Here is a 144,179-nt window from a genome sequence, read left to right on the forward strand (position 1 = left end):
GCGCACCCAGGCCGCACCGTTTGCCCCCCACAGACCCGCTCGGGATGAAAATAAACACAACATTTATTTTAATAGAGAACTCCCAGATTCAGAGACAGGAAAGCAACCACATACAGGTGACATAGAACATAAACTGAAAGCCGCAGCCTTAGACGTGACACGTTTCTATTAGATGAAATCCCGTTTCTCGTGATAGATACCTGTTGCCTGAAATGCATTTCCCAGCTTACCCTGAAAAGATCCAGCATTCACGGGTGCCCTCCCATCTTGAGACTGTCCCCCAAGTTCTGGATCCAAACCCTCCATCCCAAGGCTGTTTTTAAAAGGCTTAGGGGCTTGTTTTTTTTTTTATTATCTCAGCCCACGGTGATACTGGCTAATCAAAACGGCTCTCCTGACTGAAAGAGTCCAGCAAAGGGCAACGAAAATGATTAGGGGGCTGTAGCACATGAGTTATGAGGAGAGGCTGAGGGGACTGGGATTATTATCTTCTGTCTGCAGAAGAGAAGAATGAGGGGGGATTTGATAGCTGCTTTCAACTACCTGAAGGGGGGTTCCAAAGAGGATAGATCTAGACTGTTCTCAGTGGTAGCAGATGACAGAACAAGGAGCAATGGTCTCAAGTTGAAGTGGGGGAGGTTTAGGTTGGATATTAGGAAAAACTTTTTCACTAGGAGGGTGGTGAAGCACTGGACTGGGTTACCTAGGGAGGTGCTGGAATCTCCTTCCTTAGAGGTTTTTAAGGTCAGGCTTGAGAAAGCCTTGGCTGGGATGATTTAGTTGGGGATTGGTCCTTTAAGCAGGGGGTTGGACTAGATGTCCTTCTGAGGTCCCTTCCAACCCTGATATTTTATGATTCTATGACTCGGTGCACATTGCAATTTCAGGTTGTCTTCCATAGTTTTCCATTTGGTCTAATGGCCCACCGTTGTCTTACCCTGGGGCTGGGTGACGGAGAGAAACTCGAAACCGTTTTTGTGTAAATGACAGGTTTGGGAAGTACTTGAGCTTGCCCCAGTGAGCAGTAAAGCTCACAGATTCTGAGCTCAGTTTTCTATACACACGAAGACATACATTCATAACCCCAGCATAGCTTATACAGACCATCAAATACCGAACATGACAAGCTTTCACCTCACCCCATATAGTTTTATAGTACAACACAGTAGGCAACCAGTTAAACTGCTCTTTGGTGGGGCTAAACCTGCTGTCCTCCCTTTGGCAGGTCTACGCCCTGATTGTCACTTTCACATTGTCAATTTCTCCTCCGAATGGCAAGACCCTGGCAAGGCCCAAATATTGGCTGTCTGCTCAGGCCTACGGGGTGGCTATATAATAACAGAGCTTGGCTGTGTTATTACTCCCTGTGATCAAAAAGAGCGGCTGAGCTCGAAAGTGATCCTTAATCTAATTATTATAATTACTACCAAATACATGGTAGCACCCAGGGGAGATGTTGTACAAGCATCTAGCAACCAGCTTGGTCATGTGCCAAATAGCTCAGCATAAAATCTGAGCTAGGATCTGGCTGGCTATGAGTGATAGACTGAGGGGAGTCTAGTGGCTGGAGAACTGCGCCAGAAGATCCAGTTTCTATTCCCACTCCCCCGTCTCCCCTGTGCTGCAGCTTTCCTATCTGTAAAATGTCAATAATGATACTGACCTCTGGTGTGAAGCACTTTGAGATCTACGGGTGAAAATCTCCAGATAAGAGCTTGGCATTCCCGTTGCCTCGGCATGACCTCAATGCCCCTATGCAAAGTAAAAAAACAACGAGGAGTCCAGTGGTACCTTAAAGACTAACAGATTTATTTGGGCATAAGCTTTCATGAAGCAAGATGTTAACATGACCCTGAGAACCCCTCAAAGCCGACTGGGGTCCCGGTTGTAGATCAGCAGCTCCTCACAGGCCTGACAAACTCACTGCACCTAACACTCCACTTTCACGGTCTTTATCCGTGAATGGTGTCGTGTGAGGTATCAGATGAAAGCCGGCGACACCCGGGTTGTTCACGTCCTTGTGCAAGGCGTGCACTGACCCTCTACAAGGAGTTATGTGCATTCACTGAAAAATATGTTGTAACAACACAGAGGTGACAAGCTGGTTTTCCACCAGACAAAATAATAATAAATGGAGATATACCTACCTCATAGAACTGGAAGGGACCCTGAAAGGTCATCAAGTCCAGCCCCCTGCCTTCACTAGCAGGACCAAGTACTGATTTTACCCCAGATCCCTAAGTGGCCCCCTCAAGGATCAAACTCACAACCCTGGGTTTAGGAAGCTAATGTTCAAACCACTGAGCTATCCCTCCCACAAAGCTTTTCTATTCATTTAGCCCTCTGCCCAGTGTAAATTAAGCACTGTGGGTCAATACAATAGAAGCCCCATCTGCATATGGAACCAACAGGAGGACATGAAATCAACAGAGAAGAGCCCCCCGCATCTGTGCCAGCCTTGATGGCATGAAGACATGAATATTCAGCTGTGGGAGAGCACAACTGGCTCTGTGCAGAGACACACCATGGGTGGCTGTGACAATGCCCACACCTCAGTGAATTCATCAGGCCCCAAGGTCTATTTCACCCACCCTCCGCCCCCCAATCTTGCCCCCTAGCCCGTATTCCAACCTTCCAAATGGTGGAGCGGCCACAAACTGCCCCCCCTTATTAAAACGACAATAACCTGCTTCTTCCCTCACCCCCACAACAACACACACACCTTCAAAATTACCCCAGGGCCAGGGACGGGCAAGTCGGGTTCACTGAGAACAATAAATTCCAGTGGCCCCGTGGGGAGGAACTTAGGAAGCCCAGCTCTGGGGTGCTAGTTGTGAGGTGTACATCAACGACACCCCCAGCTTAACAACCGTGCCAGGATGCAGCTGCTGGATGCTCTCCAAATGACCTTCCTAGACCAAGGAAGTGATCTACAGTAGACACCTTCCCAGGCTGACCTAACCTACTGGGATGTACAGAGATACTACAGTGATGGGCAGTATAGAAATCCTAGCTAGCTAGATGGATGGGTGGCTGGAGATAGATAGATAGATAGATAGGGTGGCTGGGGATAGATAGATAGATAGATAGATAGATAGATAGATAGATAGATAGATAGATAGATAGATAGATAGATAGATAGGTGTACGGGGACAGATGGATGCATAAAGGGGTGTGTATGGAAATAGACAGATAAATATATAGGTGTTTTGGGGGATGGATGGATGGATGGATGGATGGATAGAGAGGGGTGTGTATTTAGATGGATGGATAGAGGGGATGGGTGGAGGGATGGATGGATGGAAGGGATGCATGGATGGATGGAAGGATGGACAGAGGGGTGCATATTTGGATGGATGGATGGATGGATAAAAGGATGGATGGCTAGAGGGGTTGGGTGGAGGGATGGATGGAGGGGTTGGATGGATGGATGGATGGATGGAAGGATGGATAGGGGTTGGGTGGAGGGATGGATGGATGGATAATGGCTTGTGTATTTGGATGGATGGATGGATGGATCGATAGAGGAGCTGGGTAGAGGGATGGAGAGCGGCCTTGAGTGGAGGGATGGATAGAGGGGTGCATATTTGGATGGATGGATGGATAAAGGGATGGATGGATAGAGGGGTTAGGTGGAGGGATGGATGGATGGAGGGGTTGGATGGATGGATGGAAGGATGGACAGAGGGGTTGGGTGGAGGGATGGATGGACAGAAAGAAGGTTGTGTATTCATTGTATCTACTAACAATGTGACTGCCCTAGCTAGCTACACACACGCTGCCCCTCTGCCTGGTTTCCGGCAGCATCTTCAGCACAGAACACCATGAGCACCAGAGGGCTCACAGACTATCTAAACAGTGGTTCTCAACCAGAGGTACACATACCTCCGGGGCTATGCAGAGATCTTCCAGGGGGTACATCAACTCATCTAGATATTTGCCTAGTTTTACAACAGGCTACGTAAAAAGCACCAGCAAAGTCAGTACAAGCTAGAATTTCATACAGACAATGACTTGTTTATACTGCTCCATATACTATCCACTGAAATGTAAGTACAATATTTATATTCCAATTGATTTATTTGCTAATGATATGGTAAAAATGAGCAAGTCAGCCATTTGCCAGTACTAGTGTGGCTGTGACACTTTGGTATTTTTATGTCTGATTTTGGAAGCAAGTCGTTTTTAAGGGAGGTGAAACTTGGGGATATGCAAGACATAGCAGCCTCCTGAAAGGGGTCCAGTAGTGGGGAAAGGTTGAGAGCCACTGACTACCCCTTAGACGCAGGAGAGCCAGCTGGACACTAGGAGGAGCACGTTAGCCTTGCTCTGGGGGGGTTCAGGAAGATTCAGCCAGAATTCCCTCCCATGGAGTCCATGTCACCCCCAACCTCCCTTTTTGGTGGTGCAGGAGCTGGCTCACTGCTCCATGCCCAGCCGGTGCAGAAAGGGCAAAAGTCTGCCCGAGAATGTGTGTGTCAAAGCAGAGGGAGTGTGTTGCATGTGAGAGAGAGAATCTGCAGGAAACTGTGTGTGAGACAGAGAGGGGCAGAGAGAGAAAAGTAGCAAGATAATGTGGTGGAGTCCAAGAGAAAGAGAGAGTTTGCAAGATCGTGTGTGAGCGTCTGTGCAAAAGAGAACTTGCAGGAGATTGTGTGTGTGTGTGAGAGAGAGAATGTGCAGGACATTTTGTGTGTGTGTGAGTCACTGCAAGAGAGAGAATGTACAGGATGTGTGTATGTGTCTGTGCAAAGGAGAATTTGCGGGAGGTTGTGTGTGTGTTTGTGCAAAGGAGAATTTGCGGGAGGTTGTGTGTGTGTGTGTGTCTGTGCAAAGGAGAATTTGCGGGAGGTTGTGTGTGTGTGTTTGTGCAAAGGAGAATGTGCAGGGGGTTGGGTAGGTGTGTGTATCTGTGCAAAGGAAAATTTGCGGGAGGTTGTGTGTGTGTTTGTGCAAAGGAGAATTTGCGGGAGGTTGTGTGTGTGTGTTTGTGCAAAGGAGAATTTGCGGGAGTTGTGTGTGTGTGTCTGTGCAAAGGAGAATGTGTAGGGGGTTGGGTAGGTGTGTGTATCTGTGCAAAGGAGAATTTGCGGGAGGTTGTGTGTGTGTGTCTGTGCAAAGGAGAATTTGTGGGAGGTTGTGTGTGTGTGTCTGTGCAAAGGAGAATTTGCAGGAGGTTGTGTGTGTGTGTGTCTGTGCAAAGGAGAATTTGCAGGAGGTTGTGTGTGTGTGTGTCTGTGCAAAGGAGAATTTGCGGGAGGTTGTGTGTGTGTGTCTGTGCAAAGGAGAATTTGCAGGAGGTTGTGTGTTTGTGTCTGTGCAAAGGAGAATTTGCAGGGGGTTGGGTAGGTGTGTGTGTCTGTGCAAAGGAGAATTTGCGGGAGGTTGTGTGTGTGTGTCTGTGCAAAGGAGAATTTGCAGGAGGTTGTGTGTGTGTGTGTGAAAAGGAGAATTTGCAGGAGGTTGTGTGTGTGTGTCTCTGCAAAGGAGACACACACATTTGCAGGAGGTTGTATATTTGGGGGAGGGGGGAGAGAAGGGGGTGAAATTAAGCTTGAGACTTTCCAAACTACCAATTCCTATTTGAATTTGTGAGGACCGTGCATCCTCATTCACTAGACGGGCCGGAAAAAACTCTCCCCTTTCTGCCTGGGCCAGAGTCACTTCTGCCTGCTTGCGGCAGCCCACCGAGAGAGCCAGATATCCCTTGCTGGCCGGAGAGCGACCCGCACGCTGGCCCTTGGCCTGACGCCAGCTCTGGAACGCCCCACCCCGCTCACGGCCTGACCTGGGTGCAAGGATCAGTCAGCTGGAGGGACTTTGGCAGCTCTCCCACCCCGTCCGATGTGAATAACCCAAGGTCTTGACTCCCAGCCAGGCCATCCTCGAATCAGCCTCATGGGAAGGCGGGGAGGGGAAAGCTGGTAACTCCCAGCACCTCGCCAGTTTTATGCACACGCACAGCAGAGCTGCTGGGAGGTTGCGGTGGAGCCCCAGGTCACAGAGGCCAGCAGAGTCATGCTTGCTCTGTGCACAGCCCTAGCCGGGCTGCTGCTCCTGCTGCCCCTGCTGGGGAACCTGCTTTTCCCCTACTGGTGGCAGGACCTGGTCGTATCACTGTCCATCATCCACAAGGGATACAGATGTCTGCGTCGGCTCCAGCGCCGCCCTCCCCTCACCCTGCTCGATACCTTCTTGGAGAAGGTGCGGAGCCACCCGGAGAAAGCCCTGCTGCTTTTCGGGGAGGAGGTCTACACCTACCGGGACATAGACCGGCGCAGCAGCCAGGCGGCTCGGGTCCTGCGGGACGGCGTGGGGCTGCGGGAAGGGGACGCGGTGGCCGTCTTCCTGCTGAACGTCCCCGCCTACCTCTGGGTTTGGATGGGGCTGGCGAAGATCGGCTGCGCCATGGCGTGCCTGAACAGCAACATACGCGCCAAGTCCCTGCTGCATTCGCTCGGTGCCTGCGGGGCCACGGTGCTGCTGACCACCCCAGGTGAGCGGGGAGGCTGCTGCCACCTAGCGTCACGTCTCCTGGTGAGCAGGGATCAGCTGCATCCCGGGGCTCTGCCCCACAGCGAGGGGGGGCCCTGGTCCATCCCAGTGCAAGGTGTTCCTGCAGCAAGGGGGCAGGGGACCGCCCATGCTGGTTGGGTCTCTGATCCACCCCAGGGCCAGAGGCATGGGACTGCCACCGGCTGAGGGGCAATTCACAACTTCACTGCCTTGGGGGGTGGGTCTGGCCTCTCATCTCAGTTTGGTGTTGTAGTGGTTAGAACCGGGGGGCTGGGAACCACGACATCTGGGTTCTATCCTGGCTCTGGGTGAGGAGTGGGGGCTAGTGATTAGAGCAGGGGGGGCTGGGAGCCAGGACTCCTGGGTTCTCTCCCTGGCTTTGGGGGGGCAGCGCTGAAAGTAACTTACCGGTACACAGGGCAACTGGGGGCCTGAATGGGGGGGTGCTCAACTGGGCGGGGCCTCGGGCAGATGGGGTGGGGATGGGGGCAGACTCCCCCAGCCAGCCTGCCCTTCAGCATGGCCTGGCAGTGATTTAAAGGGTCTGGGGCTCTGGCCGCTGCCAGGAGCCCTGGGGAAGCTGCCCCTTTTGGCACCCCCGCATCAGCAGCCCTGCCAGTACGGTCAGCTGTGTACCAGCTCTTACCGGTACGCCATACCATACCGGCTTACTTTCACCTCTGGGGTGGGGTGTAGTGATTACAGCAGGGGGGCTGAGAGCCAGGACTCCTGGGTTCTGTCCCCAGCTCTGGGAGGGGAGTGGGGTCTAGTGGTTAGAGGGGGGGGGGGCTGGGAGCCAGGACTCCTGGGTTCTGTCCCCGGCTCTGTGGTTGTTTATGTGCGTGTGTGCTGGTCTAGGTGTGCGTGTTCAGTGTGTGTTTGTATACGTGCGTATTTGTGTGTGTGTTCTTTTTTAGTGCCTGCTGGGTGATATTTGGCCAGTCCCGTCCCGTCTCTGTGTCTACAGATGAAAAGGGATTCACCAGGGATTCCTATTATTATTCTGTGCGTGTGTGTATATGGATGCATCTATTTGTTTTGTGTATGTGTGAGAAAGTAAGTGTGCGCCGTTGGGTGCATGTGTGTGCTTGAATGTGTGTGTTCTTCAGTGTGTGTGTAGGCATTGGTGTGTGTGCATTTGTTCAGGGGTGTGTGCACCTGAATGTTTTTGTGGGTCTCTCTGCAAGTGCACCAGCATGGGTATGTATTTGTGTGTATGCCTGTGTGTGTCTGGTTGTGTCTACGTGTGTGTTTTGTGCGTATATGTGTATACATTAGTTTGTGTGTCTGTATTTGTGTGTGTCTCTCTGTGTGCGTGGGTTGGCGGGGACTAACTAGCTCAGGCTAAAGTCCCCTAGGGCTGTAATGCCTCTCTCAGAGTTCGAGGACGGAGGCTATGATGACAGCCACGCCCCAGCGTACACATACATGCCCAGCTTTGGCACCTAATAGCGGCAATAAAACTCCACAGCTGTTAAAACTAATCCCAGGCTACTGGGAGGGCATTGACAGGGGGAAACTGAGGCACAAAGTGGGTCAGTGACCTGCCCAAGGCTGCACAGCCATTAAACCCTGCCTCTCCTGGCTCCGGTTGCTTATCCTAATTGGGTCCTGTAGCCTTGAACGCTTTTAATCATACTCTACGGCAACGTGGGGCCCTCACGTGCGATGGATGTTTTATAAATTCACAGGTTCCAGCCAGAAGGGACTATTGTAATTATCTGGTCTTAGCTCTGTATAACACAGGTCCAAGGACACAGGTCCAAGTATTCCCCTGATCTAATCCCTGCGTTAACTAGAGCATATCTTTAAAAAACGCATCCAATCCTGATTTAAAAACTGCCAGTGACAAAGCATTTCCCACCCCCCCTCGGTAAGTTGCTCCAGTGCTTAATCACCCTCACTGGTAAAGATGCAGAAGCCTTCTTTCCAGACTGATTCTGTCTAGTTTCAATTTTGCCCAAACATTTCTGCTGTACTCCGTGCTGATTAGGCCTCAACTGGAGTATTGTGTCCTGTTCTGGGCACCATTTCAGGAAAGATGTGGACACATAGGAGAAAGTCCAGAGAAGAGCAACAAAAACAATGATTAAAGTTCTAGAAAACATGACCTATTAGGGAAGATTGAAAAAAATTGGGTTTGTTTAATCTGGAGAAGAGAAGACTGAGAGGGGACATGATAACAGTTTTCAATTACATAAAGACAGTTAAAAGGAAGAGGGTGAAAAATGGTTCTCGTTAACCTCTGAGGACAGGACAGGAAGCAATGGGCTTAAGGGATGTTTAGGCTGGACATTAGGAAAAACTTCCCAAATGTCAGAGTGGTTAAGCACTGGGATAAATTGCCTAGGGAGGTTGTGGAATCTCCATCATTGGGGATTTTTAAGAGCAGGTTAGACAAACACCTGTCAGGGATGGTCTAGTTATTACTTACTCCTGCCTTGAGTGCAGGGGACTGGACTAGATGACCCATTGAGGTCCCTTCCAGTCCTACATTTCTATGACTCTGTGACTACGGGAATCTGTTTTGGTTTCGTCTTTATATATTGAGACTTTATAAAATTAAAAGGAAAGGAAGTTTTGAGATGAAAAAGCCATTTCCAACCCAACAAACTGCAATGTTTTGTTTGGAAAAGGTTCAAACGAAATGTTTTGAGCGTTTGGTTGCTTCCAAATTGTCTTTCGTTTTCATTTTGTTTTTTGAAAGCCTAAAAACGCTTCAGATTGAGACTAAACCTTTCATCCCACATGAAACAATGTTTGCCTCTGCTTTTGTGTCATCTAAAACTTTGAAAACTTTTGCCTTTGGTCTGATCCCAAATGATTTTCTTTCTCCCTTCGACTTTCCAAAATTGCCAATGAACCGAAAAATCGGTTATTCGCCCAGCTCTAGTTAAGGTTTTGGGCTGGGACCTGGAAAACTCCTGATGGTTTCTAGCTCTTGCTCAGATACTGGAGAGGGGCGAAATTTCACAAAGGACCCAGAGCCTCAAAGGCTGAAACCAACAGGAGTTAGGTGTCTGAAATACCTTTGGGGATCTGAGCTTTGGCATCTCAGCAAGGGTGTTTTTTCTCATATGCATCCAGCAGCGCTCCCAGTTGTGAGACTCATGATCAGATTTTCACACTAGTCCCACAGTTGAAAATCTGGCCTCTTATTTTTGAGGCCTAAATTACAATTGTTATGGTAGCAGGTCCTGTCAAGATCAGGATACTGTTGGGTTATGTGGCCTAGTGGACTGAACTCTGATCTGGGGTCTGGGGTCTACACTGGCTTGCTGGTTGAGCCTGGGCTTCCACACCCTGTGCCTCAGTTTCCCCACGTGTGGAATGGGGATAAAGATATCTTTGTGAAATGCTTTGAGGCTTCTTGATGAACAGACCTAGATAGTATATTTTATTATGCTGGGCACTGCACGGGTACATAATTAGAGGCAGCGCCTGTCTCAAAAAGCTCCCAGTCTAGAGAGACAGAGGGCAGAAGGGGAAACAGCTCATCCACATTTGTCCAGCTTCATGCAGCAGGTCCAGGGCAAAGTTGGGGGATAGAACCCAGGTGTCCTGACCCCTCCTCCCCCCTGCCCGGTGCAGTGCGCTGTTCATAGATGGGAGCGGAGCTGTTTTGGAAATCCTGGTCTTGATCTCGCAGCGTGCCTCAGTTTCCCTGCTGCAAAACAGCAATGAAAAGCCATTTCCCTGCCTTACGGGTGGGCTCCAAGTACCAAGCTAAACAGATGCGCTCTCCACTCGGCTTGCTGGGATCCTGCTCGCAGAGCTAGGGAGGTGGCCACTGGGTGCCTGAAGTTCGCCAGAATTCCAGCCCGTGGCCAACGCAGCATGAAACGGGATTTGCTGTCAAGCTACTGGACTGATAGCTTTAAATCCCTATTGAATTCGGTGAAAGCCTCACTGCAGTGAAACTGCGGCTGAACCTCCAGCCTGGTTTACAATCCCCTTGCCCAGAAGGAGCCATTCGATCGACCCTGACCTCTTACACAACACGGGGCCAGAGAACAATCCAAGTTTACCTCTGGCCAGCCCTTGCCAAGCAACCCCAGGCTTTCCTAACCTGGGTGGAATACAATTAATCATATACCCAGGCAGGCTGGAAGTTTGGTCCCGTGCTTTTTTTAATCCTTGGATCTCTGGCACCAGCAATGAGAGTTCAAATCTCATCATGATCTGTAGGTCACTGACAGCTATCTCTGCCCGATCTGAAGTCAGTGGGAGGCCTATAATAGACCCCCTAGTGAATTAGCGCCATATAAATGCCTAAGGACAAGCTCTGTGAAAGGTTTCTCTGTGTGTTTGCAAGATCAGCAGGGAGAATCCACCTGGAGTTAATCATCCTCAGGCTCAGATGAGAGGTGGCGCTGATAAGGATCAGGATAATGAGGCAACTATAAAAGAAGGATCATAAAGCGATAAGCGGACGCCCCCTTCCCTAGCTAACAGGGGCTTAGGACACTCCCCTGCCAGAATCTTCCTGGTGTAGTTAGAATTGACAGTAAAAGGCAGAGGGCAAATCTAATGCTGGCTTTGATCTGGGAATTAGCCACCTGCAATAGGGAAAAAGCTTCTTGGTTGTTATCTCAGGAGCCCCTAGAGAGACTCCAGATGAGATCAAGCCACATGGATTGCAAGGCCAGATGGGACCATTGTGAGCTCTAGTCCGGCCTCCTGTCTAGCACGGGCCAGAGAACGGCCCCACAGTAACCCCTAGAGCAGATCTTTCAGAAAAACATCCCATCTCGATTTAAAAATTATCAGTGATGGAGAATCCACAGGGACAGTCCCTGCCCCAAACTAGCTGACCCTCTACATAGACAAGAGGTGAGAGGGGAAGATGAGGCACAGAGAAGGAACATCGTTATGTTCACAGCACAGATGCTGAGAAGTTAGATAAAAGTATAACATTCTTTTGCTGGAAGGTTGCAATGTACCACAACTTTTATTACTTAGAAACCAGAATGATAACTCACAAGAACCAAAAAACAGGTGCACCCCAGGATGGATGCAAATGGAGCCCTTCTTCCCCTGATCACGAACTGATCCTGGATGCAGTGCCTGCAACCATTGGCTCAATAATTTAGAGCCATAATTTTCAACCCCGAAGGTCTCAATTTAGGCCTTTACGTCTATCTATAGATGCCTACACCGGGCCAGGGCCTAGGAGCCCTGGATTCTATCACAGTTCTAGCCCTGACTTGCTGTGTGGTTTGGGATAATTCATGTCCCTGCTCCGTGCCTCAGTTTCCCCATCAATAAAATGAGCCAGATCCCTGGCTGGTGTAAATCAGTGTCACTCCATTGGCGTGAATCGGCCCTGCTCCCTTGGAGTCAACACGCTTGACTTGCTGTATTTTTCTGGTACCCTTGTGTATGTGTCTGTGCCTGTATTAGGTATAGATGTGTGTTGAACTTTGTATCTGCGTGTGTGTGACATGCCCCTGGACCGTGGAGCCCCTGCACCCACTTTAACTTTCCTGACCAGGGTGTCTCCTACCCTGCTATGCTAGTGAACAGCAAACCCCACCAGGCTCTGTTCACTCAGAGATCAGCATGCAGACACACACCCAGCAAAGTGACATGAAGGCGCTTCCAGCCACTCATCAACTGCACTACAGGGAGCAAATTCCCCCAGCCTTGCCCCCCAGAAATGTGTGACTTACACTGCTCAAGACCTCTCTGATCAATGCAAGCTCATTAATTAGTTCGCCACTCCTTCAAAGGGTAGTGGACATGCCCCAGTCTCTAATCTGAGCAAATCCCCCCCTAGAAAAACTCACTGGTTTAGACCCGACATCAAAAGAAGTGTATTAACTAGAGAAAGAGGGATTTTAAGTGTTTAAGGGGCAGTGGCATAGAAGGTTAGAACTGGTTACAAAAAGAAATAAAATAGCAAAACCGCAGTCTAAAGCCTAAACTTTACCAGGCTTATCATTCTAAAAGCAAGAGGACTTTTCTCCCCCAAAACTTCACAGCCGTCCATGCTAAGTGGAACGCCTTCCAGGTAGCCCCAGCCCCTACCAAAGTCTCAATGTGGAGCTCTTTGTTTTTCAGGCGATCTTGCTTCCCTGTGGAGAGATGGGGGGAAAAGAGGCAGGCCACGGTGATGTCGCTGTCCGTCATTTATACTTTTCTTCAGGTGCTGGAAAAATCCATGCGGTGTCATGGGGTTGGGCAACCCTCGTGGTGGACATGAGCTGCTGACAATTTTCTTCATTATGAATTGCAATTTTTTTATTGCACCTTTTGTCTACGTCGGGGCGCCAGAATGGGGGGGTGGGAGGGGCCCCAACACATTTTACCGGCCGTAAGGGTGAATGACGGGGTGGGGAGGGTTGGAGAGGAGCGAACAGGGGCAGAGTCTTGGGGGGAAGAGGTGGCATGGGGGCGGGCCTCAAGGGAAGGGATGGTGCAAAGGCAGGGGCTCGGGGAGAAAGGGTGCCATGAGGCAGGGCCTCGGGGGGAGGGGTGGTGCGGGAGTGGGGAATGGGCAGTCAGAGGGTGGGGGCTCAGGGAGAAGGGGTGCCGTGGGGCAGGGCTTTGGGGGGAGGGGTGGCATGAGGGTGGGGGTTCGGGGGGGTAATGGGCAGTGCGAGGTTGGGGCCTCAGGGAGAAGGGGTGCTGTGGGGCGGGGCCTTGGGGGAGGGGTGGTGTGGGGGTGGGAGTTTGGGGAGAAGGGGTGCCATGGAGTGGGGCCTTCAGGGAGAGGAGTGGTGCGGGGGGCAGGGCTCAGGGAGAAGGGGCAGTGCAGGAGCAGGCTTTGGCGGAGGAGGGGTGGTGTGGGGCGGGGCCTTGGGGGGAGGAGTGGCATGGGGGGGCAGGGCTCAGGGAGAAGGGGAGGCATGAGGGCGGAGCCAGTGTTCGGGCGCCGGTGGCCCCCCACTTTTAGGGAGCTTCCTCCACTCCTGATCGACATGAGCTTTGGCACGTACGGCCTCTGTGTTTGCCGTTTCTCTGTCCTCTCCAAGGGGCTGGTCGGTGGGCGTTCCTCAGACTCACAACATGTTTCAGTCTATAGCGAAATCTCACAGCTTCATGTACAAGGATGACACACACGCATTTCAACAGGATAATGAGGTTCATCCAATTCAGGCTTTGCCCATGATACCTCACAAGGCATGCTCTGTACAAATCATCCCCTAGCCATCTTGTGGTGGTGAACATGTGGGTACAGGGGGGAACATGGGGTACAGTGTGTCACAGTGCGCCTCTGCGTGCATCTGCTCTGTCTGTCTGTTTGTCTGTGTATCTGTGTGCACCTGCGACAGCGGGCACATCTGTGTCTGTGTCTCCATACTCCTCTGTGTGCGTGTGATGCAGCGACCCGCGTTCCTCAATGGGGAAAAATGCCTTTCTCACCCTCTCTTCAGACCTCAAAGCCGCTATTGAGGACGTTCTGCCCAGCCTGCAACAGAAAGGGATCCGGGTTTTCTACCTGAGCGCCGAGTCCCCCACCAGTGGCGTGGAGCCTCTCCAGGGCCAGATAGACGCCGCCTCCGAGGAGCCGATCCCCATCGCTTTCCGAGCCAACGTCACCAGCAAATCCACTGCGCTCTACATTTACACCTCGGGCACCACAGGTGAGGAGGAGACGTGTGATGGGAGTGCTGAACAGCTGTACCTGGCTGTTAAGTAGCCTTGGAAAGATGATTGGAGTGTGAAACATTTGTTCCCTTTATCCTCTGAGGACAGGACCAGAAGTATGGGAGCAAGGGAGGTTTAGGTTGGACGTTAGGAAAATCTTCCAAACTGTCAAGGTAGTTACACACTGGAATAAATTACCTAGGGAGGTTGTGGAATCGGAATAGCCATCGTTGGAGGTTTTTAAGAACAGGTTGGACAAACACCTCTCAGGGATAGTCTAGATAATACTTAGTCCTGCCTCAGTGCAGGGGACTGGACTATCGAGGTCCCTTCTACTCACACATTTGTACGATTAGATGTTTATTGGTAAATGTCAACAAACGTTGTTTCATCACACAGGCCCAAACCGACAAAGCAATATTTCCATTGATAATCGTCAGATTGGCAAAGTATGAAAAAGGCTGCTTGAAAACGCAGTTGAGTTTGATTTCAGGATATTTCCTTTGTGCATGTTGACATGCGATGCTGACAGTTTGTCTTTTAATGGTTATAAAGCTTTAAAGTTTTTGAAGCTTAGCATCGGTTGCCAATAAATAATTGTGGTCTGACCCGCCTTTTGCCCATAGGTGCTGACTCTGTGGGTGCTCCTGGGCTCAATCACCCATCTCAAAAAATAGTCCCCCCAGGGCGGGACTGATCTTTTGTGGGCCCCGGCACCCGGAGTGTGGCCACGTCCCCCGCTCCTCCTGTGCTCAGCCCCGGGGCCCTAGCCCTGCTCGGCCTCCTCCCCCTGAGGCCCTGCAATTTCCTACAACTGTGAAAATTTAAATCGATAACAATCAAATTAAGATGCTTAAAACCCACAATTTTTGCGCAATTGAAAATTTAAATCAATTAATTTTAAAAAAATGCTTAAAAATAAACATCTGTCAACATTATTAAACAAACCAAACTTTGCCATCTTGGAAGAGGGCGGCCGTCTCTGGATGTAAAATATTGAACGGCACTAGAGATGGTTGGGAAATGTGCAGCATCACACAACGTTATTTCTTAGAATGCAGACTCATAACACGCAAGAACCAAAAGCAGAGAGCAGGGCCGGCTCTGGCTTTTTTGCCGCCCCAGGCAAAAAAGCCTCCCGCCACCCTCCCCCCCCCAGGGAATGTGGCAGGGGAGGGCGCAGAGCCCAGCCGCGGGCCCGCTCTCCCCGACCAGCCGGAGCGCCGGGGGGAGGGCGGCGAGCCCGGCCGGGGCTCCGCTCTCCCCAGCGGCCAGAGGCTGCGCTGGGGGGAGGGCGGCGAGCCCGGTCAGGGCTCCGCTCTCCCCGGCGGCCAGAGGCTGTGCTGGGGGGAGGGCGGCGAGCCCGGCCAGGGCTCCGCTCTCCCCGGTGGCCGGAGCGCTGGGAGGAGGGCGGCGAGCCCAGTCGCGGCCCCGCTCTCGGGCCGAAGCGCCGCGCCGCCCCCCTCCAGGTGCCGCCTCAAGCACATGCTTGGTGGGCTGGTGCCTGGAGCCGGCCCTGGCAGAGAGAGACAGAGGAAGAGAGGCCCAGCTCACCTCACCTGGCTCTAGGCTGGCTTTTTGCAGGCTGATTGCTCAAGATCCAAATTGCATGCTTCCCTACAGAGCCCCCCTCAACTGCAAGCAGGAAACCCCGTAACACTTAAAGAGATAGTTTGCAATTTTAACACAATTTTCAATACGCCACAGGGACGGCTTTTTGTTTTGGTACATTCCTTACTTTGCAGACACAAAAAAGGTTAAAAAACGGTCAACATCAGAATGAAACATTTTGAAATGATCAAGATGGAATTTTGATTTGATTTGAGCCCATTTTTTTAAATTTTTGGTTCCTAATTTTTTTTTTGATATTTTGAAAGTTTGGGACAGGAATACTTTTCAAATTGCTGACAGTTTTCATGGGAAGAAAAAACGTGTTTCCCCTCAGCCCTAAACAGGAGTCTTCTGCATCTGTAAACTTTGCATCCAACTTAAGGGACCAGGAGATGGGACTCCCAAAACTTTACTAGGAATAAGCGCTGTCATCTTGGAAAATGGCAGCCATTTCCAGTTTCAAAATATTGATCAGCACTAGTGAGGGTTGGAGAATGGAATTTTTTTTGGATGAAAACAAAAATAAATTTTGTTTTCGTCTAAATTGTTCTTGATTTTTGGCAAAAAAAAAAAAGTTACATTTTGATTTTGACCAATGAAAATTCAAATACCGAAATATTTTGACCAAAGCCCCAAATATTTTTATTCTGAAATACCAGCATGGTGCCTCATGGGAGTTGTAGTTCAGGTCCCCACTTGCATAGGCGCTGACTCCATGGGTTCTCCGGGGTTAAGCACCCACAGAAAAAAATAATAGGTGCTCAGCATCCACCAGCCACAGTTGTCCAGTGGTGCCACTGATCAGCTGTTTGGTGGCTAGCAGGAGGCACTTGGGGAAGGGTGGAGAGCAGCGAGTGGGTGGGGGGCCTTAGAGGAGGGGGTGGAGCAGGGGAAGGAAGAAGTGGAGCGAGGGTAGTGCCTCAGGGGAAGGGGTGGAGTGGGGGTGGAGCTCCCACAGGGAAAAATAAAAGTCAGCACCTATGCCCTCTTGGACAGGGGAAGTAGTGCACCATGGGAGTGCCTGGCTGTGGTGCATCATGGGAGATGTAGTTCAATCCAGGAGCCCGGGTCATAAAGGAGAAGGGGGTCATGCAGTAACTGCACTACAAAACCCATGAGGCATCACTAAACACAATTCCTTTGGCCTACAAGGACTCCCGAAAGCTGCCATCCTCACCCACTTGAGGGTGTGCAACATGGTGACCATGTTATACATAAGTGGCGTGAAAGCCGAGGACGTGATCTACACCCCTCTGCCGCTGTACCATTCGGCTGCACTGCTCATTGGACTTGGAGGATGCTTGGAGGTTGGTATGTACAGAGTGTCGGCACGGGTCTAAAAACACAGAGGGTGCAGGGGTGCGTCACTGGGAGAGGTGGATGGATAGAGAAGTGGTCGGGTATGGAGATAGATAGATAGATAGATAGATAGATAGATAGATAGATAGATAGATAGAAATGCAAATAAGTGCATTTTTCCCATGCCAGGTCATCTTTAAGCAAACATCATTCTTAATTCTTATTATTATTATCTAGATATGGATTATAAACTGGCCTTGAACAAATTTGGGCTGGAAATTAGAAGATGGTTTCTAACCATCAGAGGGTGGGCTGTAATATACTGGTCCCATTTCAGTTGCTGGGTTTAGCGGGCAGGTGCTTGGTGGAGTGGGTGGCCCGGTGACATACAGGAGCTCGGAGAGGTGATCAGATGGTCCTTTCTAGCCTGAAACTCTATGACCCTGAGCCCCAGCCATGGCCCAGAACCCCACTGGGCTAGGCGCTGTACAGGCACAGAACAAAGAGACGGGCCCTTCCCTTCCCTCCTAAGTTATTGCTAATTCTGCCGAGCTGGGCTCTAAAACTCTTCTCTGAGCGTGAAGTTTATACCAGGTGGAATTTAGCTCCTGTGAAAACCGTTTGTTCAGGTTATTGTCACCCCTTTGCCAAGTACTCCTTCACACAACGCAACTGTCAACCTGTGGAACTCACTGCCGAGGGATGGCCAAAGGTATAAATGGATTAAAAAAATAATTAGATAAGTTCACGGAGGAGAGGTCCATCAATGGCTATTAGCCAGGATGGTTAAGACTGTCACGGCCAGATGCTGGGACTGGACAACAAGGGATGGATCAGTCAAGAGTTGCCCTGTTCTGTGGCCCTGAAGCATCTGGCACTGGCCACTGTTGGAAGACAGGATACTGGGCTTGACGGACCAATAGTTTGACCCAAGATGGCCATACTTATGTTCCTTAAGTTTCTTAAGCTGTAGTGGATACCCAGAGCCTCACAGCTTGACTTTCCACTGGAGGAGATACATTCTTAAAGGCATGTTGTTTATTTTTATATTATATGTGCCAGGCCTTGCACAGAGATGGTGTTGTATTAATTTAGATGGAATATGTGGGCCAAAGGTGTTAACACAACCCAGTCGCTGTCCAACATTAAACAGTGCTAAACAAGATTCAGGGTTTGGCCTCCAGAGAGCTTAGCCTGCTTAGGGCCGCGGCAAATGCACCATCATTTTTTTTTAACCTTCTATTAAAGATACAGAAAGGAAGGAAAACCAGCGAATGCCTTTGAAATGTGAAGTATTGAGTAGGGCTTTCACGTGAACAAGTCCTGTCCCCTTTCCCTTTATCTGGAGAGTTTTAAAGGAAAACACTCCTTGTCTCTCCTACGGTACCCAAGATGGTAACGATCCTTCTGGCGAAAAGAGATGACGTTAGCTGAGGCGGGCTGGAGCTGTGGTTGTTGCCGCTGATGTTTGAATCTGATCCCGTTTCATCTCAGGTGGTGTTTGGGGTTCATCAGGAGCCAGTACGGGTTGTGATATCGTCTGGGTTCCTCTCTCTGGCCCAGACATCTTTGAGGATTAGGGCAGAGGCCAGATGTCCCAGGAGACGGTGGGGGTGGCTGTATTGATGGTGAAGCTTTCTACATAGCCTCCATCTGTTCTTTTTCTATTCCCTCCCCCCCCAAAAAATTTCTTTCTTTAAGGACCCACAAAAGGAGTCATGAGTGGAACTGCCTGTCCCCTCATTATTTTGTCCACCAATTAGGCCTAGTTTCTGACACACAATTTTGGTTCATTAATTGCCAGTTCCACGTCTTCTGGTTTTACCAAGCATGACTTTAAGACAGTCCTTGAGTTATCTCCATGGGCCTCTTTGTTTAGACTACCTCAGTTTTCCTTTTCCCACTGACATTTGTTATTGTAGGTTATTGTGACATTTTATAAACTTCTACAGACTTTTTACAGTTGGGCTTACAAATAGGGCAAATGTATAGTCCCAATTATTACAACAGTGGTCAGTATGCAGGGGAAATCCTTTCTTTCAGAAATCTCAGCATGCCACCAATGATCGGTGCACTGGGAGCAACTAACTGTGTCTCAGAAATCAGCTCTAGTCAGAAAGAAACTCACGGCTCCTCCTAAAAAGACACTGCTTCACAAAACTAACCATAATTCAAACATGTCTCCAAAGACTGACCATTTGCTCGCACGCCAAGAAAAAAGCCTATACGCAGCAGTGCCACCTGGTGACTCCTGCCATATTATTATTATTGTTTGTTTTATGATGTCAACTAGGTGTTGTAGCTCTGTTGTGCTAGGCGCTGTACAAACACAGAACAAAAAGATGGTTCCGGCCCTGAGGAGTATAAGACGAGATACAACAAGTGGATTTAACAAATAGCAGAACATAAGGCAAATGGTGGATGAATCAAATCAGTGGGATAAGCAATGTACCAGTTACCTCTTCAGTGCCATGATTGGGTTAGGGTAGACTGGAAAGGCTGTATTTGATGGGGTTCACATGCCCCCCATCACCTCTCCTTCCCTCTCCCCTAGGAGCCACCTGCGTCTTGCGTCCCAAGTTCTCCGTCTCCCAGTTCTGGGATGACTGCCGGCGATACCACGTCTCTGTGATCCAGTACGTAGGGGAGGTGATGCGCTATCTGTGCAACGCGCCCAAGGTAACCCAACGCCTTTCCCGGGGGTCGGGGGGATGCCAGATGGTCTTTGGTTGCTAATCCCAATGTGGGAGGTGGGGCAAAGCAGTATGGAGTCTGCTATGTCATGTTGTTATTATTATTATTAATACAGGGTACCAGCACAGCACCAATTTAACCACAGAGTCCTTTATTAAATCCAGATGGCCAAGTGGTATTTACACAACTGCTCCAACCTAGCCTTAAATGCCTAGGCAGTCATCACCTCCATACAATAATGTGCAGTGATAAGTTTTGATCGGCAACTTATAACAGAATTAGCTTAAACCCACGTTGGCTAGCGCCAACTGGTCAGATAGATACCAGCAACAAATATTTTAAGAGTTCACCCTTTTATGCCTTATCTACTGGAACCCCGAGTGCCGGAACAGGAGGGGCCGGGAGCCATGGCCCCATCCCTCCCACTGGCCACAAGGGCAAGCGATGGGTGGGAGGGGGCGGAGAGGAGTGAGCAGGGGGCGGGGCCTCAGGGGGAAGAGGTGTTGTGGAGGCGGGGCCATGGTTCGGGCGCCAGTGGGTCCCCCGCTTTTAGGGAGCTTCCACCGCTCCTGACTGGAACCTACATGACTATTGTCACTGCTCCTTGAATTCTGTTCTTTGCTAAAACAGGTTAGAACCATCCCTGGTAATTGGGGCTTTTTAAGCTCAGTATTTCCAACACGATCTCTCCAGACCTTCCCAGAACTTCTCAACACAAATTGGCAAGCATGATATAGTCGTTAGCCAAGTTAATTTAACCCTTTATATACCTATCCAATCCTTCCCCTGAGGGTGAAATTCAGAGATGAGTTCAAGGGCCATCTTGACCAACTACAGAGAATGAACCATCGTTTGGCCTGGTCCAAAATGTTCTCTCTAAATTCTTTTTTGATGGAAAAAATTAGTTTGTTGACTAAGCAAATTTTTTTCACAGAAAGTTTCTACTCTCTGTGGAAAATTGGGGTTTTTCGTCCAAAAACTAAATGCCCAAAAATTGAAAAATTTCAGCTGAAAACTGAAATATTTTGATTCTGAAATGCTGCCATGGTGCCACATGGGAGTTATAGTTTAGTTGCTTCTTGTTCCAATTTTCCTCTACAGGTCAGGCTCCCCAGTAGACTACATCTCCCAGGATGTACTACAACCAGGAACTCCCATGATTCACCTACTGCCTCCCCTCTCCAAGAGAGGTATCATGGTGCATCATCGGAGATGTAGTCTAACCAAGGAGCCCAGCCTGTAGAGGAGAATGGGAGTATCAGGCACCTGGACTATGTTTCTCACGATACACCACAACCAGGGACTCCCATGATGCACCTACTGTCTCTTCTTTCCAAGCGGGGGGTCATCATGGTGCATTATGGGAGATGTAGTCCAACTAGAGGCACCTGGACGACCAGTCCTATGAACACCCTGTGATGGGTTGGATCACAGAAACCCCCTTGGAAGCTGCCACCTGATATGCCAAGACTACTTCTACCCCTGCTTTCCCTGCCAGCTCAGGACTCCAGCACCCTGTCTTGCTGAGCCAGACACACCCGTCTGCTCCAACAAAGACCCAGGGTCTGAATTATTTGCCCCAAAGCTGGAGGTTTACCTGAAAGCAGCTAGCAGAAGTGTTCCTGTCTTTAACACTCAGATGCCCAACTCCCAATGGGGTCTAAACCCAAATAAATCCGTTTTACCCTGTATAAAGCATATGCTGGGTAAACTCATAAATTGTTCGCCCTCTATAACACTGATAGAGAGATATGCACAGCTGTTTGCTCCCCCAGGTATTAATACATACTCTGGGTCAATTAATAAGTAAAAAGTGATTTTATTAAATATGGAAAGTAGGATTTAAGTGGTTCCAAGTAGTAACAGACAGAACAAAGTAAGTCACCAAGCAAAATAAAATAAAATGCGCAAATCTATGTCTAATCAAACTGAATACAGATAAAATCCTCACCAGTTCCAGAATGCTCCCTTTTACAGACTAATCTCCTTTTAGCCTGAGTCCAGCAATCACTCACACCCCTTGCAGTCACTGCCCTTTTTCCAGTTTCTTCCAAGTATCCTGGGGGATGGAGAGGCTCTCTCTTTAGCCAGCTGAATACCACATGGAGGGGTCTCCCAGGGGTTTAAATAGACTTTCTCTTGTGGGTGGAGACCCCCCTCCTCACTCCTATGCAAAGTCCATCTCCAAGATGGAGTTTAGGAGTCACCTGGGCAAGTCACATGTCCATGCATGACTCACAGTTTTTACAGGTAGCATCCATTGTTTACATGCTACTTTGAATATCCTCAAGTAGACTTCTTATGTGGATTGGAGCATTCCAGGGTCCATTTTCCTTTAAGTGTTTCTTGATTAGGTACTTAATTTCAACATTCCTTTCTCTAGGAACTGACCAAATGCTCTACTAAGGTTATTTAGAAATCAAGCCAGTACGCAGCCAACATTACTTTGAATACAAAAATGATACATGCACACAAATAAGATTAATACATTCAGTAGATCATAACTTTTGAGATATGTTACATGGCATATGTAGCATAAAACACAGTCTAAGCATATTTCCATAAAGCCTTATGGGATGGCATCACACACCCTAGCAGAATTTCAGAACTGAAGTATTTGGGCTTGCGCTGAAATTTTTCAGTAGTCACATTTTTTTTTGCCATTTTTCCAACAGGAAACAAAGGAACAAACATTTTTCAACCAACTCCACTGGGAATTTGCAGAGCTAAAAATCAGGGTCCCCCAGAGCTTGAGCGAAAGGGGCCAGACTCTGGAAGCTGTAATAGGCCCGCTGTAGATCAGGCATAGATGGACACGCCCCACATATTTCCCACCTGAATGGTCAAAATAGTGGTTTAAGAGGTATCGATGCCTTATGGTGGCAGTTCTCTGTATCACCCACTGGTGAGTCTATGTTACAAATCCCGCCCCCCATGCCAACCTACAATGGCTATGAGTCTGTTACAATCTTAAGCTGTAGCAGCTCCTCGTTTTAGTGCTGAGGTCGCTGGTTCAGTCTCTGGTGTGTCAGTCAAGAGGGTAAATGTCACATGTGCACGGGGAGATTTCACCCTCTATGTTCCTAGCCAAGGTCCCTTGTCCTACGCAGCATCCTGGAGCTCTGGCTTGTGTAGGCCTCAAAATAGGGTTTCTGTGGCACTGTTGCTTCTTTAGCCACAGTCCAGGGTCTTACCGGGGTGTTTCCACGAGGATGATAAATCAATGAGGTGAGTCAGGGATATTCTCAGTGTGATCTTCTTTATTCACCAACCCAGCCCCTACCCACAAACAAAGGCCTTGGCTACACTTGAGAATTCACAGCGCTGCCGCGGCAGCGCTGTGAAGCGCGAGTGTAGTCGCGCCGCCAGCGCTGTGAAAGCTCTCTCGCAGCGCTGCAAGTACTCCACCTCTCCGAGGGGAATAGCTTGCAGCGCTGCGAGGGAGCGTTCAGCGCTGCAGGCGCTGATTACACTGGCGCTTTATAGCGCTGCACTCGCTGCGCTCGGGGGGGGGCATTTTCACACCCCTGAGCGCAGCAAGTTGCAGCGCTGTACAGCGCCAGTGTAGCCAAGGCCAAACTTACCAAGTCCTGTTTCCCTGAGTGCTGTGGGAACATACAGCAGCAGGCAGCTTCCTGGCTGCAAGATCCCCATGTCTGCCCCTCCAGCAGGCTCTGTGCCCAAGAAGCTCCGTCCCTGCTTCATCCCAGAGTCACACTCGCTCTCTTCCTCCTGGCTTTTTGCTCCCACAGCCCAGCCCCCACGTTTGCAATCAGGGAACCTCCCCCTCATGACCCCACGTCCTAGCTCTGCCCCGCCACGTGGCCTGCTGCCTTGGGTGGTTGCCCGACAGCTGTTATTACCACATAAAAGGGCTGGGTTGCTCCTTCTTTTGATCTTGAAAGTGGATGCTCAGCGCCCACTCCCTGGATGGCTGCCACTGACTCCTTACAGCACAACATGGGGGCATATAGGGTGCATGGGCACCTTGGTAGATCCCTGAACTAGTGTGAGACCCAGGGTGAGACCTGTCCTCCTCTCTGTGCCGCTCCTGGACCCCTGCCCTGTTTGCCTTGCAGAGGGAGAACGAACAAGAGCACAAAGTGCGGCTGGCTGTGGGTAACGGCCTGAGGGTGGAGGTCTGGAAGGAATTCCTCCAGCGCTTTGGGCCCATCTGCATCTGCGAGTTCTACGGGGCCACAGAGGGGAACACTGGGTTCGTTAACTACACGGGGAAGATCGGAGCGGTGGGAAGGGCCAACTTCATCCATAAGGTGAGGAATGCTACTCTGCCTCTCCCCTACCATGGTGGTCATTTCCCTAGTGCCCATTACCGGTTTCTTCCCCAGCTGGGACAGGTGTGGAGGCTGAGCACAGATGATGAGGGTCTCTCTAGCCATTTGGCCTCTCTTACTGTGGTTCATCAACAACACTGAGATGAAACAGATTCCTGCATCCATTTCCCCCAGGATGTGAGGTTATGTTGATATTTCGCCCCCACAGGCTGTGAAAAGTGTTGGTGCGTCAGAAAGAGTCCGGTTAGGTTAGGCCCTGGGAGGGTTGGGGATTGAAAGTGAAAGGCCTTAAGGACCCCAATCTATTTAGCTTATCAGAAAGTAGACTGAGTGGTGAAGAAGTATCTTCATGGATAGGAGACACCAGACTCTTTAACCTAGTGGGAAAAGGCAAGACTGGCTGCCTTCTGGAAGAGCTGTTAGCCAAACACGAGTTGTATTGTTCAGGACAGGGACAATCAGGAGAAATTCTCTGGCCTTTGTTATACAGCAGGTCAGATTACAGGCTTGGCTACATTTGAAACACTGCCGCTGTAACGCTTCAGAGTGGACACTCCCTGCACCAGCGGAGGGGTTCTCCTGCAGGCCAGACAGAGAGAACTTCGGTTTTACCCCACTGGCTATCCAGAAGTCACACAAGCAATTCCCTTAGACACTCCAGTTTCCCAGTAGCACCACCAGTGCCACTCATTATGGTGACGAATGGTTATGAAAACCAATACCCCAGTAAAAGAAAAAGGTTCTCCTGATCCCAAAGGACCAAGCCCCAGACCCAGGTCAATATACAAATCAGATCTTACCCACAAATCACGCTGTTGCCAATCCCTTAGAATCTAAAATCTAAAGGTTTATTCATAAAAGGAAAAAGATAAAGATGAGACTAGAATTGGTTAAATGGAATCAATGACATACAGTAATGGCAAAGTTCTTGGTTCAGGCTTGTAGCAGTGATGGAATAAACTGCAGATTCAAATCAAGTCTCTGGAACATCCCCAGCTGGGATGGGTCCTTCAGTCCTTTGTTCAGAGCTTCAGTTTGTAGCAAAGTCCCTCCAGAGGCAAGAAACAGGATTGAAGACAAGATGGAGGAGATGCAGCTGCCTTTTATATTCTTTCTCTTGTGGGTGGAAACCCTTGGTTCTCCTGTGCAAGATAACAGCAAGATGGAGTTTGGAGTCACATGGGCAAGTCACATGTCCATGCATGACTCAGTTCTTTACAGGTTGATGCCATTGTCTACACGTTAGTTTGAACGTTCCCAGGAAAGCTCAGATGTGGATTGACGTCTCCCAAAGTCTATTGTCAGCTAAGTGTTTATTGACTGGGCACTTACCGAGAATAGTCCTTTCTCAAGAAGCTGACCAAATGCTTCACTGAGGCTACTTAGACTCAAAACACATTGATATACAAGTACATAGCCAATATTCATAACTTCAACTACAAAAATGACACACCCATACAGATAGCATAATTATAATAAGCAAATCATAACCTTTCCATAGACACCTCACACGACAACCTTTGTACAATATTTGCTGAAAATATATAACAGTGGTTGCAACAATGATCTATACGGTCACAGGTTATGTCGGTAACGTCACACCCCCAACGCTGTAAATTATTTATTAGATATATTATGGTAGCACTAGGACCCCCAGTTATGGACCAGGGCCTCCTTGTGCTAGGCACTGTACTTTATCTATTAGGTGTATTATGGTAGAGCCTAAGAGCCCCAGCCATGGATCCTGGCCCTATTGTGCAAGGCACTGTACAAACCTAGAACAAAAAGATGCCAAATTATCCTTATTTTCACCTCATCATTTGTCTGATTGGACGGTGAGCTCTTTGGGGCAGAGATTGTCTCTCACTAAATGTCCAGCACAGTCTTGGTTGGTTCCTCTAACAACACTGTGCAGCGCAGGCTGCATCTACAGCCCTGCCTGATGGTGATTCAGCCTTGGAGCTTTGCAATCCGGCCCTAAAGAAGGAAGGGACCATGTTCTAGCTCAGCACTGGGGCATGAAAACGTCATTGCCGGGGCAACTAGCATCCAATAAGATCTCCTTGCGGCAGAAGAATTGAGAAGGGTCATCTGCTTGGAGAGGGCTTCGAGCACCTCTTTATGCCGGTGATTTCTGCCCCTTTGCTTCTCCCCAAGTGCCAAGGAGTTCAAGGATCTCGGCACAGCTCCATGCTGCGGCACGAGGCGCTGCATGATAGTGAACAACGCTGCTCAATGCTGAGGTGCACAACTCCAGGAGTATCCTGGCTTCACACCAGCATTGGAACAGGCAGGTGACATCCAGGCGATGAGACGCCAGGGCAGGGGAAGGCAGATGGATAAGCAGAGAGGCCGATCCTGGCGAAATGCACAGCAATGTGGGATAGCGGTGGGCGGACCCTCAAGCTCCTGCCAACGAGCCAGTGCCTTTGTCCATCCTAAATACGCAATGATTTCAATCCACTTACCAAGCGGATTGTATTTTTCCAGCATGGTCCAACCGTTTTTCAACGCTGCGGGCCAGAGGTTAATTTTGGGGCTACCTCCGTGGCCCTCGTGCAGAAATATAATTCCAGATTCTAGTATCAGGTCAGTTTTGAAGGATTTAGCCACTAATAGGGTTCAGAAGTAATAAAATGAAATTAAATAAAAGACTAGCTCACCTCCTCGTGAAAACCCCGGGGAAAAGGTTTTTCTCACACTCGAATCCCAAGGTCGACAACAATAGTTGTATCGGTAAGTCGGCGACAGCAAGGCATTGTGATTGTCCGTTACTTTCCACCACTCAAGCAGTCTTCCACGCTGTATTCCCCACCTCAACTTTCTTGAATTGCAGCCATTGTGGTTACTTGTCCCCTTGCGCTCAGATGACGGTTGCACCACATTTTAACGGGCCATGCTCCAAATCCCCGGCGCGCACCCCACCGAAAACCACAACACGCCGATACGCTCGCAGCAGAAGCTCAAAAGCAGCAACCCTCCTGCCTCACGGAGGAGTTCATAGCTGCAGCCTCACAGCCGCGGGGCTGCATGTAGGTGAAAATCACTTGAGGACTAGATGGAATTGCTGGCCGGGGGGAGGGAAGGTGGCAGATCCTGATAATGGGCACACGAGGGACGCTGACGTTATTTTTCCAGCTGATTTCCGTCTTTGTCACCCCGTTGCTTTCCAGATGCTCGCGCCCTTCGAGTTGATCCGGTACAACGTGGAGCAGGATGAACCCGTGCGAGATGAGAGAGGGTGCTGCATCCGAGTCCCCCCCGGTAAGAATAACAGGCTGGCCATCGGGAGGCGCTGATGCGGGGAGTGGGCCCCTTGGGGAGGACGCATGGTGCAGCGGTTACAGTCTTAGCCTAGGCTCAGATCCACTGAGCATAAGGGAAACTCGGTGCCTAAATACCATTGAAGATCTGTGCCTCGGTTGCTGTTTTGTGAAATGAAGCTAATAGCCCAGCCCTACCTTACAGGGGGAATTGTCAGAATCAGAGCATTAGAAGACTGTGAGACACTCCCGTACTCACAGCAGCCACATAAGTCCCCTAACTAGAGACTGAAATAGTTGATAGCAGTGACGAATGAAAGCCACGGAGCTGGAGAATCTGCAATACTCATGCCCCGTTGTTTTCAGAGAGGGGATGGCAAAATCAGTTCAACGTCACCAGCCCTGTCCTCGGTTGTTTTAACCCATTTCATGCACACATCGAATAGACAAGGTTTTCACAGATTTCCTGGCGCGTTTGGATTTAAATAGCTAATTCGGTTGAAGTGTCATTTAAGAGAGTCAGTCAAATACTTCATACAGCACTATACAGAATACAGAAAGGAAATGTACACACCAGTCTGAGACTGGAGAAATTAGGCATCACGTTTCACTTCACTTTGCTTCTAACTCCCCCAAGTCATGCCTTATATACTGGTTTTGGAGAAAGAAAATCCTTGAAAATCTTTCTTTCTCATGCTCTGATCTGATTTTGAAAATTATCAATTTACCGAATCAATAAGCCAATGACAGGTGTAACTATTGTATCTGTACTGAGACCATCTGTAGCCATAATTAGCTCTTAATGACTCAGACATCAGTCAATACATTACTCAATGCTGTGACATTGATTATAGCACACGTCCGCTGTACCAAATGTGCCCTGTGCGTTTTATCAATTACATGTTGTCATTTATAACCATCTGTCAAGGTTGCTTCCCCACTCTGAACTTTAGGGTACAAATGTGGGGGCCTGCATGAAAACTTCTAAGCTTAACTACCAGCTTAGATCTGGTCCGCTGCCACCACTCTCGATGCTAATTCCCTTCCCTGGGTAGCCTTGAGAGACTCTTCACCAATTCCCTGGTGAATACAGATCCAAACCCCTTGGATCTTAAAACAAGGAGAAATTAACCATCCCCCCTCCTCCCTTCCACCAACTCCTGGTGGATCAAGATCCAACCCCCTTGGATCTAAAAACAAGGAAAATCAATCAGGTTCTTAAAAAGAAGGCTTTTAATTAAAGAAAAAGGTAAAAATCATCTCTGTAAAATCAGGATGGAAAATAACTTTACAGGGTAATCAAACTTAAAGAGCCCAGAGGACCCCCCTCTAGCCTTAGGTTCAAAGTTACAGCAAACAGAGGTAAACACCCTAGTAAAAGGTACATTTACAAGTTGAGAAAACAAAGGTAAACTAACACGCCTTGCCTGGCTGTTTACTTACAAGTTTGAAATATGAGAGACTTGTTCAGAAAGATGTGGAGAGCCTGGATTGATGTCTGGTCTCTCTTAGTCCCAAGAGCGAACAACCCCCAAAACAAAGAGCACAAACAAAAGCCTCCCCCCCCCCAAGATTTGAAAGTATCTTGTCCCCTTATTGGTCCTTTGGGTCAGGTGTCAGCCACATTACCTGAGCTTCTTAACCCTTTACAGGTAAAAGGATTTTGGAGTCTCTGGCCAGGAGGGGTTTTATAGTATTGTACACAGGAGGGCTGTTACCCTTCCCTTTATAGTTATGACACCATCCTTCACCAATTACACCATCTCGTCCACTGCAACACACATCGAAAGTAACAGGCATGTGGACTAGGTCAGCAAGGTCAGGGGAAAAGCAGATGAGATGGTTAAATACAGTCCTACTTTAAATTACAGACATCCATTAGTCTAAAACAAAACAGTCTTTGGCATTAGAGTTGGTAATATTTAAAAACCGGACACTCCAGCAGGAGTCCTGGAACCTCCCCTGCCCCGCCTCTTCCCCCTCACGGCCCCACCCCATCCCACCTATTCCCCCCAAAGCCCCGCCCCTGCCCCTGAGGCCCCGCCCCCATCCACTCTTCTTCCTCCCTCTCCCCTATCGCTCACTGCTTTTCCCCTCCCACTCCCTACCCCCGCCTGGATCAGGAGGGATTTGCCTGTGGAGCCGAGGCTGGGAGCTGCAGCATTCTGATGAAGGTCAGAGTTGAGGGGAGGGATAGCTCAGTGGTTTGAGCATTAGCTTGCCAAACCCAGAGTTATGAGTTCAATCCTTGAGGGGGCCATAATGGGATCTGGGGTAAAAAACGGTTTGGGGATTGGTCCTGCTGTGAGCAGCAAGTTGGACTTGATGATCTCCTAAGGTCCCTTCCAACCCATATATTCTATGAAGGTAGGAGGCAGCCCTAGCTGAGTAGGGGTTGGCACAGATGATGACCCAGTGACTGGACTTTGGGTGTCCAGTCAGTAGATCTGACCAGACACTGTTGGGTCCCCTTTTTGACCAGACTTTCCCGACTAAAACTGGGTACCTGGCCACCCTACAGTTTAGACAATATTTTGGTTTAACACAGAAAAGATTCTATAATTTTTTGGTCAAAGAATCACAATAGTTAAATAGAGAAGAAGCATACAGTACTAACATAGTCTAGTCTGACCTCATGCATATCACAGGCCAGAGATCATCACCAAGTAATTCCTTCATCAAGCCCAGAACTTCTGATTGAGTTACAGGGCGACATTATCAACAATCATCCAGGGTATGTCTGCACAGCAACTAGACACCCGCTGCTGCTGGCCCGTGGCAGCTGACTCTGGCTTGTGGGGCTCGGGCTGCGGGGAGGTTTCATTGCTGTGAGGAGGGAGGGTCCCAGAGCCCAGGCTCCAAGCCGAGTCCGGAAGTCTACAAAACAATGAAACAGCCTGCAGCCCGAGTCAGCTGTAACGGGCCAGCCGTGGGTGTCTAGTTGCCAATGTAGACATACCCACAATCTTGATTAAGAGACTCCAAAGGTAGAACTAGGCTGCAGGGGTATTCGCAGTACGTGTAGACACACCCTGGCTAGCTTTGATCCAGTGATGCAGAATCCACTTTACATCCCATGGCAAGTTGCTCCTCTTGTGTCCGTTGCTCTTTACACAACAGCACAATAGGAAGACAGGAACTTGGCACAGTTGAGTTCCCACACTATGTTGTTGTCAAGCTGTACACAATCATGCTAGGCCTAGCTACTCCCACACTGCCACAGAACACAGCGAGTGCTGTCCTGGAGCCACAGGACCAAGGCTACGTCCCAGCTTTTAAACAGTCCCTTGACGGAACCCCTCAGTGCTCCAGGGTAGCTCCTTCCGTCAGGAGCGGGGAAGAGGGGAAAAGTCTCTCAGCTGGAGTCTACGCACCTCAGCAAGTATTTGCAGTGACACCAGGCGGCGTTTCCAAAACAGTTGGGTTTGTTGGCGAACAGGAACTCAGCCTCGGGAAGTCCTTGGGTCAGCACAGGGAGAGAACGGTTAAGACACTGTCCCTCTGGCCAAGCCAATGCAAATCACCGGCCAAGCTTCTATGGGCTCCATTCCAGGCTCTGCGCTCACCGCTCAAACTCTCCCAAAAGCCGACTCCTTCTCCCCGGCCTGCCACTGGTCCTTTGTTCTCGAGCTGGGGCTTCTGCTCAGCTTCCCTGCTGAGGTGTGGGGGGGTGGGAACCCACCTCCCTCTGGGCAATTGGTTTCCTTAAGGGTCCCGTTCATTGCATCCTGGGCAGTGAGGGGGTCACACACACCTTACATCTCCTGCGTCGCCCCAATAGCACCCTTTTGCCCTTCCAGAGAGCAGTGCAAAACAGAGGGGAAACTGAGGCATACATGAGCATCACAAAAACATGACTGAAAATTGCCACTTTATCATGAGTGTCCCTAGTGGGCTCAGCCCTATATTCGCTACGCTGCCAGTGGCTAATTACCCTTGCTTCAGACTTTATGCCTGGTTCTAGGCTGAATTTGTCTGGGTTCAGTTTCCAGACATTGGATTTCATTCTGCCTGTGTCCACTCAGTCAAATTTCCCAGCTAATGGGCAGGATAGAAGATCTAGCAAAGGTCCTTGGGTCCCCATTACTTGTAGTATCTGACCACCTCATGGGCTTTAATGCATTTATCCAAACGCACCCCTGTGAGGTAGGGAAGTCTTATTAGGGTGACCATATTTCCCCAAGGGAAAACGGGACACCGCGTGGGGCTAGCCCGAGCCCTCCTGCTCCCCGGTGTGGGGCTGGCCCAAGCCGCTCGTCCGAGCTCTCCCCCACAGGGCTAACCCGAGCCCCTCTCCAAAGGCTGGAGAGAGTGGGGCTGGCCCAAGCCACTCGCCCCCTCGCACATTCCTCCACCCCCCACTTTTGCCAAAAAAGTCAGGACGGCCGGGACCAGGCTTAAAAAAGAGACTGTCCCAGCCAAAATGGGTCATATGGTCACCCTAAGTGTTATCCCCATTGTAGAGATGGGGGATTAAGATACAGAGAGCAAGTGTAAAATTTAGGAGTCTAAATCCCATTCTCAATAGCGACCTAGGAACTTTGGAGCCTAATTCTCATTGAAATTCAATGGGGCCAATACTATAACGGGGTTCAAAAGGGAGCTAGATAGATTCATGGAGGTTAGGTCCATCAATGGCTATTAGCCAGGATGGGCAGGAATGGTGTCCCTAGCCTCTGTTTGCCAGAAGCTGGGAATGGGTGACAGGGGATGGATCACTGGATGATTCCCTGTTCTGTTCATTCCCACTGGGGCACCTGCCATTGGCCACTGTCAGAGGATAGGATGCTGGGCTTGATGGACCTTTGGTCTGACCCAGTCTGGCCGTTCTTATGTTCTTATGGGGGCCTGTTTACACTTGGAAATTAATGTGGATTAAGATAGGGCGTGCATTTAAAGTGCAATGGATATTCTTGAATAATGCCATGTGGGGATGCTCTGATTTCCGCGTGAGAATGGCGTGTGCCTGCGGAGCTTAACCCCTTTTCAAACCCACCATTTGTGACCTTTCCGAGGTCACCCAGACAGGTGAGGGGTTCTGTCTCCACCTGCCGTGTAACTTTGGGAGCCTTAGTGCCGTGCTGCTGTGGCTCAAAGCCCTGACACCAGTCGCTGGCCCACAAGCCAAAGATCTGCCCCTGGCTTCCACCAGCCATGTTACTCCTTTCAAGGTGACACCAACATCCCTTCTGGGCCTGCGTGTCCCCAAATCCTTCCAACCCAAGTTCTTAACTTCCAGCTGCTCGGTGCGCCACCCCCAGAGGAGTGAAACCAGCCCCCAGCTACCAGTTCACTTTGGCACACATGCCACGACGTGCACACCGGAGCCAGGCTCGGGTGGAAATAAATGAAAGGTTTATTTGATAGAAAAAATCCCAGGCTCCGAGAAGAAACAGCAAAGGGGACGTCAACACACACACACACACACACACGCGCACACACACACACACACACACACACACATACACGTTATGTTACCCCGGAATTTGACCTTCCTGCATGTACCCCAGAACTTGACTGTTCTGCAGTCAGCCATTCTGTATGTGCAGCCACTGCCGGCTGAAAACCAAACATCACATAGCTAGGAAAAATCTTTGACCTTTGTGAGACAAGGTCAGACAGCTGCAGACTTGCAGTTTGCTAATCAGAATGGGAGGATGGGAGAGAAAGTTCTGGAAGAGAGTGAGTGAATAGCGGCCTTGGTTTTAGGTGCCCCTGACATATTGTTGTTATGGCTAGAACGGTTTTGAGATAATGAGGAGAAATGCTGACTCAGTAGAGAACATAAGAACATAAGAAAGGCCGTACTGGGTCAGACCAAAGGTCCATCTAGCCCAGTATCTGTCTACCGACAGTGGCCAATGCCAGGTGCCCCAGAGGGAGTGAACCTAACAGGCAATGATCAAGTGATCTCTCTCCTGCCATCCATCTCCATCCTCTGACGAACAGAGGCTAGGGACACCATTCTTACCCATCCTGGCTAATAGCCATTTATGGACTTAGCCACCATGAATTTATCCAGTCCCCTTTTAAACATTGTTATAGTCCTAGCCTTCACAACCTCCTCAGGTAAGGAGTTCCACAAGTTGACTGTGCGCTGCGTGAAGAAGAACTTCCTTTTATTTGTTTTAAACCTGCTGCCTATTAATTTCTTTTGGTGACCCCTAGTTCTTGTATTATGGGAATAAGTAAATAACTTTTCCTTATCCACTTTCTCAACATCACTCATGATTTTATATACCTCTATCATGTCCCCCCTTAGTCTTCTCTTTTCCAAACTGAAGAGTCCTAGCCTCTTTAATCTTTCCTCATATGGGACCCTCTCTAAACCCTTAATCATTTTAGTTGCTCTTTTCTGAACCTTTTCTAGTGCTAGAATATCTTTTTTGAGGTGAGGAGACCACATCTGTACACAGTATTCGAGATGTGGGCGAACCATGGATTTATATAAGGGCAATAATATATTCTCAGTCTTATTCTCTATCCCCTTTTTAATGGTTCCTAACATCCTGTTTGCTTTTTTGACCGCCTCTGCACACTGCGTGGACATCTTTAGAGAACTATCCACGATGACGCCAAGATCTTTTTCCTGACTCGTTGTAGCTAAATTAGCCCCCATCATGTTGTATGTATAGTTGGGGTTATTTTTTCCAATGTGCATTACTTTACATTTATCCACATTAAATTTCATTTGCCATTTTGTTGCCCAATCACTTAGTTTTGTGAGATCTTTTTGAAGTTCTTCACAATCTGCTTTGGTCTTAACTATCTTGAGTAGTTTAGTATCATCTGCAAACTTTGCCACCTCACTGTTTACCCCTTTCTCCAGATCATTTATGAATAAATTGAATAGGATAGGTCCTAGGACTGACCCTTGGGGAACACCACTAGTTACCCTTCTCCATTCTGAGAATTTACCATTAATTCCTACCCTTTGTTCCCTGTCCTTTAACCAGTTCTCAATCCATGAAAGGACCTTCCCTTTTATCCCATGACAGCTTAATTTATGTAAGAGCCTTTGGTGAGGGACCTTGTCAAAGGCTTTCTGGAAATCTAAGTACACTATGTCCACCGGATCCCCCTTGTCCACATGTTTGTTGACCCCTTCAAAGAACTCTAATAGATTAGTAAGACACGATTTCCCTTTACAGAAACCATGTTGACTATTGCTCAAGAGTTTATGTTTTTCTATGTGTCTGACAATTTTGTTCTTTACTATTGTTTCAACTAATTTGCCCGGTACCGACGTTAGACTTACCGGTCTGTAATTGCCGGGATCACCCCTAGAGCCCTTTTTAAATATTGGCGTTACATTAGCTAACTTCCAGTCATTGGGTACCGAAGCCGATTTAAAGGACAGGTTACAAACCTTAGTTAATAGTTCCGCAACTTCACATTTGAGTTCTTTCAGAACTCTTGGGTGAATGCCATCTGGTCCCGGTGACTTGTTAATGTTGAGTTTATCAATTAATTCCAAAACCTCCTCCAGTGATACTTCAATCTGTGACAGTTCCTCAGATTTGTCACCTACAAAAGCCAGCTCAGGTTTGGGAATCTCCCTAACATCCTCAGCCGTGAAGACTGAAGCAAAGAATCCATTTAGTTTCTCCGCAATGACGTTATCATCTTTAAGCGCTCCTTTTGTATTTTCATCGTCAAGGGGCCCCACTGGTTGTTTAGCAGGCTTCCTGCTTCTGATGTACTTAAAAAACATTTTGTTATTACCTTTGGAGTTTTGGGCTAGCCATTCTTCAAACTCCTCTTTGGCTTTTCTTATTACACTCTTGCACTTAAGTTGGCAGTGTTTGTGCTCCTTTCTATTTGCCTCACTAGGATTTGACTTCCACTTTTTAAAGGAAGTCTTTTTATCTCTCACTGCTTCTTTTACATGGTTGTTAAGCCACGGTGGCTCTTTTTTAGTTCTTTTACTGTTTTTCTTAATTTGGGGTATACATTGAAGTTGAGCCTCTATTATGGTGTCTTTAAAAAGGGCCCACGCAACTTGCAGGGATTTCACTTTAGTCACTGAACCTTTTAACTTTTGTCTAACTAACCCCCTCATTTTTGTATAGTTCCCCCTTTTGAAATTAAAGGCCACAGTGTTGGGCAGTTGAGGTGTTCTTCCCACCACAGGGATGTTGAATGCTATTGTATTATGGTCACTATTTCCAAGCGGTCCCGCTATAGTTACCTCTTGGACCAGCTCCTGCGCTCCACTCAGGATTAAATCTAGAGTCGCCTCTCCCCTTGTGGGTTCCCGTACCAGCTGCTCCATGAAGCAGTCATTTAAAGTATCGAGAAATTTTATCTCTGCATTTCGTCCTGAAGTGAAATGTTCCCAGTCAATATGGGGATAATTGAAATCCCCCACTATTATTGGGTTCTTAATTTTGATAGCCTCTCTAATTTCCCTTAGCATTTCATCATCACTATTACTGTCCTGGTCAGGTGGTCGATAATAGATCCCTAATGTTATATTTTTACTAGAGCATGAAATTTCTATCCATAGAGACTCTATGGAACCTGTGGATTCACTTAAGATTTTTACTTCATTTGAATCTACACTTTCTTTAACATATAGTGCCACTCCTCCCCCTGCACGGCCTGTTCTGTCCTTCCGATATATTTTGTACCCCGGAATGATTGTGTCCCATTGATTGCTCTCAGTCCACCAGGTTTCTGTGATGCCTATTATATCTATATCCTCCTTTATCACAAGGCACTCTAGTTCACCCATCTTATTATTTAGACTTCTGGCATTTGTGTACAAGCACTTTAAAAACTTGTCCCTGTTTATTAGCCTGCCTTTTTCTGATGTGCCAGATTCTTTTTTATGTGGCTGTTTATCATCTGATCCGGCCCTTACATTATACTTTTCAGTCCTCTGCTCCTGACTATAACCTGGAGATTCTCTATCATCAGACTCTCCCCTAAGAGAAGTCTGTGTCCGATCCACACGCTCCTCTGCAGCAGTCGGCTTTCCCCCATCTCCTAGTTTAAAAACTGCTCTACAACCTTTTTAATGTTTAGTGCCAGCAGTCTGGTTCCACTTTGGTTTAGGTGGAGCCCATCTCTCCTGTATAGGCTCCTCCCATCCCAGAAGTTTCCCCAGTTCCTAATGAACGTGAACCCCTCCTCTCTACACCATCGTCTCATCCACGCATTGAGACTCTGAAGCTCTGCCTGCCTACCTGGCCCTGCGCGTGGAACTGGGAGCATTTCTGAAAATGCCACCATAGAGGTCCTGGATTTCAGTCTCTTCCCTAGCAGCCTAAATTTGGCTTCCAGGACATCTCTCCTACCCTTCCCTATGTCATTGGTACCTACATGTACCACGACCACCAGCTCCTCCCCAGCACTACACATAAGTCTATCTAGATGACTTAGAGGTTATTCTGCTGACCCACTAGGAGTCATTGTAGAGTTAGAGTTAGCTATAAAAGATTTGGTAAAAATAAATACCTCAGATCAGTCTGAGGGAGCTTTTCTCCAGGCAGTGAGCTAACATCTAAACTCCCCATCAGCTGGAGACAGAGACTTGGTGGGGTAACTCGCATGACTGGAGTACTGTCATGGATAGGTATAAACTGTTCAGGAAGGACAGGCAGGGGAGAAAAGGTGGAGGGATTGCAATGTATGTAAGAGAGTGGTATGATTGCTCAGAGCTTCGGTATGAAACTGGAGAAAAGCCTGTTGAGAGTCTTTGGGTTAAGTTTAGAGGCAAGAGCAACAAGAGTGATGTCGTGGTGGGCGTCTGCTATAGACCACTGAACCCGGAGCATGAGGTAGACGAGGCTTTCTTCGGACAATTAACTGAAGTTTCCAGAACACGGACCCTGGTTCTAGCGGGGGACTTCAATTACCCTGACATCTGCTGGGAGAGTAATACAGCAATGCAGTCAATCCAGGAAGTTTTTGGAGAGCGTTGGGGACAACGTCCTGGTGCAAGTGCTGGAGGAACCAACCAGGGGTCATTTTCCTCTTGACCTGCTGCTAACATACAGGGAAGAATTGGTAGGGGAAGTAGAAGTGGGTGGCAACCTGGGCAGCAGTGACCATGAGATGGTTGAGTTCAGGATGCTCACAAAAGGAAGAAAGGAGAGTAGCAAAATACAGACCCTGGACTTCAGAAAAGCAGACTTTGACTCACTCAGGGAACTGATGGGCAGGATCCCCTGGGAGGCTAATATGAGGTGGAAAGGAGTCCAGGAGAGCTGGCTGTATTTTAAAGAAGCCTTATTGAGGGCGCAGGAACAAACCATCCCAATGTGCAGAAAGAATAGTAAATATGGCAGGCGACCAGCTTGGCTTAACAGAGAAATCTTCGATGAGCTTAAACACAAAAAGGAAGCTTACAAGAAGTGGAAACTTGGTCAGGAGGAGGAGCATAAAAATATTGCTAGAGCATGCAGGGGTGTGATCAGGAAGGCCACACAATTGGAGTTGCAGCTAGCAAGGGATGTGAAGGGTAACAAGAAGGGTTTCTACAGGTATGGTAGCAACAAGAAAAAGGTCAGGGAAAGTGTGGGACCCTTACTGAATGGGGGATGCAACATAGTGACAGATGACATGGAAAAAGTTGAAGTACTCAATGCTTTTTTGCCTCAGTCTTCACAGACAAGGTCAGCTCCCACACTGCTGTCCTGGGCAACACAGTATGGGGAGGAGGTGAGTAGCCCTCAATGGTGAAAGAACAGGTTAAGGACTGTTTAGAAAAGCTGGACATGCACAAGTCCATGGGTCTGGATCTAATGCATCCGAAGGTGCTGAGAGAATTGGCTGATGTGATTGCAGAGCCATTGGCCATTATCTCTGAAAACTCGTGGTGATCGGGGAAGGTCCCAGATGATTGGAAAAAGGCAAATATAGTGCTCATCTTTAAAAAAGGGAAGAAGGAGAACCCGGGGAACTACAGACTGGTCAGCCTCACCTCAGTCCCTTGTCGGAGAAAAACTGAGTTCTCACTCTTTTGTTTGGGTACAGCAAGTCAGAAGCTTTATTCACTCTCACAATTGTGCAGAGGGAGAGAGCCAAGCAGGTCTCTCTCACTGATACCTAATTACAACAAGCATTTATACCTTTCATTACAGAAAATAATGAGGGACAGCTGCATTTTGTTATACATAAGCCATCTTGATATCTTATTTCTTAATTGTTTTGACTCTTGCCAACATACAATATTTCCTATACCTTATCTACACAAGGTCTTCTACACCTTATCTATACAAGGTCACAATAACTTCTCACACAGTACTTTCTCACCCGCCTCACACAATCCTCGCTTCTACAAATCTCGCGTTATCAGGGCTACAGTTAGCCTGACTCTTGCTAACAAACTGTCATGCATTGCAGTTCTTTTCTGACAGTTCTTTTTCTGCTTCCACAACCCCCCCTTTTGTACTTCTAGTACAACAAACATTCTCAAACCTCTATTTGCATCAAGTCCTGGACTTCAGATTCTATATCAGATGTTTCAGTTTTAGCGGTTCTGATTGGATGTAATGACAATGCATGATTAGCATGAACATGAAAGGTATTACTATTATTACGTCTTTTACAACAACAATAACATAATCCTAAACTAACTAATAACAATACAAGCAATAACATTCCCATAGCAAAACTATAATGGGGTTGTTGTACAGCCTTAGTCACAAAGCACAATACATCATACTTAGTACATAAAGTGGATACTCTATAAGCTGTCTGAAAAGCATACTTTTCAACTTGATATATATTTTAAAGCATGTGAATTTGCCCTTGTACTTCAGAGATTTTCTGAATCTCTGGTAACAGTGAAAACAAATTCTGAAATCTATCAGGTACTAAACTAGTCCAATTAAAGGGTATCTGGAACCTAAGGGCTACTTGGAAAGCTCTATCTGCAGGCCAGTAAATAATATGATTGCCTGCAGTGGTAGTGAGATTAAAATGTATGTCTTGTAATGTGGTGTCATTAACATACACACAGCTATCGTTAGCTTGAAAAAGTAAGTGTCCTGTCAGGGTAGTTCCTTGTCCCCTACCCTCCCAGCAAACGTAGTCATAAACAGTGACAACTTCTCCTGGCTCCAGTTTACGGTTACACTGAAGCTGTGGGGTTCTAATGGCCAAAATGTCCACTGACTTCCTAACCCCATCCAAATGTGAGGTGTAATCCCAGGAGCACTGACTAAAAATCGATTGGGCATATCAGGTGGTCTAATTTCCCAGATGTCTCGGTGAATTATCCAATCCCACATGCATCCTCCCCATGGACCCGGCAGGATACGGTATGTAGGAGCCCACACCCCCTTTACCGGTCCATATGCTTGGAAGGAGCACTGAGAACGTCCGCACTTCCATCCAGAAAGTTTCCAAGTAAGTCTCCATGGCCACAGATCAGATGGTACTCCTGATGTGTCTGTAAGGGCAGTGGGCCAAGCCTGATGTTCTAGATCATTCCGAATGGACATCAGCTGGTCATTCAGGAAATCCTGAATCTCTGAACATGCTAGATCCCACTGCAATGCCTTCCCAGCCTCAGTGATATTCAGTACCATCTCTCTTAGCAACTTCTGGGTCATAGAACTAAGGGCGGAAATAACATGTAACTCACCAACTCCAGCCTGTACCTGGGTTAGTTGTGCTCCAGAAACAAGGCCAATGGCCTTCTCTAGTTGGCCCAATTTCTCATCATGTTCCTGGTTCTTAAAAATATTCCACACTGCTGCTGCACTATTGGCCCCATCCCACAGGGATCCGGTCAAGTCTCTCTTCTTTCTAGAGGAAATAACCCAAGCCCTCTGTTGTGCTAATCTAATGGCAGCCCCCTGTGAACAATTTGGGTATTTGTCTGATTATTCACTAATTGGGTGACCAAATAACAATAAGGGCCTCTCTCATTTAACACAGTACAAGTTCCAGGAACAACCATCATATCTACTTCACTATAGAACCCATCAATTGCAATTATTAATTCTTGGGGTTCGCTGGTAGTGATATCATGTATTTCTATCTCTACTGATCCATTTGTTTTCCATTCAATTGTTTGCTCATATACATTATCCTGAACTTTAAAGAATAATTTCTCTGAACAAAATTTCAGTAAATCACTAAGATGTGAAAGCCTTGGCCACTGGGTTTCATTGGAATATACAGTACGGTTTGTATCTGGGTAAGTTACAGTGGTGGTGGCAGGGGTCAAGGGACTAGTGGGTGTAGTCCTAGTGGTGGCAAGGCGGTTTTGATATTCATCTTCTGAAAGCCAATTAGGAAGGGCAGTGCATCCTGAAGGTACCTGTCCATAAGCACAAAGTCCTGATCCTGGAAAGAATCCACCCCACCACTGGACCCCGCATTCCCAGGAACGGTCCCCACAGTTCCCTCCTTGCCAATAAACGATGCTCCGTCTTCTCCACCAGGGCCAGTTCTTAATGTCTTTTGTAGTCAGGAATTCCTGGACTTTGGTGGTTTCAGCAGAGCGAGTGTTTCTTCTTTTCTTCTTCAAAAGCAGTTGTGATTCACCATAGTGCAGGGGAGAGGTTACTAGCACTTCACCCTGTACTGGTGTGATTCCTGTAAAAGAATTCAAAGGCATTGTAGATCTGTCAGTGGACAAAGGAGAGGTTACTAGCACTTCACCTTGTCCTCCTTCCCTGCTGTCCAGGAGGCACAGCAGAGCTAGCAGGAGAAATAGGCTGATCAGCAGCTGGAGAATCCTCTCCAGGTGGAGGGGTCTTTTTGCAGTAAGAAGCATGGTTCCAGGTGGGCAGTCCTTGGCACTTCACAGCGGTGTTGGTGGTTAACAGGACTTGGAAAGGGCCTTTCCAGCATGGAGCCAAAGCAGTCTTTCGTTGATGGACTTTACATAGACTCAGTCTCCTTGTTTCAATGAATGGCAGGGCTGCTAGGGTCTTTGGGTAGCACTTCTTTTATCTGTGAGAAAAGAAACCTAACACATTTCATTAATGCCTGGCAGTGTTTTGCAGATATCATAGTTGTTGGGCACATTCAGGCCCCCCCTTTTCTTGGCTGTCAGCCAAGTCTTAGCTGTGGGTAGTATCCTTGGATGGGGCCAACGTCTTATCTTTGGACTGAGCTTGCTAGCTATTTTTTCCCTCAGTTAACTCATTCTGTTCTTTTTTTTTTCTCCCCTTCTTGGCTTCTTTTAACCTACAAAGGAAACTTCCACTCTTCACTCATACACCTTTTCCCAACAATGAACACATACACATTGCCATTATACAGTACATTAGTCTTATTATTCAATGTATGCCATGTACACCCTTCCAGTAAAATAACTTTATTACAGAGCTTTGGAGCAACAAACCAGGACAAGCACACCCACTTTTGAGGAGTTCACTCGGTACAACCTCAGGTGTCCAATAGCTTTCCTCCCTCCCCAGCCCTCTGGCTAGAAATCTGAGGTAGCCAGAAGGATCCCATGGGCAATATGGGGAGTGGGTTAACCTTCCATGTCCTTGCTTCCAAAGACTGTTGGTATGCAAATTTTAACAACAATTTTTTTCAATTAAAAATCTGGCCAATGAAGTTTCTTTTTCTTACTTAAGCAAATGTATTAGACTTTAGTATATCACATTTTCCTGATTTATCCAAACACTTTTTGTATTCCAAGTTGAATAAAACAAGTATCTGCTTTTTTTGATTTAACCCTTCTATTTAATTTTGAACTAGACTGTCTTATGAAATTATTAAACCCAACAATTCTGGCCACAAGACAAACACCACAAGACAGGACAAAGAACACAAAAATAATTCCTATTGTACCAGTAAATGCATGGTACATTGAATGCTGTTCAGCTGGCATCCGTTTTCTCTGATGATCTGAAAGACAAAAGAACAGAGGTCTACCCCTTCTGGGTAGTCAGTCATTGCTTAAAATATTTCCTTTATATACACATACTCTTGTTGATTTTAGACAAAACAGAGGAATTACCCCATATTTCCTTGTATTTGTTTCATAGGCAGCCCAGGTTTCAGTGGCTTCTACCTTATTAGTTAGAAAATTGCATTAATACAGATGCTTTCTGGCTTGCTTCCAGATCCAAAGCTATCCACAGCTTAAAGATTCTTACTTTAAAAGGGACACAATTAACTTTCCCAGACTTTTGATTGCCTTTTACTTCTAGCTCCTGCTTTCAAACACCCAGTGATCTGAAAAAGACAACACAACCTATACTGGTAGGTTTGCATTTCTTTTACCTCTGCTACAATATACACTGCACATGTTCTGGGGAAAATGCACATCCTCTCCACAATTCAATTTCCATAACACTAGCCACATCAATTTCTACACAAGGTGTAACTGTTTCTTTTGTGCTTACAAAATCTCCATGCACCCCTAGTAAAGTGACAGCTCGACCACACAGAGCCAGGGGCACTGTCCTTCTCTATCTTTTTACCAGATTTTTTATCTGCTATTTTGTTACCCAAAAACAAATTCAAATCTTTTATTCTCCTGGCTTTGACTACCCTGCTGCAGCCACAACCTTTGGTCTTTAGTTAAAACATTTTAAATCTTGTAAAGCATTAAGTCACCTTAAGGATTAAATGCTAAACACCGTATTAAACAACACTAGTTTCCTGTGTCTGGCAAAAGTATTTTCGGTTTTTGCAACTTTAAACAATACCAATTCATCTCAAACTTATAAAACACAGATTGTATACAGCAGGAGTGTTCTTCAGCAAATTAGACTAACGTATTCATAGTCGAATAATTCCACTTAAATAACCTCTTGCCTGAATTACTTACAGACATTCCTACCAAGTTTCACTGCTTGATTCCCTCTAGCAACTACAGAGTTAACTTTTCACTCTCTTTTCTTAAATCACTTGCTTGTCTCCCAAAACGACACCCAACTCAACTCAGATTTTACCATTCCAATTATTATCCTGGGGATTTGAAATCCCCATGCTTATAATTACTTACTCCTTTCCTTCCACTATGCCCTCAAAGTTTCCAACCTGTTTTCCAATCTCTCTATCTATTGCCTGCCCGCTTGGGCCCAATCCTGCTTTTCTCGCTGAACCGTCCCTTCCATGGGCACCGGCTTTTTCACTACCAATTTAGATAGGAGGGTGGGCTTCTCAACTAGCCCCCACCCTTCCTGGTCTCTTCTCTTAAACATTCTTACTCACAAGGCTACCCGAGTCCTCCCTCGTGAGGCTTGCCACTTGGGCAAAACGCATGACCCATTGGCGTTTAACTATTCAATTTTCTCTTGTGGCAAACACACTGCTGTTACAGCATATGCAAACACAAATGGTTAAATTCTGACAAGTCCCTGAAGGACCGGTACTTGCTTAGCCAGTGCTTCCTTTTCTGCCTGGAAGTCCTGTCTCAAGGCTTGCAACTTGCCCTGGGCATAGGTTTGAGTTGCTGCCTGGTTCATGATCTATGCTTTTAATTGCTCAATTCTAGTTATCAAGTACACAACTCTTCCTATTACTCCAACTTCTCTATTGCCCAGTCCTGCTACGACTGGGGTAGATCCACCTGACACCCTTCCCGGTCAACCGGGGTGGAGAGAGGAATGCTAAATCCCTCTCCGGTTCTCAGACTTACTGCGGCTGAGAGTAGGCACACTTTCATACTCACACACGTATGTCCAGACTGGCCACGTCTGTGTATAACGTTGAGAGAAGGTGCTGTGCAATCTCCAACTTGCTTCCTCTCTTGGGAGGGCAGTTCTTTTACACCCTGAAGTCTCCTGGGGCGTCTTTTCAGTGATTCCAGTCCAGGCCGGCTGCCTGTGGCTTCTTCAGCGTCCCCAAACCACGCCGGCTCCAGGGTCGCAAAGGCAGACTGTTGGATCTCACTAGACAGTTAAGCTTTGCAAATGTAATCTCAGCACTGTAACTTGTATTGCCTTTGGTTTGACTATGTCTATATTTTTTCACAGCCAGCTGGGGCCGAAAGTAGTTTTTCTTTGTACTTAGCCTGGTCTGCATTGATTCTTGACCTTGAACGCAGATTAACTTTCTCTTTATCTCTGGACCAAGCTGAATTTCAAATTAACCCGTTCCTTTCCTCAATAGACAAATTGCTCCCATTGTGTGTCAGAGGCTTTCTTTTTTGGTGATTAAAAACTCCTCTGAGATGTATGATCTTCTCTAGATTGAAGGTACCTTCTAGTGGGCATTGTTTAGATGAATTTTCACGCGTGTAATGATTCCAATTCTCTAAATACCTGCAGGTTGATGGACCATAATGTACGTACATAAAATAAGCTGGGGTACCCTTAGGGGGTGAGAGGGAATCCTTAGACTGTCCCCCACCCATTTTCCAATCACACACACAGGGAGGAGGATGCCCTGTCCGCGCTAGCGGCATATAAACTAAGGATCTCTCCCTACAGGGTACTCTCACAGGAGAGACTAACGAGGATAGCCATGACCTCCTACACCTCCCTTCAGCAAAGAGCGTCGGCTAATCTCAGAGAGACGGCGCCGCTTACTCTGTTGCATCCAGTGAGATGGTCAGACTGTCAGTGGCTCACACGGAGAGGAAAAGGGGAGGGAAGATGGGTTCACACACTCCTAGACCCAGGCAGCCTCCTCGCCGGACGATGCCAGGCCGAGTTAGCCCACCGTGGGTCGGATCTCCTAAAAGATCCTCTAGTTACCGGGCTTGCGTTAGAGTAGTTCTGGTCACGAGCCAAAAGACTTCGCAGAGTACTCTGGGCGTCTTCCGGTAACACTCAATTCACACTGGTGTACACACACACACACACACACCAAGGCCTTACTCCAGGTACTATTCCCAAGTACCTCGATGCATCACTCGAGGTGGTAAAAACCCCTCTTGAGGCGGTAAACAACCCCTCTGTCCGGACTATGAGGCGGTAAAAACCCCTCCTGCTGAGGCGGTAACAACCCCTCAACACAGGTGCAATCCTATGCACCTCGCATATGCATACAGGGGGCGGCAAACAATTCCCCTACGCCGCTCAGCATCTGACCTTGCTGCACAGTCAATAAGTTCGGATGGCGTGAGCCCAACAGGGACAGACGGCCCCACGGACAGTCCTCCTCCGACACCCCAATAGAGATTTCAAAAGGTCTCCTACCTCTATTGTGGCGCCATGGGGTTCGAAGGGGAACGATCCGTAGTAACTGCCGGTGCCTCTGAGGGCGTTGCCATCCCGGACGAGCCCCCAAATTGTCGGAGAAAAACTGAGTTCTCACTCTTTTGTTTGGGTACAGCAAGTCAGAAGCTTTATTCACTCTCACAATTGTGCAGAGGGAGAGAGCCAAGCAGGTCTCTCTCACTGATACCTAATTACAACAAGCATTTATACCTTTCATTACAGAAAATAATGAGGGACAGCTGCATTTTGTTATACATAAGCCATCTTGATATCTTATTTCTTAATTGTTTTGACTCTTGCCAACATACAATATTTCCTATACCTTATCTACACAAGGTCTTCTACACCTTATCTATACAAGGTCACAATAACTTCTCACACAGTACTTTCTCACCCGCCTCACACAATCCTCGCTTCTACAAATCTCGCGTTATCAGGGCTACAGTTAGCCTGACTCTTGCTAACAAACTGTCATGCATTGCAGTTCTTTTCTGACAGTTCTTTTTCTGCTTCCACACCCTGGAAAAATCATGGAGCAGGTCCTCAAAGAATCCATTTTGAAGCACTTGGAGGAGAGAAAGGTGATCAGGAACAGTCAACATGGATTCACGAGGGGCAAGTCATGCCTGACCAACCTGATTGTTTTCTATGATGAGATAACTGGCTCTGTGGATATGGGGAAAGCGGTGGACGTGATATATCTAGACTTTAGCAAAGCTTTTGATACGATCTCCCACAATATTCTTGCCTGCAAGTTAAAAAAGTATGGATTGAATGAATGGACTATAAGGTGGATAGAAAGCTGGCTAGATTGTCGGGCTCAACGGGTAGTGATCAACGCCTCTATGTCTAGTTGGCAGCCGGTATCTAGCAGAGTTTCCCAGGGGTCGGTCCTGGGGCTGGTTTTGTTCAACATCTTTATTAATGATCTGGAGGATGGGATGAATTGCTCCCTCAGCAAGTTTGCGGATGACACTAAGCTGGGAGGAGAGGTAGATACGCTGGAGGGTAGGGATAGGGTCCAGAGTGTCCTAGAGAAATTGGAGGATTGGGCCAAAAGAAATCTGATGAGGTTCGACAAGGACAAGTGCAGAGTCCTGCACTTAGGATGGAAGAATCCCATGCACTGCTACAGGGTGGGGACCGACTGGCTAAGCAGAAGTTCTGCAGAAAAGGACCTGGGGATTACAGTGGACAAGAAGCTGGATATGAGTCAGCAGTGTGCCCCTGTGCCAAGAAGACTAACGGCATATTGGGCTGTATTAGTAGGAGCATTGCCAGCAGATCAAGGGAAGTGATTATTCCCCTCTATTCAGCACTGGTGAGGACACATCTGGAGTATTTCATCCAGTTTTGGGCCCCCCACTACAGAAAGGATGTGGACAAATTGGAGAGTCCAGTGGAGGACAACGAAAATGATCAGGGGGCTGGGGCACATGACTTACGAGGAGAGGCTGAGGGAACTGGGCTTATTTAGTCTGCAGAAGAGAAGAGTGAGTGGGGATTTGATAGCAGCCTTCAACTACCTGAGGATGGAGCTCGGCTGTTCTCAGTGGTGGCAGATGACAGAACAGGGAGCAATGGTCTCAAGTTGCAGTGGGGGAGGTCTAGGTTGGATATTAGGAAACACTATTTCACTAGGAGGGTGGTGAAGCACTGGAATGGGTTACCTACGGAGGTGCTGGAATCTCCATCATTAGAGGTTTTTAAGGTCAGGCTTGACAAAGCCCTGGCTGGGATGATTTAGTTGGGGATTGGTCCTGCTTCGAGCAGGGGGTTGGACTAGATGACCTCCTGAGGTCTCTTCTAATCCTAATCTTCTATGATTCTTTGATTCTATGGAGGGAAAGAGGGCCCCTTGGAAGTCCGGCTGGTGATTACTCAAAACCATATCAGACTGTGAGTAACTATATCTGGGATGTCCTAAACCTATTGCCTATGTGTGTGTGTGTGCTTAATAGCTAATAAATAGTAGTTTTAGATAAGAGCACGCTCGCTTGTATCAATCATTTATCAGATGGAAATTGCTGTGTCCCCACTGATTTGTTCCTGACACTTCCTGGAGTGAGACAGTTGAGTTACCCCTGGGAGACCCCGGGTAACAGTTACCCAAAAATTAAACATCAGGATGCACCTTCAGGCTTTATGCCTCTATATTAGCTAAATTCTCTTTTCTAGCAGATGTTACCTATTGCCTCTGAACGGGTTCCCAGCGTACCCCCGTCATCATTGGGGAGATCCAGTGTTTCATGGACAGTTTCCCGCTGAGGCTGCCCCCCAGTTTCTGGATAAAAAAACCTCAGGCACAAGCTTTCCCCCCCTTTTTGTTTCTTTTTCCTGGCATGATGACTCATGTTTATTTAGAGTAGGTGAAACTCTCTCCTTTCTTAGGCCGGGCCTACACTAAAAAGTTAGGATGACCCAGCTACATAGGTCAGGGGTGTGAAAAAGCCACTCCCCTTGAGCGACATAGTTAAGACGGTGTAGACAGTGGTGTAGACCCTTCCATCAAGCTAGATACCTCCTCTTGTGGAGGTGGATTACCTACGCCAATTGGAGGACCCTGAAAACTGGCCGGGATGGGCTGGGCTACGTAGGGGGATATCCATCGGGATTCTCATTCTTCCTTCCAGGTGAGGCAGGGCTGCTGGTGGTGAAGATAACGAAGAGCGCCCCGTTCAACGGCTACGCAGGCGACCGCCAGAAGTCGGAGAAGAAGGTCCTGAGGGATGTGATGAAGAAAGGAGACCTCTACTTCAACAGCGGAGACCTCCTCATGGTGGACCACGAGGGCTTCATATATTTCCAGGACCGTGTGGGAGACACGTTCCGGTAGGTTCTGGGGCAAACCATTACCCTCCTTTGACCCAGCTGCTGTCCCTTCCCGGGTGGGATGAACTGGGGAGCCCGATGCTGGTAGCACCTATAAAACCCTATGAGGGACTGGGACCCTATTGTGTGATGTGCTGTACACACAGGTATAACAATAACTAGTTCTCACAGAGCAATTTACAACGGTGATAAGGCTTGTTGCCTCCATTTTATAGATGGGGAAACTGAGGCACAGAACGGGGATGTGACAGGCCCAAGGTCACCCAGCAAGAGACCTGGGAACAAAACCTAGGTCTTCTCAGTCCCAGTAGGGTGCCACATCCACTAGGCCACGCTGCCTCCCCTCTGCTACAAAAAGATGGTCCAGGAGTCAAAGAATTTACTGTCTAGGTCTAGCTGGGTTTTCAAAGGAGCCTAACTCAGATTGCTCTTGTGTGCCTAACCCCCATAGGCCAATGCAAGCAGGGGGTGGATGCATCAGCCATAGAAGATAAAACAAAGTCCACGGGAAAAACTGTCAAAAGCACTAAAGTAACTTAGGCGTGACTTGTGTCTGCACAGCAAAAATAAATAAATAAATATTTGAATAAATAAATAAAATACACACCCTGTGGCACTGAGTTTAGAGCTCAGATCAACCGGTTTGGGCTTGCAGGGCTAACACGGCCGGGCTAAAAATAGCAGTGTAGATATTCGGGCTCGGGCTGGAACCCAGGCTCTGAAACCCTTGCCTCTCACCCCATTCCAGCTATGTTTAGCCCCCTGAAACCGAATCAGTTGACCTGGGCTTTGAAACTTGCTGCTGTGGGTCTCTTTGTGCTTGTGTAGACATACCCTAAGTGTTATTTTGAAAAGCAACTTAGGGCTTGTCTACAGCACATGCTTTATTGGTATAGCTAGGACAGCAGAGCCCCCTGGTGGAGACACAGCGTATGCCAACAGAAGGCATTAAACCATAGTGAGGCCTGGCAGAATTCAATTATTATTTTTTTATAATGTCAACGGATAATAGCGATGTATCTTTTAAAGACTTTTTTTTAGATGTTTATCCATGTAAATTTTCACAGCTGCACAAAATCCTGCAGGGGGGAGGGTCAGACAATTATTTAGTGTCAGTAGATGTTGATATGTCAGTAGATATGCATCCGAAGAAGTGGGTTGTAGCCCACGAAAGCTTATGCTCTAATAAATTTGTTAGTCTCTAAGGTGCCACAAGTACTCCTGTTCTTTTTGCGGATACAGACTAACACGGCTGCTACTCTGAAACCAGTAGATGTTGAGGTTCAAAAAGTTAAAATCTTTATAAACCACTAAAAAACAAATGACCAACATTGCATGTCAAAATCTACAAAGTAAATATCCTTAAATCAACAAATACCTGGTTTTATTGTTCATCCATTTCAAAAGGCTACATCACTGGATTGTGATTCTAAGAAGCAGCATTATTCTTAATTTGCCGATCTGTACATTTAGATGATTATCGATGGAAATATTTTTTCGTTGGTTTGTGTGTGTATGTGTGTTTTTCTATCAGTTTGTGTACCAACATTTACCTTCTAAGCCTAGAGGAGGCTAGTCTAAATGATCACAAAGGCCCCTTCTGGCCTTGAAATCTATTGATCAATGTGGGTGGATGGACGGATGGAAAAATAGATTCCTCTGTTCTCTCTCTTCAGCTGGAAAGGAGAGAACGTTGCCACGACGGAGGTGGAGACAACGCTGGTGGCAGTGCAGTTCATTCAGGAAGTCAACGTCTACGGGGTGCCGGTCCCAGGTGCGTACTCAGCAGCAGGACATCTCATGTCACCTTGACACTGTGGCTCACCTGGAGAGCGTCCATCCTGAGGCGGCTTTTAAAAGCCATTGCGTAGCGTGTCTGTGTCGGGGTCTGAGTCTTTCTTTGCACGGGGAGGGACCCTGGGATTGAAGAAAGCCGTGCAAAGCATGGAGGAATAGTTCTTTCCACTGCAGAAATCACTGTGTTATTCAGGAGGTGAGGCTTGATGCTCAGAGCGGCCTGAAAAATCTACGGATCCTTCCATGAACAATCTATGCCCAGGCCTCAGCATATGGTCATTAGAGCTGTGCAAAAAGTGGAGATTTTAGTTCACTGGCAGTTCTGAAAAATACAATAAAAAAATTGTTTCTGGTCGAACCCAATGATCTGAGGTCTGGAAAACCAGCCTTATAGTGAGAGACTGCCATGAGCAAAGCCTACAACTTCCTACATGATATGGCTCTTTCATCTAGCACCACAAGGCTCCACCGATGGCTGGACGCTAGACAAACTCAGGCTAGTGATAAGATGCAAATGTTTAAGAGTGAAGGGAATTTGCCCGTGGAGCAACTGGTCTAGGGACGTGGTCAAGCCTCCATCACTTGAAGTCTAAGTGTCTCTTTCTAAAGGATCTACTGTAACTTAAACAGAAGATGTGGTCTAGTGGTTAGGATTTGGTGCTCTCACTACCATGGCCTGGGTTTGATTCCTAGTCAGGGAAGTAAGCATTTTGGAGGGGAGGGATAGCTCAGTGGTTTGAGCATTGGCCAGCTAAACCCAGGGTTGTGAGTTCAATCCTTGAGGGGGCCATTTAGGGAACTGGGGTAAAAATCTGGGAATTGGTCCTTCTTTGAGCAGGGGGTTGGACTAGCTCACCTCCTGAGGTCCCTGCCAACCCTGATATTCTATAGTGTGTAAAATTCTCTAGCCCATGTTTCTCAGGAGATCAGACTAGATAGTTATAATTTTCATTTTGAGCTTAAAATCTATCACCCGGCCTCACCTAGGCTCGGATATCCAGGCGTTATGTTAGCACCTCATAGGGTATGTCTACACTGCTCAGCTAACCTGGGCTCCCGCACTGGTTTTAGCTCAAAAGTCTCTCCAGTTCACACAGAAAAAATCTCTGGCCTGGGTCCGGAAGTGCTTTCAGTCTGGGCTCACTGACCCAGCTGCAGGGTCGGGTTAGAACCCGGGCTCTGCTTTCACTCGGGTTGGAACCTGCCTGCTTTCCAGTGAGGCTAAATCACTTGAATATGGATAGTCCTCCAATGCCCTTCCCACAATTCCCCCCAAAGGACAGACGAGCTTTCCCGCCACTGATGCTATAGACTGGGAAAGAAGCCTAGAGCGTCTGAGCGCAAAGAACCCATGGGCTGTGCCCCCAGACACAGACATGAGTGAGTGCAGAGACAGTAACTCAGGTCGGGCTTTGCAGTGGAGAGGCTCTCACCCAGGCACTCAGACCCGGGATAACTGGGCAGTGTAGACAGAGCCAAAGTTAACCTTTGCCAGCTAATGCTTGCTTCACATAACACCTTAAAACACCTAATCTAGACAAAGCCCGACGCTTTGTGTGTGTGTTTCAGGACACGAAGGCAAGATTGGAATGGCAGCAATACGACTGAAGGAGGGGATGGATTTTGATGGTGAAAAACTCTACACACACGCCAAGGATTTCTTGCCAAACTACGCCATTCCTCGCTTTGTCCGCCTGCAGGTAAGAGATCCTTTTGGCTGGCCCTTTAAGCCTCGGGGGCGGGGGGGGGGGGGGGCTGATTGGTAAATTGTAGGGGCAAAGGCTTGATCACACTGTGGTTCATTATGGAATATAGTCAAGAGGCCAAATAACCAATGTCAGTCAGGTTTATTGCCATAGTACAAGGAAAAGGTTCGGTGTGATACCAATCTCCGGAAAATCATCTCATGCAGCATTGTTAGAACCTGAACATAAGAACGGCCACACTGGGTCAGACCAATGGTGCATCTAGCTCAGTATTCTGTCTTCCGACAGTGGCCAGTGCCAGGTGCTTCAGAGGGAAAGAACAGAACAGGGCAATTTATTGAGTGATCCATCCCCTCTTACATTCACCTTACACAGAAATTGTGTTCCCGAGTTACCCCCGTAAAGCTGTCTTTGTATACCCTGCCTGTTTACAAGTAAAACGTACTGATGTGTACATCATCTGAGACTAGATTTAACCAATCAGCTCTCTAGCTAGGTAACCTGGTCCAGCACTGGCAGAACTTCTTCTGTTGCATCTCCACTCGGGAGCTTTGCTGGCATAGCTATACCAGTCAGTGCTCTGAGTAATGCTGTTCCCCTCCTCCAATGGGGGATGACCAGGGACAAAGCTAAAATTCTAGAGCTAAAAGCTAGTGGAGCGACTCCACTAGCAGGCAGCTGCAGTAGACTCTTATCCTCTTATGTGGCATAGAGTGAGCCAGCTCCTGCAGCACTTTGTGTGTTTTGTTACACAGGACGCTCTGGAGGTCACGGGGACGTTCAAGCAGTGCAAAGGGCAGCTGGTGAAGGAGGGGTTCAATCCAGCTCTCATCAAGGACCCCCTGTTCTTCCTGGATGAATCGGAGAAACGTTTTGTGCCCATGAGCCCTCAGATCTACAGCTCCATCCTGGACATGAAACTGAAACTCTAAGGGTCTCACTGCTGCCTTCTGTAACTAATGTGTTAATGGTCCTGGCAATGAAGCCAGGATGCCCCCAATTTGGGTTTCTCAGGATCCATCCAAGGAGGAGTAATTGCCTCCAGTTCTGTTCTAATCTGGTGATAATCTCGTGATTTTGTAACAATGGCTTTGTGCATATTCTGCTGTCTGAGAATCTTGCAGAAAATATAGGGTTTTTTCCGCAGGAGGAAGGGGAGGTTCTTTAAATGTGAATTTCACCCTTGAAACTTCTCACCCTCTGTTGTAGCTCATATTGAACTCTGTGATGTGGAAAAGATTTGTGATTATAGAAGTGAGAATTTTTTTTTTGGCGGATAGTAAATCCCCTCCTCCCTCCAAATGCATTTTCGGGGCACTGAAACTATTTGCAAATTCCAGTCAAGTTCATAGAAAGATAGGGCAGGAAGGAACCTCAAGAGGTCATCAAGTCCAGCACTCCATGCTGAGGTAGGACCAAGTAACCCTAGATCATCCCTGAAAGTTGTTTGTCCAACCTGTTCTGAAAAACCTCCAATGACAGGAATTCTACAACCTGTTCCACAGCTTAACTACTTTACAGTTAGAAAGTTTTTTCCTAATAACTAACCTAAACCTCCCTTGCTGCAGATTAAGCCCATTAGTTCTTGTCCTACCTTCAGTGGACAGGTAGAATAACCGATCACCATCTTCTTTATAACAGTCCTTAGCATATTTGAAGACTGTTATCAGGTCCCCCCTTCAGGCTTCCTTTCTCAAGACTACACATGCCCAGTTTTTTCAACCTGTCCTCCTAGGTCAGGTGTTCTAAACCTTTAATCATTTTTGTTCCTCTCCTCGGGACTCTCTCCGATTTGTCCACCAATTCAGTGAATAGTTTTGGCCATAAAAATCCCCCAGAACCAAAATTTCGGAATGGTCAAAACGGTTCATTTTGAGCTGTGCCACTCGGAGGACCTTTCCCAGACCTGAAGAAGCATTCCATGTGGCTCGAAAGCGCGTCTCTCTCACCAGCAGAAGTTGGTCCAATAAAAGATATTACCTCACCCATCTGGTCTCTTCATTTGGAATCGATAGTTAATGTCAGTTTGAATTCATTTGAAATGTTCTGCGTGACCTGAATGGAGTTTTTGGAGGTTCGTTTCAATGAGCCAAAAAACATCAGTTTCGGTTTGAACCAAACCCAGTTTTGTTTTGTTTATTTTTAGTTTTCTGGTTTGGACACCTGTCAGGAGTAAGAGCCCACGGCTAGTCTGGTTACCTGCTAGCTTAACCACCTCACAGTAATGATGCAGCTGGCTGTCAATTTAGCCACCTGATTGACCCCGCTGGGCTTCCCTCCAAGCCCTTTCCCCTCGGCTTCCCAAGAATTCAGTTCAACCCCAGATTTCGTTACTCACGTACCTTTATGCAACATATAGCAAAGCAGTTCTGAGTTGATCAGACTCACACTCAGTGGGCGGGTGCAGGTCCAAAGTGATGCAGAAGCCCTCTTCCTTTATATGCATTTGCTCATACATTGCATTGGGTACGTCACATCAGAGGTTCTCAACCTTTTTCTTTCTGAGCCCCTCCCCCCAACATGTTATAAAAACTCCATGGCCCACCTGTGCCACAATAACTGTTTTTTCTGCATATAAAAGCCAGGGCTGGCGTTAGGGGGTAGCAAGCAGGGTGATTGCCTGGGGGCCCCATGTCCTAGGGGCTCCCACGAAGCTACATTGCTCAGGCTTCAGCTTCAGCCCTGGGTGACATGGCTCAGAGACTTGGGCTTCAGCTTTCTGCCCTGGGCCCCTGATTGAGAACTACTGTGTTACATCACAGGTCATTACTTTGTTAGGACCAGTCCCCATACAGCATGCTCTGTCTACACACTCCTTACGCTTTACCTCATCTTACGTTCCGTGTGTATGCAGTCCATTGCTATCTTGTCCATTGTAAACTGTCCCCCTTCTCTTAGCTAATACACACATCCTATTTCCAGCCTGCTGAGCCATTTACCTCCCCAGTCATGCTTGCTGCAAAATGTGGCATCACCCTTGTCTAGTTTCTCACCTCAAGCCAGGCCTACGGGCTCGACTGCCCGATAGGCTGAGGGGATCAGCAGACCTGCTCTCAAGCCCAGCCGCAGGGCCCTTTCTGTGCAAAGCTTTTGCCCGCTTTCACTTTTTTAAAAGGATGCCCAAGCCTGGTAATGGGGAAAAGGTCTTAAGTGTTTCCTTTTTGGCCTTGGGTAAGTAAATGGAGGACTTCATTTCAAAGAGCCGGATCTTGGGGCCATTTCTCTGAGTGTGAGTCCATTCTCAGGGCTTGTTAAAATGAATTAACTGCAGGGGAAGTTGACGTGCATAAATTAAAGCACAGTAATCCCTCGGGTGGACGCTCTCATTCCAAAGTGGATTTAGGGCTTGTCTACACTCCAGAGCCTTGGCCGGTATAGCTATGCCAGCAGAGACCCCTAGTGGAAACTGGAGAGGGTGCAGAGAAGGACCACAGTATTGAGTTAAGGCAGAGGTGGGCAAACTATGTCCCGGGGGTTGCATCCAGCCCTTCAGATGTTTTAATCTGGCCCTCGAACTTCCGCCAGGGAGTGGGGTGTGGGGCTTGCCCCACTCCGTGCGGCTCCCAGAAGCAGCGGCATGTCCCCCCTCTGGTTCCTACACATAGGAGCAGCCAGGGGGCTTTGCACACTGCCCCTGCCCCTGCCCCAAGTGCTGCTCCTGCAGCTCCCATTGGCCGGAAACTGCAGCCAATGGGAGCTGCAGGGGCGGCACCTGCGGATGGGTCAGTGCGCAGAACCACCTGACTGAGCCTCCGCATAGGAGGCAGAGGGGGGACATGCCACTGCTTCTGGGAGCTGCTTGAGGTAAGTGTCGCCCAGAGCCTGCCCCCCTGCCCCCCTCCTGTGCCCCAGCCCCCTGCCCCAGCCCTGATCCCCCTCCTGCCCTTCAAACCCCTCGGTCCCAGCCCGGAGCATCCTCCTGCACCCCAAACCCCTCATCCCCAGCCCCACCCCAGAGCATGTACCCCCAGCCAGAGTCCTCACCCCGCACACCCCAACCCCCAGCCCAGAGACCTCTCCCACACCCTGAACTCATTTCTTGCCCCACCCCAGAACCTGCACCCCCAGCCGGAGCCCTCACACCCCAATCCCCAATGTTGTGAGCATTCATGGTCCGTCATACAATTTCCATACCCATCTGCTGAAGTGAAAAAACAGATTGACAGAGCCAGACGAGTACCCAGAAGTCACCTCCTACAAGACAGGCCCAACAAAGAAAATAACAGAACACCACTAGCTGTCACCTTCAGCCCCCAATTAAAACCTCTCCAGCGCATCATCAAAGATCTACAACCTATCCTGAAAGATGATCCCTCACTCTCACAGATCTTGGGAGACAGACCTGTCCTCACTTACAGACAACCCCCCAACCTGAAGCAAATACTCACCAGCAACCACACATCACTGAACAAAAACACTGATCCAGGAACCTATCCTTGCAACAAAGCCCAATGCCAACTCTGTCCACATATCTATTCAAGTGACATCATCATAGGACCTAATCACATCAGCCATACCATCGGGCTCATTCACCTGCACATCTATGCCATCATGTGCCAGCAATGCCCCTCTGCCATGTACATTGGCCAAACCGGACAGTCTCTACGCAAAAGGATTAATGGACACAAATCTGACATCAGGAATCATAACATTCAAAAACCAGTAGAACACTTTAACCTGTCTGGTCATTCTATGACAGACCTCCGGGTGGCGATTTTGCAACAGAAAAGCTTCAAAAACAAACTCCAACGAGAGACTGCTGAGTTGGAATTGATATGCAAACTAGATACAATCAACTTAGGCTTGAATAGGGACTGGGAATGGCTGAGCCATTACAAACATTGAATCTATCTCCCCATGTAAGTATTCTCACACTTGCTTCTTATCAAACTGTCTGTACTGGGCTATCTTGATTATCACTTCGAACGTTTTTTTTCTCTTACTTAATTGGCCTCTCAGAGTTGGTAAGACTACTCCCACCTGTCTCTGTATGCGTATATATATCTCCTCAATATTATGTTCCATTCTGTGCATCCGAAGAAGTGGGCTGTAGCCCACGAAAGCTTATGCTCAAATAAATGTTAGTCTCTAAGGTGCCACAAGTACTCCTGTTCTTTTTTGAGGATACAGACTAACACAGCTGCTACTCTGAAACATACCCAGATGGGTAATCAAGAGCCGTATAATCTAGTGCAGAAAGGCAGAGCAAGAACCAATGGACGGAAGCTGACAAATACAGATGAGAAATTAGGCACAGGTTTTTAACAGTGAGGGTGATTAACCGTTGGAACCAACTCCTGCAGGAAGTGGATTTGCCATTGCTTGGTGTCTTCAGATCAGTACTGGATGCCTTTCGGGAAGACATATTTCAGTCAAACACAAGTTACTGGGCTCGATACAGGGTAATTGGGTGACATTCATTGGTCTCTGCTGTACAAGAGGTCAGACTGGATGGTCTAAAGGGAAGGGGTGGCCAAAAACTTTTGGGTTTTTTCAACAAAACAAAGTTTTTCATTTAGTCAAAAACGCCAGCAAAAAGTTTCAATGGAGAGTTTCACGCACTCTGCACTAACCTCTCCAACCTAGAGCGTGTCTCTGCAACGTAAACTTCAGGTTTATTTCCTCAGGTTCCCCAGCATCTGCTCCGGTAGTCGAGTGTGTTGAAAAATGAAAGCATGTTAATTCCCATTAGCCACATTTTACCGATGGGTAAACTGAGGCACAGAGCAGCGCCTTGACTTGTACTCAGAGGCAGAGCTGGACTAGGTCCCAGCTCTGCTGAGTCCCAGGATGCTGTGCTAGCCACTAGGCCACACTGCCTCCCCTCTCCCTATACATTCAGTACCACCAACACTGAATGTTCAAAAATAACGTGTGAGGCGGGCAAAAAAAATCACAAGACTGGCTAAATCCATCATGAGATTTAAAATTTATTTTTTATAATTTTCTTCACCTTCCTGGTTTCTGAGTTTCAGGTGCTCGCTCGTGTCACGGTTTCAAGAAGGTCTTCATGCTGTACCCCCCCCCCCTTTGGGCTCACCTCTGTTCACACAACCCCTGGGGGAACTAGACAGAGCCCTGCAGCCCTGAGTACATGTGCTGGTTTTGGCTCGGGTCTGCTCCCCTTCTCCTGTATTTTGGCGACAATGTGCCAATAGGTCACAGCGCTGTGCGGGAGATGCAGTGCAGTGAGGTGGTGATAGGCGGCAGGGACGGGGCCCGCATGTCTTGTGACCACCAGTTACAGGGTTCACTCACCTTTCCTTTGCTCACTCACCCCATGGCTCATCTTGCTCTCTGGGACTCAGGCTGCTCTGTCTTTGTGACTCAGCTCTCTGGCCTAGTCACTATGTAGTTTTCCCTTTCTGGGATACCAAAGTCTCACTGGACCAGCTCTCTAGGTAACACTTTCACCAGTCCTGCAGCACTTCCCAAGGTCTGGAAGGGAACAGACCTTGATTGCTGTCTAGAGGGTCCTTGAGACACCGAGGGAGTGAATAGGGGCCTGTTTCTGGGAAGATACTTTTCTACCTCAGAAGGGGAAGACATGTGGTGACCTGCCCAGAGGGCTGAGTCACAAAGAGGCAGCAGCAGCTCATGGGGCAAGAAAGGGGCGGTAGACCCAGAGAGAAAGGCAAAGAGATGGCATGAAACTGTGAGAAAGGAGCACTGACCTCGTGCGCTATTCCCCAGAGTGACCAGAGGAGGCGCCATTTTAGCGGTGAATGGAGGCACCCTTGTCACGGGCCCTCCGGGTTCTCAGCATTAGGAAAGGTTTGCTTGGGTGGAGGCCCCAGCCGCCTTTATAAATGAACCTAGGATCTCTGGGGAGAAAAAAAGAGAAGGCTGCAGCTGAATAATTCTGTAAGGTTTACCAGAGAAAGCACAGGAATACTAGATAGATTCCCTGATATTTGCCTTGGGTGACGCTGCTGAGGACATCCTCACTGATGAGGAAAAGAAAAGAATACACAAAAGTGGAGCAGACTTTTGATGCTCATTTCATAGGCAGACAGATGAAAAGGCCAAAACATCATGGTTAGAGGTCACTCCATATTCACTGCTGGAGTACAGGTGCAGTTCTTTCTCCTATCTTAGGGTCAGATTACCTGACGTTCATAATGATAATTGAATATAAAGATTCAATGGATGGAGAAGAGGAAATCAAGAGAGAGAGACAGAAAACATCAGAATAAGCATTATGGATTTCTGCTGGGTAAAAAACATGCTGTATTTTTTCCCTTAACCTAGTCCTCAAAAGGAGTTACCTGTTGCCTCAATAGCACTTGGCCAGCAAGTGCTCCCTTTGGGGTGGTAGGTGAGTGCTGCTCCATTCGGATGAGTTGGATTCCTCTTTCCATCCATGAGAAATGCTCTCCAGAAAGCAGAGAAAATGATTGGAGATTTGAAGAATTCGACAGGTGGGACCCCAGAGCCAACTTCAGAAACCACCATCCAAACAGAGCAGCACTTTCTTATTTAGTTCTTCAGAGCGTGCCAACTGTGTTTGGACACTGTTCCTGAGAATGTCTGGGGAAATGGGGGCAGCCAACCAACAATTTCCTGACAAATATTCCTCTAGGGAACGAGACCTTGTGTTAAAAAAAAGTTAAAGATGGTAACCCAGCAGTGCCTCTGTTTCTCTCAAGAAACCACATCCAAACCAGGCAGCACTAACCTACAGAACGACCGGAGGGTGCAGTGGTTTAGATATGATTGGTTGGAATTTCCCCAGTGGAGGTTGCGAATCATCCAAGACTGGAGTACAGTTGTAGTTCTTTATGCTGTCTCTGGGTAGAACTACTTGTAGTTCAGTGATCACTCAATTTAAGCAGTTGATTGAAAAGGGGAAACAGTGAGAAAACACAAGAAAGAGAGGAAACATATGAATGAGAGTCACCGTTTTCTGCTGTGCAGAGAAAACACTGATATTTTTTTCACTTTCTTAGTTAGCTCTTCAGGAGGAACATCCAAATACATTGGCACTTTGAAAAACCCCACCTATGTTTGGCTGTTGTTCTTGGGAGTTGTCTGACGAAATGGTGGCAGCCAGTCAGCCTCTGCCTGGGAAACCTTCCTCTAGGGAAAAAGAGCATTAGTATGTGCCAAAAAAAAATTATTAAAATAAACCAACTGGAGTTCTGCATTGAAACCCAGCAATGTGCTTGTTCTCTCAAGAAACCAGATCCAAACCAGGCAGCACTGTCCTACAGAGCGACCAGAGTGCTGTGGTTAAGACATTCAGCGCTGAAGGCCAGGTGCAGTTTTTTGTCATCGCTTAGAATGATACAGCCTGCAGCTCACAAGGATAACTGCATTAAAACGGTGATTGGAGAAGAGGAAGCTGAGAGCAAGACATAGAGCCTGAAAACATACAAATAAGCTTTCTGGGTTTGTGTTGTCTGTAGAAAATGCTGTAGTTTTTCACTAGACCTATGCCTCAACAAGGGAGCAGTTACCTTTCTCAATATTCCAGGAAGTGCTCCCACTGGGGCGATAGGTCAGTGATGGTCCATTTGGATGGTTTGAATTTGACTTTTGCATATAGGAAGAGTTCTCAGAGACCAAAGATTCTCCAGGAGAGAGTGGAGGAACTTGAGAGGTGGAATCCCATAAGGAGCAAACCCCAGAAAGATTGTCCAAACACTTTACCATTTTCTTATTTAGGTATTCAGAAAGCTCCACCTTTGCTTGGCTATTGTTCCTGGGAATGCCTCAGGAAATGGTGGCAGCCAGCCATCCTCTGCCTGAGAAATCTTCCTCTATGGAAAATTAGTCTGAGCCAAAAAAAAAAAAAACCCCAACCATCTGTAGTTCTTCATCCTGTCTTAGGATAAGTCTACCTGCAGTTCAGAATAATCATTGAATTTAAACAGTTGATGGAAAAGGGAATACAGCAAGACAATACTAGAGAGAGAGGAAACATATGATGTTTTATGTTGTGTTTAGAAAACGCTGTATATTTTCACTTGACCGATACCTCAACAGGAGAGCACTTGCCTTCAAGTGCTCCTCCTGGGATGCAACGTCAGCGAAGCTCCATTGTGATTCTATGGATTCCTCTTCTGACCATTTGGAAATGTTCCCAGAAACCAGGGACTCGTTTGGATGTTTGTAGCACCTGACGGACAGGCTCCTGTATGGACTCCAGTGCAGAAACAATGCCCAGAGAGAGCAGCACTTTCTTATTCAGCTCTCCAGAGAGTGACTGCTGTGTTAGGATAATGTTCCTGGGAATTTGGGGGGGGGGGGGGGAGGGGGGAGAATGGTGGCTGCCAGCTAACCACATCCAGGTTAATGTTCTTGTAGAAAAAGAAAACATTAGCCTTTGCAAACCTAAATGAGGGAGTTCTCCACGGACACCCAGCAATGTGCTTGTGTTTCACAGGAAACCAGATCCAAGCTGGGCACCACTATCATTCGGAAGGACCAGAGTGCTGTGGTTAAGACAGGATGGGTTAGAATTTCCTGTTTGGAGGTGGTTCTGCATTCAGTGCTGGAGGCCAGGTGAAGTTCTTTGTCATATCTTACAGTGAGACAGTCTGCAGTTCACAAGGATAACTGCATTAAAACAATCAGTGATTGGAGAAGAGGAAACTGAGAACAAGACAGAGTTTGAAAACATACAAATAAGTGTTGTGGATTTGGGTTGTGTGGAGACAATGATTATTTTTTCACTAGATCTGTGCCTCAACAGGGGAGCACTTACTTCTCAATATTCCAGTAAGAGCTCCCGTTGGGGCAGTAGGTCAGTGATGGTCAATTCAGGTGGCTTGGATTTGAATTCTCACCAATAGCAAAAGTTCTCAGCAATGAGAGTCTCTTGCAGGTTTGAGGTAGAGATGACCCAGGCCTGCCTAGTGGGGGCCTGAGTGATGTCAGCCAGTTTCAGAAATGTCCCCAAATGCCCCCACAAACACGCGTCCCCTCTGGTTTGAGGAAGGAAAATGGTGGAAGAATCCCATAAGGAATCAACTCCAGGAAGAACATCCAAACACATTGGCACTTTCTTATTTAGGTATTCAGAAAGCTCCACCTTTGGCTGTTGTTCCTGGGAATATCTCGGGAAATGGTGGCAGCCAACCAGCCTCTGCCTGAGAAATCTTCCTCTACAGAAAAAGAGCATTAGTCTGATCCAAATTTTTTTTAAAAACAACCATTGGAGTTCTGTCTTGAAACCCAGCAACGTGCTTGTTCTCAAGAAACCAGATGTAAACCAGGCAGCACTATCCTACAGAACAACCGGAGAGTGCAGTGGTTTGGATATGATCAGCTGGAATTTCCCCAGTGGAGGTTGCCAATCATTCAACGCTGAATTACAGTTGCAGTTCTTTATCCTGTCTTAGGATAAGACTACCTGCAGATCACAGTAATCTTGAATTTAAACAGTTGATGGAAAAGGGAATACAACAAGACAACACAAGAGAGAGAGGAAACATAAGACTGAGAGTCAAAATTTTGTGCTCTGCGGAGAAAATGATGTATTTTTTTCACTTAACCTACGCCTCAACAGGAGAGCACTTACCCGTGTCAGTATTCCAGCAAGTGCTCCCATTGGGGTGCAAAGTCAGCAAAGCTCCATTGTGATTCTGTGCTTTTCTCTTCTGACTATTGAGAATGTTCTCAGAAATCAGGGACTCTCTTGGAGGTTTGAAGCATCCGATGGATAGGACCCTGTATGGACTCCACTGCAGAAACAATGCCCAGACAGAGCAGCTCTTTCTTATTTAGCTCTCCAGAGAGTGCCAGCTCTGTTTGGAGATTGTTCCTGGGAATTTGGGCTGGAGGGCAGAAATGGTGGCTGCCAGCCAGCCAGGTCCAGGTCAAAGTTCTTGTAGAAAAAGAAAACATTAGCCTGTGCAAACCTAAACGAGGAGTTCTCCATGGACACCCAGCCATGTGCTTGTGTTTCACAGGAAACCAGATCCAAGCCAGGCACCACTATCATATGGAAGGACCAGAGTGCTGTGGTTAAGACAGGATGGGTTAGAATTTCCTGTTTGGATGTGGTTCTGCATTCAGTGCTGAAGGCCAGGTGCAGTTCTTTGTCATATCTTAGAGTGAGACAGTCTGCAGTTCACAAGGATAATTGCATTTAAACAATCAGTGGCTGGAGAAGAGGAAACCTGAGAGCAACACAGAGCCTGAAAACATATGAATAAGCCTTGTGGGTTTGCGCTGTGGAGAAAATGCTGTAGTTTTTCACTAGACCTATGCCTCTACAGGGGAGCACTTACCTTTCTCAATATTCCAGCAAGTGCTCCCGTTGGGGCGGTAGGTCAGTGATGGTCCATTTGGATGGTTTGAATGACTTCTCACGTGTAGGAAAAGTTCTCAGAGACCAAAGATTCTCCTGGAGAGTGGAGGAACTCGAGGTGGAATCCCATAAGGAGCCAACTCCAGAAAGATTGTCTAAACATGTTACCACTTTCTTATTTAGGTATTCAGAAAGCTCCTGCTGTGTTTGGTTATTTCTTCTGGGAATGTCTCTGGAAATAGTGGCAGCCAGCCAGCCCCTGCCTGAGAAACCTTCCTCTAGGGAAAAAGAGCATTAGTCTGCACAAAAAGAACAAAAACCCAACAAACCAGAGTTCTGCATTGAAACCCGGCAATGTGCTTGTTCTCTCAAGAAACCAGATCCAAACCAGGCAGCACTATCCCACAGAACGATTGGAGAGTGCAGTGGTTTGGATATGATCAGTTGGAATTTCCCCAGTGGAGGTTGCGAATCATTCAACGCTGGAGGACAGATGCAGTTCTTTATCTTGTCTTAGGGTAAAACTACCTGCAGTTCACAACAATCATTTAATTTAAATAGTTGATGGAAAAGGGAAAACAGCGAGAGACTACTAGCGAGAGAGGAAACATATGACATTTTGTGCTATCTGGAGAAAATGCTGTATTTTTTCACTTGGCCAATACCTGAACAGGACTTACCATTCTCAATATACCAGCATGTGCTTCTCTTGGGATGCAAAGTCATTGAAGCTCTATTGTGATTCTGTGGATTCCTCTTCTGACCACTGGGAAATGCTCAGTAATCAGGAACTCTTGATAGTTTGCGGCATCGGACAGATAGGATCATGTACGGACTCCATTGCAGAAACAATGCCCAAACAAAGCAGCACTTAGCTCTCCAGAGAGTGTCAGCTGTGTTTGGATATCGTTCCTGTGAATTGTGTGTGTGTGTGTGTGTGCGGGGTGGGGGGTGGGGGTGGAATGGTGGCTGCCAGCCAGCCACATCCAGGTGGACATTCCTCTAGGAAAGAAAGCATTAACCAATGAAAACTAAAGGAGGTGTTCACCATAACACCCAGCAATGTGCTTGTTCTCTCAAGTAACCAGATCCAAACCAGGCAGCACTATCCTACAGAATGAGCAGACTTAAGTGGTTAAGACAGGATTTGTTAGAATGTCCTATTTGGAGGTTTCTTAGCATTCAGCGCTGGAGGCCAGGAGCAGTTCTTTGTCATATCTTAGAGTGAGACAGCCTGCAGTTCACAATAATAATTGCATTTAAATCAATCAGTGATTGGAGAAGAGAAAACTGAGAGTAAGACAGATCTTGAAAACATACAAATAATTGTTGTAGATTTAGGTTGTGTGGAGAAAACGATGGATTTTTTTTTCACTAGACCTGTGCCTCAACAGGGGAGCACTTACCTCTCTCAATTTTCCTGCAAGTGCTCCTGTTGGGGCGGTAGGTCAGTGATGGTCAATTCAGGTGGCTTGGATTGGCCTTCTCACCAATAGGAAAAGTTCTCAGAAAGTTCGGCAGGTTTGACGTAGAGACAACCCAGGCCTGCCTATAGTGCAGTGCTGAGTGATGGCAGCTGGTTTCAGAAGTGTGGCGAAATGTGTTCTCCCCCAGGTTAGGCATCAGCTCTGGTTTGAGGAACTAAAGTGGTGCCTTGAAACCCAGCAATGTGCTTGTTTTCTCAAGAGACCAGATCCAGACCAGGCTGTACTATCCTACAGGAACAACCACAGAGTGCAGTGGTTTAGATGTGATCGGTTGGAAATTCCCCAATGGAGGTTGCTAATCATTCAACGCTGGAGGACAGGTGCAGTTCTTTACCCTGTCTTAGGTTAAGACGACCTGCAGTTCACAATGATCATTTAATGTAAACAGTCAATGGAAAGGGAAAACAGAGAAAACACTTGAGAGTGAGAGGAAACATATGAACAAGAGTCACGATTCTGTGCTGTGCAAAGAAAACTCGGTAATTTTTTCACTTCACCTAGGCCTCAACAGGGGAGAACTTACCCTCGTCAATATTCCAGCAAGTGCTCCCGTTGGGGTGCAAGGTCAGCAAATCTCCATTGTGAGTCTGTGGGTTCCTCTTCTGACCATGGGGAAATATTCTCAGAAATCAGAGATTCTCTTGGATGTTTGAAGCATCTGAGAGATGCCCAAACAGAGCAATTTAGTTCTTCAGAGAGTGCCAGCTATCTTTGGAATTGGATACTGTTCCTGGGAATGTCTGGGGAAATGGTGGCTGCCAGCCAGCCTCTGCCTGGGAAAAATTCCTCTAGGGGAAAACAGCATTAGTCTGTGCAAAAAGACCCCCAATAAACAACAAATTGGAGTTCTGCACGGAAACCCAGCAATGTGCTTGTTTTTCTCAAGAAACCAGATCCAAACCAGGCTGCACTGTCCTGCAGAAGGACCAGAGAGTGCAGTGGTTTAGATAGGATTGGTTGGAATTTCAACAGTGGAGTTTGCTAATCCTTCAGCACTGGAATACAGGTGCAGTTCTTTACCCTGTCTTAGGGTAAGACTACCTGCAGTTCACAATGATCACTGAATGTCACCATAGAGTTGATGGAAAAGGGAAAACAGTGAGAAAACACTAGAGAGAAAGAGTCACTGTTTTGTGGTATCTGGAGAAAACGCTGTATTTTTTACACTTAACCAATGCCTCAACAGGGGAGCATTTACCCTTGTCAATACTTCAGCAAGTGGTACTGTTGGGGAGCAAAGTCAGTGAAGCTGCATTATGATTCTGTGGATTCTTCTTCTGACCGCTGGGAAATATTCTCAGAAATCAGGGAATCTCTTGGAGGTTTGAAGCATCCGACGGACAGAATCCCGTATGGACTCCACTGCAGAAACAATGCCCAGACAGAGCAGCACTTTCTTATTCAGTTCTTCAGAGAGAGCCAGCTGTGTTTGGACATTGGTCCTGGGAATTTTGGGCAGAAATGGTGGCTTCCAGGAAGCCAGGCTACAAGTCAATGTTCTTGTAGATATAAGTAAGCATTAATCAATACAAAACAAAGAAATTTAACTTCTTCTTTCAAGAATCCAGATTGAAACCAGGTGGCACTATCCTACAGAACAACCAGCAATTGCAGAGGTTTAGATATGATTGGTTGGAATGTCCCCAGTGGAGGTTGCTAATCATTCAGCGCTGGAGTACAGGTGCAGTTCTTTATCCTGTTTTTGAATAAGACTACCTGCAGTTCACAATGATCACTGAATTTAAACAGTGGATTGAAAAGGGAAAAGAGAGAGAAAACACTAGAGAAAGGAAACATATGAATGAGCATCAGAGAGCGTCAGCTGTGTTTGGAAATTGTTCCTGGGAATTTCGGGGAGAAATGTGTAACTGTTCAGAAAAGTATTAGCCTTTGCAAAACAAAAGGAGTTATCCATGGACACCCCGCAATGTGCTTCTGTTTCAAAAGAAATCAGATTCAAACCAGGCAGCCTGTATTTGAACGATCAGTGTTTAGAGAAGATGAAACTGAGACAGAGCCTGAAAACATATGAATAAACCTTGTGGGTTGGTGCTGTGTGGATACAATGCTGCAGTTTTTTCATGTGACCGATGCCTCAAAAGGGAAGTACTTACCTTTCCCAATATTCCAGCAAGTGTTCCCATTGGGGCGGTAGGTCAGTGATGGTCCATTTGGGTGGTTTGGATTTAACTTCTCAACAACAGGAAATGTTCTCAGAGACCAGAGATTCTCCTGGAGGTTGGAGGAAGGCGAGTGGTGGAATCCCTGAAGGAGTCAACTCCAGAAACAACATCCAAACACACTGGCACTTTCTTATTTAGTTATTCAGGAAAATCCAGCTGTGTTTGGCTATTTTTCCAGGGAATGTCTGGGGGAAATGGTGACAGAAAGCCAGCCTCTCCCTGGGAAATCATCCTCTGGAGAAAAAGAGCATTAGTCTGTGCATAAAAACAGAAACCAACAAATTGGAGTTCTGCCTTGAAACCCAGCAATGTGCTTGTTCTCTCAAGAAACCAGATCCAAACCAGGCAGCACTATCCCACAGAAAGACCAGAGAGTGCAGTGGTTTAGATATGATTGGTGGGAATTTCCTAGTGCAGGTTGCTGATCATTCTACGCTGAAGTTCAGGTGCAGTTCTTCAACTTGTTTTTGGATAAGACTAACTACCATTCACAATGGTCACTGAATTTAAACATACAGTCGATGGAAAAGGGAACAGTGAGAGAAAAAACGTTCAAGAGAGAGGAAACATGAGAGTTTCCATCTTATGCTGTGCAGAGAAAATGCTGTATTTTTTTCACTTAACCTACGCCTCAACTGAAGAGCACTTACCCTTGTCAATAATATTCCAGCAAGTGTTCCCATTGGGGTGCAAAGTCAGCGAAGCTCCATTGTGGTTCTGTGGATTCCGCTTCTGATCATTGGGAAATCAGAAAATTTCAGAAAAATTCAGAAATCAGGGACTCTCTTGGAGGTTTGAAGCATCTGACAGAGAGGATCCTGTGTGGACTCCACTGAAGAAACAATGCCCAGAGAGAGCAGCACTTTCTGCTTTACCTCTTCAGAGAGTGCCAGCTGTGTTTGGAGATTGTTCTTGGGAATTTTGGGGGGAAATAGTGGCTGTAGTTCTTCACCTGACCAATGCCTCAACAGAGGAGCACTTACCTTTTTCAATATTCCAGCAAGTGCTCCCGTTGGGGCGGTAGGTCAGTGACGAACCATTTGGGTGCTTTGTATTTGACTTCTCAGGAGAGGGAAAAGTTCTTTGAAACCAGAGCGCCTTCTGGGGCACGGGGAAAGAAGGAGAGTGAAAAGAAAGAGAGAGAGAGAATGAAAATGTCTCTGATTTTCAAATGAAACCCAAGAAGGAAATATCCTACACACAGACACAAGTATACAACTAATGTACTTCCAGTCTGGCTTAAACATGCTTCTTTGGGAAAGGTGACCTCCTGTACTGGCTTTTCTATCAAATGTAGAAAAATTATTTGCCAGGGCAATTTTCAGTAGAAGCCACTAAATGGAGGATCTCACCAGGAAAACGGAGCAATGTGCTTTGAAGTTTGTCTCTATCAACGAGATCCAAACTAAGCAGCACCTTCCATTTAAAAAACTATTGCTAAACACATAGAGCAAAATAGTCAGAGAAACAGTGAAAGGAGGACAGGCAGAAGACTGGATGGAGAGAAAGCAAAAGACAAAGAAAGAGAGTAAGATATAAGGAAAGAGGTGCTGAGAAAAAAGATGGGGAACAAACAAATAGAAATTGCCAGACACAAACAAATCTATAGTCCATCTAGTCTAATTTCCTGCTTACAGTGGCCAGCATCAGATAAATAGGTCTATCCTGTGGCTTCCTTTTCCCAGGAGAAGCACCAGTATTCCAACTATGCTGCTAAGGTTCAAATAATCAAGTGTCAAGTCTGCAAAGCAGAGCAGGACTTACCCATCAGTGTGTGAGTCTCATTCTCCCCAGGTCCAGGCTGGCTGGGATCTCTCCATGCAAAGCATCATCTCGTCAGGGGCTCTGGTAAAGCTGGGCCTCAGAGGCAGCACGGTCTCTCCCAGGGCTTGTGGTGTCCTGACCCTGCAGCCTTTCCAGCCTCTTTTATATGCTGGGGCCAGTGTCTCCCTCCCAAGTCCCTCCCCGCCCTTTAATCATCAGAGGAGTTGCACGTGGTCTTCATGGATTTGCAGGGAACAATAGCCAGGCTGAGCTGGTGATTAAATCAGCTGATGTTGCAAACGTCCAAGAAAACCCCCACTTTGCATGGATACAAGCCTCACCACAGGGAACCTTATGGTATGGGGCTAGCAAATTGTTTCCAAAGCCAGCAGAAAGAGAAGCCATGTGGATAGGAATTTGGGGTCCAGTTCTGGGCTCTTGACACACACTTCTGGACTTTATGACATAAACAGACCCCAACAGGGGCTATTCCAGCTCACTGGGTTTTTAGCCTCCCACTCCTCCAGTGTGGCCATGAGGTTGTAGACTCATATCCATGCTAGAACTTAATATAGGTTAGCTGCTGAGCTGGGGTAGGGGGTTGAGAGTCCAAAAATTTGATGGCGGAAGGCCGTACACATCACTGTGTGGTATTTTAGTGTCTATCCGTGCAAGTGTGTCCTTGATTCCATGTGTGAGTGTATATATTTTTGCACTAGAGTGTCATGCATACCTGAGCACATTTTTGTGTGACTGTATCTGCCTGCTGGGCTGGGGTGGTTTTCTGGTTAGTTCGTTTGTCTTTTTGTGCATATGTGTGTATGTGCGATTGTGTTCATGTTTGTGTGTGGGCGTGCCTCACTCTGTGCATCTATAGGCCATGTTGCACCAGATTATGATGGTGCAAGAGTAACTGAGATACATTTGATTTAAACCTATATGACATTAGCCTTATCCGCCGGGATGTTGCTGATACAGGACTAGTGGCTTGGTTGCAAAGGCAGCAGAGAGAGAAGCCATGTGGTTAGGAATTTGGGGTCCTGTTCTGTGCTCTGTGTATAGATTGCTGTACGTTTACACATCTACCAGCCTTCAACACAAGGCCGCTCTGCTCTGCTTCTGCAATAATGTTCTTCACCGGAAAACAGCAGCAGTAAGAGCACGGACCCCTCTAAGACCCCAATCACTTCACTGGGGTGTCAACTCCCCACCAGCTCCCCCATTCCATCCCTGCTGGCTTAGACTGAACCCCACACTCGAAAAAGACGCATTTTACAGACTGAGGACTTGTCTGCACTAGGAAATTTTGCTGGTACAGCTACACAGGCAAATACACCTAATATTGACACAGCTTGTAATGGCATCATAGTTGTTCTGCTGGCCCAGTTTAGACCAGTTACTGAAGTGTCTAATTCACATCCCCCTCTCAGGGGTCCCAACCTGGGTAGCCACTGTGATGCTGATGTCAAGCTACAAGCCTCTGACAGGCACTGCACTTCCACCGACTTCCACGTGTGTAAACTCATTACCTAGTTGGCCACTCCGACAAAAGGGTAGTGGACCTACAACAGCCCTTGTTAACCTGAGCTGAGATTTCCCGGGCACCGTCAACCAAAACACACTGTTTTAGGTAAAATATAAAACAGATTTATTAATGCCAGAAAGATTTTAAGTGATATAAGTGGTAGGCAGAATGGTCAGAGATAGTCACCTTAAGAAAATGAAAACTAAACATGCATTCTAAAGCCTAAACCTTTAGTCCAAGGAAGTGTTGAATCAAACAATGTCTCGCTTTGACAGATGGTTCAAGCAGGTTACAGTTCCTCAATACACAGGCTGGGACTGCCTTCCAGGCTGGGACCACCCTTCCCCAGTTCAAAGTCTTTTTCCTTCAGATGTTCTTCCAGGTGTTGAGATGAGGGGGAAGAAAGGAGAGGAGAGGCCAAGTGATGATGCCACTGTCTCTGTTTTATACTTTCTTCCAGATCACTGGAAAGATCCTTCCTGTGACATGGGTTAGTCTGTCCCCATGGCTTACGTGCCTCCACCAAGAAGTATCTGGTATAGTGGATTGTGTGTGTGTTGATGAGCCATTAATGCCTGTCTGGATATTGATGGCTACTGATTTGTTGTGACTGAAACTGGCTGTGGGCGTTCCCAACCTCACCACATATTTCAGTAACACATATAGTAATACTTCATAACTTTACATACAGTGTTAGCACATACAATCCATCAGGTTATTATCCTTCAACAGATCAAGACTTCAAATAATGCCTCACAAGGCATGCGTTGTATAAAACATCATCATCATATCATAGTGGTGAATATGGGAGTGCCAGGGTGTTACTCTGAGGTACAGAGTGTCACCACCTGTATTAGTCAGACAGTGCTTGTTAGGGTCTGTGAGTGTGTGTTTATGGAGTTTGTGTGAATGATTATATAAATTTGCTTGTGCGTGTGTGCGCACGGTTGTTTGGGTATAGTTCCTGGGAATCTCTGGGTTTGCAACGGCAGACCTATATCATCTGATCTGCAACTGTACAAAATGTGTGTGTAGACTAGTCCTGGTCAGTATCTCTCCCTTTAGGTCTTTATTCAGCAAAGGAAGTAGCCACATGCACTTCATTGCCTGGCATAGCCAGCCAGGTCAAAGGGGCGTGAAACTGAACTTCTGGTTAACCTTCAATGGGGTGCTAACTCCCTCAAGCTTCCCCCCCCCCCCCCTCAGACAACTCATTCAATCACTGGAGATTAGACTCCAATCCATGTTAGAACTAGAAACAAATTCAATTTAGATCCTGAGATGGGGAAGAGTCCAAAATGTGATGGCATAAGGAAAAACCCATCTCAATAGCACACTGTAGAGCCAGTCTTTTCTGTATATGTAGATTTTATATTGATGTGTGAAGATGAAAGCCAAATGCCAAAGACACTTGCAGTTTTCATTGACCTAGTTTTCTACAAAATTATAATAAAAGATGTTACTTAAAAAGAAATACAGACAAATGGAAAAATGACAGATCCTATATTTATAGACATGTTTATTGATGACAGAAACATAACTTTAATATTATCTAGATTGTGGATTTCAAATTAGAGTTCAGCAATTAAATCATTCATGTATAAGAGTGTTAAAAATAATAATGTTTTATAATTTTTGCAGAAAGCTAAGAGGGGATCTGATTCTTCTCTGTAAATACATCAAAGGGATAAACACCAGGTTGGGAAAAGAGCTCTTTTCAAACACTCAAAAGGGACTGAGGCCATGTCTACACCACAAAATTAAGTTGACCTAACTTACATCAGCAAACATCCGCCACAGTAATTGCATCATTTGTGTGGGTCCACACTTTGCTTCTTACGTTGGCGGTGTGCGTCCTCACCAGAGGCTCTTAGAATCATAGAATCATAGACTATTAGGGTTGGAAGAGACCTCAGGAGGTCATCTAGTCCAACCCCCTGCTCAAAGCAGGACCAACACCAACTAAATCATTCCCGCCACGGCTTTGTCAAGCCAGGCCTATAAACCTCTAAGGATGGAGATTCTACCACCTCCCTAGGTAACCCATTCCAGTGCTTCACCACCCTCCTAGTGAAATAGTTTTTCCTAATATCTAACATAGACCTCCCCCACTGCAACTTGAGACCATTGCTTCTTGTTCTGTCATCTGCCACCACTGAGAATAGCCTAGCTCCATCCTCTTTGGAACCCCCCTTCAGGTAGTTGAAGGCTGCTATCAAATCCCCCCTCACTCTTCTCTTCTGCAGACTAAATAACCCCAGTTCCCTCAGCCTCTCCTCCTAAGTCATGTGCCCAAGCCCCCTAATCATTTTTGTTGCCCACCACTGGACTCTCTCCAATTTGTCCACATCCCTTCTGTAGTGGGGGGACCAAAACTCTTGTATCGATTGCACTGTCAGTGTGGGACATCGTGGGAAGGCTCTTGAAAGCCAGTAACAGTCGACATAAGTAATGCAGTGTCTACATTGACACTGTGTCAACCTAACTGCATCAAGCTTGACTCTACACCACTCGTGGAGGAAGGGTTATTAAGTTGGTTTAGCCGGGCAGTTACATCGGCAGGAGCAAAATTTAAGTGTAGACACTTCCATAGTTAGGTCAACGTAAGCTGCCTTGCATTGACCTAACGCTGCAGTGTAGACCAGGCCTAAGGAGTCTAAGGGCCTGTCTAAAACGGAAAATTGGCCAGCAGAACTAAAGCAGAATAATTATTATGCTGGTGTAACTCCTCACATGGACACACTATTCCTGTATAAAAGGACTTCATTCTGAAATAATTACTCTGCTTCACTTTTGTTCCAGAATAGAAGGTCCACATGGGCTGTTATGACATCATAGCTATATAGTGAGTAGTTCTGGACCTGGTCCCATTGAGCCATAACTATGTTATATTACCACTATAGTTATAGAATCATAGGACTGTAAGGGACCTCGAGAGGTCACCTAGTCCAGTCCCCTGCCTCATGGCAGCACTAAGTATTATCTAGAGCATCCCTGACAGGTGTTTGTCCAACCTGCTCTTAAAAATCTCCAATGATGCAGATTACACAACCCCCCTAGGCAATTTATTCCTGTGCTTAACAACCCTAATTGTTAGGAAGTTTTTCCTAATGTCCAACCTAAACTGTCCTTGCTGCAATTTAAGCCCATTGCTTCTTGTCCTATTCTAAGAGGTTAAGAACAATTTTTCTCCCTCCTCCTTATAACAACCTTTTATGTTCTGCCAGTCAATATCCTTACATAGGAAGCATGCCTGTGTTTCTACATGTGGGAGTACATACGTCTCTGTGTGTGTTTGACTGTGTATTTGTGTAGGAGCATATGGTTGTGTGTGGTTATTTGTATATAGTTCCTGGGGATCTCTGGGGTGAGGATGGCAGCATGACATCAGCTTCCTACCAGTATTCATACAAAATCTGTGAGTAAACCAAGCCTAAAGAGTGTGTCTTTTCTAACTCTCCTGGGGCCTCTAATCACCAGAGCCAGTTGCCAAATGCTCTTCTTAGCCTGGACAGGAACAATAGCTCTATCCAGCCATGTCAAACGAGTGTGAAACTGAACTGCTGATTAATCCACCTCAATGGGCGTTAACTCCCTCTACTTCAGTTTCAATCACTGGGGGATGGACTCAAATCCTTGTTAGAATTTGATGCAATTTAGAGATTGGAATGGGGAAGAGGGGTTAAGACTGATGCCAAAATGTGACAAACCCATCTCAATAACACAATTTTGAAGCAAAGACTTTGCTATCTATTGAAGGTTTCAGGTAGAAACTCTCCTTTATATTTGTTTCTCAAGATGAAAGCTAACTACCAAAAAAGCAAACTGTTTTCACTGACTTACTTTACTAAAAAATGATAACTGACCCTATTTTTTACTTAAAAGAAACAAACTCAACATCCTACATGACAGATCCTGTATTTATAGACAGTTTGTTTATTTAGGATATAAACATAACTTCAAAATCGTTATGATTTGAAATACAAGTTCAGAAATGAAACAATCCAAATATAGGTGTGTGAGTTTCAAAAGTAATATCAATGTTTGAAAATCTTCCTCTTAACATCTCACTACTATCCCTACAGAAATAGCAATGTATTATTAAACCTTGCAGAAATATGACCGATTAATTCTCAGATAAGGTTGCTCTGTACATATTATATGCTCCCTATTTTCCACATGGAAAACTGTGCCCCAGAGAAGGAAAGTAACTTGCCCAAAGTCTCACAAAAAGCCAGTGGTATAGCTTGAATTATAACTTGGAGCTGTGACCCAATTCCTATCCTGTACACCCCAAATTTCTCCTGGAACCAGGAACAGAACCCAGGATTCCTAATGCTCCTATCTAACCAATTAAACACCACTCCACACCCAGAGTTAGAACGCAGAAGCTCTAGTGTCCAGCTGCCTCCATCTAACCAGTAGAACCTATTCCCCTCCCAGAACCAGTGATAGAACCTAAGCCCATGCCATAGAGCCCCTCTGCTATAACTCACACTCTACCAACAGATACAGAATAGAACCAAGGAGTCCTAGCTCCCAGACACCTCAATCTGACCTCTAGACCCCACTTTTTAATATATATATGGAGATATACCTATCTCATAGAACTGGAAGGGACCCTGAAAGCAGGGCTGGCTTTAGGCCGATTCGCCCGATTCCCAGGAGGGCCCCGCGCCTTAGGCGCCTTTTTAATTTTTTTCACTCACCCCGGCGGGTGGCGGCGGTGCGCTCTGGGGTCTTCAGCGGCCCCGCTCCCCTGGCCAGAGCACCGGCCGGAGCACGACAGCTCCACAGCCCTGGACGGAATGCCGCGGCCCCATGACCCTGGCCGGAGCACGGACAGCCCCGTGGCCCCACAACCCCGGCTGGAGCACGGTTGCCCCACGGCCTCGCGACCCCCAGCCAGCAATCCGAAGTGCCGCCAAAGACTGGGAGCGCTGCCCGGTGAGTACAAGCCCCAGGAATCAGGCCCCGCACTTGCTAAAGCCGGCCCTGCCTGAAAGATCATCGAGTCCAGCCCCCTGCCTTCACTAGCAGGACCAAGCACTTCCTTCCCAGAGCTTGGATAGAACCCAGGAGTCATAATGCCTGCTCCCATTTTCAGTCTCCTGGTACCACCCCAATTACAAAAATCCAGGAACAGAATCCAAACCGAGCTGTGTTTTCTTGCTTAGCCACTCAGCGAGTGCCTGTTTCTCTGTCAGTGTGTGGTTCATAGTGTTTAGTGTGTGAGCAAGTTTATTCTGCTTTTATGCATGGTTGTGTGTTAGTGTGTGTTAATTCTCTGTGTGTGTCTGTTAGACCTGGCCCATGTAGGCCTCACTTGGTCTGAATGGGCTCAGCAGTCAAGAAAAAGGGAAGAGATGTATAATAATATATGGAGATATACCTATTGCATAGAACTGGAAGGGACCCTGAAAGGTCATTGAGTCCAGCCCCCTGCCTTCACTAGCAGGACCAAGTACTGATTTTCCCCAGATCCCTAAGTGGCCCTCGCAAGGATTGAACTCACAACCCTGGGTTTAACAGGCCAATGCTCAAACCACTAAGCTTCCCTCCCACCTAAAAACAAGTTCAAGCAATAATTGGGTCACAAGCTATGGCTAAGATCATGTGGCAGGAGATTTAGCAAACAGAGAGGAAACTTACAAAATTCAGGCGGGAGCTAACCAAATATTCTCTGTTTAGGTTTAGACATTGGACATTAGGAAAAACTTCCTAACTTTCAGGGTTGTTAAGAACTGGAATGAATTGCTTAAGGAGGTTGTGGAATCTCCATCATTGAAGATTTTTAAGAACAAACACCTGTCACGGATGGTCTAGATAATACTTAATCATGCCGTGAGTGTAGGGGACTGAACTAGATGACCTTGTGAGGTCCCTTCCAGTCCTGTGATTCTAGTTTCATGAAGTGAATTTTGCTCGAGGAACAGTATCAAAACAGGGCAGCCCTTTCTTATTTACAGGTTTCAGAGTAGCAGCCGTGTTAGTCTGTATCCGCAAAAATAACAGGAGTACTTGTGGCACCTTAGAGACTAACAAATTTATTAGAGCATAAGCTTTCGTGGGCTACAACCCACTTCTTCGGATGCATAAAGAGTGAACCATATATTGAGGAGATATATATACACACACATACAGAGAGCATGAACAGGTGGGAGTTGTCTTACCAACTCTGAGAGGCCAATTAAGTAAGAGAAAAAAAACTTTTGAAGTGATAATCAAGATAGTTCAGTACAGACAGTTTGATAAGAAGCAAGTGTGAAAATACTTACAAGGGGAGACACTCAAGCATACATGATTGTGTGTTTGTATCTGAGTGTTTGGATCATGTTGGTTAGATATAGAGTGTGTGAGGGCATCTCTGTGTTTGTATGTGCTTCTGCAAGTGGGAGTGCATGATTTTATGTTTCTTTCACTGTGTATTTGAGCATGGCTGTATGTTGTTGTTTGTATATAGTTCCTGGGGATCTCTGGGGTGAGGATGGCAGCCTGACATCAGCTTCCTACCTGTACTGGCACAAAATCTGTGAGCAAACCAGGCCTAATGAGTGTCTCTGGTCCAGCTCCCCTGGGGTCTTTAATCACCGGAGGGAGTTTCCAAATTCTCTTCTTTGCCTGTAGGGGAACAATAGCTCTGTCTCTATCCAGCCTCATGAAAGGAGTATGAAACTGAACTGCTGATTAATCCACTTCAATTGGGTGTTAACTCCCACTCAGTCAGCTCCTTCAATCACTGGGGGATGGAATCAAATCCATGTTAGATCTGGATGCAATTTAGAGACTGGTATGCTGATGAGGGGTTAGACTTCAAAATGTGATTCCACAAATGTAAATACATCTGTACAACAGAATTTTGAAGCCAAATACTTTCCTGTCTAGGGAAGGTTTCAGGTAGAAAACCTCCTTTATATTTGTTTCTCAAGGTGAATGCCAAATACCATGTAAACAAATAGTTTACACCGAATTACTTTACTAAAAAATGATAAATGACACTATTTTTACTTAGAAACACAGACAACATCCTACATGAAAGGTCCTGTATTTATAGACAGATTGTTTAATTAGGACATAAGCATAACCTGAAAATCGTTGTGATTTTATATACAAGATCGGCAATGAAACAATCCAAATATAGGTGTGTGTGCTTAAAAAGTAATAACAATCTCACCTCTATCCCTACAGAACTATTAACCGATTATTAAACCTTTCACAAATATGACCTATTAATTCTCAGATGAGGTTGCTCTGTACATATTATTATTCCTCTATTTTCTAGATGAAAATCTGTGGCCCAGAGAAGGAAAGTAACTTGCCCAAGCTCACACAAAGAACCAGTGGCATAACTTGAATTATAACTGTGGAGTCATGATCCAATGTCCTATCCATTCCACCCCAGACTCCTCCCAGAACCAGGAACAGATCCCATGATTCTTAACTCCCAGCCCTTTCATTCTAACCCATTAAACATCACTCCTCCCCAGAGCCAGTGATAGAACTCAGGGGCCCTAGTTACCAGCCCCCCTCCATCTAACTAGTAGAACCTACTCCCCTCCCAGAGATACAATACAAGTCCTGGCTCCCAGACTCCTCTGCTCTAACCCACAGGGCACCACCCAGAGATAGGCATAGAACCCAGAAGTCCTGGTTCCCAGACATCTCAATCTAACCACTAGATCCCACTCCCCTCCCAAAGCTGGGATAGAACCCAGGAGTCATAATACCTGCTCCTATTTTCAGTCTCCTGGTACCACCCCAAATACACAACTCTAGGAACAGAATCCAAACCAAGCTGTGTTTTCTTCTTTAGCCACAGCGAGTGCATGTTTCTGTGTCAGTGTGTGGTTCATGGTGTTTAGTGTCTGAGCATGTTTATTTGCTTTTCTGCTTTTCTGCATGGTTGTGTGTTAGTGTATCTGAATGCTGTGTGTGTGTCTTTTAGACCTGGCCCATGTAGGCCTCACTTGAAATGAATGGGCCCAGCAGTAAAGGACAAGGCAAGGGATAAGCTATGTAAAAACAAGTTGAAGAAATAATTGAGTCAGCAGCTATGGCAAAGATCATGTGGAAGGAGACTTAGAAGACAGGGAGGAAACTAACAAAATACAAGGAGGGAACTAACCAAATATGCTCTGTTTAGGTTTAGATTGGACATTAGGAAAAACTTCCTAACTGTCAGGGTTGTTAAGCACTGGAATAAATTGCTTACGGAGGTTGTGGAATCTCTGTCATTGGAGATTTTTAAAAGCAGGTTAGACAAACACTTGTCAGGGATGGTCTAGATCAGGGTTTCTCAAACTAGGAATCATGATCCCTCAGGGGGATCACGAGGTTATTACATGAGGGGTTGTGAGCTGTCAGCCTCAACCCCAAACCCTGCGTCACCTCCATCATTTATAATGGTGGTAAATATAAAAAAAGTGTTTTTAATTTATAAGGTTGTGTCACACACAAAAGCTTGTTGTGTGAAAGGGGTCACACTTTACAACAGTTTGAGACCCTCTGGTCTATATAATACTTAGTCCCACCTTGAGTACAGGGAACTGGACTAGATGATCTCTTGAGGTCCCCTCCAATTCTATAATTCTAGTTTCATAGGTTGAATTTTGCTCCAGGAACAGTATGCAAACAGGGCAGTCTTTTCTTATTCAGACACTCAACAGTACATGTTTGTGTGTTTGTATCTGAGTGTTTGGATGCTGTTTTGGATATTGAGTGTGTCATTTCCTCTCTGTGTACTGTGTGTTTGTATATGGGAGCCTTTGTACTCTTTGGACATTAATTGTATGAGCCTGTGTTTGTGGGCTGTGTGTTTCTTTGACTGGACATTAGGAAAAACTTCCTACTGTCAGGGTGGTTAAGCGCTGAAATAAATTGCCTAGTGAGGTTGTGGAATCTCCATCATTGGAGATTTTTAAGAGCAGGTTAGACAAACCCCTGTCAGGGATGGTCTAGGTAAAATACAAAACATTTATATAATCTGAAAAGAAACCACTTAGTCCCACCTTGAGTGCAGGAGACTGGACTAGATGACCTCTGGAGGTGCCTTCCAGTCCTACGATACTATGGCTAGGTCTACACTGCAGCGGGGGTCCGACCTAAGATACGCAACTTCAGCTACGTGAATACCGTAGCTGAAGTTGCGTATTTTAGGTCGGCTTACCTAGCGGTGAGGACGCGGGAAAGTCGACCGCTGCCGCGCTGCCGCCGACTCCGCTGCCGCCTCCTGCCGAGGTGGATTTCCGGAGTCGACGGCAGAGCGATCAGGGATCGATTTTACCGCGTCTTCACTAGACGCGGTAAGTCGATCCCCGATAGACCGATTGCTACCCGCCGGATCGGCGGGTAGTGAAGACAAAGCCTATGATTCTACTTTCACGGGCTGCACTTTGCTCCAGGAACAGTATTCAAACAGCCTTTTCTTATTTAGATACTTGAGAGTACATGTTTCTGCATTTGCATCTTATTGGTTGGATATTGTGTGTGTGAGTGTCTCTGTGTTGTGTGTTTGTATATGAGAGCCTGTGTACTCTTTGGATACTGATTGTGTGAGCCTGTGTTTGTGGGCTGTGTGTTTCTCTGCGTATAGAAGTTAGTTGTGTTACTCTGTGTTTCTACATGTGGGAGTGCATCATTCTGTGTGTGTTTGACTGTATATTTGTGTATGAGCGCATGGTTGTGTGGACATAGTTCCTGGAGATCTCTGGGGTAAGGATGGCAGCCGCCTGACATCAGCTTTCTACATGTACTGGTACAAAATCTGTGAGTAAACAAGGCCTAATGAATGTCTCTTTTCTAACTCCTCTGGGGTCTTTAATCACCAGAGGCAGTTACTGGAGCCCCAAATAGAATTCAAGAGCTTTGGCTCCCAGCCCCTTTCTATCTAACCAGTGAAGCCTATTTCCCTCCCAGAACCAGTGATAGAACCCAAGCCCTAGCTCCCAGACCCCTCTGCTCTAACCAACATGGCCAGCCAGAGATAGACACAGCATACAGGACTCCTGGCTCTGAAAGACCTCAACCTAACTGCTAGACCAGGGGTTCTCAAACTGGGGGTTGGGACCTCTCAGGGGGTCGTGAGCTGTCAGCCTCCACCCCAAACCCTGTTTTGCCTCCAGCACTTATAATGGTGTTAAATATATAAAAAAGTGTTTTTAATGTATAAGGGGGGTCGCACTCAGAGGTTTGCTGTGTGAAAGGGGTCACCAGTACAAAAGTCTGAGAACCCCTGTGCTAGACCCTCCTTCCCTTCCAGAGCTGGCATAGAACCCAGGAGTCATAATGCCTGCTCCTAGTTTCAGTCTCCTGGTACCACTCCAATTACATAACTCCAGGAACAGAATCCAAACCGAGCTGTGTTTTCTTGTTTAGCCATTCAGCAAGTGCATGTTTCTGTGTCAGTGTGTGGTTCGTGGTGTTTTGTGTGTGAACATGTTTATTTAATTTCTGCTTTTGTGCATGGTTGTGTGTTAGTGTATCTGAGAGCTGTGTGTCTGTGTGTCTTTTAGACCTGGCCCATGTAGGCCTCACTTGGTCTGAGTGGGCCCAGCAGTGAAAGACAAGGCAAGAGATAAGCTATGTAAAAACAAGTTGAAAAAATAATTGGGTCCGCAGCTATGGCTAAGATTATGTGGAAGGAGACTTAGAAGACAGAGAGGAAACTAACAAAATACAAGGAGGAAACTAACCAAATATGCTTTGTACATGTGGCACATCAACAGAGCATGATACAAATAGGAACTGGGCCTAAAGAAACCTGAGCAATCCTAAAGTGCATGAAATGTTGTAGATTGGAAGACTCATGCATAGGGTCACATTTGTATATAAAATAACCAATATTCTTTGAATTTGTGCTATGCCCCAACCTATTCCCTACACATGAGTCTGATCAGTTCTGTGTAAGTGTTAGTGTGTGACTGGGGATCTCCGGAGTGAGGATGGCAGCCTGACATCAGGGTCCTATCTGTACAGGTACAAAATTTGTGAGCAGACTAGCCTTCTCTAACTCCCCTGGGGTCGTTAATCACCAGAGGCAGTTCCCAAAAACTCTTCATTGCCTGGAGGGGAATAATAGCTCTGTCTCTATGCAGCCATATCAAAGTAGTGTGAAACTGAACCGCTGATTAATCCACTTCAATGGGGTGTTAACTCCCGCTCAGCTAGCTCCTTCAGTCACTGGGGGATGGACTCAAATCCATGTTAGAATTGGATGCAATTTAGGAACTGAGGTGGGTAAAAGAGGTTAAGAATCCAAAATTCGATGCTATGGGGATGAACCCATTTGAACAGCACAATTCTGAGCCAAAGTCTTTCCTGTTTCTGAATATGTGTGTGTGTGAAGGTGAAAGCCAAATGCCAAGTAACCAGCAGTTTTCACTGACTTACTTTTCTAAATAAAGATAAATGTCACTACTTTTAGTTAAGAAATAGAGACAAATTTCTGTGACAGATCCTGTATTTATAACAGGTTGTTTATTTATGACATACACATACATTGAAAATCCTTGTGGATTTTAAATACAATTTTAATGAATGAAGCTATCCTAATAAAATTGTGCGTGTGCATGTTAAAAATAATAACAATGTTATAAAATCTTGCTCTGAACACCTCACTCCACTAAGCCTACAGAAATATTACCAATTATTAAACTTTGCAGAAATCTGTCATGACTATTAATTCCATATGAGTTGTCTCTATACATATTATGCGACAGAGGGTCCTGTGGCACCTTTAAGACTAACAGAAGTATTGGGAGCATAAGCTTTCGTGGGTAAGAACCTCACTTCTGCAGATGTCTTGCATCTGAAGAAGTGAGGTTCTTACCCACGAAAGCTTATGCTCCCAATACTTCTGTTAGTCTTAAAGGTGCCACAGGACCCTCTGTCGCTTTTTACAGATTCAGACTAACACGGCTACCCCTCTGATACTATACATATTATATTTCCCCTCTATTTTCCAGATGGAAAATTCTGGCCCAGAGAAGGAAAGTAAGTTGCCCAGGGTCATAGAAAGAATGAGAGGCAGAACTGGAATCCTGATACCTAGTCCTATGCTTTAACCCACTAGACCCTCTCTCCCCTCAGCAAGGAATAGAACCCAGGAGTCCTGACTCCCAGGCCCCAATTCTCTAACCCACTAAGCCCCACTCCTCCACCAGAGATGTCAATAGAACCTAGTAGTGCTGACTCCCCGCACTCCCACTTTAACCATTAGACCCCACTGTCCTCCCAGAGCCAGGGATAGAGCCCAGGATTCCTGATGTCCATTCCAGTGTTTGGTCTCCTAGTACCAGCCTAATTAAATACCATATTTCTGGTTCCAGAAGCACCTAACCACTTTCAATAACAAAGAGTTCACTCCTACACCCCTTAGACTAACAGGCACAAGATCATAGGCATTGCCAGACTGGACCAGACCCTATGTACATATAGCCCAGGATCCTGTCTATGACAGGGACCAGCCCCTGGTACTGCAGAGAAAGGTGTAGGAGTTGTCTATTAGCAGATGGAGGATAATCTACCTCCGACATTAGGTCTCAGTTTGGTCTCTAATAGAAAGAGATCAGCTTCAGCCCTGAAGTTATTGTCTGACCTCCTGCTGTTCACTGCTCCCATAATTTCCCGCCACTGTGAACATTTAAATCAATAAATATTGATTAAAAAAAGCTTAAAAATCAGTATCCATCAAAATTATACAAATTAAAAATCAAATTCTACCAAGTCTAGTCATCATCCCTCTATTTTCCACATGGAAAACTGTGCTCCCAGAACCAGTGGTAGAACCTAAGCCCAAGCCATAGAGCCCCTTCTGCTGTAACCCACACTGCACCAAGAGATATGGAACAGAACCCCGGAGTCCTGGCTCCCAGGCACCTCAATCTGACCATTAGACTCCACTTCCTTCCCAGAGCTTGGATAGAACCCAGGAGTCCTAATGCCTGCTCTTATTTCCAGTCTCCTGGTACCACCCCAATTACACATCTCCAGAAACAGAATCCAAAGCGAGCTTTGTTTTCTTGTTTAGCCACTCAGTGAGTGTCTGTTTCTGTGTCAGTGTGTGGTTCATGGTGTTTAGTGTGTGAGCAAGTTTATTTGCTTTTCTGCTTTTATGCATGGTTCTGTGTTAGTGTATGTGAATTCTGTGTGTGTGTCTTTTAGACCTGGCCCATGTAGGCCTCACTTGGTCTGAATGAGCCAAGCAGTCAAGAACAAGGGAAGAGATAAGAGGTGTAAAAACAAGTTCAAGCAATAATTGGGTCACAAGCTATGGCCAAGATCATGTGGAAGGAGATTTAGCAGACAGGGAGGAAACTTACAAAATACAGGAAGGAACTAATCAAATATGCTCTGTTTAGGTTTAGGTTGGACATTAGGAAAAAACTTCCTAATCTGTCAGGGTTGCTAAGAACTGGAATAAATTGCCTAGGGGGGTTGTGGAATCTCCATCATTGAAGATTTTTAAGAACAGGTTAGACAAACACCTGTCAGGGATGGTCTAGGTAATACTTAGTCCCACCTTGAGTGTAGGGGACTGGACTAGATGCCCTCATGAGGTCCCTTCCGGTCCTGTGATTCTGTGATTCTAGTTTCACGGGGTGAATTTTGCTCGAGGAACAGTATCAAAACAGGGCAGCCCTTTCTTATTTAGACACTCAAAATTACATGTTTGTGTGTTTGGATGCTGTTGGTTGGATATAGACTGTGTGAGTGTCTCTCTTGGTATTTTGTATATGTATGTGAGAGCCTGTGTACTCTTTGGACATTGACTGTGTGAGCCTGTGTTTGTGGGCTATGTGTTTCTCTGATAGGAAATATATAAGTGAGTTATGTTACTCTGTGTTTCTACAAGTGGGAGTGCATGATTCTATGTTTGTTTAACTGTGTATTTTGTATGAGCGCATGGCTGTGTTTTGTTTTTTGTATATAGTTCCTGGGGATCTCTGGGGTGAGGATGGCAGCCTGACATCAGCTTCCTACCTGTACTGGCACAAAATCTGTGAGCAAACCAGGCCTAATGAGTGTCTCTGGTCCAGCTCCCCTGGGGTCTTTAATCACCAGAGGCAGTTTCCAAATTCTCTTCTTTGCCTGTAGGGGAACAATAGCTCTGTCTCTATCCAGCCTCATGAAAGGAGTGTGAAACTGAACTGCTGATTAATCCACTTCAATGGGGTGTTAACTCCCACTCAGTCAGCTCTTTCAATCACAGGGGGATGGAATCAAATCCATGTTAGATCTGGATGCAATTTAGAGACTGGTATGCTGATGAGGGGTTAGACTTCAAACTGTGATTCCACAAATGCAAATACATCTGTACAACAGAATTTTGAAGCCAAATACTTTCCTGTCTAGGGAAGGTTTCCGGTAGAAAACCTCCTTTATATTTGTTTCTCAAGGTAAATGCCAAATACCATGTAAACAAATAGTTTACACTGAATTGCTTAACTGAAAAATGATAAATGACACTATTTTTACTTAGAAACACAGACAACATCCTACATGAAATATCCTGTATTTATAGACAGATTGTTTATGTAGGACATAAGCATAACTTGAAAATCGTTGTGATTTTATATACAAGATCAGCAATGAAACAATCCAAATATAGGTGTGTGTGCTTAAAAAGTAATGACAATCTCATCTCTATACCTACAGAACTATTAACCAATTATAAAACCTTGCAGAAATATGACCTATTTCTCTATTTTCCAGATGAAAATCTGTGGCACAGAGACAGACAGTAACTTGCCCAAGGTCACACAAAGAACCAGTGGCATAACTTGAATTATAACTGTGGAGTCATGATCCAAAGTCCTATCCATTACACCCCAGACTCCTCCCAGAACCAGGATTCCTAACTCCCACCCATCTCATCGTAACCCATTAAACACCACTCCTCACCCATAGCCAGGGATAGAACTTAGCAGCCCTGGCTCCCAGCCCCCCCTTCATCAAACCCATGAAGATTATTCCCCTCCTAGAGCCAGTGATACAATAAAAGCTCCAGCTCCCAGACCCCTCTGCTCTAACCCACAGGGCCCCACCCAGAGATAGGCATAGAACCCAGAAGTCCTGGTACCCGGACCCCACTTCCCTCCCAGAGCTGGGATAGAACCCAGGAGCCCTAATCCCAGCTCCTATTTTCAGCTTCCTGGTACCACCCCAATTACACAACTTCAGGAACAGAATCCAAACTGAGCTATGTTTTTTTCTTTAGCCACTCAGCGAGTGCCTGTTTCTGTGTCAGTGTGTGCTTCATGGCATTTAGTGTGTGAGCATGTTTATTTACTTTTCTGCTTTTATGCATGGCTGTGTGTTAGTGTATCTGAGTGCTTTGTGTGTGTCTTTCAGACCTGGCCCATGTAGGCCTCACTTGGGCTGAGTGGGCCCAGTAGTAAAGGACAAGGCAAGAGATAAGCTATGTAAAACAAGTTGAAGAAATAATTGAGCCAGCAGCTATGATTGAGTGGGTCAGTGGGGCACATCTGGAGCGGGGCAGTTTACCAAAGGCAGGGGCCAGGCACCAGCCTCTGGGCCGTGTGAGGAGGATTTGCCTCTCCCCGCACATCCGGGTGGGTGGAACAGAAACAATGTGCAGCCGGGCAGCTGAGAAACCCCCTTGTTAGCAGGTGGCTCTGGGAGGGGCCCACCTGGCGACTCCATAAGGGGAGAGCGACTCCGAGGGACGCCCAGCGCAATGCAGGGAAATGCTGTCCAGCGGGAGGCTCCTGGCTTGGTCGCCCTGGCCCTGTGCATGGCAGCCCCAGGTATTGCCTTCCCCCCAGGTAGCCCCAGGCTGGCCCCCCAGGACCCCCGTCTCACTGCTCCCCTGAGTGGTGGGCCTGGGGGAGAACCGAATACACAGGGGAATCACTTGGAAGCTTTTCCTTCTTGTGGACTAACTTCTGCTCTGATTTACCGATCTGCTGCAAGTGGCTGAGCCTGTCACAAACACAGCTGCAGAGAGTGTCTGGGGGGCAGATACAGGGTCCCTGTGCAGGGCTGGAGGAGTGCAACACAGGGCATGGGCAATAGCTAATGGGTGTGCGGCTTGGGCACCTGAGGGCAGCTCAGCGTGTGAGGCAGCTGCCTCTGCACCACCCCCAAAATGGAGAACAGGGGAAGCGGAGAGTAAAAACTTCTCACTGTACTGTGTACAGTGTCATAGCCATGTTGGTGCCGGGGTACTGAAGAGATGATTTGGGGGAGGTAATGTATTTTATTGGACCAGCCTGTGCTGGTGAGAGAGACACACTTTGGAGTTTACACAGTTCCCAATAGCTTGCGTCTCTCACCAGCAGAAGCTGGGTCAATTGAAGAGGTTACCTCACACAGCTGGCCTCTCTAAATCTACATAGACCTCGCTTCTGCAGTTATAAGCCCTTTACATAGGGAGGGTAAACAACAGATTTGATATATGGGGAAACTGAGGCACAGCCTTGCCAAAGTTCAGCAAAGAGATTAGAACCCAGGTTGCCAGCCTCCTACTCTAGCACCATCTCCACTAACCCACTCAAGGGGTTGTGGTGTCCCTCCCCCCCCAGTGCAGTGATTTCTCCAGCCTCAATGCATAATAATTAAATGGCAAAGAAGGTGGGACCCCACTGGTGTCAGCTGTGCCACTAGCCAGATGCAGGGGCTCCTTGCCTTGGGGACTGTCAACGGTGAGGTGGGATAGGAGGGCTGCCAATGACTTAAATGATGGGTAAGTGAACGTAGACTGATGGTCTCGTGTGCCCAAGGGTGAAGGGGCTGCAAAGGGCAGAAGGAGCTGTCACGGTCAGTAGCTGTGGTTGTCTCTCTGGCACAGGCGAAGGGTTTGAGTGCAGGGAGCTGCAGGTCAGTGCTGGACGAGGACGTGGTGCAGTCTTACTGGGGAATCTCTCCAAGAGGGCAGAGTTTCGGTGGCGTGGGCACTTACCTTCCCTCCATGCTGCCTGGCGCTCACCCATTTGACTTTTGCTGAATTTGATGTCCTGGAAGGGCACGAACCGTTGCTGGGCAACACTAACTGTGTGTTAACAAAGCTTTTTGCTATTTAATTTCCCAGCTTTTGGAACAGAAAAAGAAAAGTTGTTATAGTTACCAGCTTAGAGGGGCAAACTGAGGCACCCAGACAGGAGGGGACCTGCCAAAGACAACAGCAGAGCTAAGGTTGGAACCCCGATGCCGAAGCACCCGGATTCGTGCGTCACCCTCAGAATCATTCTTCCCACCCTCTGCAGCAGAAGGGCCGGTGCCTGGTCAGTGACCTGAACAAGCTTCAAACAAGCAAAACGTAACCAGAGGCTGGAATCTGTCTGGATTAGATGCAGCAGCAGAGCTAGGGGTGTGTGCAACATGTTTGTATTTGGACAGTGGCAAGGATGGTGAGTCTCTTGTGTTGCTGAGGGAGTTCCAATAAAACAAAACCTGCAGTGTGTGTGTGTGTGTAATAACATAGTTAACAGACCAGGTATTCCAAGAATACCATTTTTAGGAACATCCATATTTTTTTTAAGTACTTTAAAGTGATCATTGGCAATTTTGTGCCTCAGGTTTTTGAAGCTGCCAGATTTGAATTTGATGACAAAAATGTGGTGTGGGAAAAATGTCTAAAAATGTCCAGGACTCAGGTCTCTAAGCTGACAAAAGCCACTGCTATGGCCCCACGCTGTTTTCAGAGTGACTAACCCAGGTTGGGGTCTCAGATTTCTAACTACTAAGCCACACCCCTCTCCCAGAGCCGGGGGGAGAATCCAGGATTTCTGGGCACCAATACACTGCTGCTGACAAGTGAATACTATGGTACCCAACTGAGAAAACATTGCTCACGTCCTTCTCCGGTGGCTGCTTGAGGAAGGGGCTAGTAATTGTTCCTAGAGCTCAGAGAACAAGCTGGGGATCTGAGGGATTGAAACCCTGCTGCTGATCTATGTGGGGGCTGAGTGTCTTTTCCTTCTGGGCTTGTGCAGCACCTAGCATGATGGGGCCTGGTCCAGGACTGGGGTCATAGGTGCTACCACACTCTGGTTTCATGTGATTAACGCAGTGAAAAGACCCCTTGAAAACAGGTTTTGTGCTTCACAACTCTGTCGCTGGGGCAATTATGATATGAATCCCTGACACACACACACACATCAGGTGTTTGTCGCATGCTTTGCCTGTGGAAACTTTCCCCTCCGGTGTGGGTGTGTGGTCGGTCTCCCACGCCCTGCCCCACAGGCAGACGTTCAGCCTGGGCTGTAAAGACTCGTGTGTTTAGCCCTGGATTCATTGGTCTCGTCCCCAGCATTGGCCACCCTGGCAGCCAGCCCATGGGCAGGTGTTGTTATAATAATAATATATGGATATATCCTATCTCCTAGAACTGGAAGGGACCCCAAAAGGTCATTGAGTCCAGCCCCCTATCTTCACTAGCAGGACCAAGTACTAATTTCAACCCAGATCCCTAAGTGGCCTTCTCAAGGACTGAACTCACAACGCTGGGTTTAGCAGGCCAATGTTCAAATCACTGAGCTATCCCTCCCCAGTTCCTTGTCAGCCTACTCTAAGGGGGTGAGGTTTGGTTCACATGGGAGGGCAGGGGGAGAGCCCGGACAAATCAGCTGGGGCAGCGCAGGCCCAGCTGCTCCTGGCCACAGCCAATTTCCCTGAGTGCTTTGGGAGGTGAGTGAAGATTGTGCAATACGTGCCCCGAACTCCCCCACTAACACAGCCCCTGAGCAGTGACCCCTCTGCTTGTATCTCGGTTACAGCACCCCGTCCAGGGCCGGCTTTAGGCCCTGTGGGGCCCGATTCGAAAGAGCTGCCGCCGAAGACAGCGGTGGGACTTCGGCGGCAGCTCAATTGGCTGCCGGTGCCTTCGGCAGCACGTCGGCGGAGGGTCCTTAGGGACATTGCGGGGCCCTCTTAGGGGCGCGGGGCCCAATTTGCGGGAATCGGGTGAATTGCCCTAAAGCCGGCCCTGACCCCGTCCCACAGCCACACACTGCATGCACTGGCATCATCCTCATGTCTGGACCCAGTAGAGGTCACTGCTGGTTCTGCCTTCCCTGCAGGTTCGGTGGACCTGGGGACGGATTGTTCTTGGGTGTCCGTCAGTGAAGGCCATGAAAGGCCAGTTATGGGCAGCATTGTGGGCAATGGGAAGGTGGGAGACATACAAGTATTTCCCTGTCACTTCCTAATTGTGAGATTGAATTATCCTTGTAATTTTCCAGTAAATAGAATTTGTTCTGATTGCTACAATCCCTTCCCTGCACATTGCCCAGATTTTAAAGCTTTATCGGGGTTCTCTTGTGTTTGATTCGAGCCACCTTCCTGGAACAGAAACCTTTTTCTTCTCTGAATTGTCTTATGAAGCTCGGACTTTAGCGACAGGCACCTGACCCTAGCCGTGGCCTTTGTCACACACCTGTCCATGTCAGTGGATCCCTGCCTGGTTAACAAGCCGGTAAAACTGGCTCAAGGAGAGAAGCTGATGAAAAGAACAGGCATGTACGACTCACCAAGCCAGGCCAGGCCCATGCTTCTATCAAACCGGCTCTCCTGCCCCCTCTTCCCCACCCCCAGCGCAGCACCTCAGAGTCTCCAGCCACTGACTGGAGCCTCATCCCATCAGTCCGGGGAGCTGCTGGTCCCCGCAGAGTGATGGGGCACCTACACATCCCACTGCAGGTGGACGTGTGCCCAGTGTTAGAGCAAGAGCGCTTTGCCCAGCAGTTCTCGTGGTGCGGCGCGTGCCAGCCAATCTCATGGACCCGCCCAGGTGGATGTTTGCCCAGTGCTGGAGTGCTTTGCCTAGCAGTTCTCGTGGGGCAGCGCGTATGGCCTCCATATTGCCTCCATGTCATCATGCTCCCAGCAGAGGGTGTACAGGGCAGATCTGCCCTGATCCCCTCTCAGCCCCTTCTAGGGTGACCAGACAGCAAGTGTGAAAAATCGGGACAGGGGGTGAGGAGTAATAGGAGCCTATATAAGAAAAAGATCCAAAAATCGGGACTGTCCCTATAACATCGGGACATCTGGTCACCCTAGCCCCTTCCCACGGAGGGTTGGGTCTCCCCGCTGACAATGCCGGGCTGGCAGGAAATATGCGAACTAGGGTCTGTTCCTTGTGCTCGTCACATGTCTTCCTCCACGTCACCAGCAGATGGCAGCAGATGGCCAGGTTACTCCATAGCGAGCTGGGTGTCTGGCAAAGGCTGGCCTGTGTCGCTGCCAGCGGTCTGGGCTCAGGGGGCGCCCCAGGCAAAAAGTGGGGGCCAGGCCTGGCCCGATGAAGGGGGCACTGCCAGGGAGACTGGGAGGCCTCGCGTGCCCTGAAAATAGGGCGACCAGGTGTCCTTTTTTTTACCAGAACACCGGCTCGAAAAGAGATCCTGCCAGTTCCGGTCAGGCCCCAGGCCCCAACCCCCTGCTCCAGCCCTGATTCCCCTCCTGGCGGGTTGGGGTCCCCCACCCTCCAAACCCCTCAGTGCAGCCCAGAGCCCCCTCCTTCACCCCAAACCTCTTGTCCCTGGCCCCACCCCAGAGCCTGCACCCCCAGCTGGAGCTCTCCCATCCCCCGGCATCCCAACTCCCTGCCCCAGCCCAGAGCCCCCTCCTACCCTCTGAACCCCTCATCCTTACCCCCACCCCAGAGCCTGCATCCTGAGCCGGAGCTCTCACCCCCCCCACACACCCCAGCCCCCTGAGCCACCCTGGTGAAAATGAGTGAGTGAGGGTGGGGAAAGCGAGCGACAGAGGGAGCGGGGTATGGAGAGAGTGGGGGTGGCGCCTCGGAGAAGGGGTGGTACGTAGTCTTGTAGGAGTGGCAGGTGGGGCAGAGGGCGGGGCAAGGGTGTTTGGTTTTGTGCACATAGAAAATTGGCAACCCTACCTGGAAAGCCAAGATGCACAGACAGAGACGAAGGCACCAGACGCACAGACAGACATGGGGCCCCAGGATGCTTTGACACTTTATTGGTGTTAATCATACGGTGGGGGGCACAGAACGTGAGAAAAAATATCCCACCACCACCGCCAACCCTGCATACCCCCATCAGTGCCCCCCGCTCCATCATCCCCCCAACCCACCGATGGCGTTTCCTGCCCCACCACCACCCCAGCCCTCTGATGGTGCCCCCTGCCCCGCCACCTCCCCAACACTCCGACAGCACCCCCAGCCCCATTACCCCCCCCAACGGTGCACCCTGCTTGCCCCTGCATCCTCTGCTCTCCCCTGTGTCCCCTGATTTCCCTCCTGCCCCACAGCTCACATCCTCACCAGGCAGCGATTGGTGTTGGGGTCGTTCCCTCTGCAGTCCCGGCAGCTGTTGTTGTCACAGGGCAGGGGGCATGTCGTGAAGCAGCAGGGCCAGCTCTAGGTTTTTTGCCAACCCAAGCAAAAAACTTTTTGGCTGCCCCGCATCCCCCTACTACCTCAATCCTGCGCTCTCCCCCCCCACACCCGCACCCCCTGCCGCCCCAGTTCTGGGTCCCCTCCACCCACACCGCCCTGCTGCCCCAGCCCTGGGCTCTCCCCCCTCAACTGCACCCTCCTGCTGCCCCAGCCCTGGGTCACTGGTAACTTGCTCCCAGGGCGGGTCATTCAGCGGGAATTTTGGATGCACACAGAACACAGACAGGATTGGTTCCCATATGGTTACAGAACTGCAGTAAAGTGGAACAATTTTCAGCTTGTGTGATTGGAGGATATCTGGATGCATATTAGAAGACTGTCCTACATAAATGAGGAAACCTTGAGGTGCCTTTATTATTCTTTTCTTCCACTCTTTATTTCTATGGGGAATTTGCCATTGCAATATCACTGTCTTCCTTTTAAACAAATAAAACTTTTTTAAAAAGGGCAATGGCTGTTGAAAATAGCAATTCCAGTCCTAATAACCACTGGGAAGCATTTCTTGCTCAATTTTATCCTACTTTTTCTACAGCAAGTTACAGTGGATCAGTATATTTGATTTGGGAGAAATGAAGTAACAGCTGCCCAAATTGAGCTTGAGCACTCCTGAATTTTGAGGGTGTTCAAATCTGGAAGGCAGGTGCTAGATTCCCTTTCTGAATATTAGCTAAATCTGGAAAAGAAAAATCAGTTTCTGCTTCCATGGCTCAGAAGTAGAAATCCTCCTATGTGCCTGGTACTGTATCTAAAGCTGGCCGGGTCCTCTAGCAGATCCTCCCCTCCCTTACTTTTCATTTTAAATTCTAGTGGGATCCATGTACCTCCCTTGCTAGGCTTCAGATAGAGAGGGGCACTGTGCATTTAGTCCACCCAATTCTTTCTTTGGGGGCTGCAAGGTGAAGTCACACCAGTATCCCTAAGTCAGTCTGGGGAAGTCTTCTGAAGGGGATAGCTGGGCCAAAGCCTTCTACTCCTTGGGCATACTTGTTCCCCGTTGCATTCCAAGGTCCTTATTTTTTAATATTTGAATACTGTCTTTTGTACTATAAGATGTCATCGCAGCATGTGTGCTTTCTCATTCCCGCCCATGTGTATGTGTGTGTGTGTGCTTTCGGGGCACGAGTGTGTGGCATTGTGAGAGCACCATTGTGTCACTGGGCCAAACCAGAGTGGATTTTTGCACACGAAGGAGCAGTGGATATCCTCACGAGTGGCAAGAGGGAGGGCGACCAATCGATCGTTCAATCAAATGCTCCCAGGAGGGAATTAACTGGCGTATCGGAAAAGTTTGGCCAGCGGATTTGGAGCTGGGTCGTTTCCTTGCAGGGAACGGAAGCTGCTTCCCTGGCCGAGCCGAACGGCCACTGTGCCGCGCAGGGGAAAGGGCGAAGCCTGCCAGCACTCACCCGTCACAGTGCAGTACCTCCATCTGTCGTCCGTGTCGTAGCTCATGGTGGTCGTGCACCAGCACGGCCTGCACCCGGGATGGGACCAGAAGGCGCAGGGGGGAGAGACTGAGAAGAGAAAAGGGGAGAGATCAAAAGAGACAAATCACAACCACAAGCAAAATAAATTGGCCCCACGCCATTGGAGTCAATGGACCAGATCCCCAAGTGGGTGTAAATTGGCCTGGCTCCATTTGAATTAAAAGGCCGGATTCTTAGCCGCTATAAATCGGCACAGATCCCCTGAAGCTGGCGGAGCGATGCTGTCGTGGAAAAAGTCACCCACGCATTGATTTTAGTTCACAGACTCAAGCCTGAGGCCAGTTTATTGCAATACATACCAACGCGTTGGGGTAGCAGTCCGAAAACTACCACACCTAGCACAGCACGCAGGCTGCCTTTAGTCCGTCAAACCGCAAGCAAAGTACAAATAATACGTCATTTATGCGAAAATAAGAGTAGGGGTCTGTCCCTTTTCCCCGGTAGCTCCGTCATTATTTACGAGAATTGGGTGCCTATTGGGTGGGGGGGTTTCTTGGTGGTTTCTGACATGGGTGGTACTTGGCACCAGTTGGGGTGTTGTTCTCGTCAGGGTACATATTGTTTTTTCCGGGGTCATAGGAGTTTATTACGGGACGCCCACAGATGATATATGATTAGATAGCTGGAACTATAGGAGAAGCTGACCTTTACTAGAAGCAATTTCTTCATATAGGCGGTTATAATGTTTTATAAACAAGCGGTTATCATGTTCTTACAGACAAGCAGTTATCATGTATTTCATAAACAATCAGTTATTCTGTTGCTAAGGCCTATTGCATTGCTTCCTTCCCCTCCCTCCTCTGGTCAAAGCCCATGACCGTATTTGGCAGGGAATTGCACAGCTTAGCTTTGTTCAGGCCCTGGCCTGTACTGTTTTATGTAAAGGCCGTCTGTATAGTCAGCTTCTGTCAGAGGGCCTGAATTTGGGCCTTCGGTGTTACTTTGGCTGTCATAAAGAAGGCCACCTAGTTCTTTTTCCCCACAATTTCCCTCCTCTGATGCCATGTAGGCATCATTATTATAATTTGCTAAAGAGGCCATAGTGCAGTATTTAGGCTTAGTTTCTTGTAAAAGGAGATCAGTGGACACGAGACTGGCAGTACCGGAGGGGTGGACACTAAGGTGACTAATTTCTGGGTTTGTAGGAAAGTATAGTGTTGTGTTGGGGGTATCGATGGGAAAAAGAAGGGCTTGGGATGGTGATTGAACCTGTAACTGGGGTAAACGACACACCCTGCACATGTAACAAAGGGAGATAATTAATAAACAGCCAGCGATTGCGATCATTATACCAGCTAGTATTTTTAAGACTGAGGAAGTGAAGAGGCTGGGCATGGCTTGGGTGATTTCTTTAGAGGCAAAACACAACACGTTGTGGGAAGAGCATAGGGTACCCACCCGGTAGGCAGTTTGAAATGCTTTGGCCTCCCCGTTGTATTCAACCTCTATTAGATGTATTTGGTTTTGGAGGTGAGATATGCTGGAGAGGATGGAAATCAGAAAGGTCAAATTTAAAAAGCGGTTTGGGATGAGGGAAGTCCAGTCGAAAGTAAGAGAGACGGCTGGGTGGAGGGTTACGTAGATTTGGGGATTAGCAGGCCATGTGATAAAGTGGCTACCCTGGGTAGTGGTTAAGTTAAGATGAAAGGGAAGAGGGGTGTGGTGATTCGATGGCAGGGCGCAACCATCCTTTTTGCTAAATAGGAGTTCTCCTCCTGGGGCCTTACCTACTGCTTCTCCCTCCCAACAAACTGTATCAAAGATGTTCAGTAATTCCCCAGGGTGTAACTTGCGGAGACAGAACAACTGTGGGGGTTCCAAGGGCCATAAGGACCACAATGTTCCGATTCCCACCCAGACGTGTTGAGCAGCGAAATCATGGGGAGTGGTGATAAAATGGCTAGGTTCGTGGGGTGGCTTGACTTCCCATACCTGCCGTCCAATAACCCAGTCCCATAGACAGCCCTCCCAGGGTCCCGGCAAAAGTAAGTGCACTGGGGCCCATGTGCCATTGACAGGCCCCGAGGCCTGGAAAGAGCATTTTGAGGAGTTGCAGGTCCACCCTGACAACGTCCATGTGTGCCTCCATTTCCACAGCTCGGGTGGCACTCCTGCAGTAGTGTTAATGGCTTTGGGCCATTGCTGACTGAGGACATTGCTCCACATTTCTGCTAAGAGACCATTAAAGAAATCCTGCATCTGGCTACAAGCTGAATCCCATCCAGTGTCTTTTCCTATTAAAACGAGGGTGTTTATTAATTTTGTTAAGAGGGTTTGGGTTGTGGTTCCCAGTCCTGACAGGGCATGTTGGGTTTCTATATTTGAGTGGGTGCTGGTTAACCCTGCCTCAGTAAGGAGGCCCGATGCCCTTTCCAAATTTCCCAGGCGTTGTTCATGGTCTTGGCCTTGTCTATTGTCCAGATAGCGGCTACCCCAGTTAGACCATGCAAGGCCCCGTCCAGCAAGCCTCTTTTCCTCCGAAAATTCTCCCACTGCATAAGCTGGGCTAACCGAATGGCCGCTCCTTGGGTGCAAATGGGGTATAGGGTAGTTATTTGGAAAGCGGAAATGGGAAATGAGAAAGTGGTGGTCCCTATAGTAGGATTTAGCACAATCCACCGACGGAAACGATTATCCTGTCGGTAGGGTGCGCTATACCACATTTGTTGTTCTGAGACTTGAATCTCTCTGAGGCCACGGCCAGATAGATTTGTATGGGAATTGGAGAAGATATGAGGGGGAGCAACTGGGGAGTGGGGATTGTAACGATGGGCTATGAGGCAGTCATGTAGAGTAGGGGTCCCTCTCCTGCAAGTGAAGGTAAACTTAGGGTGACAAGGTAGGAATACCAAAAAGTAGGTAACTGATTACAAAGCATTGCATGGAAGTTCCTTCATTAAAAGACAGTTCGCAGGTGCCAGCTGTTGCTAATATGTCAATTCCTGTACGGGAGTTTTCCCTTAGAGCCTCAAGGTTGGTGTCGGTAAGGGAAAAGGGGAAGGATTCCTTAGTGACGGTTTTGTTTTTACGCCACTTGATAGTGTGGCCATACAGGTGGCCGTTAGGTTCTGTTGAGAATAGGGTAGAACAAAATTTTTCAATTAAAAAGGGACCTTCTGGCCTAGGCCAGTTGGAAGCATTTACGACAGTGGCTTGAGATCTAGCTAGGGGAGTGTCCACGGGGCTTAGAGGGGAAGGGGTGACAGTCTGACCGGTAACTGACTCGTCCACCCAGTTGGGGAGCGCAGTGCACCAGGAAGGAACCTGGGGGTAGCGGCAAGGGGCTTCCCCCGGGAGAAATCCTAGGTAATAGTGAACCCCACATTTCCAGGGAGTCAAACCACATGTCCCTCCCTGCCAGGTAATAATACTTCTTCGCTGGTACCATGGCAAGTTTTTAATGTCTTCTGTTGTAATCAGTCTCTTTTCCTTCAGGGCATCCAAAGATCGGGCGACTCGGGTTCTCCGGGAAGCCTGGGGCTGGGATGTAGAGGGTGCCGGTCCGAGGGTTGAGGCTGGGGCAGGAGTCAACCCGGAAGTCCAAAAGAAAACAAGCGAATCATGAAAGTTTAGGATGAGCAGCAATAGCATAGTCACGCACATAAACCAGATGGAAGGCATGAGCCATTTCCGTACTTTAGCTGATTCCTTAATTCTATCGGCTGGGTCTGTCATAGTTACACGGTTGTACCTGCGGGCGCTTGGCTCGCCACAGGATTTTCAGGAGGCTTTATTTTAGCCTTTGGCCTTTATTTTGGCCTTTATGGGGGAGGGATAGCTCAGTGGTTTGAGCATTGGCCTGCTAAACCCAGGGTTGTGAGTTCAATCTTGAGGGGGCCACTTAGGGATCTGGGGCAAAATCAGTACTTGGTCCTGCTAGTGAAGGCAGGGGGCTGGACTCGATGACCTTTCAAGGTCCTTTCCAGTTCTAGGAGATAGGATATCTCCATTAATTTATTTCTTTTTTCTTTCTCTTAATGAGTAGCGAGGGCTTTTATAGGAGAGGTCTTGAGCCTCCTCCACAGCTTCCCAGAGTGGAGGTGAGATTCTGATGTCAACTGGGGCTGTGACTCACTTACACTGGGAAGCGTGGATCCAGTTTGGCAGGTTGTGGCACTTGACAGTGGTGTGGGTGGTTAGCAATATCTGGAACGGGCCTTTCCAGCGAGGTTCCAAGCAATTCTTTCGTTGGTATCTTTTCATGTATACCCACTCTCCTGGTTGCAAGTCGTGACAGGAGGAGTCCACTGGAGCAGGGAAGGCACACTGAACCTGTTTGTGTAAACACTTAATACATTGCATGAGTTTTTTACAATATGCCAGGACCCTCTCATCTGTTAGCTGTATATCTAGGCTGCTTGGTGTGATGGGAGGGGCCGCTGGTATCCTCATTGGCCTACCCATTAAAATTTCATGGGGGGAAAGACCATGTTTGCGGGCAGGGGTGTTCCTCATTTCCATTAGGGCCAGGGGTAAGGCGACTGGCCACTTAAGGTTGGTTTCTGAACACATTTTAGCAATTTTGTTTTTCAGCACTCCGTTTACTCGTTCCACTGCCCCAGCACTTTGTGGGTGGTGAGCGCAGTGGAAGTGCTGAGTGATCCTTAGTGCCTTGCAGACTTGCTGCATGATCTGGCCTGTGAAATGAGTACCCCGATCGCTGTTGATAGAAAGGGGCAGTCCAAACCGGGGAATGAATTCATGTAGCAGTTTCTTTGCCACCGTCAGGGAGTCGGCTTTGGCACAGGGGTAGGCCTCAACCCACCCTGAGAATCTACAGACACACACCAAAATATATTCAAATGAGCAGCATTTAGGCATGCTGACAAAGTCAATTTGAATATTTACAAAAGGGCCCCATGGAGAGGGATGGGCTGCAGGCTTGGCCTTCACAGGCTTTCCCACATTATGAGCAAGGCACACTGGGCAGGTGCCGCAGTAATGTCGGGCCATTGCTGCAAAATGTGGGGCATACCAATGCCGTTCGATTGATTGTATCATTCCCCTGCTCCCTACATGGGTTAGCCCGTGGGCCAGGTGGGCCAAGTAAGGGAGCAAGCCTCCAGGTGCCACCGGGCGACCATCCGGTGTGCGCCATATGTTGTCAGGAGACTTTTCACAACCCACTGCTCTCCAGGAGTTCTTTTCCCCTTCCTCTGCCAACTCCTGCATGTCCGCCAAGTCTCGTATGAGGGTTGGGGGCATGTCAGGCGAAGATGGTTCGACAGGGGTCAGGCCTAGGTTGGAGTTATCTAGGGCTATAAAACAAATAGCAGAAAATTCAGCCGGAGACCCGGAAAGGGCCGCTTGCTTGGCTGATCCGTCAGCCAGAGTATTTCCTCGTGTGACCTCATCACAAGTAATTTGATGGGCAGCGCATTTTATAATGGCTATCTCAGAAGGGAGTAAAAGAGCATTAAGAAGTGCATTAACATAAGGCCCATTTCGGATGGGAGTCCCTGCAGAAGTGAGGAACCCACGGTACTTCCAGAGTTGCCTATAATCGTGTACTACCCCGAAGGCATAGCGGGAATTGGTGTAGATGTTAACGGACCGTTTTTCCGCTAGGGTGCAGGCACGGGTAAGGGCGATAAATTCAGCCACTTGAGCGGAGTTCACCCCTGGAAGAGAGTGAGTTTCCACTAAGTTGTGGGGTGAGCATATAGCATAACCTGCTACAAGGATACCCTTGGGGTTTCTTAAACAGGACCCGTCGACAAAATATATTAGTTCGGGGTTAGGTAAACATCTGCAAACACTTGGAAGGTGGTAAGGTGATAGGGAACAGCCAGCATGGATTTGTAAAGAACAAATCATGTCAAACCAATCTGATAGCTTTCTTCGATAGGATAACGAGTCTTGTGGATAAGGGAGAAGCTGTGGATGTGGTATACCTAGACTTTAGTAAGGCATTTGATACGGTCTCGCATGATATTCTTATCGACAAACTAGGCAAATACAATTTAGATGGGGCTACTATAAGGTGGGTGCATAACTGGCTGGATAACCGTACTCAGAGAGTTGTTATTAATGGTTCCCAATCCTGCTGGAAAGGCATAACGAGTGGGGTTCCGCAGGGGTCTGTTTTGGGACCGGCTCTGTTCAATATCTTCATTAACGACTTAGATATTGGCATAGAAAGTACGCTTATTAAGTTTGCAGATGATACCAAACTGGGAGGGATTTCAACTGCTTTGGAGGACAGGGTCATAATTCAAAATGATCTGGACAAATTGGAGAAATGGTCTGAGTTAAACAGGATGAAGTTTAACAAAGACAAATGCAAAGTGCTCCACTTAGGAAGAAAAAATCAGTTTCACACATACAGAATGGGAAGAGACTGTCTAGGAAGGAGTACGGCAGAGAGGGATCTAGGGGTTATAGTGGACCACAAGCTAAATATGAGTCAACAGTGTGATGCTGTTGCAAAAAAAGCAAACGTGATTCTGGGATGTATTAACAGGTGTGTTGTGAGCAAGACATGAGAAGTCATTCTTCCGCTCTACTCTGCACTGGTTAGGCCTCAGCTGGAGTATTGTGTCCAGTTCTGGGCACCACATTTCAAGAAAGATGTGGAGAAATTGGAAAGGGTCCAGAGAAGAGCAACAAGAATGATTAAAGGTCTTGAGAACATGACCTATGAAGGAAGGCTGAAAGAATTGGGTTAGTTTAGTTTGGAAAAGAGAAGACTGAGAGGGGACATGATAGCAGTTTTCAGGTATCTAAAAGGGTGTCATAAGGAGGAGGGAGAAAACTTGTTCACCTTAGCCTCTGAGGATAGAACAAGAAGCAATGGGCTTAAACTGCAGCAAGGGAGGTCTTGGTTGGACATTAGGAAAAAGTTCCTAACTGTCAGGGTGGTTAAACACTGGAATAAATTGCCTAGGGAGGTTGTGGAATCTCCATCTCTGGAGATATTTAAGAGTAGGTTAGATAAATGTCTATCAGGGATGGTCTAGACAGTATTTGGTCCTGCCATGCGGGCAGGGGACTGGACTCAATGACCTCTCGAGGTCCCTTCCAGTCCTAGAATCTATGAATCTATGAATCTATGAATAAAGGGGTCTCTCCCAAATCTATCCGGGGAGAGCATAGTTCAGTGGTTACCGCTTGGCAGTCATGAGGCTCCCCATCCCAGGCTGTTGGGAGCAGAGAAGCCGGGTTGAGAACAGGGCAACGGACTAGGGTTACGTTGGGGGCATTTAGGAGCAACATTTCATATTTAGTCAAGCGAGAATTGGACATGTGTTGGGTCGCTCCTCTTAGGAGGAGTGCGGTTACAGCATGGGGTACTGACACAAGGAGAGGGGAACCCAGAACGAGTGCGGCCGAGGTGTCCACCAAAATTGCCGCTGCAGCTACTGCTCTAAGACACGGGGGCAGTCCTGCCGCCACCGGGTCTAGAGGGGCGCTATAATAAGCGACAGGCCGTTGGGAGTCCCCGTGTTTTTGAGTCAACACCCCCTGTGCTATTCCATCCTTTTCCTGGCAAAAGAGGGTGAAGGTTTTAGAGTAGTCGGGTATGCCCAAGGCTGGGGCACTAGCCAATAGTTCTTTAAGAGTTTTGAAAGCGGTTTCAGCTGTTTGGGTCCAGGGAAGGGGTTCAGGCACATCCTTGTGGGTTAGGTTAGGTAAAGGTTTGGCAACAGAGGTGTATTCAGCTATCCATTGCCGGCAATATCCTGCCATTCCAAGAAAGCCACGCAGCTGCCTTTTAGTAGCGGGTCTGGGAACCTGCAGTAATGCTTTAATTCTATCGCGAGATAAATGTCTCTCTCCTGCAGTCAAATCATGCCCTAAGTAGTGGACTCGGGGGAGGCAAAGTTGCAGCTTTGATTTGGAAGCTTTATGCCCCTTTTTTGCCAGATACTGGCTTTCTGGGTGAATGGGGATGGAGAAGAAGGCTGAGCATAGATCTACTATTGTGAAGTAGGTAGCTGAGGGGGGAATGCAAGAGAGAATGGTTGCAGGGTTGGGCACAACCGGGAACAGGGGGTGGCCTACTGCATTTACAGCTCGCAGGTCTTGAACAAAGCGCCATTTCCCTGTTCCTGGTTTTCGGACGGGCAGGATTGGGGTATTACATTCACTACTAGTTTGAACAATAACCCCCTGTTGAATCAGGGATACCAAAACTGGCCTGATCCCCTCCTTAGCTGCTTTAGAAAGGGGGTATTGTGGGATCCTGGGAAGGGGCTTAGTTGGGTCTAACCGAATTTTAACAGGCTGCGCTGATTCTATACAGCCCACTTGATTTGGATGATCCTCCCACAAAGCTGGGTGAACTTGGGCCAATATTTCTTTCTGTACTGGGGAGAGATCTGGGCTTGTTGTTTTGTCGGGGGAGTGTGCCTGCAGGACCCCCAAGACCTCGTGCTGTGCGGTCTCTGGAGCCTCCAGGAACACCCCTTTAGGAGTACAAAAGATAGAACAGTTTAATTTACATAACAGGTCCCTTCCCAGGAGGTTGACGGGGGAACAAGGGCTAAGGAGGAAAGCATGTTGTTCTGTCAAAGGGCCTATTGATATCAACAGTGGGGTTGACACAGGATGGGGGATAGGGACATTACTGACCCCTACTGCGTTAATAATTTCCCCAGATAAGGGAAGGGAGGGGAACTCCTCCACTCGCAGTGTGGACCGAGAAGCCCCGGTGTCGACTAAGCACTTTACCGGGCTTTGGTTAATGGTACAGGTAACATAAGGGCCAGATTGATCCAAGGAGATAACAGGGGCAATAAGGTCACATGAGGTCTCACGGCTGTCCTATCTATAGTCCACCTGTGTGGGTGGTGGAGCTGCAGCAAACGGGGCCTCTCATTGCGGGTCCTGGGGTCTTCCTTGCTCTCTATAGTCCCATCGATCCCGATGGGGGCAGGCCCTTTTGATATGCCCCCCCTCTCCACATCCAAAGCAGTAATAGGCTGGTGGGCATCCGGGGGTTCCGCCTATCCATGGCATGGCAGCAGGGGGTATTTCTCCCCTGGCGTTTCCTTCCCCATACCTATAGGGTCGGTTGGGTTCCTTTCCATTGTACAATTTCCTTTCTTGTATTTTGGGGTTTAAATTATTGATTTGGAGAGCCATTAGGTGGGTCTCCGCATCTTCCCTTTTTTTTTTGCTTTGGTGGAAATAATGTTGGGCTGCAGCTAGGATCTCCCTTAAACCCTTTCCTTCACAACCCACTAGACCCAGGAGTAATTGTTCGCTAATTTTTGGGCGGAGACCCTGGACGAAAACAGCCACGATAGCTTGCTCTGCTTGGGTTTCAGCGTTATTAATGCCCGAATATTTTTCAAAGACCGATTTTAACTGGTCCAAATAATCAGCAGGGTTCTCCCCTTTACTTTGTTTACAAGTGTTTATTTTAGTCCAATCGGCCTTTGGTGGGCAGACCTTAAGAATAGCTTCTAACAATTTTCCCCTCATCTCGGCCAACTGTTCTCTATCTGGTTCCACTTTGTCTGCCCACTCCATTGTTTCATAAAGACGCCTTTGTGTTTCTCTGGGCATTACGCTTCTCAGGAATTGGTCTAGGTCTCCCATAGTGGGGTTATAGCAATTAATAACAACCTCTAACTCCTCTTTAAAGCGGAGAGGGTCATCCTGAATTTTTGGGAATTTGAGGCCCAGAGTACACATATCTGTTGGGCTCCAAGGGGCATGAACCTCCGTTACCCCACCGTCCAAAGCAGGGAGCTGTCTCAAGGGAAAATTTCTCACCTCATGGGAGGTACCGATTTTCCCATCTGGGCTGGTTTTGAGCTTCCGTACAAGTTCCCTTCGAGCCTTACTTACATCTCCTAAGATATCTTCCTCCATTTATTTAAATTTACTGGGGCAGGCTTCCCCCCCCTCCCCCCGCTTTTGATTTGTCGCGGCGGGTCACAGAACACAGACAGGATTGGTTCCCATGTGGTTACAGAACTGCAGTAAAGTGGAACAATTTTCAGCTTGTGTGATTGGAGGATATCTGGATGCATATTATAAGACTGTCCTACATAAATGAGGAAACCTTGAGGTGCCTTTATTATTCTTTTCTCCCACTCTTTGTTTCTATGGGGAATTTGCCATTGCAATATCACTGTCTTCCTTTTAAACAAATAAAACTTTTTAAAAAAGGGCAATGGCTGTTGAAAATAGCAATTCCAGTCCTAATAACCACTGGGAAGCATTTCTTGCTCAATTTTATCCTACTTTTTCTATAGCAAGTTACAGTGGATCAGTATATTTGATTTGGGAGAAATGAAGTAACAGCTGCCCAAATTGAGCTTGAGCACTCCTGAATTTTGAGGGTGCTCAAATCTGGAAGGCAGGTGCTAGATTCCCTTTCTGAATATTAGCTAAATCTGGAAAGGAAAAGTCAATTTCTGCTTCCATGGCTCAGAAGTGGAAATCCTCCTACTTTATCTAAAGCTGGCCAGGTCCTCTAGCAGAGCCTCCCCTCCCTTACTTTTCATTTTAAATTCTAGTGGGATCCACGTACCTCCCTTGCTAGGCTTCAGATAGAGAGGGGCACTGTCCATTTAGTCCACCCAATTCTTTCTTTGGGGGCTGCAAGGTGAAGTCACACCAGTATCCCTAAGTCAGTCTGGGGAAGTCTTCTGAAGGGGATAGCTGGGCCAAAGCCTTCTACTCCTTGGGCATACTTGTTCCCCGTTGCATTCCAAGGGCCTTATTTTTTAATATTTGAATACTGTCTTTTGTACTATAAGATGTCATCGCAGCATGTGTGCTTTCTCATTCCTACCCCATGTGTACGTGTGTGTGTGTGCTTTCGGGGCACGAGTGTGTGGCATTGTGAGAGCACCATTGTGTCACTGGGCCAAGCCAGAGTGGATTTTTGCACACGAAGGAGCAGTGGATATCCTCACGAGTGGCAAGAGGGAGGGCGACCGATCGATCGTTCAATCAAATGCTCCCAGGAGGGAATTAACTGGCGTATCGGAAAAGTTTGGCCAGCGGATTTGGAGCTGGGTCGTTTCCTTGCAGGGAACGGAAGCTGCTTCCCTGGCCGAGCCGAACGGCCGCTGTGCCGCGCAGGGGAAGGGTGTAAGAGGCGAAGCCTGCCAGCACTCACCCGTCACAGTGCAGTACCTCCACCTGCCGTCCGTGTCGTAGCTCATGGTGGTTGCGCACCAGCGTGGCCTGCACCCGGGATGGGACCAGAAGGCGCAGGGGGGAGAGACTGAGAAGAGAAAAGGGGAGAGATCAAAAGAGACAAATCACAACCACAAGCAAAATAAATTGGCCCCACGCCATTGGAGTCAATGGACCAGATCCCCAAGTGGGTGTAAATTGGCCTGGCTCCAATTGAATTAAAAGGCCAGATTCTGAGCCGCTATAAATCGGCACAGATCCCCTGAAGCCGGCGGAGCGATGCCAATTTACACCAATGGCGAATCTGGCCCTATGAGAGGGGGAAAGCAGCTAGTAGTGACACCAGCACGGACAGGGAGGTCTTTGTTCCTATTAAGGAACTGGTCTGATGTGCAAATTCACCCCTGTTCTTTACTTTCTTCCTCTGATCTGGTTCGTTATTGCAGATTTATTTACACTAGAAATGCTAAGGGACATAACTGCATCTTGGAACTAGGGACCAGATCCGGACTGTAGTTACTCCAGAGTCGATTTGGAGTCATGCCACGACTGCAGCTAGAATCAGCCTCAGACCCTCATCTCAGGATTTATTATTAGAATGACCCCAACTGAGATTGGGACCTTACTATGCCAGGCGCTGCACAGACCCCAACCGAGATTGGGGCCCCATTGTGCCAGTGGAGAAACATGGGATGCCTCAGAGAGATTAAAATCAAAACAGATGAGATAGACAAAGGGTGGGAAGGGAAACTGAGGCACGGGGCAGGGATGTGACTGACCCAAAGGTTACAAAGGAAGTCGTGGATTGGTCAGAGCTAAACCCCAGGTGTCCTGACCCCAGGGCAGAGCGCTAGTCCTGGCAGCAAAAGCAGGTATGGAGACTGACGATCGTTACAAATAACAAACCCAGAGGCTCTCCAGTCTCTGGAGATCTGAGCTCATTAGCATTAGCAGCAGCCAGGCTGAGTGTTTCTCTCTCTATTTCCCCTCCTCTCTTTTTCTGTCTCCTTTTTTCCCATTCATTTGTATTTTCCCAGCTTTTGTTTTCCATCCTCAGTCCTGTTTTCTCTCCACCTCCTTCCTGCCTCTCCCACAGCCCCGCTCTCTCTTCCCAAACGCAGCCGTTGCATTGGTTCCCCAGGGACGCTGCTGGAGTTGGTCTAATGGCCGGAAGGTTTCCCAGGCAGAGATAGGAAAGATCGAACCTGTTCAGGGTGGGAGAGTCAGCAGCAGTTCCATGACTGAGCAGGCATGTCCCAAAGGAAGTCACTCACCCCATTACACGCTCTTTGAAACTTTGCTAAACTACCTCCCGTCAGATGTGTGGCAGGTAGATACAAAAGGCTGGGATGTGTTGTGTGGGCGAGGTTTTGTCGGCATGAATTTGGCTGAAAAGCACTAATTCCTGCCTCTTCTTCCTGGACTAATGTGGTCCAGTCAAACTCATGTGGCTCAAACCTTTATAGATTCATAGATGTTAAGGCCAGAAGAGACCATTCTGGTCATCTCATCAGCCCTTCTGTATAACACAGTGGCTCCTGCATCCAGCCAATAGCTTATCGTTGAGCTGGAGCAGATCTTTGAGAAAGACATCCAGTCTCCAGATAGACACCTAGGGATCCTCCATCATGTGGCAAGTTGTTCCAGTGGTTAATTATCCATCTCATTGGAATTTGTGTAACTTCATCTGCCTGCCAGTGGATCTGGCTAAACCTTGGCCTGATAAATTAGAGAGCCATATTTCTTAAGACTTTAATATCCGTGACATTACCACGCATTCCCTGCCGCGTCTCATTCCTTCTCTGTCTGTGTCTGAACGGTACGGCATCGTGGGAGCGCCATCGTCTGATTGCGCTGGGTGGGAGCGACAGATATTTGTGCAAATGGAGAGAGGGAGAGAAGGCGAATGATCCTTAAGCCCAATGCTGCTAGGAGAGTATTAACTGGTGCCCCCGGAAAGCTTGGCCAACGGCTTTGGAGCTGGGGCTGTTTCCTTGCAGCCAGCAGGGCTGTTTCCCTGGTGTTACCGTAGTGCAGAATGATGCTGTGCCCTGCAGGGAAACGGAGCAGGAGGTGCGGACTGTGGTGCTGGCAAACCAGCTCAGGATAAAGTTAACTGGCTGATTCACCGGTGTGTGTAATCCTTAAAGGCAGGCCAAGAGGCACTGTGGTGTAATCCAGCCCATTGATCTGTGCTGATAAGAATCAAGCGTAGGTGCTAATTGCATTTGTCTGTATTCCCCAACTTCCTGTGTAACGTACCCTGATGTCACTCTGCAGTTACCGCTACATCACGTGTGCGTCTGTCTAATTGCCATGAGATCAAAGGCCTGCACTTATCAGTTAGATGAAGTTTACTAGAATGAGGATGTTATTGTCTTCCAGTGGTTCTCAACCTGCGGCCTGTGGTTCGCTTGTGGCCCACTCAGCACACAGCTGCGGCCCATGTGACATCCTCAGGGCCATACAGGTGGTATATATATTGTGGGGATGCAGCCCACAGAACCCACAGAGAGTTGCACACACGGCCCACAATGATAAGTAGGCTGAGAACCACAGTCTTGGTCTACATGAAACATGTGATTTACGTTGAAAAACCACCTGCAAACCAGCGTTGTAGTTTGAATGGCTGCATGAATTGGATTGAACAGATGCATGAGTCATGGCATTGACCAATGGGAACTCAAGCTGTGTGCACTGCTGCCTTCCCCATCAAAGCAAGTTGATGATAATGGTCAGCTCATTAACCTGCTTCAACTATAAAAGAGAAGCCTTGGGCATGGACTTGCCATCTCTGCTGACCTCTGAACAGGGAGAGTTTGAGCTATTGGACTGAGATCCCCTCTGATGGGGCATCTGCCCTACACTGGCAGGAAAGGGGTTAAAAGCAGCCCTAGGGAGGCTGCGCAGGAAGCAGCCAATCAGAAAAGGGCTGAGGGGAACAGCCAATCAGGGCAAAGCAGGCCCATATAAAAAGGGAGCTGCAGGGTAGAGGCAGCAGTTCTCTGTTGGGAGCCCAGGGAGGAAGGACTGCCAGCACCCTGGACAGAGCAGTGCTGCTAGCAGGGTCTGGGGGAGTGAGAGACAGCTCCTGGCTGGCTGTTGGGGTTTGCAGACTGAGGCCCTGACACAAGGGCAAAGAGGGTGCTGGCCATGCAGTGGCCCAGTCCGTGCCGCTTCCCGCAGCTCCCATTGGCCGGGAACGGCGAACCGCGGCCACTGGGAGCTGCGAGCAGCTGTACCTGCCAATGCTCAGGTAAACAAAGCATCTCGTGGCCTGCCAGGGGCTTATCCTGAACAAGCCGAGGCCCAAGGTTGAGAACCCCTGCACTAGGCTACGTAAAAAGCACCAGCAAAGTCAGTACAAACTACAATTTCATACAATGACTTGTTTATACTGTGTACACTGAAATGGAAGTACAGTATTTATATTCCAATGGACTTATGTTATAACTATATGGCAAGAAACAAAGCCATTTTTTAGTAACAGTGTGGCTGTGACACTTTATGTATTTTTATATCTGATTTTGTCAGCAAGTAGTTTTAAGTGAGGTGAATCTTGGGGGTACCCAAGACCAGTCAGACTCCTGAAGGGGGTACAGTAGCCTGGAAACATTGGGAGCCACGGCCTTACATCATAACGTCCAGCTTGCCTCGGTGATAATCAGGGGCTGGAATATCAAGGGGATTGTCTGTATTCTGTGGTAAAACTAGCCTAGTGATCCAGGCATGCTCCTTTATTCCTGGCTTGGTGAATCTAATGAGAGACTAGCCCACCAGTCTGGGGGTGTCTGCCCCGTTCTCTGGCGATCTGACCAGAGTCTGGGCGTTCTCAGCTGCAACCCGCTCTAGGCAGCGCGACACAGAGCGCAAGGACTCGCCCTTCCGGGTGCAGAACTTCCATTTGCCGTCCTTGTCGTAGTCGCTGGTGGTCGCGCACCAGAGCCGCTTGTCGGTGCTTCCATCCCTGGTGCGGGCCGAGGACGATTTCCCCTTGTGCTTAAAGGGGAAGGTGCAGGACAGAGAGTCTGGACCTGAGAGCGAAACGGGGAGAGAGCAAGGAAAGGCAAGTGACTATCAGCAGTGGCCATTGAGGCCAGTGGCCAGATCCCAGCTGGCGTAAAGCAGCGCGGATCCAGTGAAACCCATGGAGCGATGCCAATTTACGGCAGCTGAGGATCTGGCCCTAGGTAACCCTGGGGTGGGGATGTGTGTGTGGAGGGGGCGGGGGAGAGGAACCAGCTCGATCCCCAGAGACAGCTACACTGCCACTCACAGGGAGTTCTCCGTTCTCATTTAAGAATTGATCTGACCCCCAAGTCCTCTCTGTCCTGTAGCAACCGGCTTTGATCTGATTTAACTGCCGCTCAGCACGAGGGGGCCAGATGCTGAGTGCAGTGACTCCAGAATCAGTTTGCAATGGAGTCAGACCCACATTCTCATCTCAGGATTCATTAGTAGTAAGACACTCTCCCTCCCCCCACAGCGGGGATGACAATGGCTTTTCGGTTCACTGGCAGTTCTGAAAATGTTCTAGAAAAGTTTTGTTTCAGTTGCACCCAAACCAACGTATTTCAGATTTTTCGTCAGCCTGAAAAAAGTGGAGAAAGCGAATGGGAATGAACTAGCCAGAGCGCGGCCTCGAGTGTCCCCCAGCCTTGGCGAGCGCCCCGGTACCAGAGTCATTCTCGGGAGCTAGACGCAAATTTATTAAATGGTTTTGGATCAGTTGATGCTGCTTTCTTTCAGCAACTAAACTATTTACCAGGAAACTCACTCAGCTCCGTCACCAGCCAAGATCAGGGCCCCACTGTGCCAAGCATTGCCCAAACACACAGGGAGAGAGAGTCAAAGCTCACAATCAAATTAGGTTTGACAGACAAAGGTTGGGAGGGGAACCTGAGGCACGGGGTGGGGCGGTGACTTACCCAGGATTAGAAAGGAAGCCACTGAGTCAGTTGACCCGGGTTCTGAGACTTGCTGCTGTGTTTTTTGTTTTTTGGGTTTTTTTTTTTTGCTGTGTAGACATACCCACAGCATCTTAGGTGTGTAAGTCCCATTCTCCAAGTCATCTAGACCCAGATTTTTAAAGGCATTCAGGCATTGCTGCGCTCAGTGTTGCAAAGCCAACTGTGGTGAGAGACTAAATATCATTTTCCAAAGGGATTTAGGCACTTAGATGAAAATCGCATTGATTGTCAATGAGATTTTGGCTCCTAAGGACCTAAATGCATTTTGAAAATGACATTTAGGCTCTTAAATCAGTTAGCCTTGCAACACCAAGGCAGCAACCGCTAAATATCTTTGAAAATCCGGGTATTAGGTGCCTGGCGCTAAATTTTCAAAGGTCTTTAGGCTCACAGAGACGCAGGCAGGTGTCTAAGGAGCGTTTCCCAAGGCGCCTCTCTCCAGCTGGAAGTTATGGTCTCAGAAAAGTCTGACCAGTGAATTTGGAGCTGGGACGTTTCCTTGCAGCAGATGGGCCGGCTTCCCTGGCCTTAGGGCCCAGTGGAATGGCTGCTGTGCTGGGCAGGAGAACGGAGCGAGAAGCGAAGGCAGCCAGGCCTCACCCATGGGAGAGCAGAACCTCCACCAGTCGTCCTTGTCATAGTTGTCGGTGGTTGTCCACCAGAGCTTCTTGTCCCTTTGTCCATCTGTGGTGCACGAGGAGTACAATCGCCCCTTTTAAATAAACGGGAAAGTGCAGCAGGGAGAGGCTGAGCCTGTGAGGGAAGCAGACAGATCGAGGAACAGACAAACGAGGCTCTCTGCTGTCATGAAGGCTCAGACCAGCTTTCTGTCTAAAGCTTGACTCTAATTATGCTAAAATCCGCAAGATTACTCTGATTGCTTTGAAACTTGGTGTGTCTCATGGGGACAGGGGGCTCGATTTCTCATCCAAATTTGGTCTCATTCGACCAAGGGGTCCCCAAGCTACAGCCCCCCTGAAAAAAACAGCTTGGCTTAAAGTTCCCTTTTATTTATTTTTTTGGCAACTTTTTAGTTTTTGGATGTGGCTAGAGATGAAGCCGGCACCCAGACCATCACGCTGGGGCCTTAGCTGCTTGCGGCTCACTCCCAACCGAGGGCACGGCCCCACTTAGCCCTCTGGGGAGAAATCTAATTCTAGTGCCATTAGCTGAAGTTTGGGTCTCCAGTTAGACGTGTGCTGAGCAGTTTTAAGGCTCATGCATGGAACACTTTGCACTGTGCGTGATTAGCTCAGCATGGACTATAACAGCCTCTGGATCCACGCAACACAGAGTTAGCACTGTGAGCTCAAACCCAACCTGAGGCAGAAATTGGAAATTAAACAAGGCATCTTGCTATGTGCTGCCTCTGCCACAGGGGAAATGAAATCTGAGCACAGCCGAATACCCAGGCAGAGCTGTACAGAGTTCTGAACAGAGAATAAATTACAGGTGCAAATCCGCACTGGGAGGAGAGGGTGATTGGGGTGGAAAAGTAGGCAGGAATAGGGAGTGGAGGTGGGATTATGGGGAGAGGTGGGTAGGAGAGAGTTGGGGGGTCAGGTGGAGTGGGACACTGGGAAGTGGGACATGGTTTGAGGGACTGGGGGAGAATAGGAGCTGTCTGCCAAGATCTGGAGGGGGGGAGGTCTGATCCTCTCTCCCTAACTTTGTGTGCATGTGTTCGAACATGGGAGGCCCCCTGTCCCTCTAGGAGGTCCCAAAGCCAGAAGGGTCCATTGAGATCATCCACTTGGACCTCCTGGATCACACAGGCCGGAGAATGGCCCCACAGCAATTCCTAGAGCAGAGCTGGTAGAAAAACATCCAATCTTGATTTTAAAGATTGCCAGTGATGGAGAATCCACCATGACCCTCGGCAGAATGTTCCAATGGTTAATTACCCCCCCCCCCCCCCGTTAGACAAAAAAACACTTAGAGCAGAGACTGCTGGGATATGACCCCAGGACCTCTTGTTTAGTAGGGAGAAACCACAACCAACAATGCTGTGCCCATCCCCTTTGAAAGAGCATTCTTGGATCTACATCGCAACACACTCAAGAGAAAAAGGGGTCAATGGGCCATGTCCCCAGCTGCTGCAAATCAGCTGAACTCCGTTGGCGTCAATGGGCCAGGTCCCCAGCTGGTGTGAATGGGTGCGGCTCAGCTGAATTGTATATGGTAAATTCCCACACAACAACGCCAGCACTAAACGGGGAGATCTTCGCTCCCGTCCTCTACAAACTGGCCCTGAGCTGGTTTGTTTTTGCAGATTATTCACCCCAGAAATGCTGCGGCCTTTAACTGCAGTGGGGCCCAATGGGCCAGGTTCTGACCCCAGATTCTGGGCCTTGTTAGGGGTGAATCCGAAGTCAACCCCAACAGCTGCAGAGTGAGGCTCCAAGCTTCTATTAATTAACCTATTAACCTGGCCACCTGCTGCCATCTGCTGGTGAACAGGAGGAGGACACGTGACTAATGCAAGGAGCAGACCCTAGTTTGCATGTTCCCAGCCAGCCCCCCACTGGCTGGATCAGACGGATGGAAGCTCACAGAGCAGCACCTCCAGTCCAGACCCCAGTTTCACACTGGACAGTTTAAGGGCTCCGGGCAGGGCTGTGGGTCAGGCAACCAGTGGGGAGCAGGTGGAGTCAGGGACAGTGAGTTGGTGCGAGTGGGGCTGAGAGTCCCCGTGTCCCCTCCCTCCACCCCCGCCACATTAATACTGGAAACCTCCATGAAAACGAGTAATCTCATGATCATGTTCCAGCATCAGGTGATGAAGTTAATGCACGTCGGTAGATCTGGTTGGTAAAATTGCCGACCGAATGAGTTTTCCATCGGAAAATGCAGGTTTGGCAAAATGTGTTGGTTTTGAGGTGTTGATTTAGATGAGATTTTATATGGGAAAGTTTGGAAACAAGTCCCTTTGAGGTTCTCAATTCACTGCAATGATGCAGAAAAGTTTCCTTCCCACGAGGGAAAAACGTTTCAATTTGAATTTATCGTTTCAGTTAATTTCATTTTGACTTTAATTACATTGTAATAATACAATGTGAATTTTAATGTTGTATATATCTCATGTTTTATTTGAGTTTATATTTGATATTATAGTTAAAGTTTCAAAATGATCAGAGCAAAGCATTTTACCTTCAACAAAATATTAACATTAACATCATAGTATATATTTTATTTTATAATATAGTATAATGTTTTGACATTATTAGACAGAAACATTATACATTTTTACAAAATATTAATTAATTATCCAAATGAAACATGTTACTTTACTTCAAACTATTAAATGAAATGTTTCCTTCTGATGAGGGGAATACATTACATTTTGAATTTATTGTTTCAATTCTTTTCATTTCAACTTTTATATTGAAATCTGGATTTTTATATTATTGTAAATATATTTTATATATTTTATTTTATATTGTAGTTTAATGTTTCAAAATGGTCAGAATGAAGCATTTTACCATACTGAAACAAAATATTAATATTATAGTATGTAATCTATATTTCATTTTTTATTAAAGTATAATGTTTTATAAATATTGGACTGAAACATTTTATTACAAATGTTACTTTATTACAAAATATTAATTGAAACATTTCCTTCTAAAAAAGTGTTTCATTTTGAATTTATGGTTTCAATTCTTGTCATTTCAACTTTTATATTATATTGAAATCTGAATTTTAGTGTTATGGTATCTATCTATCTATAACAAATCAAAGCGCAACATTTGAAACAACTGAAGACAGTTGGCAGTTTTTCAAAGAGACATTATTAAGGGCACAAGACCAAATTATTCCACTGCATATGAAAGATAGGAAGTATGGCAAGAGACCACCCTGGCTTAACCAGGAGATCTTGAATGATCTAAAAATCAAAAAAGAGTCCTACAAAAAGTGGAAACTAGGTTAAATTACAAAGGATAAATATAAACAAATAACACAAGTATGCAGGGACAAAATTAGAAAGGCCAAGGCACAAAATGAGATCAAACTAGCTAGAGACATAAAGGGTAACAAGAAAACATTCTACAAACAATTTTGAAACGTTGGCTTTTCATTTGCATTCGGACTGACAACAGATTCCGGAAATGTCACATTTCCCGTGGAGCGGCCATGCCGCTTTCCATCTATCTCTGCCCGTAGAGCCATAGATCCCGAGGCCAGCAGGGACCAGGGTGATCTAGGCTGAGCCCTGTATAGCACAGGTCAGGGAACGTCCCCCAAACAATTCCTAGAGCAGATCTTTTAGAAAAACATCCAATCTTTGTTTTAAAATTGCCAGTGATGGATGGGGTGGCCCCATTCCTCTCGCTGTCCTGGAGCCAGCCCCAGTTGGTAGGGGTGCCTGTACTGGGGCCCATCTGGCAGCACGGTTACCAACCCGCTTGTGGCCAAAGCCCTTGCCGGTGCGTCCATCCCTGCGGCACGTGGGAAGCCCAGTGGCTCACACTGCTCTGATTTCCGGGCTGTTAGCAATGTCCAGCCCCCATGGGGCCCACGGCAATACCAGCCTCTGAACCCCCCTGGCCACAGCACCCACAGGGGTCCTGACAATGCCAGATGGACTAGTAATGGCCCTGTGGGGCTGAGGAGGCCTCGGCCTGGCCCCGAGCCCTTCGGGGGTGACTGACCCAGTGTCTCCCGCCTGGCCGCACTGATGTCTGGAGTCCAGCCAGTGCGGGGACGGGCTGACCTGCTGGGGGCCCAAGAGGTCAGGGATGGGGGCTTGGGCTGAGGCCAATCTGGGGCCTCTGTCACCCTGGGCTTCAAGCCATATCCCTCTTGCCCCCCCATCCCATTGTGGGGCTGATCCTGTGGCATCTGGGGGTTGACGGAGCCCCCTGTGTGGGCCCCACACAGTCTGTCCCCCCCAGGGGGAGGAGGCAGCCATCTTTGTCACCATGGCTCACAAGACCCAGTGCCCCCTCACTGGTGCAAAGGGAGGTGATCAAACCCTGAGGAACTGGGGCAGGGGAGAGGGTTATGGGTCCGGATTGGGGGGGGGGCTCCCTGAGCCTGGTGGATGCCACCTGAGGGTGTGGCCCTGTTGGGGATGAGGGTCCTGGGGCCGGTGGCACAGTGAGGTTGGGGGGTCCTGTGGAAGGGACTGCAGTTGAGGAGCGGGTCCCAGGCAAGGGTCAGAGTCTGCATGGGGATAGAGTTCCTGGGGCAGGGGACACAGTCGGGGGGGGGGGGGTGTCCAGGCATGGGGGTGAAATTGGGATGGGGGTTGTGACGTTATTGACATAATCTGGGACCATATAGAACATGGTTGCAACCAAAGTCCTGTAGTGGCACCAAATCTTGTATAAAGGGGGTCAAATGAGGTGTCTAAGACAAGGTTATGGTTTGCTGGTTATGATTATGCTGTCTATATGTGTGTTTCAATTTTGTAGTTGAAGTTATGAATATTGGCTCTATACTGTCTGTATTTCAAACTTATGCTATGCTTCTGGGAGACATCCCAGACAAGTTGGTGTTAGCTCTGCCTAGCCTGCTTGATGGCCCATTAAGGACCATCAGCTATACAATTGACCCATTGAGAGAAGGCAAATATGCCTTGTAACTCAGCAAAGTATGCAGGGACTGGCCCATGTGACTCCAGACTTCATTTTGCTGTACTTTTCCACAATAAGGACAAAGAGGTATTCTTACACCTGGAAAAGACTATAAAAGACTGATGCCTCATCTCCATCTTGTCTTCAATCCTTCTTACCTCTGGAGGGACTTTGCTACAAACTGAAGCTCTGAACAAAGGACTGAATGACCCATCCCAGCTGGGGATGTTCCAGAGACTTGATTTGAACCTGCAGTTTATTCTATCACTGCTACAAACCTGAACCAAGAACTTTGCCATTACTGTATGTAATTGATTCCATTTAACCGATTCTAGTCTCATCTATATCTTTTTCCTTTTATGAATAAACCTTTAGATTCTAAAGGATTGGCAACAGCATGATTTGTGGGGAAAATCTGATTTATATATTGACCTGGGTCTGGGGCTTGGTCCTTTGGGATCGAGAGAACCTTTTTTCGTTTACTGGGGTATTGGTTTTCATAACCATTTGTCCCCATAACGAGTGGCACCGGTGGTGATACTGGGAAACTGGAGTGTCTAAGGGAATTGTTTGTGGTTAGCCAGTGGAGTGAGACCAAAGTCCTCTTAGTCTGGCTGGTTTGGTTTGCCTTAGAGGTAGAAAAACCCCAGCCTGGCTGTAACTGCCCTGTTTAAGCAATTTGTCCTGAATTGGCACTCTCAGTTGGGTCCCCCAGAACCAGCATCGTTACAGGGGACCTGGGGAAGGAGGTGCACCTGAGGCAGAAGTCCATGGGCAGGACTCATAGTTGGGTGGGGGTCCCAGGGCAGGGGATAGCATCGGGCTGGGGGGGTCTCAGGGCAGGTGTTCCATGGGGTTGGGTGTCTCCAGGCAGCAGGTGCAGAGGGTTGCTGGTTCCAGGGCAGAGGGTGCAGTCGGGTTGGGGGTCCCTAGGGCAGGGGGCGCCATCAGGGTAGTGTCATGAGGAGTTTCCATCACACTCTGTTCATTACATGTGTGATGGATGAAGTTGCTGATTCTCTGCCTGGCAACCGAGGCCAATAAAGCTCCCATGGTCCTGGCACCTGGCATCTCTGCCCGGAGGTTGGATGCCAGGACATCTTCATCCAGCTCTGCCCAGAAAACCTCTTCCCGGGCTGGCTCCCAAGCGGCAGCAGCTTGTGCCTGTAGCACAGGAGACCCGAATCAGCCCCTGGCACGGCGGCTGGGACAGCAGCCGGCCCATCAGCACCTGGCCCAATAGACCAGCTTCTGTTTATGATCCAGGGGTTGAGTCAGACGGGTACGTGCTGTGTGAGACGCCCGTCACTTGTTCCCTGGTTCTGACCCAGGCCAAAGACCGTTCCAGCTGAATTCCTCTGGAGGGGGTAGGGTGAGCAGATGTCCTGATTTTATAGGGACAGTCCTGATTTTGGGGGGAATTTTCTTATATAGGCGCCTATTACCCCCCCCCCCCCCGCTCCCTGTCTTGATTTTTCATACTTGCTATCTGGTCACCCTAGGAGGGGGCTGGGGGCAGGGAGGTCCCTTTGTCCCCACAGAAAGGATGAGGGGCTGGGGAGGGAGGCCCTTGCCCGCTCCCCACTCCCTGCCACACACAAGGTCACCAGAGGCTGGTCCCTCAGGGGCTGGAGGCTGCCAGCCCCGCAGCTCTTGTGCCACCAGCACGGCCACAAGGGCCGTTTCTTTCTCAAACCAAGGTTAGGCCACAGGGGAAGCTCAGCCAGGGCTGCGGCGAGGGGTTGGCGTAAGGCTCAGGAGTGAGGCCTCCCGGCCACATAGCTCTTGTACCACCGTCACCACCGCAAGGGGCTGTTTACTTCCCAAGCCACATTTGCGACAGCGGGGGGAGCTTGGCCAGTGGGGACGCCCTGTGTCTGGCATGGTGTGGTGGTGGGGGTCTCAACCGGGCAGGCTGGGCCATGAATCCCTTTGTCAGGGCAAGCACCCCACCAGGACAGGCCCCAGCCCTGCCCATGAGTGACACAAACCTCCCTGCCCCATTGTCCCAGCCGGGGGCCTGCCTCCCACCCACAGTCTCCCTGGGGTGGGGGCACCGGTTGGGTGCAGATGGGGGACACAGCCCGATGGCTCCCTGGTGGTCCCCACGGGGATGTCATTGGCAGGGACGGCACCGGGAGCTCCTGGAGGGTGGGGGGCTGGCGGGGAGCCCAGACAGCATCCTGCTCTCAGTGCGGGGTCCATGGCCAGGACAGGGCTGGGACCGTCCAGCCGGACTCCTGCGTCCCGGGCCTGCTTCCCCTGCATCCAGCCCAGGCCTTGGGCACAGCCAGAGCGAGAACACTATTTACCTCTCTCCATTCTGAGAACTGATCATTTATTCCTACTCTTTGTTTCCTATCTTTTAACCAGTTACCAATCCATGAAAGAACCTTCTCTCTTATCCCATGACTGCTTATTTTGCTTAAGAGCCTTTGGTGAGGGATCAAACTATATCCACTGGATCTCCTTTGTCCGCATGCTTGTTGACCCCCTCAAAGAATGCTAGTAGATTGGTGAGGTATGATTTCCCTTTACAAAAACTATGTTGACTATTTCCCAATAAATTATGTTCATCTATGTGTTTGACAATTTTGTTCTTTATGATAGTTTCAACCAATTTGCCCGGTACTGGCCTCTAGTTGCCAGGGTCACCTCTGGAGCCCTTTTTAAAAATTGGCATCACATTAGCTATCCTCCGGTCATCTGGTACAGAAGCTGATTTAAACCTAGTGACAGAGGATGTGGAAAAAGCTAATGTACTCAATACTTTTTTGCCTCTGTCTTCACGAACAAGGTCAGCTCCCAGACTGCGGCCCTGGGCAGCACAGCATGGGAAGGAGGTGACCAGCCCTCTGTGGAGAAAGAAGTGGTTCGGGACTATTTAGAAAAACTGGACGAGCACAAGTCCATGGGGCTGGATGCGCTGCATCTGAGGGTGCTAAAGGAGCTGGCGGATGTGATTGCAGAGCCATTGGCCATTATCTTTGAAAACTCATGGCGATCGGGGGAGGTCCCGGATGACTGGAAAAAGGCTAATGTAGTGCCCATCTTTAAAAAAGGGAAGGAGGAGGATCTGGGGAACTACAAGCCAGTCAGCCTCACCTCAGTCCCTGGAAAAATCATGGAGCAGGTCCTCAAGGAATCAATTCTGAAGCACTTAGAGGAGAGGAAAGTGATCAGAAACAGTCAGCATGGATTCACCAAGGGCAAGTCATGCCTGACTAACCTAATTGCCTTCTATGAGGAGATAACTGGCTCTGTGGATGAGGGGAAAGCAGTGGATGTGTTATTCCAAAAGCTATTTAGCAAAGCTTTTGATACGGTCTCCCACATTATTCTTGCCGGCAAGTTAAAGAATATGGATTGGATGAATGGACTATAAGGTGGATAGAAAGCTGGCTAGATCGTCGGGCTCAACGGATAGTGATCAATGGCTCCATGTCTAGTTGGCAGCCGGTTTCAAGAGGAGTGCCCCAAGGGTCGGTCCTGGGGCCGGTTTTGTTCAATATCTTCATTAATGATCTGGAGGATGGCGTGGACTGCACCCTCAGCAAGTTTGCAGATGACAATAAACTGGGAGGAGTGGTAGATACGCTGGAGGGTAGGGGTAGAATACAGAGGGACCTAGACAAATTAGAGCCAAAAGAAACCTGATGAGGTTCAACAAAGACAAGTGCAGAGTCCTGCACTTAGTACGGAAGAATCCCATGCACTGCTACAGACTAGGGACCGAATGGCTAGGCAGCAGTTCTGCAGAAAAGGACCTAGGGGTTACAGTAGATGAGAAGCTGGATATGAGTCAACAGTGTGCTCTTGTTGCCAAGAAGGCTAACGGCATTTTGGGCTGTATAAGTAGGGGTGTTGCCAGCAGATCAAGAGACATGATCATTCCCCTCTATTTGACATTGGTGAGGCCTCATCTGGAGTACTGTGTCCAGTTTTGGGCCCCACACTACAAGAAGGATGTGGAAAAATTGGAAAGAGTCCAGCGGAGGGCAACAAAAATGATTAGGGGGCTGGAGCACATGACTTATGAGGAGAGGCTGAGGGAACTGGATTGTTTAGTCTGCAGAAGAGAAGAATGGGGGGGGATTTCAACTACCTGAACGGGGGTTCAAAAGAGGATGTATCTAGACTGTTCTCAGTGGTACCAGATGACAGAACAAGGAGTAATGGTCTCAAGTTGCAGTGGGGGAAGTTTAGGTTGTATATTAGGAAAAACTTTTTCACTAGGAGGGTGGTGAAGCACTGGAATGGGTTACCTAGGGAGGTGGTGGAATCTCCTTCCTTAGAGGTTTTTAAGGTCAGGCTTGACAAAGCCCTGGCTGGGATGATTTAGTTGGGGATTGGTCCTGCTTTGAGCAGGGGGTTGGACTAGATGACCTCCTGAGGTCCCTTCCAACCCTGATATTCTATGATTCTAAATGATAGGTTACAGATGACAGTTAGTAGTCCTGCCATTTCACATTTGAATTCCTTCAGAACTCTTGGGTGAATACCATCAGGTCCTGGAGACTTATTACTGTTTAGTTTATCAATTTGTTCCAAAACTTCCTCTAATGACACCTCAGTTTGGGACAGTTCCTCAGATCTGTCACCCAAAAAGAATGGCTCAGGTTTGGGAATCTCCCTCATATCCTCAACAGTGAAGACCAATGCAAAGAATTCATTTAGTTTCTCCGCAGTGGCCTTATCATCTTTGAGTGCTCCTTTAGCATCTCGGTCGTCCAGTGGCCCCATTGGTTGTTTAGCAGGCTTTCTGCTTCTAATGTATTTTTTAAAAAATTTGCTATTACTTTTGGAGTCTTTGGCTTCCTCAGATTCTTTTTTGGCCTTCCTAATTGTATTTTTACACTTCATTTGCCAGAGTTTATGCTCCTTTCTATTTTTCTCAATAGGATTTAACTTCCACTTTTTAAAGGATGGCTTTTTCCCTCTCACTGCTTCTTTTACTTTGTTGTTTAACCACGGTGGCTCTTTTTTGGTTCTCTTACTATGTCTTTTAAATTGGGGTATACATTTAAGTTGAGCCTCTATTATGATGTCTTTAAAAAGTTTCCACGCAGCTTGTAGGGATTTTACTTTTGGCACTGTACCTTTTGATTTCTGTTTCATTAACCGCCTCATTTTTGTTAGTTCCCCTTTCTGAAATTAAATGCTACAGTGTTGGGCCACTGTGGAGTTTTCCCCGCCACAGGGATGTTAAATTTAATTATATTATGGTCACTATTACCAAGTGGTCCAGCTATATTCACCTCTTGGACCAGATCCTGTGCTCCACTTAGGACTAAATCAAGAATTGCCTCTCCTCTGGTGGGTTCCAGGACCAGCTGCTCCAAGAAGCAGTCATTTAAGGTGTCAAGAAATTTTATCTCAGCATCCCTTCCTGAGGTGATATGTACCCAGTCAATATGGGGATAGTTGAAATCCGCCATTATTATTATTGACTTTTTTATGTTAATAGGCTCTCTAATCTCCCTGAGCATTTCAGAGTCACTAACACCATCCTGGTCAGGTGGTCTGTAATATAGCCCTACTGCTATAGTCTTATTTTTCAAGCAGACTGAAAACTAAAATCAGACAGGAAGAGCAACAGGAAACTTAGGAATAGAGAAAGTATCAGACGCAAACAGTTGCAAAAAATTCAGGGGAGGGGGAAGCGGGGAATCTGAAAAAGCTGTTAGTGGGGAAAAAAAGCAGGTCACAGCCAGTGTTAGTGAAAGTTTTGATCAAAACTTTATTAAAGGATTAAACCAGAAAATAAAGATAACGACAATTAGTATCTATTGTGAAAGAGGGGGGGGGGGGGAGAACAAAAATGGGTAAGCCAAATATCTTGCAAGCCCATCCACAACAGGGACATTTATTGCAAGAAACTCAGGGAACTGTAGAAGTTGCTGTAAAAGCCTGTAAGGATGAAATTCTGGATATCAGTATCTCTCAAGAAAGACAAAAGGCTTTGCAATCTAAAAGTAACTTTAATATCGCTAAGCCAATCAAGTCAGAAGCCATAATAAAAAGAACAAGTGGCATCATTCATTTTAAATCTAACATGTCCATTGTACCCCAAGACACTTTAGAGCCCAAACCAGAGCCTCCACAGAAACCCATGCCAGGGCCGGACTTTTCTAAGGTGCAGGCACCTACCCCAGCCAAACGAAAATGTAAAAGGTTACAGCAAAATTCCCTACCTAAATTGTCCACTGTTAAAGTTGCCCAAACTTGGGAGATACCAATTCCTCTAGAGGAAGAGGAACCCAGACTCCCCAATGTAACTGTAAAAGAGAAAAAAGAATCAATTTCTAATGTGGAATCTATAGAACCCAGTAACCATGTCTCTCCAATAGCCATAGTAACAAGTATAAAAACCTTAGAAGACTACATCAAAACGGTGGGGCCAAAAAAAAAAAAAAAAAAGGCAAATCTAGTGGCTGCTCACACAGTACATTTAGAAACTGTAGTCAAATTGTTTCAGTTAGATGAAGAAGACAAGGTTAAGATTTTACAGTTAACTGCAGACGGGGCTTTATGAAATACACTGCCCCCAAAGTTTCAAAACAAGACAAGTCATTTAAAGACACCGTAGGGTTGTTAAAAAGCAACATGTCCCCAGGCCAGGCAGGAGTGACTTTGGTAGCTTACATGAAGCAATGGGAAGGCAAGTCACCGCATACATTTCACAATAGACTTTCAGCCGCTTGGCTCTCTAATGAAATGCCTGGTCAGGAAACAAACCCACAATGTATTAATTTGTTTGTTAACAATTCTTTACCAGCAGTTCGGGGTAAAGTAATAATGTATGTTAACCCTGGAAGCACTCTTCCAGAAGTGCTGGACTTACTGAAACCCAACAAAAAAATCCCAAGAGAAATCGTCCTCCTATAGCAACTGTTCAAGGAGCTTCTGATAAAGCAATAGTTAAAGTAGAAGGCTCACAGACTGAGACACAAGGCCAATCATCTAGTCCAAGAGGGTTAAATAATATTAAAATCAAATCAGACCAAAAAGGGGCCATATCACGACATCCACAACTTCAAAATCCCAGATATTATAACCTTAGAAACATGAATGATGGGACAGGGACACGCTCCATACCATCTTCACCAATCACAAGCAGGAAACAATTCATGCCTGACATGAATCGTTACCGCTTCCGTCTGAGAAGCCCAATTGATCAACCCCACTAGTCCTACGATGGATGATTATAAAAGAACTTCGCCAGATTGGAAAAACACTAGATTTTCACAAACGTGAAACGCAAGAAATACAGCAGCAAATGAATGCCATAATGTTGGACAACCAATACACCCCACCTCAGCCCATTGTAGTAGGGACTGAACTGGCAGCCTGAATTTCAACACCGCATATGAAGCATAAAAGCCAAGAAACAAACAAAAAAATGTACACCTAAAGTAACAGAATATGTAACTCCAAAAGACCCCATGTAAAATTATAGCCTCATTAGAAAGAAATGTAAATGGAAAATCTACATTCTCAGCAATGGTGAGGGGTCACCATTTTCAATTTATTATTGATACTAAAGCCTCAATCAACATAATCAATGACAAAAATCCAGAATTATCCCCTTTATCATCAGGACAACCCAAAGTGTTAGCAATCTTTGCAAGTAACCAGATCATAGCTGTATTATCAAAACCAGTGGTGATAAAAATAGAAGACTTAAAAAGGAAATGTTTGCACTAGCAAATCTAAAAGAACCTTATAACTTACTGGGAATAAACTTTCTAAGGAAATATGGATACATTATAGATCTGACCAGTTACTTGGTATGGTTTGTGCACAAAACAAATTCCTACCCCCACAAAAAATGCTCCTTTAAGATCTCAAATATATAAGCGCCCATGGCAAGCTTTTCAAAATGATTTTGTGGGATCTTTACCAAAAACTCCAAGGGAAAACCAATACCTTTTGGTTATTATTAACCCGAGTGGGTAAAAGCATTTCCTTTAAAAGCAAATACTGTTGTAGCTACTGCAAAATCTTGACTGAACAAATATTTTCTCGCTGGGGACTCCCTGCTGGGGTAGAGTCAGACAGAGGAACACATTTTACTGAACAAGTGTTTCCAAAATGCCTACAATTATTGGAAGTGCAACAAAAATTGCATATTCCATATAGACCTCAATCATCAGGGATGGCAAAGCAAACAAATCGCACCATCAAACTTATGCTGCGAAAACTGCTAGATGCCAGTAAATGGAACTGAAACACCCTAATTCCTCTCATTTTAATGGCCGTCAGGGCAACTCCAGCTGCCTCCACAGATCACACACCCTTTGAGGTTATAACTAAACAAACTGCGAATGCCAGAGCATCTTTTGTGGTATACCAGTGACTCAGAGGTACAGGAAATAAAATTAAAAGCCTACCTGCAAGCATTACAAAAACATTTAGATCAAGCAAGATTGGATTGCGGCTGTCTGTGCCAGCAGCACTGTGCAACGAAATGGGACGTCGGTCAGGTCCCACCGTGTGCCAATTGGCCCCAAGCCATTGGATTAAATGGGGCAGGTCCCAGTGGGTGCCAATCGGCCCCGAGCTATTGGAGACAATGGGGCAGGTCCCAGCGGGTGCCATTTGGCCCTGACCTCAGTGGAGCTGCTCCAGCTGGGAATCCTCTCTCCAAGGTCACCCCGGGGTGGGGAGAGGTTCTAGTGGGGAGCTTGGAGTGAAGTGGGATGGGGGTTCTAGACTGGAGTTCAACACTTGCTCGGGGAAGAGGCAGAGGTTCTAGACTGAAGCACAGAGGTCGATAAGAAGTGAGGGGGTTCTAGACTGGAGTGTGGAACAGAGTCAGGATGGGGTGTGGGTTCTGGATTTGAGCCAGGCGCACACTCCGGATGGGACAGAGGTTCTAGATAGGAGCCACATGAACACGGAGGCAGGGGTTCTAGATCGGAGCCAGGTGCACACTCAGGAGTGGCAGGGGTTCTAGACTGGAGGCTGTTACACACTCGGGGAGGAGGGGTTCTAGATTGGAGCCTGGCACATATGTGTGGGTTCCATACTGGTGCTCAGCAGGGGCGGATTTTCCCTCTGGAAAGCGCCCTGCAGGGATTGGCAGAAACGCAGCACCACCTTTGCCAAACCAGACGGCGTTTCGCTAGGATCCAGGACTGACGGAGGTTTGGGGAGGGTCCAGGACAGAGAAATGTAACCGAGAGCCCCACGCCAGCAGCATCTCCGCCCCCTACAGCCTCCTGGGGACATTGGGATGAAGGTTTGGCTTGTGATGGTCCCAAGCTTCCCCTGCTGGCGCAACCACAGCTTGAGAAATAAACGACCCTTGTGGCCATGGTGGTGGAACAAGAGCCGTGGGGCCAGCAGCCTCCACTCCTGAGGGACCAGCCACTGGTGGCCTTGTCTGTGGCAGAGAGTCGGGAGCAGGCCAGGGCTTCCCTGCTGAGCCCCTCACCCTTCCTCTGGGGGCAAAGGGACCCCCCCAGGAGAATGTGGCCGGGATCCGGGTGAGAAGGAGGGACCAGGGCGAAGTGAGGATGCCCAGTGGGCTGGACAAGAGGGGTAGAGCAGCACGGTGATGGGGTCTCCGTGGGGATGCGGAGAAGGTATTTCTGGCAGTTTGGGGGAGAGCAGGGGGCAGGGGGCAGAGTAGGGGGCAAGGAGGAGAGCAGGAAATGTGGGTGTTGCTCAGTCTGCCCCGCAGTCCCTCAGCTTGGTCCCTGGCTCCCAGCCTGGCCGCCCCTTCCCAGGAGGGGAGCTGTGACCCCTGAGGATCCCTTCCCCTGGGCCCTGGCCACCTGGAGCAGGGCCCCAGGGCGCTCGAGTTCCTGTGGAGCCAGGTGCCCAGGGGCCAGCGGGGGGAATCGGGTTTCTGTGTTTACTATGGTTCCATGTGTTCTTTATGGTTTCAAGTGTTTTCTATGGTCCTGGGGTTTGGCACCAGATCGGTCGCCTTTCATTCTATTTAACGTCAATCACATTTCCTTGGGTTCAGCTCTGGTGGCTACAGTCTCAGGTTCAACAGAATTGTCTGACTGTTCTCAGTGGTACCAGGTGACAGAACAAGGAGCAATGGTCTCAAGTTGCAGTGGGGGAGGTTTAGGTTGGATATGAGGAAAAACTTTTTCACTAGGAGGGTGGTGAAGCACTGGAATGGGTTCCCTAGGGAGGTGGTGGAATCTCCTTCCTTAGAGGTTTTTAAGGTCAGGCTTGACAAAGCCCTGGCTGGGATGATTTAGTTGGGAATTCGTCCTGCTTTGAGCAGGGGGTTGGACTAGATGACCTCCTGAGGTCCCTTCCAACCTTGTTAGTCTATGATTCTATGTCTCTGTTCTAGATTTGGGACCCACAGGAACACAGGAAACCATAGGCAAGTAACACATACAATTACAAGAGCATCTATCTTTTAGTAGTTTTATTAAAGTTGCCAATAAAATAAAAAACTTTACCGCACATATAATTCCAGATCAAGATATGTGCCATGCACTAATTATAACTATAGACATAATTACATCCTCCTAGGTGGCGTTAGAATCTGTCGGCCCTCTCAAAGTCTGTCAGTCCTCGCATGGATTGATTGTCAATATGGGAGTGGTTTCTGCTGGAGTTTCCCATAGGAAGCTCAATTTGCCTACTTTGGGCATCCTTTTTGATACTGTGACTCTGTCTATATCTACATTCTGCACATGTACATGACAGCATCGTCCCTCTCTTTCTTATTGGTCTATATTCCCTGCAGACACGAGGGACCCCAAATTCTATAGGCTGGGTAGGTCGATGTACCGCCTTTGTCTTGCGGTTTAAGGCACGTGTTATAAGCTCATTTTGTTGTTACAGAATTTTTATGATTTAAATTTAACTTTCCCACTTTTACTTTCTCAATATTACCTGTTTCTGCCTCTTTTCTTAGAATTTTAGGGGATCAGGTCATTTTTAGGTCACCAGCTTGTATCCAAGGCGTAAAATAGCTAAGCTAAAGTCTATCAGCCGGCCTCAGCCTTCAGTCTTCTTGTGTTTCAGCTTGTCTGACTTATTACCTAGTTCCTCGAAATATTGCTTAATCTTATACTATTATAATCCTATAAATCAATTCTGATGAACATATAATGAGCATATAGAATGTAATCGTAACATCACACGATAAATGAATACCAAACTGTAATCATTGGCTACACCCGATAGATGGTCGAGTTCCTCAGTACATAGGCTGGGATTCTCCTTTGCAGACTGGAACCATCTCCCCTGTTCACAGTCTTTGTTCTACCACCTAGGGAGGTGGTGGAATCTCCTTCCTTAGAGGTTTTTAAGATCAGGCTTGACAAAGCCCTGGCTGGGATGTTTTAGTTGGGGATTGGTCCTGCTTTGAGCAGGGGATTGGACTAGAACCTCCTGAGGTCCCTTCCAACCCTGATATTCTATGATTCTCCAGACGTGCTTCCAGATGTTGAGTTGTGGGGGGCGAGAGGCCAAAAGTCACTTTCCTTCCTTTATAGGTTCTTCCAGCTTGCTGGAAAGATCTTTTGCTATGACATGAATCAAGCCGTGTCCATCGTCTATGGGCTCCCTCTGAGAAGCCTTCATTGAACACATGTGATAGTCCTTGGGAGTGTGCATTCCCCTTAATGGGCCATCAGCACTGTCTGGCTTCTCCACTGTTGTACCTGAAAGACTGGTTGTGGGTGTTCCAAACCTCACAATATTTTCCAGTGACACACACCGAGCACAATTTCATAACTGCCCATACAATGACAGCACATAGAATCCACCAGGACATTAATGTTGAACAGATCAAGCCTTTGTGAATGATGCCTCACAAGGCTCACTGTGCACAAAACATAGCATAATTATATCACCATGGTAAATATGGGGGTGCCAGGGTGCTGCTTTGGAGCACAGAGGGCCACAGCGCCAGACACAGGGACAGAGATGTGAGGCCCCCAGGATGCTCTGAAGCTTTATTGGCCTGGCTCATGAGGAGGAGAATCAGGAACTTCATCCCGTCGACCCCCAGCGTGAGACAAACCAACCCCACCCGGATGGGGCCAACGCTCCAGCCTGGAGTCTGCCCTGGCCGGCCTTCACCACCGCCCATCCCCCACTGCTTTTTGCCCTGGCCCTCACCAGGCCCCATCTCTCACCCCCATCTGTACTAGCCCTCATCACCTCCCCTCCCTCTCCCCATCTGCCCCGCCACCTCCCATCCCTCACCATGTCTGCCCTCCCCCTGGCCATCTTCCATCCCATTCCCCTGTCTGCCCCACCCCTCCTGGCTCAGCCCCATGGAGTTTTCTTTCAAGGAAATATTGAATGAAGTAGCTGAGTCCCACTTCCCCTGCTGCTGGGCTGGGCACGGGGACAGCAGGAGTGGGCACCACCCCTCTGCAGCAAGGGAGGGGGGAGAACAGGGCTATAAGAAGAGGGGCTGGGAGCTGAGAGCCCATCACTGGGGATCCGGTGTGAGCCTCTGTCAGTGAGTGACAGCACCCCCTGCTCCGGCACCATGGAAACCCTAGTGAGTCCTCCCTGACCCCACCTCCTCCTGCCCCATAGAAACCCTGGTGAGTCCCTGCTGCCCCTCTCCTCCTGCCCCATGGCAACCCTCTTGAGTCCCTCCTGCTTCCTCCTGCCCCACGGAAACCCTGGTGAGGCATCCCCCCCACCTCCTACCCCATGGAAACCCTGGTGAGGCATCCCCCACACCTCCTGCCCCACGGAAATCCTGGTGAGGTGTCTCCCCCACCTCCTGCTCCATGTAAATCCTGGTGAGTTGCCCCTGCCTCCTGCCCCATGGAAACCCTGGTGAATCCCCCTTGTCCCCCACTCCTGGCCCATGGAGCCCCACAGAAGACCTGTCTGCCATTCACACCCCACCCCATCAATCTCCACCAGGCTCAGGGGCACTGACGCTGTGGGGTCCTGTGCAGGTGCCGGGACGGATGCCCAGGACTGGACTCCTGCTGCTGCCCCTTCTCCTCTGCTTTGGGCCAGAAACTGTCGGGAGCATCAACCCAGCCGCGCTCAGAGACATTGTGGATCATGCAGATAAGTGAGTGAGCATTTCCCATGTGACCCCTCTGCTCTCCCCGGGTGGTAAATGAAGGAAGATGCTTCACATTTGCCCTATGTGATTTTCTATGGCATAGGTGGCTCAGTGCATGGCAGAGCTGGGAGGGGTGATTCTGGGGTGCAGGGGGAGCTGGGGCTTGGAGCTGGGAGGGGTGATTCTGGGGTGCAGGGGGAGATGGAGCCTGGAGCTGGGAGAGGGGTAATTCTAGGGGTGCACGGGGGTGGGGGGTGGGTCTCATTACTATTGTTAAAAACTGGTTGGAAACTGGAATTCCAATTCCCTTGGAAATTCTAAAATTTCTATTTTCTTTTCAGTCCGAATTAGTACTAAACTTTGAAAACTTCCACGGAATGGGAATTTCAAATTTTGTTTTGGAAAAATTAAAAACAGATTTCAGTTGGACCATATCTGAATATTTCATTTCAATAAGATCAAAATATTTCCATTTCAGCTTTAGCAACTTGAGTTTCCTGCTATATAATATAATATAATATAATATAATATAATATAATATAATATAATATAATATAATATAATATAATATAATATAAAAGTCCAGATGTTTTCACCTGTATATTATAAACAGTAATATAACATAACAAAAGTAAAAAAAATAAAGTCATAACCAAATGTTTCAACCCAAACAAATTGTTCTGATAATTTTTCATCAGAAAATTACACAAAATCGATGTATTCCCTTGGAACGTTTAGATTTTGTAGAATCAGCCTTTCCCTAAGGAAAACTGTTCTGTCAGAAAAATTTTGACCAGCGATAGTCATGTACACTCCCTTTGGAATAAATGAGGACCAGATACCTTGCACCCAAGACTCTGAAAAGATCTGGCCTGGTGGATAAGTGCCCCCCAGTATTATCAGGATGAGGATGTTAGATCTGGACATGGGAGGCTGAGTATTAGCATGAATATTCATGATAGCGCTCAGGTCCTATAATAGGACAAAACACCATGAACCTGGCTTCATTCCCACCCCCTGCTCCAGAGGCTGGGGGCTGTAGAGGGAGGGGGAGCTCAGCTTAGAAGATGAAGGGTCTGCAGGGCTCACCCTGCCCCCACAGGTGACACCTGTGCTCCCCCAAGCCCATGCTGTGTCCACCTGGAGCAAGATTCCCTCCCAGTAGATCGTAGTTAAGGCGAAGGTGCACTGGGCTGGGAGCCAGGAGCTCTGCTTCCAAGTCTGCTGTCTAGTGCACATCACAGCCCTTGTTACTGATTTGTTACCTGCACACTCCACCCACCTTTACCCTTCCGTGGGCTCAAGGCGTAACCCGGTTCATTTAGGCACCCCCGCGCTTTCCCAGTTCCTAGGGGTCAGGGAGTAATTTTCTGTAGGTTTGTGGGGCCTTTTACCAGTGAAAGAGCCTTGTACAGTCATATCCTTAACCTCTATTTACGAACAGTTACCAAAACAGAATACACAGGGGAAGCAGACAATGCTCACCGCTCCGAATAAGGAAGATGGACTTTTCCTGGGGGCCAGCCAGTGTCAGGTCATCTGGCGCTCCAGCTGCTGCATTGAGGGCTGGCAGGGTGCTGAGGTCTGGCAGCTCTGATCTTGGGCTGTGCCCTGGAGTTAGCGTCCACAGAACTTCCTTCCTTTTGGACCCCGCTTTATACAGTGAAACTTGAGTCCTGCTTAGCTGTACCTGACCCAATCATTGTAAACTGAAATCCTACAACATCGTGTTTTTCACCAATCCTAGCCCATTACAAAACAATTCTTTACCCAATCGTACCCTGCCACCTTAGTTGATTTAAATCTTGCACAATTAGTTACGCAACTGACAGAAACAATCAAAGAACCAGGCAAAGTCCATCTAGATAAACAGTAGAGAAGTGGGGGACTATAAAGGCAAAACAATAGAAGTACAGATTGAACAATGACAACTGCTGATAAATGGTTTCTTGCCAGACTGCTGAATGCTGTCAAACAAAGTTTTGATTAAAGATATTAAGACCTGGTGATGGTGGGGACTGTTAGGACAGAAGCGCCTCCTTAACAGCCCGATGTTGCATTGTTTTTTTATAATTTAGAAGGAATGTGAGGATGTGACTCTCTGTTTCCTGGCTCTCGGCTGCCACTGTTTATTGCCGAAAAAGGCCTCAGACCTTACAGATTAGTGCCCTGTCCTCAGTCAGTTATGAGCCCCCAACCATCCCCAGTTCAGCTGCACAAGGCCACTTCAGGCAGAGGTGGGATGAGAACCCAGCTCTCTAACGTAGCAGACACAGAGCCTTTCACACTGAATGTGCCACATATATGTGCCATTGTTAGCCTCCCTTTAACCACAGTCACAGTCCCCTCCCAGAGCTGGGGGGAGAAATGAGGAGCCCCAATCTCCAGTATTCTTCAGTTCTCCAGCAAATTGTTGTGTATCCCGTGGCCAACTGTGTGTCACGTCCCTCTCTTGGGGTGGCTCCGTGTAAAAACTCCGGCTTGCTCCTGGAGCTCAAGCGGTAACACTCAGCCCTGTGGCGCTGAGAGACCAAAGCTCACACCGGGCTGATGATCCCTGGGGGCACCTGTGGCAGTTTCTTCTTAAAACCACCCTCCACGTTTATTTCATTCTCCCAGGGCGCAATCATCCCTTGACCCAGGCTGGAGCCCTGAGAGCCTAGAACCGGCCAGTGACGGCGCCATGTGCGACCCAGCCCAAGTTTGCCCTTCAGGGCTGGGGGCAGAGCTGTTCAGAGCCCCGCGTCCCCTCACTGCCCTTTGCTTTGCCTTCCCTTAGGGATGGGTTGGCTGTTGAATACGCCTTCGCCGTCAGCCTGGAGAAAGCCAGTTGTGAGACCCCATCTGGTCTGGAACAGATGCTGCACAGGAACAAACTGCAGGACATGCAGGCGGCCATTAACCCAGAGGGTGTCCTGCACGACCCAGACGAAGGGCCCATTGTGGCTGCCCGGATGAAGCGCCTGGGCAGGGGAGGGGAACACGCCGAGTGGCGTCTGCTCCAGGGCGACCAGAACAGCCCCGTGCAGAAGCTCCTGGCCCGGCCCTACAACGAGAGAAGCTGCCTGATCTTCTTCACTGTCCGCTCGCCCTGCGCGGGGACGTGCCTGCTGGGGAAGAGGCCCCACAACATCCTACAGATGGTGAGCGACACCTTCCGCCCCATCGACCACAACTACAAGGCCTTCGTCTTCCGGCAGATCTACCGCCAGGACCGGGGCCTGGATCCCCAAAGCCTGCTGGAGGCCTGGCACCGGCTGCCCGACGTGCCCCTGCTGCACTGTGACGCCAAGGGCTGCAGGGACTGCAGAGGGAACGACCCCAACACCGACACCAATGCCTGCCTGGACGAGATGCGAGCCATGAGGCAGCCGCTGCACCCACCTGGCAGGGGGCAAAGGGGAGAGCAGGGGGTAGAGGGGAGAGCAGAGGATGTAGGGGAGAGCATGGGGCACCTTCAGAGGGCTGGGGAGATGGTGGGGCAGGGGGCACCATTGGAGGGTTGGGGGAACGGCAGGGCCGGTGGTGCCATCATAACATTGGGGGGATGGCCGGACATTGAGCTTCATCGGAGGCATGGGCGATGGAGGGGTGGGGGGCACCGTTGGGAGTGTAAGCCATGGTTGGGCATAGGGCGGAATCCATGGTGTGGAAGACGGTGGGGCAGGAGGCTTGGGGGATGGCGGGGCTGAGGGCGCCACTGGAGGGTTGGGGGGATGGCGGGCCAGGGGTTGCCATTGGGGGAAAGGGGGATGGAGGGTTAGGAGGTTCCATTGGAGGGTTGGGGGGGCTATGGGGCAGGGGACACTGTCAGGGGTTGGGGCAGCAGCCACCGTTGGAGGGTTCAGGGACATGGGGGGATGCAGGGAATGGAGGGGGTGGGACATTTCTTCTCTCAAGGCCTGTGATTTTGCAGAGTCCCCCCCATCCTGAATGATTAACACGAATAAAGTGTTGGAGCCTCCTGGGGCCTCGTGTCTCTGTCCATGTGTCTGTCTCCCTCCTCTCTGTCCGTGCGTCTGGACTTTACTCAGTGTGGGAGGCCCCCCAGTCTCCCTGGCAGTGCCCCCTTCATCAGGCCAGGCCTGGGCCCCCACTTTTTGCCTCAGGCTCCCCCTGAGCCCAGACCCCTGGCACAGAGTCACCCCTTGGGAGAGAGGCAGGGCACCCTTTGCCAGACACCCAGCTCGCTATGGAATAACCTGGCCATCTCCTGCCATCTGCTGGTGATGTGGAGATAGACACATGAAAAACACAATGGGCAGACCTCAGTTTGGGGCTCCAGCACTGGGTGCACGCCCACCTGCAGTGGGACGTGTAGGTGCCCCATCACTCCACGGGGACCTGCAGCTCCCCAGACTGATGGGACAAGGGGAGCTTGTCTCTGTCTCTCTCTCTCTCCATCACGGGCCAAAAATTACAACCCAGGTTTTGTTTTATTAGAACTCACTCAGCAACACAAGAGATTAACTATCCATGCCACTGCCCAAACACAAATGTGTTGCACAGAACCCTAGCTCTGGTGTCACTGCCACGGCACCTCATCCAGACAGATTCCAGCCCCTGGTTATGTTTTGCTTTTTGAAACTTGTTCAGGCCACGGACCAGACACCGGCCCTTCCGCTGCGGAGGATGGGAAGAATGATTCTGGGGGTGACACCTGGGTCCGGGTGCTAGGACGCCTGGGTTCCAGCCTTAGCTCTGTGCCTGTCTTTGGCAGGTCCCCTCCTGTCTGGGTGCCTCAGTTTGCCCCTCTCTAAGCTGGATCTATAACGTTTGTGAGGTTTATAAGGGAGTTAACAAGCAGCACAAATCTGAAGGCAGCCACGGAAATGACACCCCACCAGTGTGTGCACAGAGCCAGGGCCCACAGGTGACTGACGTGACAGGTAAGTGTCTGCACAGCAACTGCAGGGTTGCCAACTTTCTAATAGCAGAGAACTGAACACCCTTGACCCACCCCCTGCCCCGCCCCTTCTCCAAGCTTCTCCCCCACTCACTCCATCCCCCTCTCTCCCACCCTTGCTCACTCGTTCATTTTCACCAGTCTGGGGTAGGGGGTTGGGAGAGGGTTTGGGGACCAGGCTCTGGTGTGGGGGCAGTTGGCTGGGATGTGGGAGGGTGTACGGGCTCTGGCCTGGGGGTTCGGGCTCTGGGGTGGGGGCAGTAATGAGGGGTTTGGAGTGTGGGAGGGGGCTCCAGGCTGGGGTAGGCAGTTGGGGTACAGGAGGGGGCTTGGGGAGCGGGCTCTGCGTGGTGCTGACCTCAGGCAGCTCCAAGGAAGTTGCGACATCTTCCTCCAGCTCCTAGGGGGTGGCACGTCCCAGGGGCTCCATGTGCTGCCCCTGTCCACAGGCGCTGCCCCCACAGATCCCAGTCGTCATGGTTCCTGGCCAGTGGGAGCTTTGGAACCTCCATGGCCGCCCCTGTGCCTAGAGTCCGCACCCTGGAGGGACATGTCGGCTGCTTCCGGGAACTGCATGGAGCCGGGTAAGGAGCCTGCCTGCACCAGCAACCGGACTTTTAACGGAGCCACCAGGGTCCCTGTTTGACCAGGTGTTCCTGTGGAAAACCAGACATCTGGTATCGGGCAACACTGACTGGGAGGCGTGACTCTCAGCTCATGTAGAGGGACCCGTGCTAGTAACTGTAAACATCACAGCAGTGCCAGTTGTGTGATGAGTGCTTGGCCCAGCTGCCCAAGTAATTGATCACTGTGGTCAGACATCCCCTGTCACCAGACACATCCCCCTCCTACTCTCCTCTGTTGCATCCCTCCCTTCCCCCAGCCCAGGTTATTCCCCGGCCCCACTTCCAGAAGAAAAGACTTTCCTGGTTTTCTCAGGTGTTTGGTTTCTAACAAGAGTTTTAGATGAGAATTTTCTGCTCACAGTGATGGGGCCTCCCCCACCCTCAGGCCCGGCCCCATGTTTCAGATCACAAGCCATGAATGGCAGCAGAAGACCCCTGGGTGGCTCCAGATGTCTCCAATCCAGAGCAGGGAGGAAACTGAGGCAGGGGTTGGATAGGGAGGGGTGTGTAGATCTGTGTCAGATCTCTGTGCTCAGTGTCTGTGTGTCTGTGCTGCACCTCCCGGGGGGCCGATGAAGAGGGCCCCCCCGGCTCCCACCTTTTGGTGGAGCTCTGCCAGGGGGGTGATTAAGCTACAGGAGATTCTGAGGGGTCACTCCTGGTTGCAGGGGCTGGGCAGGGCGCCGTGTGTCTAAGCTGTCAGGGCAGGTGCTAGACAGAGGGTCTGCACCCCAAGAGTGTGCCCAGGGACCCCAAGACAGAGCCCGGGCCTGGGCTCTGTTCAGAGTCCCAGATCCAGTGGCTGGGTCCCCTCACAGCATTCTGCTGAGTGGCCAAGAGGGGGCGCTCATCTGCCACTCGCTGCCAGGCTAAGGGAGGTGGGGTGCAGGGGTAGCAGGGGGAGAAGCCAGGTTTCTGCTGACACAGGCTGGCACCAGCATAAATCAACTTCACTCCATTCAGTTACTGTTTAACCTCCGGCCAGTCTGAGTTCTGGAGAGCTTGATCCGGCTGTGGAACTGGTCCCACAAGCCAGAGGGGTTTTACTGCCTGGCGCCCCCCGCTCTGCCCCCCACAAGGGCGGAGGCCCAAGGCCTAGCACTGGCAAGGCGATGTTTGCAGAGCAGGGCGATGGCACAGGCGGTAAATCCAGGGCACCCAGCTCAGCCTGCACTCTGGAGAATGCCGTCTGCTTGTGGGTCCAGTCCAGAGACAACAGAATTGGCTCTCGCCCAGTGAATGTCTGGGGAACTTGCAAGGGCTTTGCTGAGTAATTCCAAAAAAAAAAAAAAAAACCCAGCGGTTCTGGGCAGCGGTCAGCTGGAGAGACGGGCCCAGGCATGGAGAACGGAGAGGAAGGCGGTGAACTGTTTCCCTCTGTCACCGCCTGGGCCAGGCCTGGGCCAAGCATCCTGACCCCAGGACGTGTTGTGTGTTGGAAGGGAGTTTGACCGTGTCTGAGCAGCCGGCCAGGGGCCAATCCCAGATGCCTGCCAGGGGGTGCTTGGCATCTCAGCAAGGACTAGTGTGGGGAGAGCCAGCGAGCCGGCACACACGGGCTGTGGCTCTGGAAGGAGGCTCCGCTGCTGGCCCATCCCCTCTGGAACGAGGGTGTCTGCATGTGAGACTGGCCTAGCCAGGGGCAGGGAGCTTCTGAGTGGGGCCATGGGGCAGAGACAGACCCCTATTCCTGGGGGAGTTCTGCTCTGGGGGGGGCCAAACACCCCCACAAGCCAGAAGACCGTGTTGGGGAGACCAAGGCAGCGGCAGGGAAGCTGCATGTCCTGAACACGGGCAGAACTTGGGTTCACTGTAGGGGAAGCTCGGTGGGATAAAGGGGAGCAAAATCCCAGCTCTGTACTCACTGCTGATCAGGTAACGTCAGCCCAGGGCCTGGCCCATTGCCGGAAGTCAGAGGCCCCTTCCCAGCTCTCGCAGGCATGTGCCACGTTGACAGGCACAACCTGGAGTCGTTGTCAGACACATCTGTGGTGGGGCTGCCAGGACGTGCCCTGCTTTGCATGTTTCCTGGGGGGGTGGGGTGCATGGAAGTCTGTTTCTTCTGCCTGTCCTGGGCCATAAATCCATCTGCACTGGGGAGAGAAGGTCCTCCAGGGTTGAGCACCTTGTGTCTGAATGACAGGCTTTGGGATCGTGGGAGATCCTGGACCTCTCGGCCAGAAACGCACAGAGACAGCATGGGATAGGAAGAGCTGGGAGGGTTCTCAAGGGCTGGTCTAGACCCCAAAAACGCTGGGTTGGGGGTCAGGACACCTGGGTTCTTTCCTAAGTTCTGCCACTGACCAGCTCTGGTCCCCTGGGCCAGTCCCTTCCCCGGTCTCTTCTTGCCACCTGCTTTGAGCAGGGGGTTGGACTAGATGACCTCCTGAGTTCCCTTCCAACCCTGATATTCTATGATTCTATGATTCCCTGTATCAAGGCAGTCCCAGCATCTTGTCTCCTGTCTCACGCAGTCCCAGCCTGTCTGGGGAGTCACCGACTCAGGACACTGCCAGGGCCTGCAGGGACACCAGGGATCCTTGGTTCGGGCTCTCAGGGCCCACAGTTTGAGGAACAAGATCCAAAATAACGAGCTGTTCAAATTTAAGGGTTGCCAGGAGGGCTGTCAAGTGAATAAAAATATTAATCGCAATTAATGGCGCGATTAAAAAAAGTAATCACGATTAATCGCACAGTTAATCACGCAGTTAACCAATAATAGAATGCCATTTATTGAAATATTTTTGGATGTTTTCTACATTTACTGATTTCAATTACAACACAGAATACAAAGTGTACAGTGCTCACTTTATATGTACACCTCTACCCCTATATAACGCCGTCCTCGGGAGCCAAAAAATCTTACCACGTTATAGGTGAAACTGCGTTATATCGAACTTGCTTTGATCCACCGGAGCACGCAGCCCCGCCCCCCGGGAGCCACTGCTTTACTGCATTATATCCGAATTCGTGTTCTATCAGGTCGCGTTATATCGGGGTAGAGGTGTATTTTTATTACAAATATTTGCTCTGTAAAAACCAAAGGAAATAGTATTTTTCAATTCACCTTAGACAAGTACCATAGTGCAGTCTCTTTCTCATGAAAATTGAACTTACAAATGTAGAATTATGTACAAAAAATAACTGCATTCAAAAATAAAATAATGTAAAACTTTAGAGCCTAAAGTCCACTCAGTCCTACTTCTTGTTCAGCCAATCGCTCAGACAAACAAGTTTGTTTACATTTGCAAGAGATAATGCTGCCTGCTTCTTGTTTACAAAGTCACCTAAAAGTGAGAACAGGCATTCACATGGCATTCTTGTAGCTGGTGTCACAAGATTTTTACCTGTCAGATACACTAAAGCAGTGGATCTGGAACTGGGGGTCATGACCCCTCAGGGCGTCCTGAGGTTATTATGTGGGGGGTCGTGAGCTGTCAGCCTCCACCCCAAACCCCGCTTTGCCTCCAGCATTTATAATAGAGTTCAATATAAAAAAGTGTTTTTAATTTATAAGGGGGTGTCACACTCAAGAGGCTTGCTGTGTGAAAGGGGTCACCAATACAAAAGTTTGAGAACCACTGCGCTAAAGATTCAGATGTCCCTTCATGCTTCAACCACCATTCCAGAGGACATGCGTCCATGCTGATGATGGGTTCTGCTCAAGAACGATCCAAAGCAGTGCGGACTGACGCATGTTCATTTTCATCATCAGAGTCAGCTGCCACCTGCAGAAACTTGATTTTCGTTTTTGGTGGTTCAGGTCCTGTAGTTTCCGCATCAGAGTGTTGCTCTTTTACGACTTCTGAAAGCATGCTCCACCTCGTTCCTCTCAGATTTTGGATGGCACTTCAAATTCTTAAACCTTAGGTCAAGTGCTGTAGCTATTTTTAGAAATCTCACATTGGTACTGTAGTGGGGCGGCTGCCCCACTCCATGAGTAATTGGGCTGCAATAGGCCAGAGAGGCTGCGCAGCCCAGCAGCCTATCGGCAAGGGCCTGTGGGGAGCCAATCAGGGCCAAGAAAGAGGCAGCCAATCAGGGCCAGGCTGGGCCCTATATAAAGATTGCCTAGCAGAGGCGCAGGCAGTCTTTCCCTGACTAGCAAGAAGGACTGGCTCCTGAGGAAAGGAGGTAGCACCTTGGACAGAGCAGTGCTGGGCAGGCTCTGGGGGAACAGAGGAGAGCTCTGGCCCAATTACCTGTCAGGCTGCGGCCCCTGCTAAAAAGGGTTGAGAAGGTGCATGGGGCCAAAGGGGAAGTGGCCCAGGGAAAATAGGAGGACAAGAGGGGAGCAAAGGAGGGAAGAGAGAGGCTGCCGTTAGAGGGTCCTTGCGTCGGGACCCAGAGTAGCAGGTGGGCCTGGGTCCCCCCTTTACACTGTACCTGGCCACAGAGGAGTGTGGCCAAGATAGACTGCAACTGACTCCTGAGAGAAGGGGCTAGACTTTGGGGTTGTGGTTGGCCACCAAGGCAGGTGCAAGCTGAAAGACTGCTGTTAACCCCCCTGGAAGGGGGTGAGACTGGAGTAGTGGGCACTGCCAGAGGGCAGTGTCCTGAAGTGAGGAGCAACGCAGTTCCCAAAGCAGCAGAGCAGGCGACGGATGAGACACCACGCGTCGAGGGCGCTCCATGACTGACAAGAGCTAATTCCCAGAGCAACCAGCGGGAGGCGCCAGCGGTGATGAGTCAATACCCCGTTACAGTACTGCCTGCGTTTTGTCAAATCTGCAGTGAAAGTGTTCTTAAATGAACAACATGTGCTGGGTCATCATCCGAGACTGCTATAACATGAACTATATGACAGAATGTGGGTAAAACAGAGCAGGAGACATACAATTCTCCCCCAAGAAGTTCAAAAAAGTCACAGATTTAATAAACACATTTTTTTAATGAGCATCATCAGCATGGAAGCATGTCCTCTGGAATGGTGGGTGAAGCATGAAGGGGGATATGAATGTTTAGCATATTTGGATATAAATTCCTTGCAACACCGGCTACAAAAGTGCCATGCGAACGCCTGTTCTCACTTTCAGGTGACATTGTAAATAAGACACAGGCAGCAGTATCTCCCGTACTTAGGTAAAGCACTCAGTTTTGTCTGAGCGATTGGCTGAACAAGACTGGCTGAACAAGAAGTAGGACTGAGCGGATTTGCAGGCTCTAAAGTTTTATACTTTTTTTTTTAAGTGCAGTTATGTAACAACCCCCTCTACATTTCTAAGTTACACTTTCACCATAAAGAGATTGCACTGTAGTACCTGTTTGAGATGAACTGAAAAATACTATTTCTTTGTTTATCATTTTTACAGTGCAAATATTTTTAATAAAAATGATAATATAAAGTGAGCGCTGTACACTTTGTATTCTGTGTTGAAATAGAAATCAATATATTTGAAAATGTAGAAAAACATCCAAAAATATTTAATGAATTTGAATTGGTATTCTATTGTTTAACAGCAAGTTTAATCACGATTCATTTTTAATTGCTTTTTTTTTAGTTAATCACATGAGTTTTAGTTAATCACATGTGCATTACCTCAATACGGTGCACATAACGAAATTCATTCCACACAAGTCTGGAAAAAATTAGAGGGAAAATTGCTGATAGCCCCGGTGCTTCAAACCAGGTCCCACTCCACGCCTCCAGAATCCCCCCTCCTCTCACTGCGCCCTATCCCCCTGTGGTGGGTTATCACCCCTGGGGTGCAGTCTGGGAGGGGCAGGAACCACTGTGGGCTTTGCTGGAAATAACAGGCCCTGAGGAGGCTGAGTGTATCACCCAGCATGACAGCAGGTGGTGCCACAAGCCCAAATGACTTAACTGAGTGCTTTACCTAAACCACTCCAGGACATACAACCAAGTGTCCCAGCTTTGCACCCCTGCTGGAGTATAAACCCAGAATTATACTGACTTGCACTGAACAAAGATCTGTACAATGTAGTATAATAATATAGTTTGCTCTATAGTTCCCTCAATGTGGGAAAAATATACACAACAAGCTTGTGTTAACCAAGCTGAGATTTTCCCCAGACACTTCATTCAAAACACATTGATAAAGAGAAAACATAAAACAAGTTTATTAACTACAGAAAAATAGATTTTACGTGACAGCAAACAGATCAAGGCAGATTAATTAGCAAAAAACAAAACAAAACAAAAAACGCCAATTAAGCTTAACATACTAGATGAATAGGATTTGAATTAGCAATTTCTCACCCTGACTAATGATACAAGCAGTCCACCAAGTTTTCATACACAGGCTAGAAATCCCTTTAGCCTGCGACCAGCACTTCCCCCAGTTCAGTCTTTGGTCCTCAGGTGTTTCCAGGAGTTCTTTTGTGTGGGGAGTGAGGCCCTGAGATGATGTCACATCCTGCCTTCCATAGATTTTCCATATGGCAGGAACCCCTTGTTCCAAACTCAGTTCCCAGTCCAGTTTGTGGGAAAATACAGATACCAAAATGGAGTTTAGTGTCATGTGGGCTGGTCAAATGCCCCTGCATGTCATAGCAGCCATTATCCATAGGCTGTCTGGAGCATTTTCAGGAAGGCTCACCAGGTGCGGAATAAGCTTCTTCAAAGGCCTATTGTTTCCCCTAATGGACCGCTACCTTGAATAGGCCCTTCACAACCAGCTGTCTAAACTGGAAGCATCTCTCCTAGGCCTGGTCTACACTACGAGTTTAGGTCGAATTTAGCAGCGTTAAATCGAATTAAGCCTGGACACGTTCACACGGCTAAGTCCCTTTTTTTGACTTAAAGGGCCCTTTAAACCGGTTTCTTTACTCCACCTCCGACGAGGGGATTAGCGATAAAATTGGCCTTAGGGGGTCGGAATTGGGGTAGTGTGAATGGAATTCGATGTTATTGGCCTCCAGGAGCTTTCCCACAGTGCTTCATTGTGACCGCTCTGGACAGCACTCTCAACTCAGATGCACTGACCAGATAGACAAGAAAAGCCCCGCGAATGTTGAATTTCATATCCTGTTTGCCGAGCATGGAGAGCACAGGAAACCACGCAGAGCTCATCAGCGCAGGTAACCATGATGGAGTCCCAGGATCGCAAAAGAGCTCCAGCATGGACCGAACGGGAGGTACGGGATCTGCTCGCCATATGGGGAGACGAATCAGTGCTAGCTGAACTCTGTAGCAGTAAACAAAATGGCAAAATATTAGAAAAGGTCTCCAAGGCCATGAAGGACAGAGGCCATAACAGGGACGCACAGCAGTGCCGCATGAAAATTAAGGAGCTAAGGCAAGCCTACCACAAAGCCAGAGAGGCAAACGGAAGGTCCGGGGCAGAGCCGCAAACATGCCGCTTCTGCGCGGAGCTGCATGCCATTCTAGGGGGTGCAGCCACCACTACCCCAACTGTGTGCTTTGACTCCTTCAATGGAGAAACACACAGGGAAGCGGGTTCGGGGTACAAGGAAGATGAGGATGAAGATAATGTAGATAGCTCACAGCAGCAAGGAAGCGGAGAAACCGGTTTCCCCAACAGCCAGGATATGTTTATCACCCTGGACCTGGAACCAGTAACCCCCGAACTCACCCAAGACCCTTTGGGCACACAGGGGACCTCTGGTGAGTGTACCTTTGTAAATATTACACATGGTTTAAAAGCAAGCATGTTTAATGATTAATGATTAATTTGCCCTGGCAATCGCAGCCAGTACAGTTACTGGAAAAGTCTGTTAACGTGTATGGGGATGGAGCGGGAATCCTCCAGGGACATCTCCAGAAAGCTCTCCTTCATATACTCCCAAAGCCTTTGCAAAAGGTTTCTGGGGAGGGCTGCCTTATCCCGTCCGCCATGGTAGGACACTTTACCACGCCAGGCCAGTAGCACGTAGTCTGGAATCATTGCATAACAAAACATGGCAGCGTATGGTCCCGGTGTTTGCTGGCATGCAGACAACATCCATTCCTTATCGCTCTTTGTTATCCTCAGGAGAGTGATATCATTCACGGTCACCTGGTTGAAATGGGGCGATTTTATTAAGGGGACATTCAGAGGTGCCCGTTCCTGTTCTGCTGAACAGAAATGTTCCCCGCTGTTAGCCACGTGGTGGGGGGGGGAGGGGTGAAGTGATCATCCCCGAGAATTGGGTGTGTCAGGGGAGGGAGGTTAGTTGGGTTTGTGCTGCATGTTAACCCGGAAACCGCAGCCCCTCCTTTTACATTGCAAACCCATTTTAAATGGCCAACCCAACGGGTGCTTGGTATGGGAAATGAGGGCGCTGCTGTTTGAAACCATTCCCACATGTTAAGAAGGTTAAAAAAGCCAAAAGACTGTGGCTTACCATGGCTGACTGCAAGCCGAAATCTGTTGCCTGGCACTGCGTGAGTGATCTCTCACACCAAACCGGCAGGCCCTCAATATAAGAGGGAAAATGCGACCTTGTATTGAAAGCACATGTGCTGTGTAATGTGAACAGCAAAATTTAATGTGAAAGAGTGTACCCATTGTTCTCTAAAATGTGTCTTTTTAACCACCTCTCCCTTCTCCTCCACCAGCTGCAAATGTTTCTCCTTCACAGAGGCTAGTGAAGATTAGAAGGAGAAAACGGCGGACTCGGGATGATATGTTCTCGGAGCTCCAGATGTCCTCCCACGCTGACAGAGCACAGCAGAATGTGTGGAGGCAGTCAATGTCAGACTACAGAAAAGCACAATATGAACGAGAGGAGAGGTGGCGGGCTGAATCGCGGGATGAACAGAGCAAGTGGCGGGCTGAAGATGATAGGTGGCATCAGCTTGCAGACAAAAGGCAAGAGTCAATGCTCCGGCTGCTGGAGCATCAAACTGATATGCTCCTGCGTATGGTTGAGCTGCAGGAAAGGCAGCAGGAGAAGAGACCTCCGCTACAGCCCCTGTGTAACCAACAGCCCTCCTCCCCAAGTTCCATAGCCTCCTCACCCAGACGCCCAAGAACACGGTGGGGGTCCTCCGGCCACCCAGTCACTCCACCCCAGATGATTGCCCGAGCATCAGAAGGCTGGCCTTCAATAAGAGTTAAGTTTTAAACTGCAGTGTGTCCTTTTCCTTCCCTCCTCCCCCACCCATCCCGGGCTACCTTGGCAATTATCCCCCTAGTTGTGTGATGAATTAATAAAGAATGCATGAATATAAAGTAACAATGACTTTATTGCCTCTGCAAGCGGTGCTCGAGGGTGGGAGGGGAGGGCAGGGTGGTTGGTTTACAGGGAAGTAGAGTGAACCGGGTGGGGGGGTGGGGCGGAGGGTTCATCAAGGAGAAACAAACAGAAGTTTCACAGCATAGCCTGGCCAGTCACAAAACTCGTTTTCAAAGCTTCTCTGATGCGCACCGCGCCCTGCTGTGCTCTTCTAACCGCCCTGGTGTCTGGCTGCGCGTAATCAGTGGCCAGGCGATTTGCCTCAACCTCCCACCCCGCCATAAATGTCTCCCCCTTACTCTCACAGATATTGTGGAGCGCACAGCAAGCAGCAATAACAATGGGGATATTCTTTTCGCTCAGGTCTGAGTGAGTCAGTAAGCTGCGCCAGCGCGCTTTTAAACGTCCAAATGCACATTCCACCACCATTCGGCACTTGCTCAGCCTATAGTTGAACAGGTCCTGACTCCTGTCCAGGCTGCCTGTGTACGGCTTCATGAGCCATGGCATTAAGGGGTAGGCTGGGTCCCCAAGGATAACTATAAGCATTTCAACATCCCCAACGGTTATTTTCTGGTCCAGGAAGAAAGTCCCTTCCTCCAGCTTTTGAAACAGACAAGAGTTCCTGAAGACGCGAGCATCATGTACCTTTCCCGGCCATCCCACGTTGATGTTGGTGAAACGTCCCTTGTGATCCACCAGGGCTTGCAGCAGCATTGAAAAGTACCCCTTGCGGTTTATGTACTCGGTGGCTTGGTGCTCCGGTGACAAGATAGGGATATGGGTTCCGTCTATCGCCCCACCACAGTTTGGGAATCCCATTGCAGCAAAGCCATCCACTATGTCCTGCACATTTCCCAGAGTCACTACCCTTGATATCACCAGGTCTCTCATTGCCCTGGCAACTTGGATCACAGCAGCCCCCACAGTAGATTTGCCCACTCCAAATTGATTCCCGACTGACCGGTAGCTGTCTGGCGTTGCAAGCTTCCACAGGGCTATCGCCACTCGCTTCTCAACTGTGAGGGCTGCTCTCATCCTGGTATTCTGGTGCTTCAGGGCAGGGGAATGCAAGTCACAAAGTTCCATGAAAGTGCCCTTACGCATGCAAAAGTTTCGCAGCCACTGGGAATCGTCCCACACCTGCAACACGATGCGGTCCCACCAGTCTGTGCTTGTTTCCCGGGCCCAGAATCGGCATTCCACGGCATGAACCTGCCCCAGTAACACCATGATTTGCACATTGCTGGGGCCTGTGCCTTGTGAGAGGTTTATGTCCATGTCAATTTCCTCATCACTCTCATCGCCGCGCTGCAATCGCCTCCTCGACTGGTCCTGGTTTTGCTTTGGCATGTCCTAGCTCTGCATATACTCCAGGACAATGCGCGTGGTGTTCATAGTGCTCATAATTGCCGCGGTGATCTGAGCGGGCTCCATGATCCCAGTGCTATGGCGTCTGGTCTGAAAAAAGGTGCGAAACTAGTATCTGACGGATGGAGGGAGGGAGGGAGGGGCGAGTGACGACATGGCGTACAGGTACAGGGAATTAAAATCAACAAAGGTGGCTGTGCATCAGGGAGAAACACAAACAACTGTCACACAGAATGGCCCCCCCAAAGATTGAACTCAAAACCCTGGGTTTAGCCGGCCATTGATTTCACGGAGGGAGGGGGAAGCAAATGAATACAGAACAAATCTATTTTTTACATCTTAAGCTGGCAGACAACGGTGCAGCATGACTGATAGCCCTCGGCATCTTCTGGGTGCTTGGCAGAAAATACTGGGCGCTTGGCAGTACGATGACGACGGATACCAGTCGTAATATACCATCTTCTACCAAAAGGCAAGGGGCTGCTGCTGTGTAGCAATGCAGCCCCACGTCTGCCGGCACCCAGATGACATATGGTGACGGTGAGCTGAGCTGAGCTGAGCGTGCTCTATGCTTGGCGTGGTATGTTGTCTGCACAGGTAACCCAGGTAAAAAGGTGCGAATCGATTGTCTGTCGTTGTTCTGACGGAGGGGGAGGTGCCTGATGACATGTACCCA

At 48.2% G+C, this 144,179-nt stretch overlaps 1 protein-coding gene across 1 annotated transcript; it reads left to right on the plus strand.

Moving 5' to 3' along the window:
• Positions 1-6,018: 6,018 nt before the first annotated feature.
• Positions 6,019-52,630, plus strand: SLC27A5 (solute carrier family 27 member 5). Its single transcript, XM_065420913.1, has 10 exons — positions 6,019-6,496; positions 13,896-14,105; positions 16,873-17,031; positions 19,574-19,698; positions 23,793-23,987; positions 27,182-27,272; positions 47,997-48,195; positions 49,872-49,969; positions 51,562-51,692; positions 52,454-52,630. Exons 1-10 carry the CDS (start codon positions 6,019-6,021, stop codon positions 52,628-52,630), a joined length of 1,863 nt encoding a protein of 620 aa, XP_065276985.1.
• The last annotated feature ends 91,549 nt before the right edge of the window (positions 52,631-144,179 follow it).

The sequence above is a fragment of the Emys orbicularis genome, chromosome 21 (genome assembly GCF_028017835.1).
Source record: "Emys orbicularis isolate rEmyOrb1 chromosome 21, rEmyOrb1.hap1, whole genome shotgun sequence".
NCBI lineage: Eukaryota > Metazoa > Chordata > Testudines > Emydidae > Emys > Emys orbicularis.

Coding starts and splice junctions, on each gene's coding strand:
- SLC27A5 (XM_065420913.1), top strand. CDS start 6,019: ATGCTTGCTCTGTGCACAGCCCTAGCCGGGCTGCTGCTCCTGCTGCCC. Junction 6,497..13,895: donor GGTGCTGCTGACCACCCCAG/GTGAGCGGGGAG, acceptor CCCTCTCTTCAG/ACCTCAAAGCCGCTATTGAG. Junction 14,106..16,872: donor TTACACCTCGGGCACCACAG/GTGAGGAGGAGA, acceptor TTGGCCTACAAG/GACTCCCGAAAGCTGCCATC.